The following is a 123,067-nucleotide window of genomic DNA, read 5'->3' on the forward strand; positions in this document are numbered from 1 at the left end:
GCTTTTATTTCATTGTTAAAATGCGTTTAAAGGATACCTTTGTTTGGGGGTAAATGCAGTGTAAACTCCAGAGTATATTTGTACAGTACTGTGTTTTCTCTGTGTAAATACATACATACATTCCTTATTTTCTCTTTATAAAGCCTTCATCATGTCATCTCTGCATAAAAAGAGATCAAAATCCAGAAAAAAGAACAAAGAAAACTTAGATTTTTTGATCTTTTTTACAAAAAAAATATATCCAATATAACACACAAACCAACAAAAAACTGTTTTAAAAAGAAAATATGACGACGCAAAGATAAAAAGACAAACCCTACGAACGTGTCGAAAACCCCTTGACTTTCCATTTTGGGTATTGATCTGTGTATTGTTTCAATGTAGGCGGTTTATTGTAGTCTGTGGCGTATTTGCTAAGAAACAACAACTTTTTAAAAAAAACTTCCTTTTTTCCCAGAAAAATATATCATTCTTTATTTCCCATTGACATATCCTTCTTTTCCCTGACTCTTTTATTCCCCTCTGCTTTATTTATTTGGTGTTAAAAAATAAAAATAAAAACCACCAACCAACAAAAGAGGGGGACAAACTCTCGGCATACCTTCTCCCCCCCCCCATTTCACCAATCAACTCATTTTACAAACAGAAAAAAATAAGAGAGAGAAAAGAAAACTATTTCCCTCTTTGCCCCATAAAAACCATGCTGTTACTGAGGATCCTTTTACGGGACGAATGTTTCGTCATCTCTCTTTCCTGTTCCTTGTTTCTTTGTTTTTCATTTGGTTTTGGATCGAGGGAGTTCATCTGATTGGCGGTCAGCGTATAGTCCTCTCAGAGATCCTTGTATGCTCTGGTGCAGGATGAATCTCTTCCTTACATGGGGCTCCCTGTTCGTTGCAGCGCAGGAGCCCTCTTCCACGTTTACAAAGGAATATATGTGCAGAGAGCACTCGCAAAAGCTCCTTACCCGAGCCGGAGTTTCCACATCTGGAGAACTGAAATATTAAAAGGAGATTGTCACGCCCCCACCCTGCCACTTCTAGATGACAGGCCTAGCGGGATCTGTTAACCTTGGGCCTTTTTTATTATTCCTTATTCATTTATTGCGTTTCTATCCCACCTTTTTTCTGCAAGGAGCTCGAGCTGCCGTTCACGGTTCTCCCTCTCCTCATTGAATCCCCACAACAACCCTGTGAGGTAGGCCAGGCTGAGAGGCAGCAACTAGCCCAAGGTCTTTGTGACTTTGATAATGCGGTCCAGGCTCCACGCTTCCCCGTGGCAGCCGGACGGTTTGACACCAGAGTCCTCGCCCCGCAGATAAACCTCTCCAAATAGACCACATGAGGTATCTTTCAAGAGGAACGAACAATATTGGGGCCTTAGAATCATAGAATTGTGGAGATGGAAGGAACACCAGGGGTCAATCTAGTCCAGCCTCCGGCGATGCAGGAATCACAGCTAATCCCCGACAGATGGGCCATCCAAATTCAGTTTAAAAACCTCCGGTGAAGGAGAGTCTAGCACCCTCTGAGATTTCCTTATGAAAACATCACCAGCCTAAAAGCTAGACGTTCGTTTTTTGAAGATAAGCCTGCATTTTGTCAACAAACGAGCTTATTTGTCTTTTCCCTTTGCAATGAGTTCTCCGACATCCTTGTATGTAAATCTTCCTATTTCCAAAACATAGCAAACCCCACATATCTAGTGACTTTAGGCTTATTCACATGTCAATACAATACTGAATTATGCAGGTAGAGGCAACCGAGGACTAGAAGTTTGCCAACCCAAAGATCATCATTCCAAGTCGAGGACTGTCTCCAAATACCATAGAAATACATATATTCCAGCAGGCTTTTGATTCGGGGAGCGAGGGGCTGGGAAGCAACTTGCTGGTGGTTTGTTCAAAGGAATCTAATCCCCAGCTGGAAACTCGTCAGATTTGTTGGCGCTTTTGCTGGCGAGTAAGAAAATATCCATTCCTGCTTCCTTTACGATGTATATCCTGTTGGAAGAGCTCCCTCGGTCCAAAAGAAAAGGGGGGAATATTTATTTATTTTTCTACAAAAGAAATATATATATAAATATATAATCTCCATCTTCCTATTTAAAATATATTTTCCCCCTCCTCCTCCCCCCGGCCGCCTCCTCCTCTCACGTGGTGCTTTCAAGGAGTCAGAAGGGCTCGCCAGCCCCTGGTCACCCAAAGATTTACACAGTTGCTTAACTTGAAGTGGGAAACCCAGCTCCGTCAGCCTTCGGGGCCCTTTGCAAAAGCCCTCAGCAAGACTCGGCCCTGTTTAAGAACAAGTGTTTGAGGGTGCCGTCCCCTGGGAGGTTGTCACGGTCGTGCCCCACCGAAGGGAGCGAAGGTTGCGCAAGGCGATGCGCTCTCGCGAAGCCCCCGTTCATTTCGGCAGGACACACGTCAGGCAGCCTCGCAGCGGCTTGCACCCCAATCTCATCCCCCCCCCCCAGTCATCATGAACCACAGATTCCGTCGCTCCCTATGGAGCATTTTCCTGGTGAAAACGGAAGGAGACCTTGATGCAAATTGGGATGTTTCCTTTTCGTCCTATGCAGGGGGAAGAGCCACCTCCCTTCCCCGCTTCCGCGTGACTTTATAAGAGGCAATGACAACGATGTGAAAATGTCATCTTAGAATTATTGGCCTATAGACCCAATTCCCTCCTAGTCCTGTGGTTAGCTGACTGTCTCCTCTTAATTCAACCAGTCTGCTGGGGACGCAGTTAGGCTATCCGATTTATCTGGATTTTTAGCTTGCCCTGTCTTTAAGCGTGCAAGATTTTTCTCATCTTTTGCTTTAGACGCTTCTGTGCCACGACCTTAAGCTGGTTTCAAACCAGTCTAACCGCCATGCCTTCCATGCAAAGCACAGAACTGTAGCTTGGGGAATTCTAGTTTGATGGTGGTGGTGCTGAACTGCAACTCCCATCGGCTACAGCAGGCATGGCCGGGGCATCGTTTGAAGTTGTACATCAGCAACATGCAGAGGATGCCTGCCTTAGTATGCCTAAGATTCCTTAGTAGTCAATGGCATGGCGGTTAAGCTAGCTTGAAACTCGCGGTTGATACCTTCCCCTTGAACAGTCTTCGCTAACCTGGTGCCTTCCATATGTTTTGGACTACAGCACACATGATGAAAATACTGGCTGGTCCAAGCCATTTAGAGGTCACTGCGTTGCCGAAAGCAGCCTTAAGATGCACATCTGAGAGTGACCAGCAGAATTCACCCATCTTCATTTTTTTTTTTTAAAAAAATGACATTATTTCATTTTGTTTTGCAATTGCTGGCCAATAAAAACAAAGGTGAGAATGCTTTCAAGCAGGGTTGAAAGGAAGCATTTCTCCTCCTCCTCCCCCCCCCTCAATGGGGGAATGACACATGTGCCCACTGCTAAAATAAAATAAAATTGAGAGGTGAAAAAATCCTGGGGGTTTTAGAGGTGGGAGTCACTGACTCCAGGCAACGTGCATGGCTCCATGTCTGTCTCAGGGCTCTGCACCCACAGCAAGCCATAGCATGCTGTGGAATGAGAGATCAACAGGGGAAGAAACCAAGGTTAGGTTGCCGTGTGAATCTTGGCTAGATTCAGGGCCCAAATTTGTTAAAAGGACTCATCTCCCCATCTCACCTCCTAGCTTCCTCCTCCTCCTCTTTTTCAAGAATATTTTTTCTCCACTCTATAGTTCCTTCCCCGCCTCCGTGTGTAAATACCAGCTGCTGTGCGTGACGGGTGCCCTTCCCTTCCTCCTCCTCTCTCTCTCTCTCCCCCACCCCCCGTTTTTTCGTGGAAAAAAGTTGCGTTTGTTTTGTTCTGAATGCGCTTTAACTGGCTGACTTCGGAGGGTTTGAGTGTTTTTTTCTGGGGAAGTTTCTTTCCAGATTTCTTTCCGAACTTGTTCGTGTGGCTCTATTACTACTTCGTCCTTTTTTCTTTTCCAAAAAACGACAACAACAAACAGTCCTTTTCATTTTAAAGAAGAGATAATGATTTGATTTCGTCCTTTTTTGTTTTGTTTTGTTTTGGTTTTTTTTTTCAATGTCTGTCCGAATGTGCTTAGTTAAAGCCAGTGACTAAATGCTAAACCTTTCCAAATGCTCGACGGCTTTGCACGCTCTCGCCAACGGAAGTTGGTCTAATAAAAAGGTATCACCTTTTGCCTGCCTTGTGTGTCTTAAACAGTCCACCTCTCTCTCCCTCTCTTTCTCCTTGTTCCAAGGATTTAATTCTGTGCAGATCTGACTTGGGTTTTGCCAGGAGAGCTTATCAGGAGAGCTGATGGCCACTGAAGTCAGAAGTCACGCAACTTTCAAGGGAAGTTGAGCACGTCTCTCAAAACATAACATGCGACAGGCAAAACTAAAGCCCTCGTAGTGAATCCAGTTCAATACACGGCATATCAATGAGGAGTTTTGGCTACTGCTTCATGGTTAAGGGTTTTTTTTTGCCCATCTAGCCCCCGTGTCATTGACCCTGACCCACAGCAAATTTTTTGTGGGACTTGGGCGGGGAATGGTCTTTCTAGCACTTCTCCACGACGGCCAGAAAAAAACACTTTTGGGGGGAACGGTCCCCCCAAAATATGTATTTTGGCATGCTGTGCAACATTGTAGACTTGGAAAAACACTTTGGGGGACAGGTGTGTTGAGATCTTGACCCGAAATTGCAGGAGAGCAAGGTGCCAAAATTGTAGGGGGAAACGGGGTGTCCTAGTTTTTCCAGGGCAGTTGATGGGTATACAAGAATAGGCTGGGTCCTGAAAACATACATTCCAGGCGTTCAAAGGCCAGTAAAGTCAAGAAGTCACACATGCCTCTGCAGGGAAGGGAAGTCCACAACTTAGGGCAGGCATAGGCAACCTTGGCTCTCCAGACGTTTTGGAACTACAACTCCCATGATCCCTGACCACTGGCCCTGTTAGCTAGGGATCATGGGAGTTGTAGTTCCAAAACATCCGGAGAGCCAAGGTTGCCCATGCCTGACTTAGGGGCTGCCACAAATATGCTCTCTTCAGAGACATCCTCCCCCCCCCTTGCACTTCTGGAGGAGGCGAAACTACCAAGAAGCCCCCCCCCCTGTCATTTTTAACACCTGGAAGGGACTAGTAGGGAAGAAGGGAGGCAGCCTTTCTGATATTCAGGGGGGGTGGAGGGGGTCCAAGTCATTGAGGACTTGAAACACAGAGAAGAGGCCAGGGAAGAACCGAGCCTTCAAAGTGCAAGACATGGCCTCTCCCGCTGAGCTGCAATTTACATGCAAGAGCTCCTCGCCAGACAGGCCTGTCATAAGACAGCAGGCCCTGGAAGCAGTGGACCGGGGTGTCACAATGTAAGGGGTGCCGAACTGCTCTGGTAGCCTTGAAAGGTGCAAGCGCAATGGACACAGGCCATTTTCTCAGTCGCAGCCCCTTGCTCCGCGGAGGAGGGGGAATGAGGCTGCAAGGAGGAGACACAATTCTCCTCCTCCATTCACAAATAAATCTTCGTGGTGGTAGCAAAGTCCGTTTTCACCTGGTGCTGTGATATAGCAAGAGCTGCTTCTCGTGCCAAATAGTATCATTGAAGGATTTAAAAAACTCCAAAACTGCACTAATTTGTATATTTTGAAATTCAGGTCATTCTCCACACGCCGCTGTTCCTGGCTCAGATTCTGCTGATGCCTTTCTCCCCAAGCCTGGCTGAAAGCAATGCAAATTGGGCAGGCCCTCGCCTCTTCAAAAGAAGCTCCTTTCTAGCAGAAAGGGGGTTTGACAGCTGCCACCAGCCTCCTTCATGACACTGTCACCTAGGCAGCAGCAGCCTGTTCCCCAAACAAAACTCAAACTCAGACAAATCCCCACCCCCCACCCCCGCCCAATCTTGCTGTCCTCCAAAGAGCCCAGGAAAGCATGTGTCTTTCCCGTGTTTTTTATCCCCACACAATCCTGCGAGGGAACTTAGGCAGAGAAATCGTGAGCTGGCCTACAGGGCTATAATGCAGGTCCTCCCTGATTCTTCACCAGCACTCTAACTGCAAAAGAGGGCCATGGGATGAAGCGCCTTGCTGAATTGGGTCGAGATGGGCCGTCTCTCAGCACTTCTCCACGAAAGCCAGACTATGCTTGGAGAAGCGTCCTGCCAGCTGGAGTGAACTGGAGGGGAAGAAAGAATGAGAACCAGGAAGGGGAAATGGAGGGCAAAAGTTTGGGAGTCCTACTTGCGGCCAACTCTGAACAATGGGGCAGATGCACGGTCTTGGTTTTCCGATGCAGTGGAGGGAGTTATAATTCAAAGAGGTATCTGGCTCCGCTGTTGACCTTGGCTGGAAAGGAATGGCTGGATCCATTCTACTTTTGCATGGGTGCCTAAGAAGATCTGCTTTTGGCAAGTATCTCACCTTCATGTGCTCAAAAACGGGAGGGTGACACTTGCTTGAAATCTCAGAAGCCAGACAATTGGTCGGAGGGCTCAAGAAGCAGTTCCCCCAGTGGGTTGCTGCTGTGCCTTGAATACTTCCTTCCTGCTCCCATGATGGCCACAAGTATAATCCATGTTATGCAAGAGAGTGGAAAGGGCAGGATGAATTTATTCAGAAATCAAAGCAATTATGCAGATAGGCGTCAGAAGCCAGGCTTGGACACTTCTGCATACTCGGATATCAATGATCCTGATAGGGAGGGGGGAAGCAGCCGTCAAATTGAAGGAGATGAAGCACGTCTACCCTCAGGATTTTCTGGGCCTGGTATATTGTGGTTGGGCCTCCTGCCCCTTGCCCTAGTCGGACAGAAGCCTGCATAAGATTTGCATGGATGTGTTATCTGCATTTGCAATGCAATTTGTTTAATGCTTCCATAGTCAGAAAACAGCTTCAAAATGCCTCAGGGAGTCCTTCTCCATTGTGTGAATCCAGAGGAAAAAACCTAGAGTCATGCACGCATCAAGGAAGACCCCAAAACGGCTTAAGAATTCACCAGAAAATTCATTCTCCAATGCCTGCGAGTTCTGGGGCCATTTTAGAGTTTTCTGTTGGGCTCTACATTGTTCTCTAGGACTCATCAATCACAGCCCTGATTCCTCTCATTGACTAAAAGCACTGAAAGGCGGAAGCAGGCTCATCTCTCGCAAACCAATAGCCATTATGGTGACTGCAATTTCTGCTTCATAACTTTTGTTCTGTGAGGACTAGAGACTTGCTTCCTTTTCTTGCCTGGGACAGGAGTACCCTCTGCATCCCACCTCTCCACTCAGCAACCCTGGGAGGGAAATCTGCAGAAAGACAGATTTTCCGCTACTCCGAAAAATATTTCCTCGCCATCATTCTCAGATCCCAACAGCCACAGCTGTGCTATTTGGCTGAGGACTGGCTAGTTTCAGTGACCCAACAGATACCCAGCCACTTGCCTGCCTGCCTGCCCGCACCCCTCCTTCCAGCCTTTTCCTTTTTAATATCTTCCTCAGCCTTGTTCCCTTTCAACTCACCAGACTGAAAACAAATGGCCAGCTTTTCAATAACTGCACCGAGTCGCAAAGCTGTAGTGGCAGGAATATCATTCAATTATTAAAAGCCTCTTCCGTTCCTCATAAGTCTCCCTGCTTCAAAACCTCTCGGATTTTATTACTCTGATGTCTTCAATAGTTTTTATCACCTTCATTTCTTGATATATATTTTTAACAGTTTCTGTTCATGTGCAGTTCTTTAAAAGATACAATAAAAACCAAGAACCCTAGCATACACACACACACACACACACACACACCTCCCCAAAGGAGACTTTTCCGTGCCCACGTCACTTTTCTTTCCTCTAACAACCCACTTCCTCGCTTTTGACACAGAGCCTCTCATCGTCTCTGACCATTGGCCGTATTTGCTGTGACTGATGGGCGGTGGAGTCCAATGACGACTGGAGAGAGCCACAGGTTCCTCAATGCCGTCTTAAGGGAAATTTGTAATATTTTCCCCGTCTAGGTAAGGCCTCTGAGTGCAATCTCAGAGGAGGCAGAGTGCTGGGGAATTGCTTAGGCCTGCCCAGCTGTTATCGCACAGCGGGCTTACCGAGCATTTGAAATGGGATTGTTCTAACGAGATTTCCCTTTAACGATCCAGGATTATCCACCCTACCCGATTAGCACGCAATCCGATTAGATAATGGCATTTCTGCTCGCTGGTTTGCCAAGCCACTCAGCGCTTGCCAAGAGACTGGGGTGCTCCTCTTCTGAACCTCAGCCTTCTGTTCTCTGGAGCACAGCAGCCCCCTAACATCTCCATTGGCTTTCAAACCAAGAAGTGTTTGCAATGTAGACGCTCCCCTTGTGAGGGCCACAGGTTCCCCCTTGTCTGCTTCACAAAGCCAGGGATGAACGTTTCCATTTTCTGCCTTTTAGGCCTTGAGCCTTCCTGCAACAAATAGCCATTTAGGGTGTAGCCGTGCTTTCCCCCAGCAGTTTGAAGGGCTTCACCTGTTGGTTGTCTGCCTGCCACACATAAGATTATAAAGGCACAGAGATCCTCCGGGTTCGAGGAAAGGAGACATAAATTTGTACAACCAAGCTAGGAGCGCACTGACGAATGAGATTATAGTGGCAAAACGAACCTATGATCTGGACTCAATTCTCAAACATGTCTCGGCTACTCTTTGGAAGAATTTACAGAACATTTCTGAATATAAGAGAACGTCTTCTTTTACTGAATCTAAGAGAACATATTCTTCTGCTCCGGAGTCAAAAATTGGCAAACGACCTGAATCAGTTTTATAGCAAAGTCAAGCATTATCAACTAGAGCAATTCACTCGGCGCCAGAGGCACCAACAACCACCTCAACCTGTTCTGAAGTCACTACAGGGACAGAAGGCAAAAGCTCCAGGCGGAGTCGGAGTGGCTTCTCTTTGCTTGAAATAGTGTTCTGCACACTCCGATCCTCACACAGATATTTAACAGATATTTTGTATAAAGTACGTTTACATTGTAAAGTTAGCCAAAGCAAATTCCAAGTACCTATGTAAGTACTTGGCGAATAAATTACTATTCTATTCTATTCTATTCTATTCTATTCTATTCTTCCCATGACCCAACGCCTACAGCACAGCGCAATACCCCAACCCCAGGACCTAAGCACGGGTCCTGCAGGGTAAAGCAATGTGCTTCTCACTGTTGGAGAGAAGAGGAATTCAGGGTCCTCAAAGAACAGAAGAAAACAAACCCTTGTTAAAAGAAAGCAAATGGGGAGGGGGAAAGGTCAGTCAAGCACTCTTCTGAACGGCTGCTGCGTTTCAGTAGATTATGGCTGCTTTCCTTCCCGCATCTTAAACCCCCAAGATGCAAACAAACGCAAATAATAATAATAAAAAGAGAGAGAGGCAGGTGCAGCAGCTGGCAGGCAAATGCTCCCTCCCTGGCCAGCGCTCCAGACAGTTATACAAGCTCTCAAACGGTGAGCCCGGCCCCCAACATCCTGAGCCGCCGACTCTCATTCTGACCGCTGCTTCCTTACACGATATCACATGCACGCAGCGCTCTGTCTGTTCCCATCTATCCTGACCTACTGCCCTCTGGCTTTAATAAATGTACTTTAAAAATATTCTCTCACTTCTTCTCCCCCCTCCTCCCCTCCCTCCTTGCTGTCTTGATTTTATTTTTAGGCTGCCTGGGAGCATAGTTTCTTAATGTAGTGGTTTTTGCAGTAAATAATGTCCTGCTGCCCTCTGGCGGCCGGCAGTGAATTAGAGCTGAAAATCAAAACACAAACAGCAGAAGAAGAAAGGGGGGGAACCCTCAAACTGTTTTTCTGGCTTGATCCAAGTTCTGTGGTACACATACAAGCACACACACACCGCCCTCTGGGGGCATGAGGAGCTGTTGTGGTTGCCTTCTTCATAACAGAGATTTTATTTAAACTTCCTGTTAGCGCTTTAACTTGGGAAAGGCTGAATTATATAGGAGCCGCTTTAAATATAGCAACCTTCCAGTAATAGGCAGCAGGAAAGGGTTGCCAACTTTGAAATCGGCTCCCGTTGCTGTGTCTGGCATAGCATGGTTCTCTTCCCCAGCTCACATGTGCAGCCATAAGCAGGGACTCATGTTAACTGCCATGTTTTTGTTTTTGTTTTGTGGGCAAGGTTACTGCTTTTAGACATAACACCAAGGCGGGGCTTTATTTTCTGGGCAGTTTGACAACCCTAGTGTAAAGGAGATGAGGTGAGCACAGAGATAATGCAGGGTGATAAGGTTTTTGAAAAACTGGTACAAGATGGGATGGAGACTGAATCCAAAATCTTGGCACCTCATGAGTAAACAGGTTGCTTCGGTGAGAAACAGTAAAGCATGGATCAGACCAGTTTTCCATTTGCCCCACTGCTTTACCTAGGAAAACCTGCTCTTTACTGCTGAATCAGAGCAAACATCAATCTCCGGAAAACCCGATTGATGTTTGCTCCGATTCACCAGTAAAGAGCGAGTTTTCCCTGGGGAAAGTGGCAGGACTTTCCAGAAAGCATCAATGTAGAATCACAGAATTGGAAGGGACCCTGAGGATCAACATGCAGCTGTCCCATACGGGAATCGAACCTGCAACCTTGGCGTTATCAGCACCATGCCCTAACCAACTGAGCTATCCAGTGTCAGTAACAACACGGGGCTGGTTTCCAAATTCAGGGCTGCAGGGCCCCCACTGCTGAGTCCTGGAGCCTCCTCTCAGCCCTGATTCCCAACCTCCCAAGCATGGAATCAGCAGACAGTCATGTCAAGATAGACCAGCCTGCCTTGCACTCCAAAGAAAGAGGGCAAGTTTTGCCAGTGTTCTGAGAGTGCCAAGAGTCTTACTGAGAGCATCCTGCTTTAATAGCCCCCCACCCATTCACCCCAATAAAACCGGGAGCCTGTGCTACCCACAGCAACCTCCTTCAGGGATGGAGCGGTCCATACATGGTTTCCAAATCCGCCCCAAGCCTCGACTTTTCAGCCAGCCCCATAGCTCTCCCCTTAACAGCAACACGATCTGCAGCTGTGCCCAGATGCGAGCCATTGTCTCCGTGTCATCATGACCAGCTTCACCTGCTGATTTTGGGAGGTTAGAAAACGGTCAGGAGCAAACCAGGGCAGTTGTTTTTTGTTTGTTTGTTTCCTGGCAAGCAGGCAACCTTAGTTAACCTCTCTTCTTAGACACAAAACTAGGGAGCGCAAGGCAATCTGTTCTCTCTCCTCCGCAGGGAACAGAAGGAGCCTGGGTGGGGCTGTGTCATCTCTTTGCTGCAGGGGGAGGGGGCTAGATGAGCAATAGGCCTCCCAGTGCAGATTTGAGCTCCCGAGCAAAGCCACACCTACCCCCTTCCCTTTGGGGGGGGATGAGGCAGAGGCACAAGGGAGGATTCGAACACGATTCCTCTCGTCAACACTGACTGCATGTTTCCTTCCTCCGGGCAGCTGGGCTATGTTACACCCTAGAGGCGACCTCCCGTTCGAAATCATCTTGCCAATGGTTTTCTGTTGGATTGTTGCTACACACTACCAAATATTTATCGCCTAATATTTTCTTCTTCTTTTTTCACATTAAGAAACAAGAATGATCAGCCTCAGCCCTCCATAATGGAAAACAGGAAGGATAAACAAGGATGGAGTTTTGTAAAGAGCTTATAAGGCACATGAATGGTGTCTTCCCCAGTGCATGATCCTGTACCCTGAGAAACATTTCTCTATTCCTCGCTTTGCAACATTGTTGAAGAATTGGGGGTGGGTGGGGTTCAAGTATAGCCCAGGATCCCAGCAGTGGAAGGATGGTTACGTATGCCCCCTCTTAAATCTTTATATGGAGTTAGGAAAATAAAATAAACATGAAATCCCATCAGCTTCTATTGCCGGTATGGGGAACCTTTGACCCTCCAGGTGTTGATGGACTACAGTTCCCATCATCTCTGGCCATTGGTCCAACCTTGGTGGGGGGGGGGGCTGATGGGAATTGTAGTCCACCAACACCTGCAGGGCCAAAGGTTCCCCAAATCTGTTACACTGGATGTGGGGAATGGAAATGTTTCCTTTGGGATGTTTCCTTCCCTTCCTTGCCAGCTGGGCCTGCTCTAGGGCACATTAATTGTGGTCTGGATTAGGGCCACAGTGGGCCTGACTCAGCCCACATTTTCTAAGAAGGAAGTTTCAACAGGCACCCAATTCCAAGTATTCAGCTGCAGGGTGATCACATTTCGCCCCTAGTCACTTTTATTTTGGGGGTGGGGGTGGAAGCAACTACAGTAAATAATAATCCGTTGAAGGCTGGAGGCTACGTGAGGAGAGGCAAATAACTCAAGGGGCAAGCCCTCCTCCATAGGGTGGGTTTTTATTGCAAACTCAGCATCCTTGCTCATGAGGACTAGAAACTGGATTTGTTTGAAGGTAATTAATATAAACCAAGATTTCCAGGAATCCATGTTCTTTCAGGCTACATTCCACAAAAATAGTGTGGCTATCCACCCAATATGTCCTCCTAGCTAAGTATTCCAAATGTCAGGAGTCCTGCAGTTTCCTGTGTGGGTGGGGGAGATGCTAAAAGACAGATGGCACCCCCACCCTATAACATTTGGCAGCGCGCAGATTACTTGATGTCCAGCCAGAGTTGACCTAGCATTTGTCTCTGACTACGCCTTATTGACAGCCTTTGAGCCATTTCCCCTTTCGCCTCCCCTCCCAAAACCAACGCAGGGCTTCCAGGACCAGCTGCGCTTCTCCTCTGTCCTCGGAGAACGGACAAGAAATGCAAACTCTTCTCCTGGGAGCGATGAGAGAACGATGCTGCCCCTGGAAGCAGCCAGACACTGGCCAAACCATGCCACTAAGGGGCAGCATTCGGCCGTGCCAAAACACTGGAGCTGTTTGAGACCTGGCACTCTCTGTGTGTGTCCCTGCTCTGGGGAACCCTCGGGAAGAACCCCGAATAACAAGATCAGAAGGCGAGGCCCTGAAAGAGAACTTGCTCACCACAACTGCCCAACGGACCCTCTGGAGCCACAAGAGAGAACGTTTGGGGTGCACCTTCTCAGTCCCTCTTCCCAGGGGATTCTGGGAATTGTAGCACGGTAAGAGAAATAGGGGACGCGGGTGGGGCTGTGGTCTAAACCACAGAGCCTAGGGCTTGCCGATCGGAAGGTTGGCAGTTCGAATCCCCACGACGGTTGAGCTCCTCTTGCTCGGTCCCAGCTCCTGCCAACCTAGCAGTTTGAAAGCACTAAGTGCAGGTAGATAAATAGGTACCGCTCCAGCGGGAAGGTAAACAGCATTTCTGTGCACTGCTCTGGTTCGCCAGAAGCGGCTTAGTCATGCTGGCCACATGACCTGGAAGCTGTACGCCAGCTCCCTTGGCCAGTAAAGCAAGATGAGTGCTGCAACCCCAGAGTCGTCAGCGACTGGACCTAACGGCCAGGGGTCCCTTTACCTTTAAGAGAAATAGGAAGCTTCCTAACAACTTTCAGCACCCTGAACAATCAACAGCTCCCAGGATTATCTGAGGGAAGCCATGACCGTTTAAAGTGGGGCAACAAAAAGATGGAAATTCCCGTGTGTCAAAAAAGGTTGTTCAGGTCTGCCACTACTGCAGCCCCCGTTTCGTTAGCCCCAAAATGGAAAACGAGTGAGGTCCCAACTAAAGAAGAACGGCAATTTAAGCTGATGGAATGTGTGCAGCTTGCAGACTTAACATATAAAATAAGAGAAGAAGAAGAACATACGTTCTGGAAAATGTTTATTGAATATATATGGGGGAAATGTGTACTATACACTTGAAAACGTTGGCAGCATTAAGATAAATCCAACAGTGTAAATACATTTTGATGGATGTAATAATGGAATACTGAATGGTTTAGTTTTTTGGTAAAATGTGCAGGGATTTATGATATGCAAAACGCACCATGGAAAGAGAAGTCATTGATGTTTTAACGATGTATAAATGAGTATTCTAAATTGTAAAACAGAAAATTTAATAAAAATTATATATAGATATATATATAGTGGGGCAACAATGCAGCTTCACAGGGTACGCATTCCAGGACCCCCTCCTGGTGGCCTTGCAATGCGCAGGGCTTGCTGATTTCCTCCACAGATGGGTCTATGTGGCGCCCCTTGCAGACATCCATCTCTTGGCTCTTTGGGTGGAACTAGTCCTGTCTTGGAGGAAGAAGAAGAGCATTCTCTGGGGTGCTCTCCTCCCACTGTCTCACGCCAATAGTATCGTTTTTAGTGTCCTTGGAGCTACATGGCAGATGGAATGACAGCAGGCCTCTTCGCCACGCCGCCCCTTTGTCAGCTGTTGCTGCAATGGGCAAGTTCTGCTTCGTTTGCAATTTCGGTTTCCAAACGCTCCATTCCATCTTCCTCTTGGGGCGAAGGAGGGAGGCGGAGGTCAGCCCACACACCCCACCTCCCGGTCACTGGGCTCCAAGACTGTTGACAAAGGTTTGCTTGTTCGTTGAGCAGTTGGTGACTGACTGGAGCAGCTAACCTGTGTGTGACAGAGATGCACCCCACTTCGATAGCCCCCCCCCAATTCACATGCATCTCTGAGAGGGGGAAAGGGGGCGGGGCAGATGCTAAGAAATCCCAGCTACCAGCAAACGCCTCAGAAATGTGCACATCCAGTCCCACTCATTTAAAAGAAAGTGAACATGCATCAGATCAGGATGAGCGCCTTATCTTGAAAACTCTCAGATGATTTGTTTTCAAGGCTCTAGGCCAGGCATGTCAAACATGCGGCCCTCCAGATGTTTTGGCCTACAACTCCCATGATCCCTAGCTAGCAGGACTAGTGGTTGGGGAAGATGGGAATTGTAGTCCAAAACATCTGGAGGGCCGCATGCTTGACATGCCTGCTCTAGGCCTTTTTATTCTGGTGTTAAGTCAGTAATGTCTGTAGGGATCAGTAGTCCTATAAGGCGGCTCCGGCAGTCAGGCATTGGGGGTTGGAGGGGGCATGTATCAGGTACCAAAAAAAAAAAATCCTGGTTGCTGGATCCCTTGTGCTATGTCTCCATGACAATGAGAGCTATAGCCCTTTTCAAGTTCTTCTATGTCAGATTCCATATAATGGTTCCTAGGCACACCACAAACTACCAGCCATGGCAACACCTGAACCCGCATGACTTCAGATGACTCCCCCCCCCCCCATTTACGGCCTTAACAGCCAATGGCAGCAAATGGTCCTGCTCTACTTGTCTCCCTACAAATGTCCCCCAGTTTGCATCAATAAGGTATCACTCTAGACCAGGCACCCCCAAACTGCGGCCCTCCAGATGTTTTGGCCTACAACTCCCATGATCCCTAGCTAACAGGACCAGTGGCAGGGCCGTCTTAAGCATGTCGGGCGCCCTGGCGCCGTGGTGCGGAGATCGCTCCAGCGCCCCCGCCCCCCGCCCCGTTTCTTGCCAGGGCTGGTGGGCGGGCACAGCACAGCTGCCGCATGGCTCCGCTGTGTGGCGCCCCCCTAGCGGCACGGCGCCCTGGCGCGCCGCACCACCAGCCTTCCCCTAGAGCCAGCCCTGACCAGTGATCAGGGATTATGGGAATTGTAGTCCAAAACATCTGGAGGGCCAAAGTTTGGGGATGCCTGCTCTAGACCAGTGTTTCCCAACCTTGTGCCTCCAGCTGTTTTGGACTACAACTCCCATCATCCCTAGCTAGCAAGACCAGTGGTCAGGAATGATGGGAATTGTAGTCCGAAAACAGCTGGAGGCACAAGGTTGGGAAACACTGCTCTAGACACTAGGGCCTATGGACAAAGCTAATGTGTGTAAGGTCACTGCCCCATAGCCAATAACCTGGGAGCAAGTACCACTGGACAAAAAAAAGGGCCTTACTGATTCTTTTTCTAGTGAAACAGGGCTGTGGGTTCTCTTCATGAAAGGTCACATCAGGGTCAAATAGCACAGCCAATTTTGCAAGCCGCATAAATCGTACTTGTGCTCTCTTATTTTGCAATATTTTCTCTCTCTTTCCCCATCAATGAGCTACTCAGGGCTCTGGAGCCCTTTTCCCAGCCGCTGGAAGCCTTATTCAGCCACCTCTAGCACCCAAGAATTTACAGCTATCATCCACACAATTTCAAGCAGTTTTTGCAATCGGTGAGGGACAGAAACATGCTTTTTTTTAAAAAAACACAGATTCCCAGGAAGCTAGCTTTGCCTGTTCTTTCACTTTTCTCTGCTCTCGGGGAATTGCAGAATACACAAAGCCCAGGGCTTGAATTTTAACATGTAATAGACTAGTATAGGAATTATTATTTTAAATAAATGCCCACCCTCCATTAGCTCTCAGCTTGCCTGTAGGACTGTGTCTATGGGTGCTTGCCATTAGAGATGGAGAATTCTGAACAAAACAGAAACAGGAGCAGAAGTTTCTGATGCGCACCTATTCGGTCCCATGTCCAAAATGCAAATCAATCCAGCAGAGATGATCAGTATTTGTCTGCGTCGCTGCTTCCACTCCGCAAACGATTATGTACCCAATTCCTTCTCCACCCCTGGTTTGCAGTGTTTTTTCCTTCCGATTGAAATGAACAGGGCGGAATACCGCTAAAGACAACGTAGCTTGCTTAATTATATAAATCACATGCTACGGAAATGTCTGTGGTAAGAGACATACCGATGGCTGGCTATTCATCAGACATTAACCCCCCCAAAGGTAGCTGCATAAGCTAGGCAGATCCCATCTCTGACGGCATCATTTTCACCAGCACTATCGACATTCCCTTCAGACTCTCTTAGCTAACTTTATCCTCTGGGAGACCAGGGTTGAACGCAAAAGGCATTCACATGTATTCCTCGTTTGGACAAGTACCAGCTTTTGATGCACACCTGTATTTTCCCTTGACACCTCTCCCTTCGCAGAACTAGGGAGGGGTCAAAACACACCAAGAAGCTTCTCGCATCCGAGACTCCGCCCACTGCTGGAGGGAATGGCGGACAATTCCATCTTCTCCGCTCCAACGGTGATTTTTTATGGCGGCTGCTTCAGGAGTATGCAGCCTCCCTTACCCCTCCCGGGATGCCCGCAGATGCCCCTTAACCCGCCCGGACCCCTGCAAGGGGGGGCCTGGGCTGTGCACCCATTGGAGTCGGCACTCCTGGAAGCCACCCACCAGGAAGATGGGTCCCATTACTTGGAATTTTAATGAGAGGAAAGTTTGGGGCATGTCTCAGATGAGTGAAAATTTATTGCTTATGGACACAGCCCTGAATAGCAGAGAGAATGATTTGAATTACGGCCACTGAGAGATAAGAGGGAACATCGCAGGAGTGAAGAGCGAGCATCTAGAGAATCCGAGACGCCTTACAGGGAAGTGCAACTTTTTTCTTTGTTCTTTGCCTATAATTTATTAAATACCTTTCCTGGACGGAACATCGGACTTGATCTAGAGCAGCAGGATAATGGAGAGTACAAACTGGTGGACATGGAGTTTTAAATAAATCTGACATTGGGGTTATTATATACAATTTGACATTTTTGCAAAAATCTCCCTTAAAATCCTGGACCCGGCTGAGAGGCTGAAGATTTGTGACTGTAAGGAGGATCTAAGATTTGTGTCGCAGTTCGTAAATCAAACAAGATGGTGCTGGAATGGAACGCAGTCAGAGGTAGAGAAGTAGCCATTCGGTTTTGAGAAGAGAAGAGACGTCTGGCTTTTCCTCTACTGGAAAGACTGTGATTCTATTTTCAGAGGAGCCATGGAGGAGAATTTGGATATAATTTATGACTTAATTGGTATCAAGGGCCAGAGATCGGAGGCAGGTTACAGATATAGTCTACACAGAGACAGAAAGTATTTGGAAACATCCGGCGGGCAACGTAAACTCTGAGGCCGAGAAAGGACAGTAATAGACTTGAAAATATGTGATATTCATATCAGAGGCTGTTAAATGAGGGATAAATTCAAAAGGAAGCAAAGGATATTGGTGATTAACAGGGTGCTCTGGGGATCGGAGGCATGGGAGTTCGAAAAATTAAGTATAATTGGCTATAATTGGAATGTTTTCTCTAATTGGAATTGTATGATTAATTTGGATTTGTAAAAATGTAATTGGGAATAATTTCAATGTGATTTGATGTGTTTTAATTGGAAAATTTAATAAAAAGTATTAATTAAAAAAAGAAGCTTCTCGCATCCACCCAAGGTATTCGCAAACACAGGGAGTGGTGCAATCCGTTTATACCAGGGATGGCCAACATGAACCTCAATTCCCATCATGCCTGGCCACTGGCCATGCTGGCTGGGGCTGCTGGGAGTTGGAGTTTAGACTCTGCAGACACGGCTTGTTTGTTTTTAAAGGCATATAAGCCATATCCAGTGGATTTTCTAACCTTGATATTACCGGTATTCACCTCTATTCACAAGCAGTGAGTCTTATCTGCCAGGCGATCTGAAAACTTCCACGTGCCTACAATTTCCACCTTGTTCATAAACATGCCATTTATAGCACTGTTAAGAGGAAGAGAAGAGATTTTAGGGAGGGAGCTCTCCTACAGACTTCAGAATTCTCATTCTTCTACCATTCCTACGACCAATCTCTGCATGGCCCTGCCAAGGCTCCCCACCGACACAACAGGAGGGAAAACAGGAGCCAAACTTGTTGTCAGAATTCAACGTATTTATTTATAATAGTTAAGACTTTGATCAAAGAATACGTTCTACATTATTATTTGGTTTCACCAGCGGGAGCAGCAGGCTGGCATCCTCACCGCGCTCAGGTTAAGCACCAACAATGCTCTTTCGGGGTGAAGGCAGCTGGTCGTACTAACGGATACGACAAAAAGGTCCGTTCAGCCCAGAAAAAGATTCCTCTGAGGAGCCCATGAGCAGGGCATCAAGGCAGGAACAATCTCTGCCAGCCAGGGACATTCCACTTCCAACCCCTGTGACCAGCGGCCTGATCTGCCATCTTTTTGCCTTGTTCCCTCTAAAAAGCCAGCTTAAGCCAGTGATTTAAACAGACTTACTTGTTTACCCGAGCATTTGATGGCTGAACGATAACCCCTGAGATAACTGGCTGAGGGAATGTGCTTCTTTTTAGCTGGTTTTAGAAAGTTTTCAATTATATTTTTATTGATGCATTTGGCGCCCTGAACTCTCTCGGGAGGAAGGGTGGGATATAAACTGAGTAGGCGTCACATTTACTGACAGCGCAATGAACTCCGTCAATTAATTAAGTCACTGTGTGGTAAACAACTTCCTCTTCCATCTCCAGCCAATTTTTGTACTGTGAAAGAGGGAGAAACGCCTATTTCAATCGGGTTCCTGCATGTCACAAATCATTTTATCTGCCTCTATCAGCCCTAGGGATGGCTGGCTCCATCAATCTCAGTTTCTCTTTTTTAAAACCTTCAGGATGCCCCATTCTAAATCCATTTGGGGGGGGGGCCCTACTAATACATGCCTTTCTGAAAGCAATTTCCCTCACCGCAACGTTTTGTGCCTCATCTACACGAAATATTCATTTTTGTGCACACTATGAGAACTGCATCGCAAAATTCAGAAACATGCAAATTTTAAAGGAAAGTTGTGTTTCGGTTTGCATCATGGTTCAGAAACGAGAAATTAAGCTCTGCGTGGAAATGCAAACTTAACACTCACCCTGCTCCTCACGAATTCCTAATCACCCCAACCTTCAAATCATCTAAACTTAAACATGTCCAAAACACTTTCGCCTTCCCCATTAAGGATTTTGTCAGTGGGCTTTCCTGCATCTTGTCCAGCCCAGCAACAGTGTGTTGTGTGCCTTTGTCACTTTTCTTCAATACTGTCAATCCTTAGATCCTGCGAGGTTGCCAAGTTCCTACATTTGACAGGACGTTTCAGAAAAATGAGCCTCTTTTACTGGGTCAAATCTCAAAGGGGAGGAGTAAAACCACATGGCAAAGAGTCAGAATCAGGGAGGCTGTTAGCTGTCCCTTATTAATCAGACTGTTGGCAGGGATATCTGGGCTCCACCCACCTATTGTAGTGGTGTGTGTTTTTTAAAGAAAAATCCGCCATGATTCTCCAGTCATATTCATAGTGCACAAGCCCCGCAAAAAGTGGCAGGAAAAATAAATCATGGCATCCTATGTCACGCTAAGTGAAGTCCTACACTGAGAGGAGAGGCTGGATGAAAATCAAAACATGGTGGATCCGGATCCCGATTGCACTGGAACCGGCGGTGTAGTGGCGATTGAGGTAGGAAGAAAAAAACTGGAATGGGATCGCGGCGATGTAGAATGGATCAAGGATCCTTCAGAGAGATTCACATTGCTACAGGAAAGGAATGATGGCAGCATGAAATTGCACACACACACACACACACACACACTGGACCCACTGTGCCATTCATTTGTAGCACACTGAAAATAAAGACTGCCATGGGAATGGAATAAGAACGAAGGAAAGTGGCTCTGGAAGAGGAGGACTCCCATCAGAGAGGGAGTCTGGAATGTGCAACGCAGCCCAAGCAAGATCCGGATCGTAGAAGTCATACTAAGACTGAGATTGGAGGTTCTGATGAAAGAGCACGCCAGGGGAGGCAGGTTCATTAGGGCAAAAGGGAAGCAAGGGAAGCCCTGGCCCACCAATTTGCCTTCTTTTAACCAGCCCAGAAGGTGGCACTGAGCTGGCAGTGTCCTCTTTCTCCTTAGTCTCAGGGCTGCCCTTGTAAAATTCACCAGGTAGGAGGATAAGGACCAATCTAGCATTCCTTAGCTCTGCCTGCCATTGCCTCTGGCGCTCCCTAATGTTAGCCTCCTGCTTAACACCCTACCGGCCTTGACAGATGACAGCCACCAGTGGAGCACACAGCTCTTCTTACTGAAGTAAAACTATATGCTTAACCAACATTCAAAACAGATTTCGGCAGAACTGGCACACTCTCATTGAAAGTGGTTGCTGCCAAATCCTGGAGCAGGTTCCCCGCAGATCAGTTCCTCTTTCCACCCTCTCCCGGTCATCCTTTTAAGGGCTTTGCGAGTGATGAATAAATAATAGTAATTACAAGGATTAAACCAATAGTGTAATCCAGAGTCTACCAAGATGAAATTACTCTTGACGGCACTAGGTTATAATAAAAACAGCTTCTGCAAGAGTGTGGGGAAATGTACTCGGATGCTCCAGCGGAAGCAAAACCCAGGGCTAGGCTGCTTTGGGGGAGCAAGGGGGGAAGTCCCTCTCTCTCCTGGCTTCCCTGTCCCTCTCCCCCGCACACACGGCCCGTGTCTCATTTCCCAGCATCCCTCTGGGCATCGATCTCCTGGAGCCATTTCACAGTGCGGGCCCGGCTCTCCTCCCAGCTGTAGAGGGGCTTGTAGCCAAAGTGCTCCTTGGCCTTGCTGGTCTGCACTGTGAAGGTGGTGCTTGCCACAGCCAGAGTGTAGGGGTTGAGGATGGGCGCATAGTTGCACAGGGGCTTCAGCAGCCACTGCAGGAAGGCATTGAACAGCGCAATGAACCGCAGGAGCCAGGGAGGCAGCAGCGGCTGGGAGCCCAGCAGGTGGAAGCCGCAGGAGCCCAGAAACTCCATGTTGAAGTCCTCGTAGCTCTTGTAAGGCGAGTCGTCGTAGCAGAAATAAACCTGGCCTGAAACAGTCAAGGGAGACTCCTGGATCTTCCGGGCCACCAGCAAGTGCATCCAAGACACGTTGCCTGCAAAAGGGTTGGCAGGGGGAGGAAAAGAGGAGAAACACTTGGGAATGAGAAACAGGATCGCTTAAAGCAGCCTACGCAACGGGAGAGAGAGAGAGAGAGAGAGAGAGAGAGAGAGAGAGAGAGAGAGAGAGAGAGAGAGAGAGAGAGATCCTACAGATAGGAATATAAACAATAAGAGAGGTGAGTGCCATCAGGTCATTGACTCAGAGCGCTTTGGGCCGACTGAGCATCTGTATCTGCAGCCAGTCCGTAAGCACACAAGTCTTTGCTTGTGTATTTGCCAAGGGCTTAGCTCAGCCTTCCTTGTATGGAGGAAATAAAAATAAATTCGTAATTTAAGTTACAGGAGATCAAAGGGATCTTCTTTCAAGAAAACCGCTTTTTAAAACACATTGTGAGCCAATCGCCCTCTAGCAGAGGTTAGCAAACTAATAAAAAGCAGGCCCAGGAGTGGCCGCGTTCCCCTCCAAACCCTTACACAAATTCATTTACAAATCCCCATTGTGGTTTATCTTTTCCTCTTGGGAAAAGAATTCTAGAGGTCCGACTGCTAAATGTTAATACACAGGCTCTGGTGTTCTTGCTTTGCTTTTGTCATGGGCAAAGCAGCAAAGCATTCCAGGAGGGAAAGGTTGTTTGTTTTGATAAAAAAGCAGCAACGCCATCTTGCTTCTCTGGGACTCTGGCTATAAAGGACCAGAGGGAGGGCGCGCAAAGGCACCTGAAGTTCGTGGTGACATCGCAGTTCAAGAATGGCACACAGCGTGCATGCGAGACTTACCGACATAGACCCTGCCGTGCTCGGTGGAGGGTGGGGTGGCTCGCATCAGACACCTTTTGGTGATCAGCCCTTTCTCGTAAAACTGCTTCATCAGTGGGTGGTGCTCCCCATAGATGCCAGTCGGCCGGAGAGCACAAGTGACCAGCTGCTTCCCTCCTTCCACCTGGCGGCACAGAAGAGGAGGTGGAGAAAACCTGTTAGCTCCCCCTGCCACCAAGGACCTGGTTCCCTTCCCACCTCCCCACTGTGACACATGTGGGGGTAGAGGAGCCTCTGGGTGGTCAAGCATTTTGCTGGAGGGATTCAAGTTGAGGTATGCGGATCAAAGGGCTCTGTCTCCCCCAGTTGCAACAAACCCACTTTGGAAAAAAGAAGCTTGACTTTTTAAGCAGTTTGGAAGGTGCAGAGTGAGCGAATGACTAACAAGAAGATGAGTAAACACCCTGCAAGTGAACCAGGGTGAATGCAGCAGGAATGGTCACTGTCGTATACAAATCAAAACGAGAATGAGTAAACAACCCTACCACACAGGGTTATCAGAACGATAAGGAAATGCTACGTGCACTCAAGCTCATTAGAGGGAGGAGAGAAAGGGTGGGTTTTAAGAGTGTCGTAAATACATCGCAGAGGGGACATCTTGCTGCACTCGTACGGGGCCACAAGACTCTTGTAAGAGACTAATCGAGTTACTGGGGCACATAAACATCCACTGACAGCAGCCTGCATCATTAGATGTATAAATTGTTCTTAGTTGGCTGACAGAGGTGAAGGGTTCGTGCCATGCATCTGAGGAAGTGGGTTTTGGCTCTTGAACATTTATGTCCTAATAAGTCTGTTAGTCCTTTTAAGGTTCTTTGTTACATTCCAAACCTGGGCTGAAGCGGAGCCTGACTCACCGCTCGTCCATTGGCTTCGATAACCAAGTGCTCAGCCTTGGCTTTGCTAACCGGGTAAGGCTCGGTGTGAATAACCTCATATTTGGTGTCTTCGTTTCCCCTGCAAAGAAGAGGAACATGCCACAGGGAATCAGAACCCAATACTTCAATGTAGAGAAAGAGAGCCCAGAAGCCCCACCTGCCAGACCCATCCTTTTCCGTCTCTGCTACAAAATAATGTACCTTAATATACTTCCGTTTTGTTCAATTAACTCCAATGCACTGTGTTATAATGGTACAGGGGCTGCTGTCAAGTGCAGGGCAAGGTGCCTGCATCTTAAAAGAGATGGGTAGAAGGAAGAGCTTGCTTGGTTGGGTATTGTTTCTCCCAGCATTGCAAAAGCACGGTGGGAAACGCTGCAACTGTAATGTGCATTGATTTATACCTTTTAATAAATGTGCATTAAAGCTGCAGCATTTCCCAGTACCTATTGCAAGCTGAAACTTATAACTTGATTAGTCCCTCACTTCCTCAACAACAACAACAAAATCCCACCCCCTACAAAGACCACCCACCCCACAATTCCATCATATCATTCCAGAGAGGCATCTTTATTGCAGCGCATGGACATAAGCTTCCTTTTGATTGGTAGGGGTGGGAGAATCCAAGGGAGGTGCGACAGTATTGTGTAACCTGGGGGGTCCCCCAAATTCGTGCCCTCTGCTCTGCAGAGGATTGGACTAGATGACCCTTTAGGTCCCTTCCAACTCTACAATTCTGTGATTCCTCCCTAGTTAATGTTGTTTTTTTAAATGAATTCGGCTTTTAGGAATTGCTCAGTTGCAGGTGTTCCCTGCTTTTCTGTCTGCGTGTGTGGTTGTCTGGGTGGGTGGGTGTGTTTTATCTGTTTGTTTTGTAGTGCTAGGGGGAGTTTCAGGCATTGCCAGTTTTTCTTCTGTAAAGCCAGCATTCTCTGGTGCCTATGATACATTTTAAGATTTGCAAATGGGCCTCAAAAGGTTGGGAGCTTGCATGTTTTCAGCACTCTTCGAGAAAGATGGATTATGGGTGCTTAATGTCCCATTCCTTGCACACACACACACACACACACACACACACACACACACACACCAGACAGCTGTCTGAGTTTCTCCATTTTCTTTCCTTGCCCCAGGCCAAAATATTCAGCACCGAGACGTTTTTGTGTTTGCAGACAAGGGAGGCGATTAAAGTGTTTGCAGACAAGAAACTACCAATCTCTTGCTTTAGTGGAAGTGGCAATTTAGGCTGCATCCACACACCATACATTTAAAGCACATTCAAGGAACTGTGCAAGGCTTAAGAATGGAAGGACAGCCCTGCTGGGTCACTCCGGCCTCCTATTCCCACAATGGCCAGCCTATGGGAAGCCCGAAAAGCAACGCCCAAGCACAACACCGCTCTCCCCTCTTGCGATTCCCAGAAAACTACCGTAGCATTCTGAGGCAAACGTCCTCCAGCAGTGGAGGCAGGACATAGCCATTGAGAGCCACTGTGTCTGATCCTCTCTTAAAGCTCCTTTCAAAGAATCCTGGGATCCCCTGCACCATTAACAGACTACAGTTCCCAGGATCCTTCGGCAGGGGGGAGGGTTGCTTTAAATGCATGGTGCATGCACAGTATTAGAAACAGGAACAAAATATTGCCATGTAGGGAGCGCTGTTATATATAATATATCTCCATTGCCCATCTCCAGGGTTACCGTCGCTGTGTACATGTGTTGTTTGGATGTTGCCAGGGAGGACACAGGGGAAGCCCTTCTACAGGACCAAAGCCAGAGCCTGGACCAAAGCCAGAGGGAACTCCCTGCTGTGGATATCAGGGCTCTGTGTATGTGTGTGAGAGAGAACACAAGCGCTTTAGGCACATCACTTTATCAAAAGTGCCTTCCAATGATAGGATGGCTGCATGTCTCACTGGCTCAGCCTAGCCTACCTCACAGGGGTGTTGCATAGCTTTGAAAGGTGGGTGGGCTTTCTAAAGGCAAAAGGAAGTTAGAGGAAGAACTCGCCTGCCTTTAATGGACATTCTCATAACTCAGCCTGAAAAGCCCCTGCGGGATGCAGCACAGACTGAGAAGGAGATACGTCTGTGCTGTGGAAGAGGAAGGGAGCCCAGCATACACACTGGAGCACATGCAACTGGGGCAGAGATGCCGCAAGCCCCAGGTGAGGCACGTACCTGAAGAAGGGGTCACCCCTCGCATTGGGCCCCACCACTTCCATGCTGCTGGTGTAAATCAGGTACTGGGTTCCTTGTGTCACACATGCTTCGATGATGTTCTGAGTTCCTGTGCCGAAATGATGGAAAACAGAAGATGAGAAAGGAGAGAAAAAGAGAAAGAGAGAGAGGGAGAGGGAAAGGGAGAGGGAGAGGGGGAGATGAGACACATAAAACACACCTCTTGGCCAGCCCAGGGGCAGAGAACATGGTCCCTTCCAGTTCCCATCATCCCTGACCACTAGAACCACTAGAACATGGGTAGGCAAACTAAGGCCCAAGGGCTGGATCCAGCCCAATCGCCTTCTACCGTATTTCTCCAAAAATAAAGACACCATCTTATATTTATTTTTCCTTTAAAAAACACCCCACTATGGCTTATTTTCAGGGGAGGTCTTATTTTTTCCCCTCCTCCTGCCGCGGCCGGCATTGCTGCTGCGCCTATCTCTATGTCTTATTTTCGGTGTATGGCTTATATTCCTTGAATGCTTAAAAATCCTGCTATGGCTTATTTTATGACTACGTCTTAAAATAGGGGAAACAGGGTAAATCCAGCCCACAGATGGTCCGAGAATCGGCGTGTTTTTACATGAGTAGAATGTGTCCCTTTATTTAAAATGCATCTCTGGGTTATTTGTGGGGCATAGGAATTCGTTCATTTTTTTCCCTTCAAAATATAGTCCGGCCCCCCCCACAAGGTCTGAGGGATGGTGGACAGGCCCCCTGCTGAAAATGTTTGCTGACCCCTGCACTAGACCATGCTGCCTGGGGTTGATGGGAACCCAAGAACACCCGGAAGGACACCCATACTGGCTATTCAGGGCACCACCTCTTGTTCCTTCCAGGAAGGTAAGTGTGCGCAGGCAAAGGCTGTCTCTGCAGGAGCCGGCCCTGCTGGTGACTTTGGACGAGGGGGAACAGCCTTTCCTGCAAATCTAGCCACTCCCCTCCTGCGGAGCTCTGCCTACACTGGGCACCTTTCTTTCCCCTGTTTCAGCCAACTCAGAGAGGAGGAGAAGGCTTGCAAAGTACTGAGCCCCCCGCCCCCATAACACCCCCTCCTGCCCTGACAGCTAGAAACCCTGACAACCCCCTACTGCTGCTACCTTCTGCTACTTCCAGCTGGAGTTGCTGAAACAACAAGCACTAGTAACTTGTTCTAAAAAATAAAAAAGCAAGCTAAGGTTTTCAACATTTCTCGATTCCATGTTTGTACAATGTCAACTACAGAGGTACAGAGCGGGTTTATCAGTGGCAGCAGTATAGTTCTCAGTACAAAATGCTGGGGGTGGGGGGGATTCCTGGAAGCATCTGACTGGCCGCTGTGGGAAATGGTACTCTGCAGCTCTTGAGAGGGATCCAGAAGGGCTCTTCCAGTGTCCTAACTATGGGATGGAACACTGGGGCAGACAAGTCACAACAGTTCCTAGAGTGTCCACTAAGAGGGACTCACCTGGGGGAACACCTGACTCAGTTCCTGTTCCTCCAGATATGCAGATGAGATGGATTAGCTGGCAGACAAAAGCCCCTAGCCAGCAGCCATTCTCTCTCTTAGCCTTTTCTCCTTCAACGGGAACACATCTCCAGAGAATCTCCAGTTAGGATGGTTCTCCCTCTTGGCCTGCTGCCAAGAGAGAGACCAGATGGAGCCTCACTTTACTAAGTAGACTCCAGATGTATATATTTGTAACTTTTCTACGTAAGCCCGCCTTTCGGGGATTATGCTGTTAACTCAGGATGTCATGTGAGTAAACTCTATCTTATTTTAATACTATTGTGTCGTGTATTTCTTTTAACAGGGACAAAGGGGATTTGCCAGGAAGTATAATATTGAAGTATAATATTGTTGCAGAGGTTCTAACGAACCTAACGCTCACGCTTTGCTGCGCACAAAAGGGGAATGTCACTCTGCTGATATTGGAAGCTTGCTAACACAAGCTTGGATAGGATCTATCTAATAATATATCCTAATCCACATCCCTAACATTTCCACACTAACTGCATCCCCCTAGACAGCGACTGGGTCGCCCCTGCTGGGAGGGGTGGAAATATCAGAGGGCTTTTGCAACCAGGATTCAGTGGCTTGGGGCAGGTTGGGAGATGGGTTTCCCGGGGGAGGAGAGAGACACAATGGAGTGTCCCAGGTCCCTATAACTCAACCACTGTCCTAGGAATCAGACAATTGGTCCATCTAGTTCAGGACTGCCCGCAATGACTGGCAGTGGCTTCCCAGGGTTTTCAGAGGCCTGCCACCACCACAGAACTTCTCAGTGAGGTCCCTTGAGAGCTGGTGTTGGGAGGGGAAGGGATGCTGGGATGTGGAACTCTGGGCCCTCTTCTGTTAAGAGCCAACATGGCATCACGGTGAGAAGGTCAGGCTAGAACAACATCAGGCTAGAACAACACCCAGTCGTGAAACCCCATTAGCCGGCCTCAAGCCAGTCAGTGAGTTAGTAAACCAAGAGCAAACTGTGGTGACAAGCTTGTGGTTTAATGGTAGGGAGACAAACCACAACCCTGTGTTTCCACAGAACGTGGTGCCAAACCACGGCTCGGCTCCAGGTAGCACACAGGGCGCAGAACCAGGGGAGGATCAAAACAGCTGTGGTTTTCTTCCCAGGTACAGTGCTACCTCGGTTGATGAACTTAATCCATTCCTGAAGTCCATTCTTAAATCAAATCCATTCGTAAACCGAGGCGCAATTTCCCTAGTGAGGCCTCCCGCCGCCGATGCCCTTCCACCGTTCGGCTTCCGTTCATAGACTGAGGTAAAGTTCGCAAACCGGGACACTACCTCCGGTTTTGTGGAGTTTGTAAACTGAATAGTTCGTAAACAGGACTGTTCGAAAACCGAGGTACCACTATACCTGAACACTAGCTCATTCTCGCTAAGCCACAGTTTGGCTTGGCCTTATGTGTGGAATGAAGCTAGCCTGCCTCAGTCCAAACTACCTCAGAGGGTTGCTGTGCAGGTAAAAGGCAGTGGCGGGGGAGAGAAATAAAACAAATGATCTGCAAAACAAGACCAACCCAGCCCCAACCCTGGTTCTCAACCCATCCTCTTCCAGAATACCTGACAGTTGTGTAAGGGGATCAACCCACTTTCTGTTGTGCAATAACAAGCACCTGTTTTGGCCTGTGAGAGAAAATGTTGAAATATATAGAAACCTGGGCCTTTGCATCTCATGTAGCGGCAGGAATTTCATCCCAGACTTCACAGGCCCTCCCTGCCGGCCTCATTACTCCCTGGCAAATGTGGAGGACGTTCATAAATTAAAAGGAATGCCCACACATGGATGCTATTATCCTTGTTCCTGACTCATCTCTGCCTTGATCGGTTTTACATCAGTAACCGACAGAGGGTTTCCCCCAAAAACCCTCAATGCCCTTTCCCAAACAAACAAACAAACAAACACTGCACCCCAAATGGAGCCACTTTGGGGCCATGGAGTCAGAACCAGCTATTAAAGTTTGGTGGAGGAATAGGAAGGTCTGACAGGACAGGACAGAGCTTTTCCTCTTAGGCTGCCAGAAGGAAAAGATGAGTGATGGTGCTTTAAAAACGTGGCAATCCCGTTCCTGTTGTTTCCTCTCCACACGCCCTCAGCCAGGAGCATCTGATGTAAAGCCAAAGGGGGGGGGGAATGGAAGGAGCATCTCAGCTCAATTGCCGCAGATCCCATCAAAGCAGAGATGAGAGGGAAGGACCTTGGATTCTGCCTTATATCAAGTCAGACCAAGTTGGGGGTGGGGGTGGAGGGGAACCTTGGTTTTAGCAGGGATTTCCATGTGAACCCCTTCCTCCATCCAGGATTGAACGCTTGCTGAGCAGCTGATGGGTGAGGATTAAATCTTGCTCCCAGAAGGATTTAAACCCCCCCCCCCGCGCTTGTCAGCTGACAAGGAGGGAGTATAATCCTGCTGCGTTGGCTACCTGCCCATGTTCCCTGTTGGGAATGGGTGTGCATAGCCAACACAGGATTTAACCCCTCCCTCCATGACCTCATGAGTGAGGGAAATGGGCTGGAAGTTCCCCACTCCTACACAGGCTGGCAGTGGCTCTCCAATGTTTCAGGTAAAAGTCTCTCCCAGCACCTCCTAGAGGTGCTGTGAATCAGACTGAGACCTCCCGCATGCGACCTGTGTAGTCTACACCACTGAGCTGTGGCCTCACAGGCTGTGCTTCCCAGCTAGGCTTGATCCCCTTGCCTGTGACGCCAGGGCTCAGTCTCTGAAAAAAAGATGAAGCTACAATAATGGTAAGAGGGTCTCTGCGCATACACAGAGGGAAACTGGCTCTCCCCTTAAGGAACCAAAGTCTGTTCTTCAGCCTCCGGGATGTGGGGCAGGAGACCCACATGAGATAGTGGCTTCCTGAACCTGGAAACGCTCTTCCTTGAACACCGATCCTGCTAGCTAGGGATGATGGGAGTTGTAGTCCAAAGACAGCTGGAGACCCACGTTTGGGAAACCCTGCTTTAGGGCAAGGCTGAGGAACCTGCAAGCCTGGCATGTGTTGCTGGACTACAACTACCAGCATCCCTGTCCATTGGCCAGGCTAGCTGAGGCTGATGGGAGTTGGAGTCCAGCAACTGCTGGAGAGCCCCAGGATCCCCCAAGCCTACTTTAGAGGAATTAGCCAGCTAGTTCTTGGAAAGGCTTAGCAGCACTGTTTCAGAGAAATCTCTCTGTTTTCCTCCTTTATACAAGCAATGCTAATTTCCCAGTTGTAATATTTTCCTTTCCATTGCAATTTTATTTAGCAATTCTTATTACGTTTTTCACAGAACAGTCTTCAACCACCCCCGCCAGCCTCCTGAAAAACAGATTTATTAACTTGGCAAAAGCAGGCGTTGCTCCCTTCAAAATATTTGACTTTTATCTTCTAGAAAGACAGGCTGAAATATTAGCACTTCCCATCAAGCGATTCTTAAAAATCCAGACCTTTTCTTGGTAACATAAGAGGGCAAGAAGAGCCCTGCTGTGTCAGGTCACGGCTGGATGACAATGCTTGGCCTTCCTCTGGAACGTAGCCTGGTTCACTGGCTTGAGCAACCTGGTAACATTTGCTCCCCAGCCACCTTTCTGACATCTTGGTTGCCTCATAACACTAAACCATGTTTTATGAGACTCTGTTTAATAATAATTTTGTTGTTTAGTCGTTTAGTCGTGTCCGACTCTTCATGACCCCAAGGACCATAGCACGCCAGGCACTCCTGTCTTGCACTGCCTCCCACAGTTTGGTCAAACTCATGTTCGTAGCTTCGAGAACACTGTCCAACCATCTCGTCCTCTGCCGTCCCCTTCTCCTTGTGCCCTCAATCTTTCCCAACATCAGGGTCTTTTCCAGGGAGTCTTCTCTTCTCATGAGGTGGCCAAAGTATTGGAGCCTCGGCTTCATGATCTGTCCTTCCAGTGAGCTTAATAATAATAAGCATGGCTTATTATTATCTGCAAACCCTGCCAGAAGCTCATCTATGGCTTGTTTTGCTAAAACTACAGCCTGATGGTTATATGGAAACCCAGCACCATTCCATTAGCCATGGTTTGTTGAAGTCACCCTAGACACTCACAAAACTCCACAACCACAAGACAAGAACAAAACAAATGTTGGAGAAACAAGCCATGTTTGTTTGACAAACTTGCGGTTAACTCATGGTTTGTGAAACAAACCATGGCTTAGCGTTATGTGTGAATCAGGCTGCTGTTGTGCTCTCCGTGGTCCTGTAATGGGCAGGGTGACTTCCTCTGGACCATGGGGGAAAGAGGCCTGACTGGGTAGTCTTTCAATTCCTACCTTGAACGTTGACCGCAGTGATCTTCTCAGGTGAGACTCTGCCCCAAACATCCACCAGGCTGGCAGTGTGGATGACCAGGTGGGCTCCTTTCATGGCTGCCTTCACATCCTCCAGGTTGCTGATGTCGCCCTGGATCAGAGTCACTATGTTTTTGAGAACAAGGAGAGAGAGAGAGAGACAGCGATGAGTTGGGACTTTCAGTTGCTACCTGGGTCAGAGAGAAAAGGCGGTAGCACGGAACTGGGGACAAATCCATCAACCAAAAAAACCCATGTAATCAAGTCTACCTTGGTTTCTTAATTAGGAAAGAACATACTAAACACAAACTGGTCCACGTCTCTCCCCTTCTCACCATCCTCCCTGCCCCCAACAGAGGGAGGAGAAGCAAAGTGGCATCAGGGACTCTGCAGGACTTTGTGCTCCTAGCCCTGCCCATACGAACGATTGGAAAATCATTGAGAGCCACAGCTGTCCTTATGCACACCCCAGATAGAAACATCAGGAGCTGCCTGGAGGCTACAGGGACCGAACCTGGATCTTCTAAACACGCAAAGCATATCATTGGATGCAAAACCGGAGCATGGAAACAGCAATGTGTTTCAGCAATTTGCCTTTGTGCAAATTTCTATTTTGATTTGCATCACTGAATTCAGGAGGGGATTCAGCTGTGTGCTGAAGGCAAACCTTCCCACTTCTGCCCTGTGGCAATACCGAGGCATTCCTGCATACTGAATGAGTCGAGCCAGCTTAGGGGAATCCTCCTTATGAGTGAGAAGCACCACACACTTCTACGGCAGGCTGTCGAGAAAGAACAAAGCCAAATACCTGGTTATATAATTAAATGCCTCCTCCCAGAAAGAGGGTTGGGTGGATGTGTCAAGTTCTCTTTCTCATTTTCCACATATTGGTGCTTAGCTCTCCACATTCCCACATTGGTTTGTGAACATATTTATTGTTGAAGTCCTCATGAAAACTAAACAGTGTTTTTTTATTGCTATCTTCTCAGCCCCCAAGACACATTCCTCCGTTGTCTCCCGAGACAGACAGACGCCAACTAAAGCCTCCTAATATACCCCTTTAGTATGGAATAATATAAACATCTTTGTAAAGCAACTTCCCCTAACATAATGCATTTTGCATGTCATTCTGATTAATATATGTGTACCTTAACATCTACATATTTGTACACATTACTTGGCTGGAGAACTGGAGTGCAAAATTCGGAGATGTGTGAATTTCAAGCGGTGGCTGTGCTTCGGTTTGCACATTGTTTTAGAAAGCGTAAATTAAGTAGTTTTGCCTTTAAATGCAAGCTGAATCTAATTTCTCCCCACCCCTTCCTAGAAATAGCACTGTCTTTTGTTCCAGGCAAAGCTGGGGGGGGGGTTAGAAACCACACCATCACCACTGTCACCCCTTGGCACCATTCTCTGCTGCCCCACATTTCCTACAGAGAACACGGAGAAGAGAAAATGCAAGAAATTGCACACCCACTCTCAGCTCAAAAGGTCTCCTCTGCATTTGGACACCCAGAAGGGTAAACTTTCTAGAAACAACACCCCCCACAAGGCCCATATTTAGCTGCCCCATAACATGGGACATACTCCACTTCTTTACTTACTGTTTTACTTACTATTGAGTGAAGAACATATTCAACATTTCAACAGGAAGTCAAAGTTAGGCATGGCATAAGATCGACTTCTTGCTGGCTTTACAATTTGCATCAAAGTCATGCCTTCTTATGGAGCCAAAGGTTAAGTTAGCCACCAAACTACCTTCCTTGCACACCTCAGGCATTCTTTATTTTTGTTTTCACACATAAAAAGTATTGCATAATATGTGCACCCTATCCTGGCTTATACATTTAAAATAAAAAGAAGGGAGGTTTGAAAAATATATATACCGGTAGGTGGGGAGGTGTTCTTGATGTCACAGGTATTAGCCAATTGGCCCCACAATTGGCTTAGCACTAAGATAATAAGGTATTGCTTGAAACACTTCTGCCTCTCACTTTGTTTCAGCACAGCAAGGCAATCATATAAGCAAGCATGACAAGAGATTACAAAAACATCCTGGGCTTAATGTTGTTTCATCAAGTTTTCCTTGGAACGAGAGACTGTGTTGTTTGAGCCATCGGCCCCTCTCACAACCGCTTTTGTTTTGTCTAGTTTTAGGAGCAGTTTTTTAAAAATGCCACAAGGACAGCCTTGGTCGCACTGAAGGGACATGTGGACGGGGCTTGTCACAGAAAGCTTAGAGGACATACCAGACAAGAATTATATTTGGAAAATTGACAGACCACCAAACATTAGCAAATATCCGAGCACTGTAGAACAATTAAAAAAATAAATGAATACAATAAGACAGACGAAAACAGTTTCTCAAAGAAATCTGATGCTGCACATGAGCCAACTCACCCTTCTGGAAAAACCAATTCCAGTTAGAGGGCAGCTACCGTTCTCTCACGAGAAAAAAAAAGGGATGTCCTGGTTTTGCCAAGACACTTGCGGTATATGCCATGTCCGGTGCCATTACATCTTAAATGCAACAGCTTTTATGGGTATTATCACCTTCAAGACCCACTTGCTTCTCAGGCTAACCACCACTGGAAAGGTGAAGGATGGAAAGTGAACTTTGGTGTTCTTTCCTGGGCAGCTGGTTTTATCCATGATAATTTTTGAAACCTCACAACAGGTTAGAGAGACGTGGCAGGCGGGGAGAACAGGAAGGAACGGGATCTAGTGGGTTACACCAAGTTCACCAAGTGCCTCCTTCTCTTCCTCTCCTGTATTTCGCAGGCAGGAAACCCCCTCAGGAAATCCTGCCATGATGGCATCTGCTACGAAACACCTGCCAGGAATGAACGGCCAGGGCACCCGTCGCCCTTCCTGTCCCCATCAACCTGCTTGCCCACTCACCCAGGGACCGTGGGGGCTTGCGGCTCACTCCTATCTGCCTCCCTTTACGTCACACCAGGCCTTGACAGGAGGCAGTGTCCTTCTTCTCTGCTTTTTCCTGCCCAGATGATTTCTGGCCGCCTGTCACTTAGCTGGCTGTCAAAACCATTTCCCCTTCTAAATGTGGTGCTGGAAACTCAATTCTCTGGAACTTGAAAGAGCCATTACCAATGAAAGGTCACCAGGAGGCATCCGGGAAGGGACTAGAGTCATATTCCCACCCTTCCCAGTTACTTATTTATACCCAATTTTTTTATTCTTATTTTATTTTTATTTTTGGGGGGAGAAGGCGCTCCGAGTGGCTCCAGCAGAGCTCCGAAGCTGTCGCCCATCCTGGCAACTACCAGGCCGAAGCCTGCTTTGCATTAGCAGCATCAAAGCCACTTCTCGGGGTATTCCCTGGCCCCCAGGATTGTGGGTACTGGCTCCTGATGTGATGAAACGTCTCTTATAAACCAAGACAATTCCACACGTGGTGAAGGGTTTGTTTCATTACACAAACAAATATCCATGTTCCACACTGGCTTCCTGAGCAAAGCAAAAGTTGTGGCACTGGTTCACTCCCTCCTCACTCAGTCCTGGTCGCAAAGGCTGGAGCAAGGAGTACGTGGCAATGGGAAATGCCTCAGCCCCTATTACTTAAAGTAGCTGCTTGCAAATTAATATTCTTGCAAGGTACCACTTCCTTTCTAGCCCTTTCCCCTCTAAATTGGCAGAAGGCCAGATTTGGCCCAAGGATTCCCAGTTGCTAATCCACAGCATATATCAGATACACCCTAGCTTTTTTTCTTTCCCGGTAAAGAGGAAAATGTGGCACATGAAGCATCTCTTAGGCCCCAGCTGCACTACACATTCAAGGCAGCATCATGACACTTCAAACAGTCATGGCTTCCCAACAAAGAACCCTGGGAACTGTAGTGCTGAGAGTTGTAGTTTGTTAAGGGTGCCGAAGAGAGTGACAATTCCCCGAGCGGTTTAACAATTAACCCCTCTTGTCAAGGAATCCAAAAGAATTGTAACTCTGTGAGCCTCCAAACAACTATCAGCACCCTTAACAAACTACAGTTCCCAAGATAGTTTGGGGGAAGCCACAACTGTTTAAAGTGGGATGACACTGCTTTGAAATGAATAGTGCAGATGGGGCCTTAGTGGGAAAGGAAAATAAACTCTTGCACATGCACAAGTGTCCTCTTTATTCCTAACACTTTCACGTACCATAAACCAGTGTTTCCCAACCAGTGTGTCTCCAGATGTTTTGGGACTACAACTCCCATCATCCCTAGCTAGCAAGACCAGTGGTCAGGAATGATGGGAGTTGTAGTCCCAAAACATCTGGAGGCACACTGGTTGGGAAACACTGCCATAAACGACCCATAGCTTTGTTGATATCCAAGGAAACTCGCATTTTTCTCCCTACAGAGGCCTTGCAAATGGCCTTAGCCGATTCCCCCCCCCCTCCATCCCCTTCACATTAGCAAGCCCACTTTTGACAGGTATAATAAGCAGCAACCTGCTTGGAAGAAGGCAGATGGGGCTGACAGGGAGGTGTTGGGACTTCCTGACACAATGAGCCTGCCAAAGCAGAGAAGCAAGGCCATGCAACTTCACCAACTTTCGGTATATTGACTCCCACTGCCCACACCTCACCAGGAGGGACATTTTGCTTGCATTAACTATTGACTCTGCCGCTAGCCTCTTTTTTCTCCCCCCAAAACACCTCCTTCCCTTGGTCAAACTGCATCCTTGCCACTAGAAACCGGTGAAACTTCATTGTCTCATTGCTTCCTCAAATCAAATCAGATGTGCTTTCGAGGGCAGGCATTGTTTACCCTGGACTGAAACCAACACAGAAGAGACCTTGGACGCAGAAGGATATGAGGTCGCTACTGGGCTTCTCTCGGGGAGAAATCCCCAGGCAGGCCCTTCGTTCCCTGAACCCCACCCCACCCCCTCTCCTGGTTCTCAATTCTTGTTTCTCACATTCCTGTTTTTTGCCCTGCTGCTTGCTACTGAGTGCTATTTGCACTCGGCCAAGGCGAAGAGATTTTGGCAGCGCACGCGAGCTCAGCCAAAGGACATGGGCCAGGCACGAGGCAAAGAGAGCAAATCGCAACCAGCTGCAGTGGACAGCATTTGGAACATCGGCTTCTCCACAGCCAAGGCTGGCTGTGTACCGACTGGGAGCACGCTCTCACACGGAGGTCCATGCTCCGACAAAACACTTCCATGTGTGGGTGTGGTCTTTTTGCACCCTGCCAGCAAAACCCCTCATTTTTGGGGTGGGGTGGGGGCTTTCCTGGGAATAAACCATCACCACCACACCCTCTGCATCTTGCAGGGAACAGTTTTGAAGGTCAACAGCGAGCTGCACACCGCACATGGGGAAAATGCGCCTGTACCAGATGAATCAATGCGAGGGAACAGAGTGTTATGTTGGCCCTATCCTGCCCTCCAAAGCTTCCTCCCCGAGAACCGCACAGGCACATTTTCTTGCCACATGTTGGCTGGCTTCCTGGCCGGTTGTTTCAGGGACAGAACTACTCATGGGCTGGATGATGCTGCCCGCAAGTTGTAGTATCTCAGAGCATTGCCTCCATTTTGCTGTCAGGAACTTTCCCTTCCTTACGTGACAATTGCTCGCACCCACAAAAAGATTTCCAGAGGGGGTACAAAAGATGCAACTTCCAGTCTCAGGAGCTTTCTTTGCTTCCAAACTGGTTGCTTTAATTTATTATAACAGGGAGAAGTTATCCCTCTTTGTGTTGTTGGGGACTCCCAAGTCCCAGCAGGCTGGGGAAGATGGGAGAAGAAGAAGAAGAAGAAGAAGAAGAAGAAGAAGAAGAAGAAGAAGAAGAAGAAGAAGAAGAAGAAGAAGAAGAAGAAGAAGAAGAAGAAGAAGAAGAAGAGTAGTTTGGATTTAATATCCCGCTTTATCACTACCCGAAGGAATCTCAAAGCGGCTAACAATCTCCTTTCCCCTCCTCCCCCACAACAAACACCCTGTGAGGTGAGTGGGGCTGAGAGACTTCAGAGAAGCGTGACTAGCCCAAAGTCAGCCAGCAGCTGCATGTGGAGGAGCGGAGACGCAAACCCGGTTCCCCAGATTACGAGTCTACCGCTCTTAACCACTACACCACACTGCAGTCCAGCAACATGAGGAGAGTCAAGGGTTCCCTATTATAGGGAGCGATACACCAACTCTTTAAAAGGGTGGAATTTATACTTTTTAGCTGGTTTCCGTCATAATATTTCACTTTCCTGATGCTTAGAGGATATTTTGTTAAGTCATCCTGCTACATTTGCAACAAATTTTCTTTGTGTTTTCGCATATAATGTTTGATACTAAAAAAAAAAGATGCTCTGTTTAGTTGTCAATTTTATGGAATGTATAAATTTCTGGCACTTTATCTAATTGCATTTAACCTAAGTTGTAAAGGGCTTTGTTTTAAAGTTGTAAAGAGTTTTTGTTTTGAATTTGAGCTGTGTATACAAATTGTCATCAATCAATCAATACCTTCATTCAAATTCCCATGATAGTTTAAATTAAGGCTGCTTTATGTTTAGCTCTATCTTACCAAGGCTATTTATTTTTAACCAAAGTTTCGTCTTTTCTTTTCTTTTCTGTAAGCTAACTTTTTAATTTGAAAGGCGGGACATAATTTTTTAAAATCGAGTAAAGATGAGCAATTCTTCCCACCCCACCCCCACTCTGCCCATCTTTATTTGTGTTCTGCACCCTCCCAAACTCAGCTGCAGTTAACCCAGTAACACCAAGGTGTAAAACAGGCATCCCCAAACTTTGGCCCTCCAGATGTTTTGGACTACAATTCCCATCATCCCTGACCAGTGGTCCTGTTAGCTAGGGATCGTGGGAGTTGTAGGCCAAAACATCTGGAGGGCCACAGTTTGGGGGTGCCTGGTGTAAAAACATTCACAGATGGAGCTGCAATCATTAAAAACACACTTGCTTGGGTAGAGAGATGCAAAAGCAGACCTTTAACAGCTGTGTAAAACAACAACAACAATTAAAGGTGCATTAGTTCCATGTTTCACCAAGCCATCCTTACTCATGAGTAAGCCTCATTGAACACTGTAGGATTTGACTGCCAAGCAAGCAAATGTAAGAGTGCTCTGCAACAAGTGAATTAGATGCCAAGGACTGGGGGGAAAAGAGACAGACTTATTGTGCTATTGGCTGCCATCCACATTCCTAGGGTTTCTAGCAACATTCTTGTGGAGACTACTCATTTTTCACTTGGAGGGGAAAATGTGTTTTTAAAGGTCACACACCTTCAGACCTTGAAACATATGAGTCCTTTTAGACGGGGTGGTGGTGGGGTTAGCGCCCAAGAAAAATGAATAAAACTTAGCATTACGTGGGCTCATTTCTGTGAAACTCTCTCGCGTGGACACAGGTTGCCAAGATGGAAAATATTTTAGCCTCCTGTTTATATAACCAGGGAAATAAATGTTAAGCTGGGGCTCAACTGGGAAACCTGCCTTAGAAGCCAAGGACTTTCAAAGAAGATAACAGGGGCCAGTTTCGAAACTCCACCGATTTTCAGGAACACAGTTGGGCTTTTTAGAAAGTTAGCCTCCCCGCCATGCTCCAGCAGATGTGCTTTGGTGCTCCTGATGTTGATAAACTACAAATCCCATCAACCCCAGCAAGCACGGCAGGGGCAGGGGATGGTGAAAGTTACAGTTCAGCAAAGGCTCCCCACACCAGCTCTAACACGTTGTGGGTCCCTTTCATACCTGACCTTTAGGCCACCTTCAGAGGACTTTATTCCAGCATTCACCTTTATTTAATTGCACAGAGCTTATACCTGTACAGCAGGTGCTGTCATTGTTGCTAACCCACCTTCACCATAATGTACCAGGGCAAGTTACAGCAATTTTAAAATTCAACATTGAAAACAAGTTGGAGCCACAGGTATAATAATTATTATTATTTATACCCCACCCATCTGGCTGGGTTTCCCCAGCCACTCTGGGTGGCTTCCAACAGAAGTTTTAAAATACAATAATTTATTAAACATTAAAAGCTTCCCTAAACAGGGCAGCCTTCAGATGTCCTCTAAAAGTCTGGTAGTTGCTTTTCCTCTTTGACATCTGGTGGGAGGGCATTCCACAGGGCGGGTGCCACCACTGAGAAGGCCCTCTGCCTGGTTCCCTGTAACTTGGCTTCTCGCAGCGAGGGAACTGCCAGAAGGCCCTCGGCACTGGACCTCAGTGTCCAGGCAGAACGATGGAGGTGGAGATGCTCCTTCAGATATACTGGACCAAGGCCGTTTAGGCCTTTAAAGATCAGCACCAACACTTTGAATTGTGCTCGGAAACGTACTGGGAGCCAATGTAGGTCTTTCAAGACCGGTGTTATGTGGTCTCGGTGGCTACTCCCAGTCACCAGTCTAGCTGCCGCATTCTGGATTAATTGTAATTTCCGGGTCACCGTCAAAGGTAGCCCCACATAGAGCACATTGCAGTAGTCCAAGCAAGAGATAACTAGAGCATGAACCACTCTGGTGAGACAGTTCGCGGGCAGGTAGAGTCTCAGCCTGCGTACCAGATGGAGCTGATAAACAGCTGCCCTGGATACAGAATTGACCTGTGCCTCCATGGACAGCTGTGAGTCCAAAATGACTCCCAGGCTGTGCACCTGGTCCTTCAGGGGCACAGTTACCCCATTCAGGACCAGGGAGTCCTCCACACCTGCCCGCCTCCTGTCCCCCACAAACAGTACTTCTGTCTTGTCAGGATTCAACCTCAATCTGTTATCCGCCATCCAACCTCCAACCACCTCCAGACACTCACGGGACTATATATATTGCCAAGATATGGATGACCACACTGGCAGACCCTCCAAGCGTCCCTATTTTCCAGGGACAGTCCTGGATTGACTGAACCCATCCCGGTTTCTGATTTGATCCCGTTTTTCCTTAGGACGTCCCTATTTTCATCAGAGAAATGTTGGAAGGTGTGGCGCTAGGCGACCCTCCCCCCCCCAAGCCAAGGAGATAAGTAACTATACAACCTTTATAAGATCTGAAGGCAGCCCTGCATAGAGAAGTTTTTTAATGTTTTTATATAATTTGGAAGCCACCCAGAGTAACTGGGGCAACCCAATCAGATGGGCATGGTATAAATAACGTTGTTGTTGTTGTTGTTGTTTTGTTGTTGTTATGGAATATGTAAAGTGACCCCTGACATTTAAGTCCAGTTGTGAATGACTCTGGGGTTGCGGCGCTCATCTCGCTTTACAGGCCGAGGGAGCCAGCGCTTGTCCGCTTCCACAGTTTTTCCGGGTCATGTGGCCAGCATGACTAAGCCAGAGCAGCACACCATAGCTGCCAAATCTCCCATTTTTCACGGGAAACCCCCGGCTTTTAATCCGTTTCCCGCTGTTATCCCAAATAGAAAAAAATCCCGGAAATTCCTCGGATTTCCTACCTGCCAAGGAGGCTCCATTTCGGATGCCGCTTTGCCCATGTCTGGGCACCGAAAATCGGGCAGCGCCAGCACCGGAAGTTGCTTCTACGCATGTCTAGACATGCTTAGAAGCGACTTCCAGTGCCGCACCGCTGCTGATCCCGCCTTTTTCAGCGGGAGACTTGGCAGCTATGCAGCACACAGAAATGCCGTTCACCTTCCCATCGGAGCGGTACCAATTTATCTACTGGCACTATGTGCTTTTGAACTGCTAGGTTGGCAGGAGCTAGGACCAAGCAATGGGAGCTCACCCTGTCATGGGGATTCGAACCGCCGACCTTCTGATCGGCAAGCCCAAGGGGCTCAGTGGTTTAGACCAGGCATCCCCAAACTTCGGCTCTCCAGATGTTTTGGACTACAATTCCCATCTTCCCTGACCACTGGTCCTCTTAGCTAGGGATCATGGGAGTTGTAGGCCAAAACATCTGGAGGGCCGCAGTTTGGAGATGCCTGGTTTAGACCATAGCACCACCCGTGTCCCTTTCTGTTATGGAATAGGACGCCCCTATTTTCATTGGGGAAATGTTGGGGGGTATGCCCCGACATCCTCCCCTATGGCCTTTAACGCGGCCAGTCGTGGAGGCAGATCGGCATTTCTCTGGAGAGATTTTTGGAGACTCTCTCAAAATGTATTTGCCCATTCTGTGCAAGACCCTCAGGAAAGTGGAATCCACGCCCAGCAAAGCAGAAAGACAAGCTCTACAGGAACAGGGAAGAGTGACCCAGGGGATTGGGCACCTTACCTCTATCCAGGTGCCGCATGCTTTCATCGAGGTGCAAGTCAAAGACACGCACTTCTGCAAGGCCAGGCTCCTCCTTCAGAAGCATCTGGACCAGATTTTTCCCCAGAAAACCGCAGCCGCCTGTCACAAGGTAGATCTGGTTTTTGCATGATGACCCCATTTGCCCTGCGAATGGGGAGAAAAAGATAAAATGTGCTTTCAGTCTGGAGAAACAAAAGAACTGTAGAGATCTGGAAGGGGTGAGCAACAGAAGCTGGCAGCTAAGCTAAGCAGTGGTTCAGACAGTACTATTTCTAGAATGCTTAATAGGACTAGTCGAAACAAAATAAAAAAATTCCTTCCAGCAGCACCTTAGAGACCAACTAAGTTTGTCATTGGTATGAGCTTTCGTGTGCATGCACACTTCTTCAGATACACTGAAACAGAAGTCACCGGACGCTTATATATACGTATATCTGAAGTGTATCTGAAGAAGTGTGCATGCACACAAAAGCTCATACCAATGACAAACTTACCGTTGGTCTCTAAGGTGCCGCTGGAAGGAATTTTTTAAATTTTGTTTCGACTACGTCAGACCAACACGTCTACCTACCTGTAATAGGACTAGGTACTTCACATAGGGAAGTCAAAGAATTTCATCACAAATGGAAATGGAAGAAGAAATCGCTGCTGCCCACATTTTCGTCCCAGGTCTGGAGCGGAAATCAATCCGACTGACACAATCAGTATTTGCTCACGTTGGTTTTTTAAAGCCCGCAGCCAATATGCAATTAAATACTTTTTTTGGGGGGGGAACAAATATCGTTTTGACATTTCGTTTACACTGAAATGAACGGCATGGAAATAACTGCACCATTAATTGCTTCTGATTCGTAACTCACGTAATTTACCTAAGTTACATTAAACAGAGAGGCAGCGAGATGAAGGATGCCGGATTTGCCAGAAACCAAACTCTGGCAGGATGGGAAAAGTGGGGTTGTGACAAAGAGAGGTTGGGATGGAAGCCGCTGCCTTCTGACATCCCTAGCTTCACACAGAAAGCAAAAAGAAAAAGAAACAGGCCCCACTGCCCTCAGGCTTACGGCCGGTCAAGTGAGGCTTACATGCAGGAGAGAAGGAAAGAGACAGCACACAAAGATAAAAGTGATAGAGGAGACATTGGAAGGCACAGGGTCCTTAGGAGGAGGAAAGGTGTTTGCAGAGCAGTTTGGGGGGGGCTGCCTCCAAGTGGCTAAACAGAAGAGAGACACCTTTGCAAATGCACTGAGGCACCTGCAGGAGACTGAAGAACAGAGGGGCACGAGACCACCGGCCACAGCTGCACACACACAAAACTGTTCAGAGGCCTCAAGACAGGGTGGAGAACATCAATGCGGCCCTCAGCACCTCACTATCTGGCCCTCAGGACTCTCCAGAGGCCGCACCCCTCCCTGGCCTGCTTTGCAACATCCTTGAGGGTTTTCGCCTGGCTGGCATGCATCCCTGAACTCTGACAATGACTCTTGCTTCTCTTGATGGAGGATGAAAGGGGGGCAGGGACGAGTGGGGGCAGAAATTAGGTAAAAAGGTAAAATTTCCTTTCATTGCTCTGCCTGTTTTTGCCTCTGGCCCTGCCGGCCACTAGATGTGGCCCTTAGAAGGGAGAATGCGGCCCTCGGTCAGAAAAAAAAGATTCCCCGTCCCTAATCCAGGGTGTTTACAGCTGCACCCCCACTTCTCGCCGACCTGTCACCTTTATCTGCTTTAGCGCGTCTCAACTTCAGCTTTAACTGTGAAGCAGGCCAGTTTTTCCCCTATGCTGCAAGATGCACAATTATCGGTCGGGAAAATGGTTGCCCCAGTGATCTATCACAGGTAAGCAAGAGAAGGATTCTGCAAAACGCCAAAGGGAAGCAGTTTAAGGAATCTCTCACACGAGGAATGCTGGAGGGGAAGGGAAGAAATAACCACAAGCTCTCTCCATTTTGAGAGGGGGGGTCTTCCTCCTCCTCCTCCTCCTCCTCCTCCTCCTCTGTATGACAGTGATCAGCTGCAGCGCTTCTGGAGTTTCGTGCAGGTGTCCCCTATTAATCTCAGCACCTGTCAAATGGACCATTTGGAAAGGTGTCCTGTTTCTGTATCGACATGCTTGAGAGACTCACGAAGCAGCCAGTCACACCTGGTTTGATGCCTTCTAAATGGAGTTTCTCAGAGCGCTTTAACAAGCAATCCCCCCCCCCCCGGGGAACTCTGGAATTTAGCTGTGTGAGGGGAATAGCGATCTGCCAACTAGCCACTCTCAGCTCCCTTAACAAACTCCAGCTCCCATAACTCTTTGGGGAAGCCACAGCTGTTTAAAGTAGCATGATACGGCTTTAAATGTACAGTGCGCGTGTGATCTAACATTCCAATATTAAATTCCCAGTACATTTTAAACCTTCTTATAACACTTTAATGGCCACGGCTTCCCCCCGAAAGAATCTTGGGAACTGAAGTTTGTTAAGGGTGCTGGGAATTGTAGCTCGGGGGGGGGGAGGGGAATTAAGTTCCCGGGATTCTTGGGGAGGAGGGAGCAAAGACTGCCATACGTGTGCTTTAAAAGTACTGTGTGGATGGGGCCTCAGTTAATAGCTGCATAAAGACCAAAAAACAAAACAAAACCAATAAAATAAAATGCAATCATGATTTTTTTGTAGGTGGGGCAGACAGAACCTGGCATTCAGCATTCCTGGGTCCAAGTCACGTCCTCAATGAGTGGTGATAAGAGCAGACAATGTCAGAAGTGAGACAGAACTTGTTTTGGCTGTGGGAGGTGCAAGATAGAGAGAGATCAGCCCAAAGCAGTCACGTTTGCATAGCCAGATTAAGCTTCTCACAACAACCCCAAATCGCAAGTTACTGGGAAATCTGTGATAAGGTGACATTGGTTAGCCTCCTTTCCAAGCCTGTTTTAACAGATAAGTGAATGCTTGTTTTAGAATAAAACGTGCTTGTCGGCTTCTAACCACTCTCTCACTTTGAAAAGAGAAAGATCAGTTGGGCCAAGTCCAGAGTCCCCCCCGGGGGGACGTAACGCCCTGTTCCCTCTTCTCCCCCTGCCCCGCCACCCCACACTTCCCCACAATCTGCTCCAGGGGGTCCCTCAACCTTCCAGAGGAGATTTTGGGGGTGCACTGGGGGAGAAGGGAAGAAGTCCCATTTGCACAAGCAAAAGTCTGTTTTATGTGTGGGATGCAGCAACTATAATACAGCCCGTCAAGGGAAACGGGCCTAAAACAAAAGCCAATACCTTACACACACACACCAATGGAAAATGTAGCAATTCCCCATTTGCAACGTATTCCATATTTTAATGTGTGCCTGGGGTGGGGGGGGGGGCAGCGAGAGGAAAGGGGTGTGCAGCATGGGAGGAGAATCACAAGGTTTAGGAGGCTGTACTTGGATACTTTTACAATGGCACTGCCTTTAAAAGCAGCATATTTTAAAAGCCTATCAATTTGCTGCCTTATATGCTCAGACTTTATACAGAAACACTGCCAGACAAGTCAAAGAGTCACTCTCCTTTTTTAAGCACTGGGGCACAGGCCTTTGGTCTGCATGCCAAGGCACAAGCCCCTTGTAATTGTGTAAAACCGTCTCTTGCTGTCATACATACCAGTGAATATAGGAACGTGCATGAGTCACATTCTTACATGCAGGTTGGGGGAGAGCCTAGACACACCCGCTGCCCCTCTCCAAAAGGCATCCCTCAAAATAAACAAGAGGCTTGGTCAGTCCGACAAGCCAAAGATGCAGAAATCAAGACTGCTGCAAGTTTCCCCCTAGGAAACAAGGCCAAATTCATTCAGAAAAGCGACACAAAAGCAGAGCATTGTTGCAGGTTTGTTGTCCAAGAACCAGCTGTATCACACAGTGGCTTTCCTTTAAAAAGAGAAGGCAGATCAAAGTCTGAGATCTCACAAAAGAACATTGATAGGGTGGGTTGGTTGTTTTTTTAATGGCCCAGGATGACCATTCACTGCCTCTTTGTTGAGGCCAATTATGGGAAGGCTAGTTTCGATTCACAGATTTCTCAGAAATGTTGGCGTAGGAAAGGTGAAGCATCCCACTTTCCTCCAGTAAAAGGAGTGGGGGGGGGGCGTTTGGCAGGCTTGGAAAAGAAGCATTTTCCTCCTTGAGGATCTAATGTGGGGTAGTGGATCTGCTCCCTAGTAGGAGTGTCTCTTGCTTGTCTCTGCTAATGGGTCATTTGTGTACATGCATACACAAAACACAAACATACACACACGTATACAGATACATCTATGCAGTGGTACCTTGGAAGTCGAACGGAATCCGTTCCGGAAGTCCATTCAACTTCCAAAACGTTCGGAAACCAAGGAGCGGCTTCCGATTGGCTGCAGGAAGCTTTTGCAGCCAATCGGAAGCCGTGTTGGACGTTCGGGTTCCAAAGAACGTCCGCAAACTGGAACACTCACTTTCAGGTTAGCGGCATTAGGGAGCCAAAACATTTGACTTGCAAGGCGTTTGTGAACCAAGATATGACTGTACCGAGTATTGCAAGATGGCATAAAGTCTTCATTGATTTTTTTTCTTACAAAGAAACACAAAACCCAAGTAGCTCGTTCCTTACAAATTACCGCTGCTTGGGGAGTTGGGGTGGGTGTACAATCCATTCTGCACAGCTCAACTGAAATACGTTAAAATGTGCCAATTTCAATAGCAAGGAGTGCAAGGGTTTCAAGACTGCTTCGATATCACACCCATCACTAAAGGCAGGTCCAAGAGTTTTTGCTGCCTGAGGCATATTCAAAATTCACTCCAGACAACTTATTTGTTCAGCATCATCCAAAGAATTCTGGGAATTGCAGTTTGTTAAGGGTGCTGGGAACTGTAGCTCTTATAACTCTCCACACCCTTAAAAACTACAGCTCCCAGGAACCTTTGAAGGAAGCGACAACTGCTAGAAGTGGTATATGCTTTGATGGCTAGATTGTACCCAATCTTTATTAAGCATTCGCTGCAGTCTCTTTGCAGGAAAATTGCACAAAGGGCATTCATCCTGATTTGCCTACAGGATGTTTAATACGTCTTTCCGTCATTTATTCGCTCTACACTTTTCAATGAATTTCCCTGACACTTTCCTAACTGATAAAAGTCTGTTTCCTTTTAAAAATGCGTATTTTTGCTGTCCTTGGACGACACAGTGCTTCAATCCACTTTTATTGCTAACCCTAAACCTCCAGGAATGCACTTTAATCCCTCTCGCAAAACAAAAACAAAAAACCACACCGACAGTCTACAGGCACCCTAGATGGCAAACAAATAGCAATGGCCATTCTCAGAATACTGAAAGACCAGGGAATTTTAGAACTCATTCCCAACGTACTGTTACAAAAGCCCAGCACCTGCCCCTCTCTCTGCCAAGCCGTGGCAAGAGCGTATGGGATCTCAGGTGCCAACACAGGATCCGTGTCCCTTTTGAGAATAGAAGACACGGTGGAGACTGTTGTGCTTTAAGAAATAGGGTTTATTCACCTATTTACACCCTCGGTCTACTTGGAGGGGGTCCAGATCTTACAGCATGGACCAGAGCATGGCAGGCAGTCCTTCTTTCACCTTCCCCAAGATGGATCTCTCCCTTTCTTCTTCCCAGAAGCCCCTTGCCCTCCCCCAGATCAGTTACCCTGGCAACCTCCCAAATCTCCAGTCTCTGGTCATACCTGGGACAATGAATTGTTGGCTACCCTCAATGTCTCTCTATTGTAATGCTTGCTCTTCCCTCAAGCCAGCAAGACTGGTTTGCATAAAGCAGCCCAGGAACCCCCTCTTGCAGCATATATCCCCCCTGCATATCACAAAGATCCCAAAATCCTAGCATTTATTATGGTAATTTCTAGGGTTTAGTCCAAAATCTCTAACAGTACTTTGCGTTGTCCTCATCAGGGGAATCTACAGAACATGCCAACACCAATTCTTAGCTATTTATTTTAAAAACTGTAAAGCTATTTGTGCTCATACATGACTGATATTATGTGCTCCTACTGCAAACGTATTTAGAAAAGATTAATCAAGAGTCAATGAAGCCCGTATTCCCTAACTAAATTTAAAACAATTAGCCGAAAGAGTTAAGGAACTGGCCAATACAAATGCATTTCTAGAGCAATAAATTATCACAAAAAACCTGCACGACGTAATTAAAATCCGTTAAAAAAATAAATACTTCTGCGGTTTGCAGAACGCTTTGAAGGCAATTATTAGTGTGAGCATCAAACCTGTTGAAAGACCGTACCTGGGCGAAATCAAAAGACGCAAATACCGGGAGGAAACCCTTTGTAGCAAAATCAAACGAAAGAAGACAGTCGCTCACTTATTCATTCAGCAGTTAGCATGCTGCAAACTTGAATCCCCTTCTCATCTACCATATGTAGAAGAGCAATTATCCTCAGATTTGACGTGTGATGGTAAACACTAACCGAGTCCCCTATAAATGGCAGCCAAAAGGAAATGAGAAAGAGAGGAAACAAATGTCATGTTGCCATCAAGAAAAATACCACTCATTTCCTGCACTGTCAGGGTTTTCATGACATGACAGAATAGGCTTGGAAGCAGATGGTCAGCATGCAGCCGTCAGAGGGGCAGGTGCAGGGAACACAGCCCTGCCCCCCCACACACATCCAGCCAGTCTACAATTCCAAATATGTATAAAGAGCCAGATCAAGGAAAGCTAAAGGGCTCTCACTCCAGATGTGGTTAGACTACTAGCTCCAGCCAGTGTGGCCTATGGTCAAGGAATGATGGGTGTTGTACTCCAAAAAACATCTGGAAGATGCTAAGTTGGCTATCCCTGAGCTGGTGAGGTAGCCATTGAGCAAGAGGGAAGCAGTTAACTAGAGAAGCAGCAGGGAATCTCAGGTTGTTTGGTTGTTGGTGCTGGCAAAGCAAACTCCCTTTTGGCCCTGCATCCAACATCATATATTTAACAAAACTTATATAGCGCTGGATTGTAGTAAAAAAAAAAAAAAACCCTCTTACATGGTTTACGAGAAATATATGAAAATTATCACTAAATAACAGTTGAAAACATTTAAAAATAAATGAAAGCATGTTTGTACATATGTTTATTAGTGGTACCTCTACTTACAAATTTAATGCGTTCCGAACACACATTCGTAAGTCGGAAAAAATTGTAAGTCGAATCCCATAGGAATGCATTGGGAGAAAAAATTTCGTAAGTCGAAGCAACCCTATCTAAAAATTCGTAAGTAGAAAAAATCCTATCTATCTAAACCACATCCAAGATGGCGGACGGAGCTCCATTCATAAGTAGAAACATTCGTAAGTAGAGTTATTCGTAAGTAGAGGTACCACTGTGTGTGTGTGTGTGTGTGTGTGTATACATACATACACACTAGCTGTTCCCGGCCACGCGTTGCTGTGGCTCAGAGTCCCCTCACCCTCAGAGTCCCCCTTCATTTTGCAGACAATCAATCCCCCCACCCCACCCCGACCCATTCATCCACGGCCCTCCTCCACATAGCGCCCCCGTTCCTCACCCCAGTCACGACACCCCTCTCTCTGGTCCCCCCACTGCGTGACATCATCTTCCTCCCGTGTGATGGCACCCCTCTATCTCACCCCCTTGCATACGCCTGCGGCCTGGCCGTTTCCCCCGGCTGGGCAACCGTGTATCCTCAAGTCGCTCTGCTGCTTTCTTGGCCCGTGTTTGAGCCTTTCTTTGTCTGTTTTGTTCTTTTGCTGATGCCCGTTCTTGCTCAGTTTGCTTTGCAATTACTTGTCGCACAGCTTCCGCTCCGCAAGTATGACGACCTAAGTTTGATCTTCGGCGAGGCATTAGTTTGATGAACTATAGCAGATCGACTACACAGAAAGTAAGTTTCATTAATTGGTATGTTCTGATGGGAAAGTGTAAAAGGTCCACATTTATATTCATTAGGTTGCCATGTTCGTTTGTGATGTCACAGATTGTCTTCAGCCAATGGCAGCAGCTTAGGCCTGAGATTATGATGCAGCATCCTCAGCTGTGTTGCTTTGACATCTAGCAGATGGAAATCCTGGGGTGGGCCTGCTGGGGTGGGCCTGATCCCCTGGCTGGGCTATGCTGGGCAATGTTATTGTGATGTCACAGACAGTCTGCAGCCAATGGCAGCAGCCGAGGCATCCTCAGCTGTGCTGCTTTGACATCCAGCAGATGTTATCCAGGCAATGTTTTTCTAAAAAATCATGTTCTAACTTGTCACAGGTGTGACCTATATAATCTAGGTATATAAAAACACTCGTGTAAGGTGTGTAAGTAACAGTAGAAGAGATCAAAACACAACAGCACTGTCAGGGCGTGTTGTGGTTGCTCACGAGTAACGACTCCGGACTCCGACCTGTCTATTTACAGGTTTATTGTGCAATTCGGTTTACAAACAGAATTGGTTCTGGAAGTCTGTACTTAACCTCAAGCGTACTTAACCTGAAGTGAACTTTCCCATTGAAAGTAATGGAAAGGGGATTAATCCGTTCCAGACAGGTCCGCGGAGTACTTAAACTGAAAATACTCAAACCGAGGCGTACTTAAACAGAGGTATGACTGTACTATATACAGTGCACAGCTACAAAGTTCACATCCATCACAGTCACTCGCAGAATCCAGGAATGGCCCCTTTTTCCACCCCAGCATAAGAACTTTGGCACCACCAGTCTCCTCCGCCCCTCTTTGCGCTTTAGGCCTCTGCGCAACGGGGGCGACGGAAGAAACGTCTCCCTTTCTGAGCCCTGTTGGCTGAGGTGGTGGAGTCCTCTCTCCGTGGTACTGACCACCTCCCTCTCCTGCCCACTGGAGGAGGGGCTGCTTTCCCTGCCTGACGAGGTGCTGCCGGAGAGAAGGGGCCGCGGCGCTCTGTAAACCGATCTTCGATCCACCTCCTCCCGCGGACACCCCTTGACCAGCACCTACGCGTTTGAATAGGCTGGCTTAAACAGAAATGCTGTAAGCAGGCATCCAAGAGAGTGTACAGTTAAGATGCCTGCCTGACATCAAGAGGCAGGGAGTTCCTAGGCTCAGCTGCTGCCTGTGATAGACAGGGCAACAGATAAAGGGCAAGTGAGCGTGGCTTAGACTACATGGCCTTCCGGGACACATGGGGAGGAGGTCTGGCACGGATAAACAGGGGAGCAATATATCAGCCTTCCCTAGCCTGGTGCCCCTGCCCCAATGGTTTCAACCACAATTCCCATCATCCCCGACCCATTGGCTCTGCTGGTGCACACCTCCAGCACAAAGGAAGCTGTCTTACACTGAGATAGACCATCTACTGACAAAAAGTGGCTCTACAGCATTTCAGCCAGGAAATGTCTCCCAGTCCTATGTGGGGATGCCGGGAATTGAACCTGAGACCTTCTGGGCACAAAAGAGGATGCTCAACCACTGAGCTACAGCCCTTCCCCCAGGTGGGGAGAAGCTGCAAGATGTGGTCCTTTCAGTTGTATTTCTACAGTGATATGACGAGAGCTTTTGCACCTTGTGGCGTGTCATGTTTTAAATTTCGGATTTTGCAATTTGTGTTTTTTAATGCACAATTTGTGTTTTTGAAAGCACGGTTCTCAATTGAGCTTGCTGGAGAGCAGCCTAGAAGCCTTCTGAATAAAATTAACTGGAGACCAATGAAGTTGGGAACAATATTGGAGCGAGTTCTTCTTTCCTCTCAGCGAGCCACACTTATGAGGCCAAGAGCTGCATTTCAAAACACCTGAAAATTTCCAAACACTCTTGGAAAGGCAGGCCCACATAGAGTGTGCTGCAGCCATCCATTTAATTTCTGGCAGGGATGAAGCATATATCATTTGATTAGAGCGGCCTGTGGTGAAATTCATATTGGCTACGGTCCACAGGATTTGCAAATACCTTTTAGTTAAACCTTCAGTCTCCACTTAGGCAGCTCTTGCAATGATTTTTACCAAGGCCTTTCTATGTAGCAACTAAACTTTTACATTTTTAATTCTAGTGAAAAGCAACCACAGGCCTGATATCACACACTGATGTATTGTCTAATAGATGCCTAGTCCTTAAACAAGGCCCCCTTTCAGAAGCCAATATTGATACAATGGTCGTAATCCAGACAGTCCTCTTGTTCTTGGGTTGGTTTTTATTCCTGAAGAGACAGTTGCATCTTTATTTTGCTAATTTGGAAAGGTTTATACAGTACACTGCTTAGTCACAATGCTCTCTAGGCCAATGGCCTATCTTGACCAGCATCCTGTTCTCTCAGTGATCAGCCAAATGCCTGTGGGAAATAATCAAGCAGGACATGAACCAAGGGACACTTTCCTCTCCTGTGGTTTCCAGAAACTGACATTCAGGAGCATTACTCAGAGCTCTGTAGAGTTGTCTCTCTATAATCAATCCAAATAGACAATATAATCTCTCCTCCTCACACCCAGGTGGAAAACAAATCACCCATGCATCACCACTATTTAATAATAGATTTTCAGCAGAAAGCGTATGTTCCCTTACGCACATGTTGCGCCTTGCTGTGAACTGCAGAACAATGGGGCATTTCTGTCAACAAGCAATTCACGGGAACACTATTTGTTTCGTTTCTGTTAAGTCGGCCGTTACATCATTTTGCTCCACCTTAGTCATTAGTACGCAAGCCCACCCCCTGTACCCATGGGCAATGCCCCCAATGGTTTATTTCTCTTCTCTTCCCTCCCCCTAAACACACATTAAAGGAGGGGAAAGTAGATCAATTCAACCTGTATCTATCCAACTATCTGCCACCTCTAGATTTTTGGTGACTCCCTAGATTGCCGCTATAGCTGGGGCCCAGCCACATTTTTGTGTGTGCTCTAAACATCTTCTGCCCCCGAGCCAAATCTGTGGGATGGCAGCAGTTGATTTATTTGGGATATGCCGCTCTTTATCAAAAGGCCACAGGGCAGTTTACAACATAGTTAATGCAGCAAACGAGAGATTAATAAACTGCATCTGCCTACTCATGTTCCAAGAACGGGAGCGGCTGACTTCAGTCGCAGGAGCCCACGTAAACTGGTAACCCTTCGAGCAAACACGTTCTGCCCTTGTTCTAGCTCTACAGGTTTGGCCTCGGATCCCTCTGGAGACTGTGAATTGCTCTTTGGATATTTAACTGCCCATGTTTTGAGTTAACCATTGGACATGGGGGGGGGGGTCGGCGAGTGCAGAACAGGACAGAAGTCAACAGCGCTTCAGGGCCTGTAGGCACACCTGCAACCTGGAGAAAACGCCCTGGGCGCCAAAGAAGCACAGCAATGTAAGAAGAGCCTGCTGGATCAGGCCAAAGGTCCAGCCTGAAATATTTCAGCACCTGAGGCAAACTGCAAAATGGCTCTTGGTCCTCCCCAGGCCAAGAGGAAAGGCGGCAGTGAAGATCTACATCACAAACAATGAAACAATGACGATCTACATCGGGAACTTTCATAGAATCATAGAGTTGGAAGAAACCACAAGGGCCATCCAGTCCAACCCCCTGCCAAGCAGGAAACACCATCAAAGCATTCTTGACAGATGACTGTCAAGCCTCTGCTTAAAGACCTCCAAAGAAGGAGACTCCACCACACTCCTTGGCAGCAAATTCCACTGCCAAACAGCTCTTACTGTCAGGAAGTTCTTCCTAATGTTTAGGTGGAATCTTCTTTCTTGTAGTTTGAATCCATTGCTCCATGTCCGCTTCTCTGGAGCAGCAGAAAACAACCTTTCTCCCTCCTCTATATGACATCCTTTAATATATTTGAACATGGCTATCATATCACCCCTTAACCGTCTCTTCTCCAGGCTTTACCCGAAGGTTCACGTAGGAATCAAAGACCATTGTGGAGGAAGGAATAGGGCCTGCTCTGAATTATGCCAGGCAGGTGCAGAGCCCAGGGGACCCCAGAGGGCAGCCCCTATTCACCAAGCAGCTGCAGCAGAGGTGGCACTGGGATGGAGGCTGGATCTGCTGCCCCTGTGGATCTTGCCACCTGAGGCAGCCGCTTCACCTTGCCTCATGGGTGGGCCGGCCCTGCCTAGTGCAGCATCCTGTTCTCGCCCAGGCCAGCCTGATGCCTGTGGGAGGCTTGGCAAGGGGGACCCAAGAGCAACAGCCCCCTCTCCTCACTTGCGATTCCCAGCAGCTGGCACCCAGAGAGGCATCCTGCCACCCGCCAAGGAGGTCGCATGCCAATGCCTGCCTCTTTCCTGATGCCACCCCCTGCTTGGTCAAACATTCTCAGCGCCTCAGCGGGAGAGCCAGAGTTACCAATTAACAGAAAGACAATGGGTATTTGGGCACCTCGAAAAGGCCAGCCACGTTGCCATAGAGCTTTGAGGCCTTGTCTGTACATTTAGCAGAATGGACTGTGCCACTTCCGAACTCAGGTGGAGATGCCACTAAAAAAAAAATGCGGGGAGAGGGTGGGGAATCGTAAAAGAAAAACTAGCAAATATAAGGAATGGTGCCGGAATCCCTCTCAGGAGCTTATAATTACTTTCTTTTATTTTTCCCACTAGCAGGGAGACTTTCAAAAGCAAATCCACCACCTGTAGCCTGAATGTTTGCCGCCCTTTCTGCCACCTCAGAAATTGTGACGTCTCTGGTTCCTCAGTCTTGGAAGCATTTTGGATGTGTCCCTTTGCCAGCCTTTGTCACCCTGTTATGCCTCCACTATAAGAGATCACTGCATGGAATATTACATCTTTCTGAAGTTTTTAAAAATCATATTTATATAGGGTAACGGATGACTCTATTTCCTTAAACATAGAATCATAAAATTGTAGGGCTGGGTGAAATTTAAGTACAGTATTGATATTTCAAAAGATACTGATGTTCTGGTGAAGTTGTCCACTTCAGTAATGTATAAACGGAATCCTTTCTCACTATCACTCCCAAAATTCCTTAGAAGCCCCCCCTCCCCGTGGCCCCACCTTCCAGAACATGCATAAATTGCACCATATGCACTACTGTATAGGATCCCGGAATCTTTTCAGCTACCCTTCTATTTACTAGAATCCTCTAGTAAGTTTCTCAGTTCTTGCCATGACAAATTGACAACAGCTTAGTGACACTTATTTGGCCCAGGTCTCAAATTATAAACTCTATGTACACCAACACATTGCACATCAGCCACCAAATAATGATAAATGAAGAAAACAGCGGAATGAAGGATGCATCTGAACAAACAGATTATCTCACACCAGTTGCGTGCAACTTTGGATCAGAAACTAGGGGCGTTCACACCACTTAGGTCTGCAAACAAGGAAGGGTGGAGACCCCAGGGGTCACCAGCTGTGGCTTCCAGCCTGACCCCCTCCCTCCCTTTTTAGCTTTAAATTTTGGCAATAATTATAAAATTTGAGCACTCCACCCATCATATTCATTTTTATAAAATGCCACTATGTTTAATTTGTGTTAGAGCGGCATTGTATATTTTAAGAAGGATAAACTACAGTAATGTATTATGTCTATTCCATTTCTTTTTTAAAATATATATATATAAACAGTATACTATCCTCCAATCCCACCCCACCCCTAATGGCTATAAACCACGCCAAACATACCAGAAAAAGACTCCTTTGCAGAACACCTGGATTCCCGCCCCCCCAACCTCTCTCTGTTCCTTTAAATCATGCTCAAAACAAGGGAGACATGGCCCTCAAACACCAAACCCTCACTTTCCCTGTTAACACACCTCTTCTTCAGTTAAGGCACATTGCAAAAGGAACAAGGCTAGCAGTCCGAGACTAAAATAAAAAAAATCCTTCAGTAGCATCTTAAAGACCAACTAAGTTTTTATTTTGGTATGAGCTTTCGTGTGCATGCACACTTCTTCAGATACACTTGAAACAGAAGTCAGTCTCTTATGTATATACAGAGGGTGGGGGTGGGGGGGGAATGGGTGATGGGCTGATGGGAGTGGTAAACCTGTAGATGGCTGTTAACGACTGCTGATGACTGCAATTGGTCCTGCGGGGGGAAAGCAAGGGCTGAGGCGCTAAAGAAAGCTTGATCGTGCATATTGAGATAAGAATCTAATGTCTTTGTTCATCCCAGGGGGCTCCATGGTTTTAAGCTTGGTAATGAGTTCCAATTCAGCAACTTCTCTTTCCAGTCTGTTCCTGAAATTTTTCTGTAATAAAAACAGATTCTTCTGAAGACGTGTGCATGCACATGAAAGCTCATACCAAAATTAAAACATAGTTGGTCTTTAAGGTGCTACTGAAGGAATTTTTTTTATTTTGCTTCGACTCAGACCAACACGGCTACCTACCTGTAACTAGTCCGAGACTAGTAAGGCAAAGGAGATCAGGAATTTGCCAACATCACAGCTGTACAACTCTGTGCACATTTCAGGAAGAAGCAGTGCGCCCACTATAGCCACCCAAAAAGGAGAAGAGGAAACGCATAGCAAAGACTAAAGGAGAAAGATATTTGCAACATTTCCTATGCTCATTTGTGTGCACAGGTGCAGATTACGATTTTTTAAATTGCTGGGGGAAGTAACCCCGCTTCTACCTGTCATAACCGAAGGTGTTGGCCTAGCGGCCTTTGTGTTTATCCATGATGCTTTGCCCATCTCTGTGCTGGTTCTTTGCAGTCAGCAAAACAAAACAAAAAAATACTCCTGTGAGACTCCAGCAGTTGCATTAATGCTTAATATACCTGTGCTCTGTCCCCGCCAGGATACATTCATTAGTCCAGCAGTATGTGATTGCCAGAGTCAGGGCCGGATTTAGGTTTGATGAGGCCCTAAACTACTGAAGGTAATGGGGCTCTTTATATGTCCAGCTGTCCTTTGTCAACAACAAATTGCCGCTGTTGTTTTTTGTTTAATATATGCTAAATGGTAATTTATGGACCTAATAGGTATATAAAGCCATTTGCACATGTTGCCATTCTCTGCATCAGCCTCCTCACTTTCAACTCTCATCCCCTGCTCGAGTAATGCAATGCTGTGTGCCGGGGTCAGCAAACTTTTTCAGCAGGGGACCGGTCCACTGTCCCGCAGACCTTGTGGGTGGCCGGACTATATTTGGGGGTGGGGGGGGAGTGAACGAATTCCTATGCCCCACAAATAACCCAGAGATGCATTTTAAATAAAAGCACACATTCTACTCATGTAAAAACACGCTGATTCCCGGCCTGTCCGCGGGCCGGATTTAGAAGGCGATTGGGCCAGATCCGGCCCCCAGGCCTTAGTTTGCCTACCCATGCTGTGTACACTGACTCTGGGAGTAGATCCCATTGAACAGAGATTCCTGTTTCCATGTAAATACACACAGGATTGCAGGTTCACATATAAATACTTAAGAGGATTTCCTCCCCTACTTTGCTTGATTATCTTTAAACCTCTTATCTCTTTCTCCAATCCACACTCTGCATCTTCCACATTTGCTCCAGGGCAGACACCTGTCTTCTTGGCTTTCTGCTATCTCTATAAAGCACCGAACAAAGCTGTCACTGAGTACAGAAATAAAAATGACAGATAACCCTTCTCTATAGGAAAAAAACACAACACAAAACCATGACGAATCCTCATCTGCTGCTCAAATAGATTCCCTTTTCTTCTCCTTCCAACCTTCCACATGCCCAACATATTTAGAAGTCTATACAGTACTGGAAACGGGAAAAAGAAAACAGGGAACTGTTTCTTCCTCTAAAAGTTACAGCATTTTCTGAAGGAGCTCAGAAAGGCCCAGAAAGCAAAGAAGTTGGTGATGGACATGGATTCTTGAGGCATTTATTATTATTAATTATTATTATTATTAAATATTATTATTATTATTAGTTCCCTGTCCAGCTGACGGAGTTGCCCCAGCCACTCTGGTTGGCTTCCAACAGATATAAAAACATAATAAAACATCAAACATTAAAAACTATGCAGCACTCAAGTTATTCCTGCTAATTCTCAGCAGGGTGGATTTGATTTAAATCGATTTAAATCTCTAGTCAGTAAGACTTGATTTAAATCTCTTTTTTCCTTTTCTTTTTTACAGAAAGACTCATTCTTGCTGGTATAATCTTAATATTTACAACCAGGTGAAGGTTTCGTTTTTGGAATATAAAATTTTCAGGGTAGTTTTACTACTGAATTCCAACAGATGCAGAACGAGTATTATGTAGCATCGGTTGCAACACTGCCAGTTCTGCAAAGGGAAAAGGTCAAATGGACACCTTATGGGGTAAGGCAGGCCTGGAGGCAAACTGGTCTCAAGGTAAAATAAAAAAATTCCTTCAGTAGCACCTTAAAGACCAACTAAGTTTTTATTTTGGTATGAGCTTTCGTGTGCATGCACACTTCTTCAGATACACTGAAATAGGAGTCCCCAGGCGCTTATGTAGAGAAGGGGTGGGGAGGGGGTGGGGAGGGGAGGGGGTATCACTCAGAAGGGTGGTGGAAGTGGGTGATTGACTGACTGATAGCTTTTGATGACCGGAAACGACTGCAAATGGTTTTGCATGAAAAAGCACGGGTTGAGACAATGAGATGGCTGAAGATCGCTTTATCATGTATAATGAGATAAGAATCCAGTGTCTCTGTTCAAACCAGGTCCCTCCATGGTTTTGAGCTTGGTGATAATTCAGCAACTTCTCTTTCCAGTCTATTTCTGAAATTCTTTTGTAGTAAGACAGCTACTTTGAGATCTTGTATAGAATGTCCTGGGAGATTGAAGTGTTCTCCTACTGGTTTTTCTGTCTTCTGGTTCCTGATGTCAGATTTATGTCCATTTATCCTTTGGCGTAGGGTTTGGCCTGTTTGTCCAATATAGAGAGCTGAAGGGCACTGTTGGCATTTGATGGCATACACAATGTTAGAAGATGAGCAATTAAATAGTCCTGAGATGGTATGTTGGATGTTGTTGGGGCCAGTAATGGTGTTGTCCGGGTGTATGTGGCAGCAAAGTTGGCATCTGGGTTTATTGCAGGCTCTGGTACCAGTGTCCATGTTAAGTCTGGTGGTTGTATTATTGTGGGTGAGGAGTTGTTTAAGATTGGGTGGCTGTCTGTAGGCAATGAAAGGTCTTCCTCCCAGAGCTTGAGAAAGGGAGCTGTCATTGTCCAGGAGAGGCTGTAAATCTCTGATGATGCGTTGTACTGTTTTAACTTGGGAGCTGTATGTGATGACTAGTGGTGTTCTGTTATTTTCTTTTTTGGGTCTGTCTTGCAGCAGGTTCTCTCTAGGTATCAGTCTGGCTCTGTTGATCTACCTACCTGGTCTCAAGGTGTAAAGGCAGTTGTTTTCAACCTGTGTGCCGTGGCACCCTGGGATGCCTTGAATGATGGTCAGCGGTGCCGCAGGCAACCCCTTGCCAGCAAGCCTCTCAACAAAGGGTGAGAGGCTTGCTGTCAAGGGGTAAACGGTAAAGGGAAAAGACCCCTGGATGGTCAAAAGTCCAGTCAAAGGCAACTATGGGGTGTGGCGCTCATCTCACTTTCAAGCCGAAGGAGCCGGCGTTTGTCCACAGACAGCTTTCCGGGTCATGCGGCCAGCACGGCTAAACCGCTTCTGGCACCACGGAACACCATGACGGAATCCAGAGCACATGTAAACACCATTTACCTTCCTACTGCAGCAGTACCTATTTATCTACTTGCACTGCTGTGCTTTCGAACTGCTAGGTTGGCAGGAGCTGGGACAGAGCAACGGGAGCTCACTCCGTCGCAGGGATTCGAACCGCCGACCATCCGACTGGCAAGTCCAAGAGGCTCGGTGGTTTAGACCACATAACCAACATAACTGGGCTCCTAAGCCCCACAGGGGTGCCGCAAAAAGAATGTAGTTGGTCAAGGGAGCCAAACCATGGACTCAAAAAGGTTGGAAACCTCTGTGTTAAGGGCATTATAAACTAATGACTCCTTGAGCTTCGCCCATTAGCAACTAGTGTCGATTTTTACACAAAGGAGTCAAACAGCTGACAGAGTCCCACTCTTGCCAGTGATTGTGTGTGTCTCTCTCAGCATTCTTCCATAACTGCAGCTTCCTTATCAAGCGCAAGGGTAGCTGCACATAGAGTGCATTGCGGTAACCCAATCCTGGAGTCACCGCCAAGGCCAGAACTTCTGCAGTCCAGTTCCATTAACCGATTAAGAGCCCTGAAAGAGCAGGCAACCTGCGCAGAACAGACTATAACCTCCTTTCCTTTGGCGTTCCCACACAGCTGTTCATTCATAAGTGCACCCTCCTCTTCATAGAATCATAGAGTTGGAAGAGACCACAAGGGCCATCCAGTCCAACCCCCTGCCAAGCAGGAAACACCATCAAACTGCAAACTGCAAAATGGCTCTCGGTCCTCCCCAGGCCAAGAGGAAAGGCAGCAGTGAAGATCTACATCAGGAACAAGGAAACAATGACGATCTACATCGGGAACTTTCATAGAATCATAGAGTTGGAAGAGACCACAAGGGCCATCCAGTCCAACCCCCTGCCAAGCAGGAAACACCATCAAAGCATTCTTGACATATGGTTGTCAAGCCTCCGCTTAAAGACCTCCAAAGAAGGAGACTCCACCACACTCCTTAGCAGCAAATTCCACTGTCAAACAGCTCTTACTGTCAGGAAGTTCTTCCTAATGTTTAGGTGGAATCTTCTTTCTTGTAGTTTGAATCCATTGCTCCGTGTCCGCTTCTCTGGAGCAGCAGAAAACAACCTTTCTCCCTCCTCTATATGACATCCTTTTATATATTTGAACATGGCTATCATTTCACCCCTTAACCTTCTCTTCTCCAGGCTAAACATGCCGTTCCTCATAAGGCATCGTTTCCAGGCCTTTGGCCATTTTGGTTGCCCTCCTCTGGACGCATTCCAGCTTGTCAGCATCCCTCCCGAACTGTGGACACAGTACTCCAGGTGAGGTCTTACAAGAGTACAGTGGTACTATTACTTCCCTTGATCTAGATCCTATACTCCTATTGATGCAGCCCATAATTGCATTGGCTTTTTTAGCTGCTGCATCACACTGTTGACTCATGTCAAGATTGTGGTCTACCAAGACTCCTAGATCCTTTTCACATGTACTGCTTTCAAGCCACGTGTCACCCATCCTTTTTTTTTTGCCCAAGTGTAGTACTTTACATTTCTCCCTGGTAAAATTCATCTTGTTTGCTTTGGCCCAGTTGTCTAATCTGTTAAGGTCATTTTGAAGTGTGATCCTGTCCTCCCCTCCCAATTTGGTGTCATCTGCAAACTTGCTCAGGATGCCCTCAAGCCCTCCATCCAAGTCATGTTGAATAAGACTGGGTCCAAGACAGAACCTGGTAGCACCCCACTAGTCACTTCTCTCCAGGGTGAGGAGGAGCCATTGATGAGCACCCTTTGGGTTCGGTCAGCCAGCCAGTTACAAATCCACTGAATGGTTTCATTGTCTAGCCCGCATTTTACCAGCTTCTTTACAAGAATATCATGGGGCACCTTATCAAAGGCCTTGCTGAAATCAAGATAAGCTATATCCACAGCATTCCCTTCATCTACCAGGCTTGGAATTCTGTCAAAAAATGAGATCAGATTAGTCTGACATGACCTATTTTTCAGAAACCCATGCTGAATTTTAGTGAACACAGCGTTCCTTTCTAGGAAAGGAATACCTGCAGCAAGCTCATTGGAGGCCAGAACTGCCACCTCTTTGGTATCCCGCCTCCCATGCCACCCTTTACAGAGGCCTCTTGGTGAATAGAAGGTACTGCTCGTCTCCTCCCACCCTTGTTCCTGATGCAGATCTTTAGTCCCCCATTGTAGATCTTCGCTCACCCCTTCTTCTGTGACCAACGGCATTTTGCAGTTCGCCTCAGGTGCCAGAATGTCTTGTGCCGGCCCTGGTCTGAGGGCAGTGTCCCCCGAAGTAGTTCTGTTTTTGCACAATGACTTTTGGCTGTGCAACAGAACTTTACCTTTCTTCTCCCCCTGCGCCACCTAAATCTGTTCTGGGTCTTCCCCCGAGCCTCCAGAGCAGATTTGGAGGCTGCATGAAGAGAGATAGGGGAAGTTCTGCTGTGAAGTTCTGTTGCACAAATGGAAATCCGTGAACTAGCAGAACTGTTTCACTGTACCTCCACTACTCTTTCTGCCCTTGTGATTCCCAACAGCTGGTTTTCAGAGGAATACTGCCTCAAGAGGCCGGAGGATCAACCTAGCCATCTTTGCTAGAACCCATCCATAGCCTCAGCCTCCATGAATCTGTCCATTAAAAAAAAGTTTTAATTAAAGGATGTTCATAGTTAAGGGTACATAAAACACCTCTGTTTTCAATTCATAGAGTCCTTTCTACAGGTGTGAAACACTGAGACATTGTGAGGTTGGGGGGGGAGAATCAGGGGGATATTCTATTCTTTTGCTTAGTATATGACAGGGGTGGCCAACTCCCAAGAGACTGCGATCTACTCGCAGAGTTAAAAACTGGCAGTAATCTACCTCCTTTTTGGGGGTTCGGGTCAAATTTGTTTAGTTTTTTTCAGGGAGGAAGTAAAATGTTGAGCTTTTTTAAGGGGAGCCACACTTGTTCAGCTTCTTTGGGGGGAGCCAATGATCTACTGCAGACGTCCAGTGATCTATCAGCAGATCACGATCTACCTGTTGGACATGCCTGGTATATGAGCAGAGTTTTTATGTCAGCATTGTTTTTTCTTTGTTTTGTTGTAAAATTGTTGTTGTTGTTGTTGTTACCCGCCCATCTGGCTGGGTTTCCCCAGCCACTCTGGGCGGCTCCCAACAGAATATTAAAAACACAATAAAACATCAAACGCTAAAAACTTCCCAAACAAGGCTGCCTTCAGATGCCTTCTAAAAGTCAATATAGATGTTTATTTCCTTGACATCTGATGGGAGGGCGTTCCACAGAGAAGGCCCTCTGCCTGGTTCCCTGTAGCCTCACTTCTTGCAGTGAGGGAACCGCCAGGAAGCCCTCAGCGCTGGACCTCAGTGTCTGGGCTGAGCGATGGGGGTGGAGAGGCTCCTTCAGGTATTCTGGGCCGAGGCCGTTTAGGGCTTTAAAGGTCAGCACCAATGCTTTGAATTGTGTAAACCCCTCAACTGCATACAAATTAATATTGCTAGTCCGATCCTCTTTTGAAGCCATCCAATTTGGAGGCCACTACACTACTTCCGCCAGGAGTAGCTCTTCCACAGCTGGGCTCTTTGGGCTCGCAGGACCCTTTAATTAGTCACAAAAGTCAACTTACTTTGGCTGCAGTACACAGAGCCGTTCAAAGGCAGCAGAAGACTGGAGGCAAAACAATGCAAGGCAGAAAATAGACTTCTCAAAAAAATACATCACACACACCGGGTGATTCATGGCCTATAATTAGACTGAGGCTTCCAAGAGTTTCAGCAAGGCTATTTGTGTTGTGGGCAAACACACCAGCGACACAAGTTTGGAAACGTAACCCCATCAAATCTTGCCTCCGCTTGCTCAAGTCAGGTGTACAAAGTGTGGCTGTGAAAAGGCGTCGCCATTATTTACGCATTCAGCAGACTAAAAATACGCAAGCGTTGATTCAGCTCCATTTTCTGCACCAGACAGCAGGAACCCAAGTGTTTCGGCAACTGGAGACCCAGACCCCCAGTTCCTATAAGCTCTGGATGGGAATCGAGACCAAAGATTCCTAGGAGGAGATCAGCTTTTGCAGTTTAAAGGAGAGTAAGGAGAAGATTCAGGGTTGTCTGAGCTTGCTTAGAGAGAGGAAGGGTCTGCCTGTTTTTCTGTGGTTTACTCCTAGGTCTGAGCTCTGGAGCATTTTTAAAAATAATAATAATGCTGTGTTCCAGGAGGAGGCAGAGAATGACTTTCAGCATCCTGCTGAATTTCCAACTGACACAGGGCTTAGTGGGAGAGAGAACTGCAAAAAGAAAGAACAAGATTCTGAACCCAATTCAAAAATGCTGCCTGTGCAAAGGGCTCAGCCAGCGGCAAGGGTGCCAAGGGTCAAAAGCCCTTCCTAGTAAATAAACAAACGACTTTGCAGGTCACCAATAAAGCAGTCAGCAGAAGAGGAGGAGGACGTTGCCCTGCCGTGGCTTTTGCTCCAGGTAAAAAGATCAAGGCTGCTAGTTGCTTTATCGCTTTGTTCTGCCTTGAACTGGTGCCACCTCAGCAGGAGGGCGTTCAGGGTTGCAAGAGCTTGGGGAGAGTGATCAGCATGTTCTGCACAAGGGCAGAGGAGGAGGGCAAGCGGAGGAGGAGGAGGCACAGAAGTGACTGCAGAATCCCAGCAGGTTAGATAAAAGGGACAATTCCCAGGCAGATGCTGTTCCTGCCACAGTGCTGCAGAAGTGAGAAAAGCAGGAGGTGCCTCAATCCTCATTTCAGCAAAGCTGTTAGAAGTTACAGGAAGAAACCACAGTGCTCTGTTCTACCTTCTTACTATTTTTGAGCTGTAGACGCAACCCTTTTGCTGCACGGGGATGTTTCCCACCCTTGCGGGACATCTTTGATACGGTAGCCTAATCTTCTAAGGAGCAAACCCTCCACAAATCCAGAGTGCTGTCCCTCAGACAGTTGGATGTCAGCCTTCCCTTCATAGATGTCAGCCTTCCCTTTTTTTGCTGGAAATTCCCTTATTCCAGCGCCGTTTCCCGCTGCTATCCTGGATTGTTAGATATACCGTAGACAGTCCCCGGGACAGGTGAGGCTGCTGCTGATCCCTTATTTTCAAATCCGAAAGTTGACAGCTATGTACGTCTCCCTTCTGGCAACTGCTGCAGCCATGCTGAAGCCAGACTTACTGCTCTGCTTTCCTTTGGACCACATCAACAAGGCCGAGAACGGGTTTTTTGTTACCTGAGGCAGACCTTGGGCAGCCCAGGTCCCCCATGCACACTGCCCAGGCCTGTGCCCTGGGGAGGTCACTTCAGTGCTCCTACCCTGTTTCCCCTATTTTAAGACGTAGCCATAAAATAAGCCATAGCGGGGATTTTTAAGCATTCAAGGAATATAAGCCATACCCCGAAAATAAGACATAGCGATAGGCGCAGCAGCAATGCCAGCCGTGGCAGGAGGAGGAGAGGAGGGGGAAAATAAGACATCCCCTGAAAATAAGCCATCGTGGGGTTTTTTGAGGAAAAATAAATATAAGACGGTGTCTTATTTTCAGAGAAACAGGGTAATGCAGGAGTTTGACTTCACCCCCAGAGGTGCACCCCATTGTCTCTCGAGATAGACGGATGTCAACAACAGGCGGGCAGACTTTATTCTAACTGTCTGGTGGTAGACAGAGCTAGAGTCAAAAGTGGGTGGAACAAAAAAGATGGATTTTACCTTTGCATGGCTGTGGCCTGGAAGTGAGCAGTGTTTCTACAGAGGGGGTGGGGCCTGGAGAGCCACCCCCCCCCCAGACCAGATACAGAAGCCTGGAGGTCCACTCTAGGCCCCCACAGGCCTCAGGCTCCTCCACCTCTGCTTTACTGCACCGATATGGAAGGAGGGGAAAGCAAAACCCTTCAGTTCCTCAGCCGCCCTAGTTTTTTGGTGTTTTTTTAAAGGAATTTGGGCAACCCCAGCAGACAGCGCTGAGCCAAGGGGGGGTTCATTGCCTGATTCCACATCAAGGCGTCTTCAAAATGCTTTATGCCACATTTTAAGTGATGCAGAGCCCTTTTTCGGATGCAGATGTTCAAAGCGTCAACAAACGAGAGAGAGAGAGAAGTGTCACGCCCCCCCCCCCAAGCCAACGTTAATCCAGGAAGGCTGCACACTTCCTAGAAACAAAAAGGGGTGGGAGGCTGGTTTAAAAACAGAAGCTACATTAGCCGAATTACATCCTTCATGGACTTATCCATGCCGCAGGAAGGATAAACCAGCCATACAAGCCGTGAGAAAGAAAGCACAAATTGGGGCGGGGGGGCGGGGGACAGCTGTTTATTGTGGGATCAGCATGGCCTCACATGTGCAGCTTTCCTGTGGCATCCGCACAAAGTCATCGGCGTCCCATATTTTGAGTTGCCAGCCCATCTTTTCGCCTCATCAAATGCCAGCCCATCTTTGTCCCCCATTAAATCCAGATTTACCTCCTTGCTTTGCATGACAGTAAATCATGTATCTTGGATGCTAGGCCAGGTCAGCACATCCTTGCGGAGATGATAAGTGGCTTCCTTCCTGTTATGCAAAAGAGGAGGAACTAGCCCCTAAGAGACCAACCTGCTTCAGTTACTACCAGTAGATACTTTTGGGGAAGGGAGTGGCTGGCAATGAGGTGGCAAAAGAGGCCCTTGCCATCCCCAGGGGGCTCGCAGCAATTTCTGTGACCCTAGAAATATCACACACTTTCCTAGCTGGCCTGGCCCCACCTCCCATAAGGAGCAGGTTGAGTATAGAGTCCCTCCCTGTGTGTTAACTATGTGAGCCACCCTAGGTTCCTTGGAGAAAAAAGTGGGATATAAACACAATGAATGAATGAATGAATGAATGAATGAATGAATGAATGAATGAATGTTGTGTACGTAGCCTATGGACAAGCAACATGGCACTCTCTGTGTGATGTGGGACTACAAATCCCATCAACCCTGACCATTGGTCATGCTGGCTGACGCAGATGGGAGTTGTAGTCCAATAATATCCGGGGGGGGCACCAGCATTGGCTACCCCAGTCAAGACTAATACGGCTAGTTTACTGAGTGTAGTTTAAAGAGATAAACATCAACACAGCTGGTATCGTCTTCTCCACAGACAAGAGATGAAGGAATAGGAGAAAGAAAGGAAGACAAGGATCAGCTCTCTCTCTGTGCTACTAGGCTAGGCATCTAGCTGACCGGCTGAGAATTGTGATAAGAACGGAAAAGGAAGCGGAAATTGCTGCAGTCTGTATGTTCGTCTGTGGTCAGGAATGGAAATCAGTCAAGTGGATGCCATTGTTTTTAAGTCTATAAACTGCATGTAAGTAATGACTTTTAATAAAACATTGTTTTTGGCATTTCCTTCACCTGGAAATGAACTTTAAGCTACGTAAGTCACATAAATATTTACATAAGTGGTGATAAATAAGAGACTGTGAGGCAAACTTGTTTTTATCAGATTTCTGCAGTAATCTAAATCTGTACTAATGCATATAACAATTTAATTAAAAATATTAAAAACAAGAAAAACCAGTTTATACGACTATAGAAACAAGTAAAACAAATGCACCAGCATTAAGGACAGGGTGTGAGGAACTATGTTATTTCTGACTCGAACCCTACCAGAAATTCTTGATGATCCAATTAAAAAAAAAAAAACCACCCAAAGATTTACGAGTAGATCCCGATGTACCTTCTGGCCACTCCTCCATTGGGCTGCATATGCACTATGAATTTAAAGCACCTTTTGGGCCTCCAATGCATCCTGGGAACTTTACTTTCCCCTTCCCAGAGCTATAATTCCCAGCAGATTTAAAGCACATTCCCTCCCTTTAAAAAAATCATGTGAACTGATGTTTACCTCTCAGAAAACTACAGTTCCCAGGAGTCATGGTGGGGACATGCTTTCCGTGTATGGTTTGCATGCAACTTGAGACACATTCAGAATCTGTGGCAGCACTAAGCACCAGCTGAAGCTCTCTTAACTCCACAATTCCCACCCTGGGGCCTTGGCAGGAAGGAAATCCACACACACAAAGCCCTTGAACCGCACCAGGCGATAGGAAGAACAGCTGGCTGCGAAAGCCTCTTCAGATCAAAGAACAGCTCCTTTCCTGAAGAAAGAAAAGCAGAGCCCTAAAGGGTTATTGCTGCATTTGCTTAGACTTTAACCCAAGGAATCAGCAGAAAACGGGGCCAATCTGTGCAAGTTGGTTACAAGGGGGGAAAACCGTTTGCACGGAACAACTGCTAGGGATGTGGAAGAAATTAGATCCAGTTCACATTTAAACTCACACTTTCCGAAACAATATGCCAACCAAAACACACGCAGCCTTCAAAATTCGCCCTTTGCAATGAGGTTCTCCAGCTGAGTAATGTGCACAAAAGGCAGATATTAAATGTTTTTTTTTATTTAAAAAAATGCATATTTCAGTGAAAACAGCACACACAAATGCACGACATTAGGGGAAACGTGCTTTGGAAAAATGTTTCTCTTTGGGAGTGATTCAATGTGTATATTATTAGGAGGAATTCAAACCAAAGCGCTGATCAACTTTCATGAGGGACCTGTTTCTTCATGAGCTAGAGAGCTGAATGTAAGATTGGGAAAGTGAGACACAGCGAGAGAAACCAAAACTGACACAATTGCCCGGCCCTAATAACCACATTTGACCACAGGTGCTGGCTGGGAAGCCAGTAACACACATGGGGAAAAGGCGGCTATTTAGCCCTGGGCCCTAGTTTCAACATCACACGGAGTTCCCATGAAGGAAGTAGATACCCTTCAGATATAGATAAGATCATCACATACCTACCCTCGCAAGAACAGCCAAACAGGTTGAGCAGTGGGCAAGACAACTCATCCTTGCAGGGACAACATTCCTTACAAAGTAAAGTGCATGTGTGTGTTAAGTTTATCTTTGAGCAAGAACTGAATCTGATTTCTCCCCACTTCATTAAGTTCAAATTATTGGCAAAATATTCTCTCACATTAGAAAGGAGTTGAGTTGGAGGAGGCCATGGGGAGGGGGCCATCCAATCCAACCTGCCAGGCAGGAAACACCATCAGAGTATTCCTGACGTGGCTATCAAGCCTCTGCATGGAAACCTCTAGGGAAGGAGAGTCCACCACATTATCTGCAGGCAAATTCCACTGCTGAACAGCTCTCGCTGCCGGGAGGTTCTTCCTGATGTATGGGTAGAATACTCTTGTAGTTTGAATCCATGGTTTGTGTCTACTTTTCTGGGGTAGCAGAAAGCAACCCCTCACCCCCTCAACCTTCTCTTCTCCAGGCTAAACATACCCAGCCCCCTAAGCTGTTCCTCAAAAAGGCACTCCTTAAAGATAGGAAAGGAATGCTAGTCAGGCTACATCTCTGGGGGCCCCAAGCCATGACTCTCCTATGGACAATATATGAGCTTGTAAAATAATATAATAAGGAAATACTTTGCCCCATCATCTTGCTTAATGGGAATTTACAAGACCCCCGCTGTGGGGGGCCTCCGGCTTGCCCAACGCAAGGCTGGAATGTACCAACGCAGCCAAGGCTGGAATGTATCAACGTGGCACTCCAGAACGGAGGGGTAGGACTGCCCCACCCCACAGGAACAAGGGTATATAATGTAGCTACAAACACAACACAGTGTGTTTGTGTGAATTTAACACGCATCACCTTTCTGCCCTGCTTGCATGGCGGAAATAAAAAGCTCTTTTCTCTAAAGCACCCGGTGTCGTTTGACTCCTTTCTTCCTCCACGGTGGCCATGTTGGACTAGGCTTTGGCTGGCAGCCTACACCCACACACCTGGTTGTATGCCAGATATTCATATTTGTTTTGCATTTGTGGGGCCCAGGCATGAAATTTAAAGCGTGAGAGGCTGTAGTCCACAAGGTTCAGATTTAGGACAGAGTCAGTAGGCCGAATGCAGTGTCACAGCTGTCCCCCGCAGGAAGAGTGCCTCTGAGCACACGCAGAGTCTGCTTTTCCCTTCCAAGGGCATCTTTTTCCAGGCAGCTCACAGCTCCAGCAGGGATTCCTGGATCTTTTAACAGTTAAGCGGCAGGGGAAAGATTTTTTTTTTTTAAAGGCCTAGTTCTCCTCCGAAGGGGAAAACCTTCATCTCTGCTGCTCCAGTTCAAACTGCAGGTGCTGAATGTGTGTGTTAAGGCCGGGAGGGTGATGGTGGTGCTGAGATTTAGAGCCGTCAAGTTGGAAGGGACCACGAGGGTCATCTAGTCCAACCCCCTGCAACGCAGCACTCTTTTGCCCAAAGTGGGGCTCAAACCCACCACCCTGAGATCAAAAGTCTAACCCCCTAATGATTGAGCCAAATCGGCAATAGCCCAGTGCTCCTCTACACACCATTCCCTGCACCCAGAAATTTCGTATGTCAGTGAAAACGAGGTGTGAGTACAACTCAGCAATTGCTAGAGGGAGTCCGCACACCACCAGCTCTGCATCAGACCAAGAGGTAAGTGGGACAGGCTCCTCCAACAACTTCATTTGAGCCAGGATTTGCGGTAGTCCCAGAACCTGTTTTCAGGGCCACCTGACAATCTCTGAATATGTGAAGCAACAAGTACCGGTAGCTGTCTTCCAAACAGTCCTCCTCTCACTTACCACAAGTTGCTCCATCACTATCAACATCATCAACATCATATACTGCCCTATGCCCACAGGTTCACAGGATAAAATCAAAATCTAAAACCACAAAAGACATCATCAAATAAAAGCAACACCCAATAGCGCCTCCCCAACACATTTAAAAAGGGCTTAGGATGTAAATCAGATAACCAAAGGCCTGGTTAAAATGGAATGTTTTTGCCTAAAGGTGTGTTATGAAGGCGCCAGGTGAACCTCCCAGGGGAGCACGTTCCACAGACGGGGAGCCAGTGCAGAGAAGGCCCCGTTCTTGTGTCGCCACCCTCCGGACCTCTCAAAGAGGAGGCACACAAAGAAGGGCCTCAGAAGATGATCTCAGGGTCCAGGTAGGTTCATATGGAAAGCGGCGGTCCTTGAGGTATTGCGGTCATGAGCCGTTTAAGGCTTTATAGGTCAAAACCAGCACTTTGAATTGGGCTCGGAAACTAATTGGTAGCCAGTGCAGTCGGACCAAGATCGGTGTAATAAGCTCAAATCGTCTTGCTCCGGTGAGAAACCTGGCCACTGACTTCTGTACTTGCTGAAGTTTCCTAACCGTCTTCAGAAGCAGCCCTATGTATAACGCATTGCAGTAATCTTTTAGGATGTGTAAAGTTACCATCTTTTCTCTCATGATAAAATTCCTGTGCTTTTTTTAAAAAAACACTTTAAAAACCTGCAAAACAGGCAGAAACCCAACAGGTACAGTCTTCCCTCTCACTGCAGCTGGGCCACTGTGAAAAAAGAAACCCCGCTTCTCCTGGATTCATCCCATTGCTCCAAAGCAGGCAACTGTTCACAGAACAGAGCGGCTCCAGCAAGACGAGGCATTTTACTCCAGACTTCATAATATCATCCCACAGTTCTTTCTCTGGCTTACTGGTTCCAACGCAGCAACCAATAAAAGTGCCGGCCTGAAATTCAAGGAGTGCCTCTCATTCCCTCCAAGGGAATCCTCCCCAAACTAGGAATGGCATTTCCCTCGTCCTGCACTGCCAACCATTCCACACACAGAAAATCACACAACTGGAAGGGAGTTGCCATCCCCGAAACATATTTTCCACTTTACGAACTCAGTAAAATAATAATAATAATAATTCTACTATGAAACCAACCTGAATGTTTGGGAGCAATGCCTGCAACCTAATGGTGCTCTGATTGGGGTGGGGGTTAGAGACAGCAACCACAGAGAACCCAGGCGTCCTGGCTGTTCATTCCTTCTGCCCTTGACAGGAGAACACAGAATTATCTGTCTGCCGTTGCTGCTGTTGAACCAGCTCCAGCTTCAAAGGGCTCAGAGCGCAGAACATGTGAAGAGATGGAACTGATTCGAGCATTTTTTCTAGAGCGATTCACGTCAAGCCAAGTAGTCATAAAGTTTTCTGGGGCTCACGTGGAAGGCAGCCCACAATACTTAAGTGACCACAATACTTAACGCCTATTACCGTACCATCCTAAGCAGCTCCAAACACACCTGAGAGGGAGGCACCCGTTTCCAGCAAGCTCCGCTTTGCAAAGGGACCCCTTCTTCCAGGTGTCCTTTATATCACGCATTCACGATGATTTGGGTTCAGGATGCTGCCTGGGCAGTCATATGCAATGCCACTTTCAGTGTTTGGAGGGAGTCCTGTTGCTTCGCTACCAAGCAGTCCATATTTTGCAACATCCTGAAGACACCCCATAGCTTTTCGTACCACAAACACCCAGCTATATACCGTATTTCCCATTGTTGCACTGTATGCCCTGCGGGCAGTGGCAAAACAACTAATTGCAGAACAACTAACAAAGCAAAACAAACCACCAACGCGATTCACATCAAGCCGGCAATGAAACTCGGGTCACTCACTGCCTCTCAGCCTAGCCTACCTCACAGGGTTGTTGTGGAATTTTTTAATTATTATTATTATTATTATTATTATTATTGAGTCATGCATTCGACCTAGAGCTCCTGGGAGGTGGGATATAAAGGCACGAGGGAGGGAGCAAAGCCACACCTTTTGAGCTTCTGCCTGCCGGGTTTGTCACAGAGTCACAGAGTGCAGGGTGCCAACTCTGTAGAAAGTTCCCGACAACGTAAGCCTGGTTTGCAGCAGCGAGCACGAAGCGCACATGCCCTCCGCAGAGTTATGCCGAGCTGGCGGAATAACAACCGGCTGACTTGGCACCTTCCGGGTGATGCGGCTATCTATGTGCCAGGGGAGCAGTAACGTGTGAATGAGATACGAAGGGAGGCTGCGCTGCAGGACCCGGACTAGGGATGAAGGGACCAACACCACCCCGGCCCAAAATCCTCTCTTTCAAGACTCCCCGAGAAAAAGAGATAGAGAGAGAAAAAGACTCCAGTTCGGAAGGAGCAGCTCGTAAAAAAAGAAAGCCCCGCTCCCACCCACTAGCTATGGCCGCTGAAGAGCGACGGCAAATGCACTCTGCATGTGCTCAGGGGCATCCTCGTCTCCTTTTTTCCACCTGCACCGTCCCGAACTTAGTTCCAACCGGCTCCTTCCTCTCTCTCCTGCCCTTTGCAAGTTGCGCACAAAGCCTGGGCAGCGGTGGGGCGTGGGTGGGGGGTGTTGGAGAAGGCGCCCCCCACCACGCTTCTCCTCGGGGGGTCCTCACCTGGTGCTAGAGACTCCCCCGCAGCCGGTTCCCGGTCCCTTTCTCTGCCTTCGGAGCCCCATCGCGGCCGCTGCCTTTGTAGCTGCTGCGCCTCGCGGCTCCCCGCCCCCGGGAAGGCGGCTCCCCGCAGGTCCTAGCAGGGGTTGGATCCTGTCGGCGCCTGCCTGTGGCAGTCCAGAGACCCGGGGCTCACTCAGGTTCATTCATTTCCACGGGTCTCCTCGGAGTAGAGTTTAGTTGGCACTGCGCTTTAAAAGCGAACGATAAAGAGCGCTCCTAACGACGTTCAGCGGCGTGTGACTACTTGGCAAAGCTCCCCCCCCCCCCCACAAATATATACGTATTTATATAAGTAGTTGGGATGTATCGGTTTCTAGAGCCAACTCCCTTCGTCCTCCCCCATAGGTGCCAACTCCCTGGCAAAATTCCCCAGGAAGGGGCCGGGCACCCACAAATTTCAGTGCCAGGACCACGCACGCTGCATGGCACCCACAACCCCGGGCTAGCACTCCTGCACACACACCCCATAAAATATCTGAAGGGGGCACTCCCCCAGGTTGATAAGCATTGCCATTCAAATGGGGTTTGTGTGCATTGTCTTGCGATCAATTACGCAGGGTGGGGCTTACCTGCCCCCCCTTCTCTAGATTAATTTGGCTTATTTTCGGGGGGTGTCTTATGGCGATTCCCGCCTAAAATAAGCAGAGCAAAAAACGCCTGACCACGCACTACGATGTACTCTTCTAATCCAACTCCCTGCAGTGCAGAAATGTCCCATACAGGGATTTGACCTGCAACCGTGGCGTTATCAACAACTAACCAACTGAGCTATCCAGGCATCCAAGTTCATTTGCAGATCTTAAAGTGACCACCCTAAAAGCAGATTTCAAATACGTACAGGACAAATCAGGAAACCGCAGAGATATCACCATAAGGTATCACACAAACACCCCCTAGGTTTGGCTAAGAGTTTCCCCTGCCCTCTTGGGAAAATTGGAAAATCTACACCCAGTCTGCTTCTACCTCCACATCATCAAAGGTGTTCTTAAAGGTGCAGAAGCCAACAAAAGGGTTGGCTATCCTAAATTGGGAAAGGAGTACATAAGGCTGTATATTGTCTCCCTGCTTATTTAACTTATATGCAGAATTCATCATGCGAAAGGCTGGACTGGATGAATCCCAAACCAGAATTAAGATTGCCGGAAGAAATATCAACAACCTCAGATATGCTGATGACACAACCTTGATGGCAGAAAGTGAGGAGGGATTAAAGAACTTTTTAATGAGGGTGAAAGAGGAGAGCGCAAAATATGGTCTGAAGCTCAACATCAAAAAAACTAAGATCATGGCCACTGGTCCCATCACCTCCTGGCAAATAGAAGGGGAAGAAATGGAGGCAGTGAGAGATTTTACTTTCTTGGGTTCCATGATCACTGCAGACGGTGACAGCAGTCACGAAATTAAAAGATGCCTGCTTCTTCGGAGAAAAGCAATGACAAACCTAGATAGCATCTTAAAAAGCAGAGACATCACCTTGCCGACAAAGGTCCGTATAGTTAAAGCTATGGTTTTCCCAGTAGTGATGTATGGAAGTGAGAGCTGGACGCCGAAGAATTGAGGCTTTTGAATTATGGTGCTGGAGGAGACTCTTGAGCAGGCATCCCCAAACTGTGGCCCTCCAGATGTTTTGGCCTACAACTCCCATGATCCCTAGCTAACAGGACCAGTGGTCGGGGAAGATGGGAATTTTAGTCCAAAACATCTGGAGGGCCAAAGTTTGTGGATGCCTGCTCTTGAGAGTCCCATGGACTGCAAGAAGATAAAAACCTATCCATTCTGAAGGAAATCAGCCCTGAGTGCTCACTGGAAGGACATATCGTGAAGCTGAGGCTCCAATACTTTGGCCACCTCATGAGAAGAGAAGACTCCCTGGAGAAGACCCTGATGTTGGGAAATATGGAGGGCACAAGGAGAAGGGGACGACAGAGGATGAGATGGTTGGACAGTGTTCTCGAAGCTACGAACATGAGTTTGACCAAACTGCGGGAGGCAGTGGAAGACAGGAGTGCCTGGTGTGCTCCGGTCCATGGGGTCACGAAGAGTCGGACACGACTAAACGACTAAACAACAACAATCCTAAGCCAAGGGCATGATTGAAATAAAAATTAAAGAGGCATTTTGCTGAGTGTACACACACAGAGAGAGATGCAAGAGCAAAGGTGCAAAGTACAAAACACAGCAGCCTTCTCCTTTGTCTCTTTATCCTAGCAACGCTGAAGGACGTGCTTAGAGACACTTTCTCTTCTCTTTCTAGGAATAGAGGCGAGCATGATCAGGCAACTTGCATGACAACTTGGCCACAATCCGTCTCTCTCTGGTAGGGTCAGATTCCACAACACAGACCCCACTTCCCTATTCCCAGCAGGAGGCGGGGCTGCTTATTTCCCCTAGATAGTAAATGTGACAACAGCAGCTAAGAGGTTAGACCTCACCTGTCATCCACAAACTAGCCAGCTGGACTTGCGCAAGACACAATTCTCTAAGGCTCTGGAAACATTGCAAGCTGATAACGCAGAACTGTTTTCCTCAATTGGGATCAAACCTGGGGTTTTTTTTTGGGGGGGGGATGCATAAAAATGCAGTATTTTGTAAGGACATAGTTGCCCAGTCCTGCTGCAAAGGCTACTTGCAAAGGCTATTTGCAATCTGCCATCCGTGATATGGAATAGGACCTTAAGCATTTGGTCCCGGATTGTAGCTAGTGAAAATTTAGCTTCTCCTCAAATAATTCATGCTCCCCACTTTCCCTGCCCAAATAGTCAGAAAAGGATGCATCATCATTGCCGCACCTCTTTTGATCCTGCTGAAGTTAAAGTTAATGCAGTGCGCATCCTAGTGGCCAGCGAACATCATTACTTCCCCAAAGCCTTCATACTTCAACCATTTCCCCCTCCCTTCTTTGTGCTAAATTAGACTTAATATACAGTACAACAATAATATACAATTGGAACCTGGGAATCTTGCACCTTGCCCCAAATATCTAAGAGTCAGAGTCCCAGCCTTCGTCTCCTCCCAACATCCCCCAAAGCACTCTCAATTCCACTGTCTGCCCAGAACCAAGTTTGCCCTTACCATCTTCCAGAGTTACATGCACAGGCTACATTCCTACACTCATAATGTTCTAACTAAAGTCTGTGGAAACTGAATTCCTCTCCTCAAACCAGAAAACAGAATTCCATATTTCTGCATTCCCTGTCCTTAGGAAGGAAGAGATTCCTGCCAAAGTCTTGGAGCATAGCTAGTAAGAACTTGTCCCTAAAACACTGAGGATGTAAACTGGATAGAGATATAATTTCAGGAGGGGTGTGGGTATGGGTGTGAGAGAGGCAGGCAGGCAAATTGCCATGCACCCGGAGGGGGGGGGCACAGTGTCGCTACATAATGACGCATGCGTGCTACGTAGAGGGGGGTCACGCCCCCCGCTACTTTTAAACGGAGCCTAAACAGAGCGCCCAGGCTCCAGGTAGATAGCCCACTGGCGCAGTGTGCCGTGCCGTGCCGAGTGGGCTTTTTACCGGGAGGCTGGAGGGCTCACCTTGGGAGTCGCTGGGTGGGGCACCGACTGTCACTCCCCCCATAGTGGAACCCGAGGCGGCCTGCCCCCTATGTCCCCCCCGAGCTCCACCCCTGCAGGCAGGCGGGCAGGCAGGCAGGCAGACAGAATTCTGTATCTAATCATCCCTTAGGAATACCTAGATTCCAGGCCACTGCCTGGTTCAAGTGAGTCATTAATGCTTTTTAATGCTTTAATTAAATAGGCCTGTGGAATTGGGATGCCTCCAGGCTGTCTGTATTTTGGAGGAAGCATTTAAGCTCACACCAGAAATTTAGGATTTGCATAATTAAACTGGATTAAAGTGCTCCAATACCTCTCTTTGGGGCAAGCGGAGGGCAGCTCAGAGACCGGTGGCGGCTGCGGCTGCCCAGAAGACACCCAAAGAGAGGGGAGAGGAGGCTAAGGGAACACTCCACAAGAGAGGGTGTTTGAAAAAGGGTGAGAGGCTGCCAGCTCTGCAGGCAAGGGGTGACACAACTGGGCTCCTGAGCCCCACAAGGGGTGCCGCAGAAAGAATGCAGGGGGTCAAGGGAGCTGTAGAGCCCAGAAGGTTGAAAACCTCTGCTCTGAACACACACACACAAAAACCCCAAGGAAGTCACACACTGAACCTGGGAATAGTGCTGTACAATTGTTTGACCTGCGTTCCTGACAGCATTGTAGGTGCGGCAGCGCAACCAATACCGTAGTCTCCGCATACTTTGCTCTTCCACCGTTTGGCCTTTCTTCAACGTTTCTCAGAGCGTGACTTTGAACCTTACCACAGATCTTGCTCCTACCTTGGCTGTTCAGGCACTGCGTCAACCTGGGTTTGAATTTCAAGTGAGGCTCCAGCCACACGAATCAGACAGGCTTCTCAGGGACACACTGAATTTCCATAGATCAACTTTGTCCATAGCCCCGCCCACCCACACGACTTTGAGATGATTAACTTGTGAATCAACAGCAACCCAGTTCTCGGGCTTTGAGAAATACCTCTTTTACCTGAGCGCTATAGGCTTGTTTGCTAATTCCCACAAAACATTATGTTACATAAGACTCAGCTGGCCTTGGCCTTCCTCATTCTTATGAGTCACCTACGAAAAGAATCCCCTTCTTGCCTCTGATGGAGCTGGTGCAGATGAAAGTGAAATCCATTTTCTCCCTATAACTCCCATAATCTTACCCTTTTTTAAGCTCAGGGATAGCTACAGATATCAGTTCATACAAACACCTTCTCTGGGTGTCATAACTGGTCACCAGTTCCTTTTATCACCCTGTCTGATCACCACTGCTTTGACCGCAGCTGTGCCCAGTGATCAGGTTAAGGGCAAGATGGTCACTCCAATGGCGAGACCAAAGGTCATCCTGGCCACACACAGTGGTTAGAGCACCCCTTCAGCTGGATTTCCCAGAGAGCTGAAGGTGCTTTCGGAAGAGGGCTTGCCATTTCTGGCGCAAATGTGCCTCCAGCCCACTTCCTCTTTGCGCCAACAGGGCTTGGTATTCTTTCCAAACCAGTCCATTTACAGGCAAGAGCGGAACAAATTTCTATATGTGATGGGAAGTGAAATGACTCAGAAACGATTGTGATACGGTACACTTCACAGCTGGGCCTAAGCTTTCAGATGCAGCAGGAAGTTAATAATAATAATAATAATAATTTATTATTTATACCCCGCCCATCTGGCCGGGTTCCCCCAGCCACTCTGGGCGGCTTCCAAAAAAAACAGAAATTCTAAAATACAGAAATCCATCAAACATTAAAAGCTTCCCTAAACAGGGCTGCCTTGAGATGCCTTCTAAAGGTCTGGTAATTGTTCTCTTTGACCTCTAGTGGGAGGGCATTCCACAGGGTTATTCATAAACCTGTTATTCACAAGTTATTCATAAAAGGCATTAGGGTCCAACCAGACATATTCCACATCAGGATTCTACCGTACCGATGCATGTTGGAGACAAGATAGTTCAGTTTTATAAAGGGAAGGGTGGTTATTGTTATTATTATTATTATTATTATTAGTAGTAGTAGTAGTAGTAGTAGTATTACCCTGCCCATCTGGCTGGGTTTCCCCAGCCACTCTGGGCAGCTTCCAGCAAAATATTAAAATACAATAATTCATCAAATATTAAAAGCTTCCCTAAACTGCCTTAAGATGTCTTCTAAAAGTCAGTCAGTTGTTTATTTCTTTGACATCTGGTGGTAGGGCGTTCCACAGAGTGGGCGCCACAACCGAGAAGGTCCTCTGCCTGGTTCCCTGTAACTTCAGTGTCCGGCCAGAACGATGGGGGTGGTAAGTGGGGAAATGTATTAATCTAGATCTAAGAATCTAGAAATGGTCGATTGCCGAAATGGTCTTTCAAAGTACGGTGGTACCTCAGTTTAAGTATACAATTGGTTCCAGAAGTCTGTACTTAACCTGAAGCGTACTTAACCTGAAGTGAACTTTCCCATTGAAAGTAATAGAAAGTGGATTAATCTGTTCCAGGCAGGTCCGCGGAGTACTTAAACTGAAAGTACAGTACTCAAACCGAAGTGTACAGTACTTAAACCGAGGTATGACTGTATTGATAATTATGATAATTTCCTGGTATTTGGAGCATTAAGAATGCCTGAGCAGAGCAGTGGTGGTTTCTAAAGAAGGCAGGTGAAAGGTAAATGGGAAGATAAAACCTATGTACTGACATATCCGGATATCTGTTAGCCCAGGTTGCCAAGGAAGTAAACCATAACTTTACTGCTACAGTCAATGACCAACACTGATATTTGCAGTACAGTACAAAGGATTTATGTGGCTCAAATGGCATTTATGTTTCCTTCTCTTTCTCTCTTCACTGTCTTCTCCGATTCTTCTTTCAAGGATTTTGTGCTTCTTTGACTATCAGTTTGTGTTGTCGATGGAGAGCTCTGTTTCAGAAATCTGATTTCTATTTATTTAAAAGCATTTACAAACCACTGAACGTTTTAAAAAGTATGTCAGCTGTGTAGAGTAAAAAAACAAAAACAGCAACCAACACAGTACCAACTGAAGTCATTAAAACAAAGGAAAAAAACCACAACCTATAGCCAATAAAACAGCAGTACATACCCAACATAAAAACATTTGAAGGTGACTAGATCAAAAGCAAACATATAAAACGGCATCCAGTCTTAGGGGTCATGGGGAGCCTGGGCAAAAGAATAAAAAATAAAGTCTTTGCAAGACTAACTGATGGGCGCTGCTTCTCCATATGGCAGAAGGAAGGGCAATTCATGGAACAGGAGTAGCAGCAGAAAATGCCCATTTTCAGATCACCAGTCTAAGCCATTCCATAGGCTGCAGTGCTACAAATAGAATCCCCCCAGGTGATCTAAATCAGGCACCCCCAAACTTCGGCCCTCCAGATGTTTTGGACTACAATTCCCAACTTCCCCGACCACTGGTCCTGTTAGCTAGGGATCATGGGAGTTGTAGGCCAAAACATCTGGAGGGCCGCAGTTTGGGGGTGCCTGATCTAAATAATCTGACATGTCTACACAGGGGGAGGCAGCCTTTCAAATAACCTGGTTGTTTAGGGATTACAATGGTACCTTGGTTCTCAAACTTAATCTGTTCCAGAAGTCCGTTCCAAAACCAAAGATTTCCAAAACCAAGGCGCACTCTCCCATAGAAAGTAATGCAAAATGGATTAATCCATTCCTGACTTTTAAAAACAACCCTTAAAACAGCAATTTAACATGAATTTTACTATCTAACAAGACCATTGATCCAATAAAATCAATAATCAATGTTCTGTACTATAAAATAAAGAAGACAATATTGTAGATGATAAAAAAATTTAAAAAATTTTCCCTTACCTGCACTGATGACAGTCATTGTTTGGCATGGGGGGCTTTTATCCATTTCCACAGTCAATCAATCAATCAATCAATCAATCAGTAGCTGAACTGGGTTCCACACAGTCACAAAAACGAATTAACCAAAAAAGCCTCAAAAACAAAAATGCAAAATAAATAGCAAAAACAAAAGCGCCGAACTTAATCTGTCCCAGAAGTCCTTTTGACTTCCGAAATGCTGGAAAACCAAGGTGCAGCTTCTGATTGTTGCAGGTGCCCCAGAAACAATAGCCAAGAGCCGCATTGAAGGGAAGGGCTTTGAGATACGAGGTGACACTGCGGTGAGAAGGTGCAATTGGCAACACTGGGGAAAACTAGTTCTGCTTTCCAAAGCCATGAGAGATTCTGCCAAGGGAAATCTGACAGGGAGGCAAAGGAACGTCACTAACTGTACTTTGAAGTGGGGCCAATTTTTTGGGTGCAATAGATGCCTGTGTCCCCGTCTGGTGTCCTCATTATCCTCATTTCGTCGATGGGATGGGAGAGAACATGCCTTGCCCACGGCCACCTACCAAATTCATGACAGCAAGTTTGGTACCAGGGAGGCTCAGTCTCTTAGCTGCCACATGATACCAACAGTCTCTGGGCAGTTGGGCAAAATTTATGGAAGCAGAGAAGAAACTTGGGGAATTCCCACCCTCCCACTCCCAGGGTAGCCGTTCATTCCACCAACTGCCGCCACAGGAGTGTCTGAAGGACCACTTTGCCCTGAGGGGCACAGAGAAGAAGCAGTAACATCTCTGCCTAAGAGAACCTTTCCATTTTAATATGTAAACCGCTTTGTGAGGTCCAGCTGAAAGGCGGTATATAAATACTGCAAATACATTTAAAGCACAATCAGACAGGGGCAGAAAGGGGTGGGGAGGCAGGATGGAGAGTGGTCCAAGGTGCCTTGATGGTTGCCAAATCTCTGGCTCCCAATGAAGTAGGTGCTGGTCAGCCAGAGGAACTCCCAGCTTAAATCTACGTGCCCTCCTGGCTTCCAATTACATCACAACACGGCACCGTGTTGGCACCAATGTAGTCATTTGAAATGGCTGTTATCGAAACTGCCTGAAATGTCCTTAGGGTTGGAAATCTTTAGTCATACTCTCAGGTGACACATTGAAGTATATCCTTAGTTCTATTAATTTCATCGTGTCTATTCTCAGAACTTACTTGGCTATCACCTTTACTTTTACACTCATTTCTGACGATCTTCTTTTTGGCCAAAATGATCCGATTCCGTTAAATTAGAATTGTGCCCCGTTAAGCGGGGATTCGAACTGCCAACCTTCTGATCGGCAAGCCCTAGGCTCTGTGGTTTAGATCACAGCACCACCCGTGTCTCCTTTAAGCAAATATGTGCATATCAAACCATTCTATTCATGAAACGTGTAAGGTACCGGTAATTGGTTATGGATGGATAACTTGCCCAAAACTGCATACAAACAAAATAAATTCCTTCCAGCAGCACCTTAGAGACCAACTAAGTTTGTCATTGGTATGAGCTTTCGTGTGCATGCACACTTCTTCAGATACTATCTAAGGTGCTGCTGGAAGGAATTTTTTTATTTTGTTTCGACTACGTCAGACCAACACAGCTACCTACCTGCATGCAAACAAGTTTTAGTTTTTCAAATGTCAGTGGTCTTAATTGTGAAGGAATAGGATAACTGGTGTTCAAGTGGAATTGATATTTATTTTAGAAATGAACTATGGATACAGACTCATGGCCTCTGATGGATGAGAGCAGGGCAGACTTACAAATAACGAAGCACGAGTTAGTTATTCACAATATTTTCACTAGGTCCTGGGTGTGCAGAAACTGATGGTGGCAAAGAAGAAGCTTCCTAGCTTAACGCTTCCTAGCTTAACTGCATGGAGGCAATTTGGGTTTGATGCAAGCAGAAATATAACAGTTCACAAACCTGGCATGTGAGTTTGCCACCCCACCCCCCAAAAAACCAGTTTCAATTTGAAAAGCCCTGAATTATCTTATGGCATTCCTATCTCAGTCTTTCTCCAAGGACCTCAGAAATGCACCTATCAGGTGGGCCGGCGAGTCTGTCTTGAAATTAGCCTAAATAGATGTTTCATGGCTGAGTGGGAACCTGAACCCCAACCTCCTTCCTTGCCCACAGCCCAGCACTTTAGCCCACGTTTTGCCAACCTGGTGCCCTCCAAGCGTCTTGGATGACAACTTCTGTTCGTCCCAGCCAGCGCATCTCGGTTGGCAGGGGCTGCACTGACCCCTACAATGACCTTGCATGCATGACTTAAGGGCAGGCAGGCAAGGTTTGCGTGGCGTAAGAACTCAGACTTGTTTTGGTGTGGTGCGTGATCAGCCCCGAGCCTAGAAATGAGAACAAGAACCGTGCTCCGAGGTTTTGTTTTGTTTTTGTACAATAAAAGTTTAATGACTTTTATAAAAATGTGCTATCTGGCACCAAGTAATGAATCCACAAATTATTAACATATTTACAAGTAGGAAGCCAATAAGATCAAATGAAAATATATTTATATATATATATATCTATATATATAATATTTATATAGACAGACAGAGGAGTGGGGATGTACGTTTAAAGAGACCCATCCACTGGGCAGCCAGGGAAGGGAGAGGGAGAGGGAGGGAGAGAGAGAAAGAGAAAGAGAAAGGGAAAGAGAAAGGGAAAGTGAATGAATGAATGGGACCCATCCATCAATCCATCTGTGCACATGCCCACCCTCTGCATTACACACAAAACTCCCAGCAAGCTGCCACTGCTGCTAGAGAAGGTTTAAAAAAGCTTAACCTTCCCTGGTAAAGATATATATCTTTTTGGATATCTATTATATATATATATATATATTTTACATATATGTACACAGGGGGGGGGGGAATGCACATAATAGAAAGAGGCGGGTGGGTGGCTATGTAATTCCAGAACCATTCAGCTTGAAGAAGCTGGAAAATTAAGAGTCAGCTCTGAAAGATGAAAGAACCTTGTGGTATTCATTAAAGCATCTGGAACAATTTGCACAGGTTTGGTTCGGGGGAATTATTATTATTATTTTTAAAAAGAATCTTATCTGTTCTGTCTGACAAGTTACATAAACAACGTTAGAAACAGGATAAAAGTTCCAGAAATCATTGTGCAGAAAATTTAGGTTTCCCCTTCTTTATAGCCTTGGGAAGGGGGGGGGGGAGGAACCACTGCGGAACAACCAAGACTTCTGGATTTCAAGATGAAGAAGGAAGCAATAAATCCCACCCACCACCCACTGCAAACAATTTTTAAAGCATATTTAAGACCTGGGGAGAGGAGAACTCATGCCAAAACTAAAGGGTTTGAACCAACTGCAGGCAATGAGCAAATAACGGATTTCTATCCACAGCTTGGAAAAGGCACACTGGTGTATGCAAATAAATAGCAGGGGTTTCATAAGACCAGAAACCATTCCTGCATAAAATATATGGCAAAATCTAATAAATGGAACTTTTCTAAAGGAGGTGAAATGTTGGTAGGAAGCCTACCAAACCCTAATCCAGGGTATTCTCCCTTCCATTTGAGCCAAATGAAAGCTCTAATCCTCTGCTTGTGTATCTCAGTGGTAGTGAATCTAAAACAAGGAGAGTCACACTCCCCAAACCAGCCAAAACCTCCCTCTGAAATATTTGGGAACTGAGATGATGCAGCGCCTCTAAACACAGCGTTTGTGACTTGACTTCAGCAGAAAAGATTTACACCCAGTAAAAACAGAAGCTTGATTTGTCATGCCAACCTGCTGAAATACAGCCAGCTTTTCAAAAATCTGCCACCAAACATAATTCAGAGACATTATGTGCTTTAAACTTCACCTCCCCTCTTCCCCAGCAATGTATTGGCTCAAAGGCACTTTTTTTAAAAAAATTAATATCGCAACTGTGAATAGAAGCAAGCTTGTTCTTACAAGAATTTCCAGTTGAAATCAAAATCTGTCAATACACTGAAAAGCATGGATAGCTAGGATGAAAAAGTTTGGCCAGTAGTTTATTACAGTTAAGAGGCGGCTGCTGGTTTAAACTTGTCAAGGAGACTTGGAAGGATCTAGTTTCTGAACCTTTAAGATGAGATGGATTTTAAGGGGCTGGAGCTGCTGAAACAGCAGCCTGGAGAGAGAGGGCCTTTAAAAAGCTCCAATCCAACAGGCTGCTTGTTGTTTTGTTTTAAATGGAAATGCAGACAAGACGCATAGTAAGACTTCGGTCATATCCTTCTGACTGACTGGGGGTGGGTGAGAGCGAAGCTTACAAACAGACAAACAAACACTGCAGCAACGAATAATTTCAAAAAAGCCAAGAAGATGTAGGGTTTGGGAGAGAGTTATTTCAAAATTTTAAATACAGCAGAGATTCGAGTTGGGAGAGTCCACCAAAGACAGGTCGATATTTTATCGGGCTTAGACGGGGACTTGAGAGATGTAGAAGGGAGGGAATAAAAGGGTCCGTTTATTACTGCAGCTGTTTTCACTATTTAATTGCCTAAAATCCACCTGTCTTCCGTGCAGGTGAAGATCCACCTGAGGTTTTTAGGCAGAAGGGAATGAGAGAATGACCGGAGGTGTGGGTGGTTGGCCCCGTTTCTCACTGAATATGCCTGAAACAAATTCCTTCCTCCCCACCCCACCCCCTCAATAAAATCTGTAAGTAGTAAATGTGTGTAGAGTTTATTTAGAAAGTCAGTGGAATTATGGATGTTCGAGACTGAGATCACCTGGGGGTGGGGAGGGAGATCCAGGCAGTGAGAAACAAAACAGGCAGCTACTTGAGATGATTCAGCCCCCTTTCACTTCAAAACAATGGTTGCTAACATGGGGTTTCCACAACTTCCTGTCTCTTTGGTTTCAAAACACTATAGTAGTAAGAGGGGGAAAATAATTTAAGCTTCTGACAAGAATTGTGTAAGATGCGCGACAAAATTATATAATTCAGCAAACCTGCTGCAAGTATTCTGCTCCTTGTCCCACAAACGAACAAAACACCCAACTTATATTGGGCAAGTCTTAATGGAGCCTTTTACAGCAGGAGAGGAAGTCATCTGCCATTTCTTTAGATATGGAAGCATACCTTAAAACTGGCCAGGGCTTTTAGGGGAGGTGCCATGATTGCACCATAGTGAAAAAAAGAAAAGGAGCAGAAAGCAGTAGCAATTTTAATCCTGCCCCCAAGAGGATACACAAAGGAGGCCCAGAGTGGGAGAGGTTTTACTAAATGTAGAGCAAAGTGAGAAAGGTGCATGTTACTTGAACTTAATTACCCTTCAAAATACTGGAAGAAATGGGGTGGAACTACAGACTACATCAGCCAACGAGGGTTCAGTTCCAAAGTGTGTTTGCTAAACAATAATAATAAAAATTTATGGAAGGGGCCTTTTCACAGGAGACGTGGTGGGTGGAAGGTTCATAAGCCTTCCCTGCTTCTCTCTACACTCCTACCTCTCTTTCCACTCTTGGACCCACAGATGGGGTACAAGATGGGGATTGGGGGCAAAACAGCTGGAGGGAAGGATTGGGGGGGGGGGGAGAAGCAGTAGTGAAACATTAAGCAGGCCCTCCATGCCCCCACTTCCAACATTAACTATATTCAGCAAGGATGGACTGGCAAACCAGGCTAACATAATATGCAGTTCTTCGGCCCTATGAAACACCACATCGAGATGGGCATGTCTAAAACTCACCCCAAGCATTTACAGGCTTGTGAGATCAATAAGAGACATCTCAGAAGGGCTGCATTTTATTCTGTTGGACTAGTTCAACCATTTATCCCACACCATATATGCCAATTGGGTGGAAACTGAGAAGTAAATGGATTCGCTCAATAGCTGTCTTGGGATGGGGAAGATTTGGGACACAGCAGAGGGCAGCAGAAAGAAGAGAGTTACCAGCCTGCATGCTGATCCTCCTTTGAAAGCAACCCCCTTGCCCCTCTCTACTATTAAAATACAGATGGAAACGTTTTCAGGTGTCACCTGTGGTTTCCCCTAGAACGTAAAGGGCATTCTGGATGCGGGGAACTGAAAGCAGCTAATTCCTCATAGCTCTGGACAGTCCACTGCAGGAAACACATGCTAGCCAGGGAGATGATATGTTCCCAAACACCTAGCTCAACACTATTCAAAATTCAAACACTGGGACAAGCAGAATGAAGACAGAACTTTAAAATGAAAAAAACAAACAAACCTGCTAAAATATTTCCATATGCCTACTTTAAAAATCTTTCACTTTCAAAACTGACTCCCATTTAAAAGAAATAAAGAAATACACTCTTTGACCCCCTGCCAGAAAGTTATATGCTCCCTTCCCTCCCCAAAAAAACCCTAGAGGGAAAAGGGGGGGAGAGAGAAATCCTACTTGGCATCAAAGGAAAAGGGTGGCACAGGGCAAGCAAGGATAAAAAAACAGGAGAAGGAAATACATTGCAACATTATTTACAGTTTTCGTTTTAGTATGAAGAGGAAAACAAAATAAAATATTTACATACTAATAAACGCATGTGTTTCTACAAGAAACAGCCAATCCATCTGGAATAGATATATACACAACTTTCTTCTCCTAAAGAAAAATTATTAGGGGTGGCTGGGATGTAGGAAAGTCTTAGCTTACGCTGTAAGTCAGCATCATTTGAAGCCATAACTGTAACAAGGAAAGAAACTCAACTCCCCTTCATTATTACGGCTAGTCCCTGTCCCCCCGTTTTACTACACGTTACAGAATTTTAAAAAAGAGTCAGAAAAGGGAGATTGCAAAATGAATGACACAATCTTAATTGGTTTTCAGGACCTCTATTTCTCTAGCCTCAAGTGCTTGGAAGGAGAAAGAATCAACAGGATGATAATTCTATGAGGAGATAGACACTGAAGCAGGAAGGTTCAAGTTTTTGCCCATGGTGACAAATCTAGCCGAATGATGCGTCTGGACAATGACATGCTCCGCCCCCCGCCCCGCCCCCAGTGCACCCTGGCCATAAGCAGAAAGATTTCGGGAGCAACCTTTAACCCCAGAACAAAGTCCCTGGGGCAGGGGTTGTTCCAGGCCTCTCTGTCAAAAAAACAGGGAAACCCCCCCCCCCCAACCCTTTGGAAATGTGAGGACAAATGCTCCACAATCTTAAATTTCAAGGGCCTGGGCAGCTCTTAGCTCCAACAGATGTGCCCTTAGGGGTATCAAGCACTGCACTGCCTCAAAAGGTTTCGCAGGAGGCACTGATCCCAACCTGCCATTCTCAAAGTCAACAGCTAATTGACAGCTGTGCGCTGGAGACCCATAACCTGAAATAGTTGATACCGAGAAGGGAAATTCCACCACACAGCCACCCTGCTGATTTCCTCAACATATTAAGCCATACTCTGAGTTTAGCAACAGAGCTGGTGGGTCTTACAGAATTAACCACACTAATATCCAGGCCTTCTTAAGCTGGAAAGGGAAGGACATTTGACTTCTGCAAAGAGTCAGAATCTACAGGAGTTTTGTTAATTGGTGTTGGAGGCTAGAACAAAAATGACAGCAACACCTGAAAAGAAACTATCACCAGCCTGGCTGGTGGAAGAAAAAGGAACTTCTTGTTGATTCGAACCTGAGGCGAGGGAAGTGCTTTCTCATTGGCTGGGAACATGGATGGGTCTTAAGGCGTCTGAGAGTTTCCCCACAACTCTGCGGGAAAAGAGCTGAGCTACGGGTGAGAGGCGAGATTAGGGCTGGGGAAACAAAATAAATACAAACGCCAGGGTTATGTCTCAGTTCAGGGTGCCCCGGCAATTCTCTGTGCCACACAGGCAAGGAATCTTGTTCTCCTCAATCGGGAACTTGTAGTCATAAGTGATCTCCTCGTTGATGCTGATGGGCTGCTTGGAATAGATAACAATCTTCTTCTGGGATTCTATGGTGATGACTTTGGCATAGCAGTTGGGCTAAGAGAGGGAAAGATGGACAAAAGTGAACCGGACAGGACGTTAATACATCAGCTCCATGCCAATGGCAGCAGCACCACCTCACTAGTTCACTACGTTACTCATTTGTAAGCCAGGAGCAACCTCCCCCCCCCCAAAGGTTCCATTTGTGATTCCCAAGGTGTGTGGAAGCGCTGCATGTGAAGCTAAAGAAGTGCCAGTAACAAGGGTGAACCATGTGAGGCCCAGGAAGCCTCTTCCCCACTCTCTGAACCAGCAGCCTGGGGCTTCTTTCTAGAATTCAGTTGCTACCGGTGCCCCAGTCAGGATTTATTGACCTTTTTCATGGAAGCAGGCACATTAGGGGCAGCTTAAGTAAAGGGACACCTGACCATTAGGTCCAGTCGTGACCTACTCTGGGGTTGCGGCGCTCATCTCGTGTTATTGGCCGAGGGAGCTGACGTACAGCTTCCAGGTCATGTGGCCAGCATGACAAAGCCGCTTCTGGCGAACCAGAGCAGCACATTTGCCTTCCCGCTGTTTGTCTACTTGCACTTTGATGTGCTTTCAAACTGCTAGGTTGGCAGGAGCTGGGACCGAGCAATGGGAGCTCACCCCATTGCGGGGATTCGAACCGCCGACCTTCTGATCAGCAAGCCCTAGGCTGTGTGGTTTAACCCACAGCACCACCAGTGTCTGTCAAGGGCAGCTTAGTCTACTTCGAAATGAGAACAATGCACATAAATTAAACTGGAGTTTTTCCCTGCTCATGTAACTCTGTAAAGTGGTAGGTTCATTAAAAACATTGCATGAATAAATGCATTTAATGACAGGTAGGTAGCCGTGTTGGTCTGACATAGTCTAAACAAAATAAAAAAATTTCTTCCAGCAGCACCTTAGAGACCAACTAAGTTTGTCATTGGTATGAGCTTTCGTGTGCATGCACACGAAAGCTCATACCAATGACAAACTTAGTTGGTCTCTAAGGTGCTGCTGGAAGAAATTTTTTATTTATTTTGCATTTAATGAGAACTTCCTTTACAATGTCCGCATAGCTTACCGTGCAGCAGTGGTTGATGAAGCGAGCTAGGTTGCCACATTTGGTGGCGTCGATTATTGTGTCGTGGTCCACGCGGAAAAGGTAGCTGCTCCCGATGCCCTCCTGCGCATACCGCTTCTCGCGCATGTCAGCCACCACCTGAGAAGGAGAAGGAGTGAGTCAGGACACTCAAGAACGGACCATGTAACAAAAAGCAAGGCTGCTCTGTCAATGGAAGGGATGGGATTGCCCATCAAGGACAAGGGTGGGGAATCCCTGGCCCTTGGGGTAGATTTGTCCTGTGATGTTTGGTTTTCCCCAAACCATGGCCACCTGCCCCATACCTGACATCACATGTGACAACATCTGATGGGAACTTAAATCACGCAGCTGATCTCTGCAGAAAGGAGAGCTGAAGCGTTGAGGCTCCTAAGCACCCAATAAGCAGATGGCTGGTGGGTACTGGGGAAATGCTGTGCAAGGCAGGTCTGTCAATCACCTGCCATCATGATAGCAGGCGATGGCGGGTTGTCCTGCCTGCCTGTCAAAGTTGGCCCATAGAGAGAGATGACCAAGCTCGCCTGCTGGGCCAAAAAAGTTCCCCCACCTCTGATCTAGGAGGTGGAATGTGCCAGCATTTGGTGCTGGGTAACAGAGAAAGAACTGCAGAGTCTTGAGGCACCTTAAACTAAGCTTAATAAAAAATGGTGTAATGCACTTTTGCGGGCAAGTGCCCACTTCATCAGGTGCATGAGCTGAGCTCTTGTCCACAAAAGCTTGTGCCATAATAAAGTTAGTCTTAATGGTGTCATCAAGACTCCTTTTTGCTGCAGCCCTCTGAAAACAGTTAAGGAACTTTCCCAGTGCCAAACTGCAAATTGACAGTTGTTGGTGCAGTGCTTCTCAGAAGCATGCCTATCATTTGGGAAGGAAATTCCTTGGGTGTCGCTGCAAAAAAGGTTGGAGCAATCTGAACTGTCACTCAGGAAACAAACAGGTCCTCCCAAGGCAGCAATGAAAAGGCAGCCCTGCTCTGTGCAGTCTCCAGAGCACCCTCTGGTGTCAATTGCTTGCATATTCATGCATATATTTCATCACCTCCAATGAGGAAATGCAGTTCAGTAAGGAACCTCACAGAGCCCAAGCTTATTTCTTTTGGTACTTTTCCCCACTACTTCCCCATTGCACTAGCCCACTGGTCACAGTCACCTTCCCACAAGCCTTTGTTGTTGTTGTTGTTTTTTTTTTTGTTGTTTTTTTAAACCAAGATAATACAAGGAACTACGGGGACAAGATCAGGCTTAGGGAAGGGGTCATCTTTCAAAAACCAAAGTAGTGGTGAAATCCTGGACAAAGCTCTCCTAATGCAACACAATCAGAGGCACAAAAAACATGTAGAGAGATATCTGCAGCCACCCTGTTAACTATTGGCACCATCACCTTTAAATACCAGCCATACAAAGCCAGAATGCTTCTGTGAGGGATGGGAGCGATCCAGCCACATTATGAAGTTAGGCTTTCCAAAACGATTGTTTTAAACACAAGATAAAATGATATGACCAAGGCTGTGCACCAACACTGGTGCTCTCATGTTATAAAGACAGGCTCATACAAGACATCAAGGCAGCAGAAACAAGAATTCCTCCCTAGACCTTGTCTCCTCCACTCACTGCTCACCTGCCGGATATTTTGACCCACGTACTCAATGACCATCTCATCAGCAGCGATGGGCTCCATGGCAAAGAGGCCCCATTCATGAATTCGACTCCGACCAAAGCGTAGCTTCTTCTTGCGGAACTACAGGGAAGAGGAGGACGGTGAGGAGAGGAATGATGGGTATGGGAGAAGCAGTGAGATACTTATGTGCTATCTGGGACAGGTGGGAGCCTGGGGCTAGGCTGAGTGTGCATGTTTGTGCAAAACTCACAGCATACCATCTGGATTCCAGACGTTTGTTTAAAAAAACCCTCTGAGATTATTTAGTCCTCAGGTTTCTAGAAAAGCATTGCCTGATGATTTCTGCTCAATGCACACATGCTTCACCAATGACAAAGAGTCATCTAAAACCACACTATAAGTGGATAGGTTGTCATGGCTCAATATATATGGTTTCTATGCTCCCATTAACCCCAGTCATTTTCCCTCACACTCCTAACACACTCACAGCCCCCACAATGCTATTTCCAATAGTGGAGAGCCAAATTCTGCATAGGCTCAGCTACAGCAGTTAGATCTTGTGCCAACTGCATTATCTGGAGTCCCTCAAACAAGTAAATCTGAGCTTACAGACACCTTTCAAGCAAAAACAATTGCTTTTGGTGAACTGCAGACAAAATCTTTGTCCAAAAGCTTCCTTGCTATCTATATAGTGCAACTTGCTTTAAAGCATCACGGGGATCAAGATTGGCTCTGTGAGGAAAGCCACCCCCTACTGAGAAGCCCTCCATGCCCAATTCTGGGAAGCCTCAGCATTTGAAATGCATGCCAGGCCAAGTACATTGCCCCCCTGCCTTCCAAGGATATACTAGGATCACACTCTTAATCTCCCCAGCCAAGGGCGCATCTCCTGCTTGCTCCACTCTTTCAACTTGCTTAACAAGACAAATTGGGTACCTTCAGCTGGTTGAGTTTCAGAAGGTCGCTATCCAAGATGGCGGAGGAGCCAATGGCACTGAGCAGACGCCTTTGCTCAGATCGCCGTTCGGACAGGATGCGGTTGGTGCCCTGAAGGAGGAGGGAAGAAGTGGTTGAAAATGAATGAAAACAAAATCCTTCCGCTCACAGCGGGAGGGGAACACACCACCGAGAACTGTTGCAGAGTCACACATTTGGAAAGGGACACCCTTTAAAAGTGGCTCACTATCCCAGCTGCACATTTACCCAGCTTCAGAGAGGGTGGTCAGCAGGCTTAGGAAGCAGTAAGAACGGTACTGTAACTTCCCACAACTATCAAACAATGTACTTTCAAAATGAGAAGACTCCCCTGCCTTTTTGCATTTTATGTTGTCAGTATTCAAAAGTGCTCACAGGAGCTAGCTAGATAGATCAATGGTCTGACTCAATAGAAAGCAACAGCCTGTGTTCTTATACATGCACAAGCACCTCCTTTAGATTCTTAGTCAGCCCCTGCTTCCCCCGATAACTGTGCGACCCTTCAAACTGAACTGGCAACAAATATGTTTCTTTTCCCCTCCCAGTTTTCTTAGACCCAGTGAGAGAAGAGGGCCGTCGCACACCCAGGGTGTGGGGTGTGCTTAGGCTGACCTGCCTGCAAACCTTTTGTTGCTCCCAAGTCAGTTTGGACCTGCACACAGAACTCCCAATATATAAGGCACATGCTTACTACGGACTGATGCCACAATCAAAAGCCTCTTGAAGTACTGCACAAAATTTGGCGTGAAGATGAGAGCATCATCAGTGTTATTTACAGGGTATGTGTGTATGCCCTGCAATTCTGCAGAAGTGTGGTGTTTTGTGTCGTTTTTCTGCTTCCTGAAAATCATTTGATTGTTTTAGCCCTTACAGCTAAAAATATATGCTTAAATAACTTGCAGGTAACATGGGTGTCGTTTACAAAGCTAGAGGAGGTGCTCAAGAACAACTGCAGGGAGATGGTGCTTTGGGGTCTTGTTCCAGATCTTTGCCCAACACTACAATAAGAAACATTGTGCCAAGGTGGTAGAAATGACTAAATAACTCATTAGGAAGAAGCATGGGGGGGAAATGCTTAACCTGCATAGCACGTACAGATGACAGAATTTGGCTCCTCTCACCTCAAGGTGATTAGGGTCACCTTGCTGTAGAGCAGGTGTGGGAAACCTTTGGCTGTCCAGGTGTTGCTGAACTTCAACTCACATGGGCCTCAGCAAGCATGGCCAATGGTGATGGGCGTTGAGGTTGAAGCAATATATGGAGGACCAAAGGCCCCCAAACCTCTGGTAGTGTTGGATTTCTTCTTGATATGGAGTAAGCCCAGTCCCCCACTTTCTAAAATGTATGTCTGCACACATTCGTCCCCCCTGCCCTCATTCAACAACAGCCCTTACTAGTCACTCTAGGCTCACCCCAAAACCACACAGGGAGCATAAAGAGGGGTCTAACCTGTACGTCAGCAGCATCAAGCTGCTGCACGGTAGCCGGGCAGACGTCGAGGTACTTGTCCTTCTCTTTCTTGCTGATATGGTAATAGCCCTCGCTGCGGGCACAGCCTGTCTGGTGCTCCCGCAGGTCTGACGACTTCCGCTTCCGCTTGGGGTTCGCAATGTTTGTGAGTGGAGGCGGGGAGAGTTAAGGAGAAAAAGAAAAGCATGGAGCAAGGAAATGGGACACAAGACTCTTTCTGCCTCTTGTGTTTGGGCCAAGCAAGCAAATTTCCCTCTTCAGAAGCCTTGCCCTTGGTGAAAAGGTTGCCATACATGCATCTCTTCCATTAACAAAATTAAACCTCATGCCTCCTGGAAGAAATGACGGGTGGGGCGAGGAAGAGGCATGGAGTTGAATTCAGGAAATTACTGGGTGAGTGTAATGACTTCCATTCATGCAATGGACCTTCCCTTCTCTCCCGCTCCATCTGCTCCTGAGGGTAAAGGGAACCCCTCCAGAGCATATTTGGGGGATGGAAGGGGAGGAGAGGGAGGGGAAATTACAATGACTTCTTTGGATGCAACCAACTAAAGCTTCCCAATTTCTTATCTTGTTATAACAACAACTGCCCCCAAACCCACAAAAGTAACCATAGTGTAAAACAGACTCTCATGCTGTTCCCTCTTTTGTGGCTTTGCATTTCTAAAGATTACAGGTTTTGCTTTTTTAATAAAACAAAACCCAAAAGACTGACCTTCACTTTCACCACTCACCTTTCTGAATCTTTAGCATGGAACACAATAATGGTGATGATGGCACAACCTGCCAACTACTGCAGAACTGGGAAGTGTTCATAAGACAACTGCTAAATGCTAAATGCTAGGAATTTCAGCAGCTGCAACCTAACCCTGCTGCCCCCAGTGTCTCTGCTGGCCTTGTTAGACAAGGGGCACCTGTACTTGGCAGAATACCGATTCATTTGTACAATGTTAAGTCCAATAATGGGGACAATTGTTCACACACACAAGTCTGGCTTTCACCATTGCTGGATCTGGATATTTTTTTAAAAAACCCAACAACTGCAAAGCTAACAAAGCCTATCAACATGCTATTCTTAATATTTTATGAACTCTTCGTATTCTACAAACAAAAAACCCAACAGTGACGATGGAAAGCCCCAAGGTATACTCAACACTATAAACTGGTTGAGCAGTCATTTCCTCTTTCCACGGAATTTTAGCACTATAGGGGAGGGCAGCTACAGATCTTAAAACAGAATTCTCAGTAGCAGCAAACTACAATACCCAGATACCAGTGGAGGAAGCCCTGCTAGTCAAAATGGTACAACCCCAAGATGCATTCGCAGCAAAGATACCCAGCCCCCAACCCTCCAGAATCGCCTGCCATTTGCTCCAGGAAGGATATTGGTGTGGTGGACCCAGTGGGTATCGTTCAGCCAGTCCGTGCTGTTGTCCTCGTGCAGCAGGCGCTCGTACGTCAGCCGCAGGTACTTCATGTCCTCCAGGTCTAGCCCTGAGTTCCAGATGTCATACAAGATTGTCATCTGCTCAAACTCACTGCGCGTCTCAAAGGCCAGGGGCAGCGGAGGTGGCTGAGCAGGGGCATGCTTGTGCGAGTGGGAGCGGAGGGAGCGCCTGCGAATCTCCCCTTCGTCGCTGCTGTCAGCACTCTCCTCCTCCTCTTCCTCCTCCTCCTCACTCTCTGAAGGGAACAGGTCCTCAGGTCCAAAGTGCAAGGTCCCCAGGTCCTTTAGGGCCTCTTCCTTGAGCCACTGGGGCTGCTTCTTGGCCTGGGGTGGTTGTTGTTGTTGTTGTTGCTGCTGCTGCTGCTGTGGGACAGCTGCCTTGGGCTTCTCAGGTAGTGGAGGCGGGGGCAGCGAAACCAGGTCACCCACGTCAGGCTCAGCTTTGACCTCACTGGCATCAGCCACAACCTCCTCAGGCGCCTCCAGGACCTCGCCAATGTGCTCGCTGTACAAATCCACACGCGGCAGGTCGGCGGCGCCAGACAACACCACCTCGTCGGCTTTGCGGGAGGCAGGTGCTGCGCGGACAGCCATGGCGTAGTTATGCTCCATCAGAATGCTGCTGACTTCCGGGGGCAGCGTGGGGACTGGTGGCATGGCCTTGGGCTCCTCGGCCTCGTCGGAGGTCTCTGTCTCCTCAGAGTCTTCACTGCCTGCGCCAGGCATCTTCAGCGCCACGTCCGCCAGCACAGCCAGGTTGGGTTGATTCGCCAGCTCCAGTAGTGAGGAAGCGCCCATCCGCTCGCGCAGGTGTAGCCTGTCCTCTCCAGGGGGCTGGGGTGCCCGTGGGGCCTCTGAGCTCCGGGAGCGAGAGCGGCTCCGGGACCGGCCGGCTGGAAGCAGCTCGTCCGTCCAACACTTCACCAGGGAAGCGTGGTCAGCCGGCAGGTTGCTGATTGTTCTTTGGTTGGCTTTGGGGGTCTCCCTCTTGCGGCTGGCAGGGGCCACTGCCTTGGCAGGGGGCGCTGCAGGACGCAGGGGAGAGGCAGCTGGAGCTGGGGGTTCCGAGGTTAAGGGCACTTGGGATGGTAACATGGGTTCTACAGGCACTAAGGGGGCCTGTGCTACCTCTGTGGGGACAGGCGGTGGAGGTGGTGGTGGAAGAGGAGGTGGCGGAGGCAAAAGCGTTGAAGGAGCTGGTTCCAGTGGCTTCTCAAATGCCGCCTTGATCTCGTCATCCTCACCAGGAGCTGAGAAGGAGACTGTTTTCCGGCGCTTCTTGGGTGGTGGCAGTAGTGGGATAGGTGAGGAAGGTCGCTCTTCCGGCCTGGGTCGTTCTTCTGGCGCCGTCCCAACAACCTTCTCTTCTAGATGCAGGGCCAGGATGCCATCCTTTAGAGGAACAGGCTTTCCTTCTGCTGCATGAGGGAGATAAATTGTGCACTGGTGAGTGTTGGGTCACCAATTTTTTTAAGGTGAGAACAAGGAGACTGAGCAGGAAACAAAGCCAACAAGCAAGCAGTGGTATAATTTAAATAGTGTGGAAGCAGTGGGAGAGGTGAATAATATTGGCAATAATGTTGGCAAGTGAGATAGATGCGAGAAAACCACAGTGAGTTGATGGAAAACCAGAGAGAAAAATTGCAGCAGTCATGTTGTGAAATAAGCAGGAGGTGGACTAGAGTTTTGGCTGAGGAGAGAGAGGAAGGGCAAAATTTCCATAATATTGTAAAGGGGAAAGTGACATGATTTGGCAATTGATTGAATAAGGAGGACCAAAGGGAAAACCAAGGCTTGCTTCTGATCAAGTGGATTGTGACATTGTCAATAGATAATGAGAGAAGGGATTTGGGGAAATACGAGGTGAGGCAGTCTTTGACATACCGAGCTTGAAACAATAATGAAACATCCAAGCAGACATCTCCCACAGGAGATGCAGGACTGGACGGAGGCAGAAGTTCTGGGGTAGAGCAGTAAAGCTGGGTGGCGTCAAGATACAGGGGGAACTGAAAGCCATGGAACTGGGAAAACGTTGGGACAATGTATATGTGGCTCACCAGCCCTTTGGTAAGACAATGAGTGCAAACATGGCCATCCACACCTTGGCCTCCCAACGCTCTGCAATTTGTCCAGCTGCTCTCAACACTTTCCCCATCTCCCAGGCAGAGCTGGTAGACTGGAAGACTCAGGGTAGAGCATCTCACCTTGGAGCAGGCCTGCTTCTGTTTTCTTCTTATCAAGCTCAGCGCCTGTGGTTTGACGCATTCTCTCTTCCAGGTCTCTCAGTGGCTCGGTGGGGCAGCTGTCCATGGTAGATTCGTCCATTTCCTCCATGCTCTCAGCTTCCTCCTCATCAGATGAAGAGGAGGACAAGGAAGAAGAAGACGAAGAGCTGCTCTCTGAATCAGAAGTGCTGTCACTGTCCTCATCGGACTCGCCATAGAGAGAATACTTGGAGGAGCCGTCGCTCTCACCTTCATCTGCACAAGGGATAAAAGGGGACAGGTAAGACCAGCAGCATGGCTGTGAGCATGTCACACTCCCATGCATAGCACAGGTAGAGAGCAGAATGTGGTCTTGGTCCAAAGTACAGTTTCTGAAAATATTTCTGCTTCCACTTGTTTCTGAAAATATTTCTGCTTCCAATTTCTAGTCCTCATAGGTGGTCCCTTTGAAGTTAATAGATATGAACAATAGATATGAAGTTAATAGATATGAACAATAGGTCCATTTAGTTCAACGGGTGTACTCTGATTAGGACTCAGTTTAATACCACCCCATGGCTGCAAAGATACACTTGAAAGCACGTGGCCATGGTGGATGCCTACTGAAATGTCAAAGGCTGGAGAGACAGTTGAACAACATTTCTTGCAGAGGGTTGGGTTTTCAATGATCCACAAAATTCCTTGCCCCTCTCTATGAATAGCAAAAGCAGAATTATGTAAAACATTTTTTAATTCAATGGTGCAAATAAAAATATGCCCAAATTTGCATATTTTCCACAGGTTGTAGCATTTAGCTTTGTAGAAGGAGGAATGTAATTACTGAGTATATAAAACCCAGTAGTTCTGCCAAGTGCTGATGACCAGCTGGCTTTTCGGCAGAGAAGTGTCCTGAGTGCTACAAGAACAGAGTAAAGGGAGATGCCACTTGCATTGATAGGGAAACTACACGCAGAAGGGACATGATTCATACCAAAAGAAGCACATGGATTAGAGAAGACCCTACTATTTTTCATCTCCACCTAAGTCAATAGTCTGATATTAAGGACAATGTTAGTGATGGAAATTCATCATTTCTGGTGACTGGCAACTGTCAATACCTTCAGATTCCTCCTTCTTCGTGCCGCGCTCCCTAGAACCTTCACCTTCCTCCCTCCGCTCCTCCTCCTCCTCCTGTGAAGACAGCAGCATAAAATGTTTCTCAGGGGACGAAATCTTTTAACAAGCCCATTAGCAGCAGGAAAGGGTACGCATGGCAAAATGTCAGCTTGAACTCCTGAGTCAGAGTGGCTTGAAGAGGGCATGAGTTCAAAAAGGAACTCAAGTCCTGCAGAATGACTTGAGGCTAAAAGTGCAACTGGAAAGTGATTTCGCTTTCAGGGCTGCCTCAGCTGTTTGAAGAAAAGGGAGCAGAGGTCAGATGGGGAGAAGACGCAGAAGAAAAGGGAGGGCCTGGAAACCCAGCAGCAAAGGGCAGTCAAGCTGTCCAACCATGCCAAGGACATAACAGCATAGCTAAGTGAGTAGTAAAATGCTCATCAGGCTCTGCGCTCATTGAAAGCCACGGAGGAGAGATGGCATGCTGAAGGGCTTCGCAGGGGATGGTCATTTAAAACTGTAGGAAAGGAGGAGTGCAGTCCTGGTCCGGGTCCAACAAGGCACCTGGTCAGGCACAGTGAGGGAAAGGGGAGCTCTAGGATCCAAGCTATTTAAGAATTCTACCGCAAAGACCTATTCAACTGCTTTATGCTGCGTCCTGGCTGAGATTGCTGGGGGGAACTGAAACTGGCTAGAGCAGCCTTTGTCAACCTTGGGTCCCCAGACATTGCTGGACTACAACTCCCATCATCCCTAGCTAGCAGGATCATTGGCCAGGGATGGTGGGAGTTACAGTATGACAACACCTGGAGACCCATGGTTGAGAAGCCTGAACTAGAGGTTTCTCATAGTGGTAGGAACAGCCCAAATGCAAACTGCTTTGAGGTTTCAATTACAATCAAGCAGTGTCTAAACCAAAACCTAAACAAATAAATAAGGGGTGCTTTCTTTTCACCTTCTCAGAGGATGAATCCTCAGATGCTTCCTCTCCCTCACTATCCAAGCAGAAAAGTTTCCGCCTTTTCCCTGGCCCTTTGATCCGTTCATCATCCCTCTTGGAGCTTTTGGGTACCTGTGAGGAATCCTTATCTGCAAGGTGGAACAGGGGAGAGGGAGGGTAAGATGGAGTTAATTTAAGAATAGAAAACACTCCCTTAATTATGAAAAAAAAGTTCAACCATCACCCATAACTATCCAGGGCTGAAGGGACTGACCTTCCTCATCCTCTTCAGCAAGAGTAGATGGGTGTGGCTGCTTCACTTCACTGTCCTCCGAGATTTCAGATGGCTCTTTCCTTTTCACCTGGAACAAGAGGATGCCTGAGATGAGAAGGGCTTAGAGAGCCATCACTCAAGCAAGTGCTCAAACCAGATTTTGTCTCTTATGACCCCCATCCACTTGCAGCCTCCTGACCAAAACAAGGTTTTCAGATCCTGAAGCTGGCCCTCACCTTGAAGGATGGGAGTCCCAGAACTCCTCGAAAGCCAGTCCCAAAGCCAAACCCTTCCACGCCGCCAGTGCCGCCACTCTTGGCCCAGTCAACCAGAGACAGCAGGGCAGGGTCTTTCAGCTTTGTCTTGTCTTTCTCCTCTTCCTTGACTGGCTGCTTGACAGTACTCTGGAAAGGCTGCAGATAATGAGAGCTGGGCATTAGCAGCAGTGATGAGAGGCTGAGGAAGAGGGTTCAGGATCTGGGATGAGGAGCAGGCAGAGCAGCAAACCCTTGGTAATCGCATGCTCAAAAAGAGCAGAACACAGAGACTTTTGACAGAAATTATTTTAGCAGCTTCTGTCAAAGTTGATTAAACAGCACCCTTTCTATCCATGTATGCAGACAGATTCATTTCCTAAATGCAGATATCTCATTAGGTTTATCTGCTCCACATTCCCTGTGTCTCTTCATACCCATTTGTCCTGTTCCTACATCATCCAAACCCCTTTACTAACCCACCCTGCTGCCTTCAACACACTTCACACCTCTGCTAAGCTTCTACTTCCCCACATGCCATCCTGCAAGCATCGCTGCCATCCTGAGGTTGCAGAAGCGAGGCTTGTAGTGGCTTTTGGGTGGCGGGTTTGCAGCCCACATTTTGGGGGACTTTGCACTTTCACTGTATCGGTAAGAAAAATAAAACCTTAAGCCTTTCATACCCCTCGCTGCAAAGCAGGCCCCACAGCTCTCCCAAATCCCCACAACCCCCTCAACACCCCATTCCTAAGAGTTAGGAATTGTCTCAAACATTCACCCCTTCCAAGACTGAGGCTCTTGGCAGCCTTCCCCACCCCCCGCACAATCACCTTGGCCTTCTCCTCCTTGCGCTCCCACCACTTGTCAAAGGTGTTGAAAGCCACGTTCTCCACCATCTTGCGGTTGAGGTCACGCTGCATGATGCTCTTCATCTCCTGCATGAGTGTCTCAAGGACGCTGTCCACTACAGAGGCATGGGGGTCCTTTGGAAGAGGTGGGGGGGGAGCCACTTCCTCCTGGTATCCCCATGAGGCGGCCCGGAAATCAAGGAGGCGCTGTGGGGGTGGCAGAGGGGGCTGCTCCGAGGAATGCTGCTGCTGCTGCTGCTGCTCTGAGGCCCCCACTGCTGATGGCTGCTGCATGAACAGCTGGTCTCTCTGGAAGTGGCGGTTAGCCTGGTCCAGTAGGTAGCCGTGCCCGTAGAGGGGGCGGCCGCAGAAGGAAGCCGCGTCCCGGTGGTAGGGGAAAGGGTCCTCAAACTGGCCTTTGCTCTGACGCAGCTGCTGCAGGCGGCTCAGCATCTGCGTCTGCATCTGGAAGGACATGGGCATCCCGCCCCACTGGTTGCCCAGCCGGTTCATCAGCTCCATGGAGTTGACAAAGTCGTAGATGTGGGGGGCACCCCGGCCTCCGCCCACCACCCCCGCACGCCCTCTGAAGTCCGAGAGGCGGTGAGCATGCCGTGGGCCAACCTGGCCGTAGTTGGAGAGCGAGTGGGTCTTGCCCGCCAGGTGCGGGAGGGAGACAGACATGAGAGGCTGTATCGGGTAGGTGGGGGGAGGCTCTGGTCGGTGGTGGGGGGTAAAGGAGGACACGCCCAGTTGCATGTGGCCCAGGGCTGACGGCATCACAGAAAAATGGGGTTCAGACACCCCTGCCACAGGGGTTGGGGGCTCGACCTCTGCTTCATCCTCAGAGATTTCCATGTCTTCACCTGAAGATTGTTGAGATGCCTTATTTGGGAGGAGAAGGGGAGGGAGGGAGATAGCACAGTGAGCCAATTGTCTGGCTTCTGCAGCATGCATCGCCCATTTCCCTGAAAGCAATTCCTGCAAACCACCTCCCAAAACACTATTCCCCATTTCTGCCGGCCTGTCTTTTCATCTGTCTAACCCCAACAATATCATTAAATTATTCACACTACACAATAATAATCTTGAAACTAATTCAAATTTCATGCCAGCAAAGTCAAACATAAAACCCCTAGCCTCAAGTTATCTCTCATTCTCCCAATTCTTAAGACACCAAAGATACCTAGGTAAGTTCCAACCCTCGTGACTGTGCATAAAATCTTAGAAAGCTGGATGCAGCATCTGTTAAGGCGGCTGATATTCAGATGAGATGAGATGATACCTGCAAGGATTTCTGCAATCAGCACCTCCCTACAGTTCACCATCATCAATGCCCTGTTAACTGTCCCAACAAACATTTCTAATGGTTCAAAACCCAAGATCTGCAAGTGCAGGAAACAGGACTGCTGAATTTATGGGACACACATCCAAACACGTGGAGTGCCGTGTAGAGACACTGCTCTACAACTACAACAAGAAGAGACAGTTCAACAAATAGCCTGCCACCTATACCTTCTTTCAGAATGTTCCACTGCATCCCACCCCTCTCAAATCACTCAGTATTCTATGGCCAATGAGCTGGCTCGGTTCTTCACTGAGCCCCCCCCCCCCAAAGCTGCCATATTCAACCACATTCAAAACCCTCAGAACTTACTCTATCTTGTCCATTGGCTTTCGGAGATTCTGCTCCTGATCCCATGTCCAGCGCGGGCACCACATCTTCAAAACTGACAGGAAGGGGAGGCGGTGGAGTGCAGGGTCCGTGTGGCTCCACTCCTTTGGGCCCTCCCTTCTCCTCGTCTTCCTCTTCCGTGTCCAAAATGAGGAAAGAGAACTTGGACCTTTGCTCTTTGAGCAGCATCTCGATGCGGGAGTCCAAGCTGCTGTGCTGAGTGAAAGGGACGCTCTCGTTGGTAGTTTCAGGCGCAGGGGAGCCAGACCGGGCTGGCGAGGTCTGCACAGCAGGGGAATGGGACCGGTCATCGGCCACTGCAACAGTTGCCACTACTGGGCTGGTGTTCTCTTTAGTTTCCTGAGCAAGAAATTCGGTGGGAGGCAAGGAGTTGGCAGCAAAAGTCTCGGCTGTGGGGAGCAGCCGGTAGTCCTGGTCCACGGCAAGGGGTTCCACGGGAAGGGAGAAAGGTTCCGGAGTGGCTGTGTACGGTGGGTAGAGAATGCTGGGTGCTGGAAAGGGCTCTGCACTCTGCTGAGGGAAGCCGTGGCTGTTCTGGAATTGAGCACTATCTGGGGCTGTGGTGGCCACAGACGACGAAGAAGAGGAGGAGGGGGTGGTGACCGTGGGGGTGCTGACTGTGGAGGAAGGAGTCGCCTCATCCCTCTGGGAGCGCTCCCTGTGCCGGGAATGGAAGCCAGGGTCCTCTCTTTGGTGGGAGCGATGAGAGGAGGAGGAGGAGGGGGTGGAAGAAGACGGGCGCCCTTCTGAGGTGGATGAGAGGCGTTGGTACCGGCTGCTGCTGCTGATTGTGGCAGCACTGCTGCCGCCACTGCCACCATCAAACTGCTGATTATAGGGAGGGTAGTGGTGGTCATTGCTACGGAAGTGGGAGGAGGAAGAGGAAGAAGACGAGGAGGAGGAGGAAGAGGACGAAGAAGAATAATGCCGACGCGAGTACGAGTCTGGAAAGCTGTTCTCATGTCGGCGGGATTTGTACGATGTTGGCTCTGGCTGGTAGCTAGAGTAGCCTGGCGTCCCTTGCCTTGAGGAGGAAAATTAAGAAGAGACAGTACCATGAGAGACTTCTCTTTGCTCTCTTCCACTTAGCCAGCCCTCACAGGCTGGCTCAAGGATGCAATGCCACTGACATCACTCCCCCAGGGCTTAGGGCAGATATACATATAAATCACCCACCTGCTGGAGTAAGCAGAATCTTGAGAATATGGCGTCCCTCCCCGGGGAGTGTACGGAGTCCCCTGGGAAGACTGTGGCGTGTACTGGCCATACGAAGAAGGCGTATCCTGCCTACCACTGGAATATGGAGTGTCCTGAGAGGAAGGTGTGCCATTGCCAGGCGTTGAAGGCATTGTGTTACTAGCGTAGGAGGAGTCTGTTGAGTGGCGCCTTCGGGACTCTGACTGCAAAAGGGAAGAATTGAGAGCAGATTATTCACCATGCAGTCCCACCTAGACTGAAAAATGGGGACCAGTCATGTAGTTAATTCCAAGCTGACTTGGATGCAGCCCCCTCCGAGAGAAAATACCAATCATTTAGCAAAGGAGCAGGACTTGAGCAGTTTTCCTATGGGTATTGGCAACCAGCAGGTGGCAGAAGCCTTGTGGACAGGCAATGCAGAGAGGGAAGACAGAAGAGTAGTGGGGGGGGGGAGAGAGAGTCAAAGGGTGGCTATTTTTTTAAAATCAGGAGTGAGGATCATATCCTGGATACAGAAGAAAATCCTTCGGTGAGGCTTCCTGTGGAAAAGTAGCCCTAAACCTGGACAATTCAAATGTGAGACTTTAGCAGACTCACCGAGTCTGCTGGGAACTTCTCATTGAGTGTTTTGCCTCCAGTGGGGACAGTCTGGGGTGTATAGGAGCCATTCACAATCAGTTCATAATACTTCATTCGTTGCTGACCTATGGAGAGAAAAGCCGTTTATTGGAAAGGGGAACTACTCTGAACTACTCTGAGGTGGCAAGACGGAACTGAGAGTACGGCCAGAGGAGGACAAGCACCTTTGATGTCGAGCTGAGCATGAATGATGTTGCCCATGACCGAAGTGTTGTGCAGGTTCTTGACAGTTTCCTTGGCTCCCCTTGTGCTGGTGAAGAGCACCTTGGCGAGGCCCAGGTGCTTGCGGTTCTTCGGATTGTAGAGGATCTCAATCTCCTCAATGTCTCCATACTTTTTGCACATGTCCGCCAGGAAGGGCTCCTTGATGTTGTCATTGAGCCGGGCAAAGGTCACCTCCTTCAGAGGGATCTGACCCACATAGAACTCATCCAGCTGCAGAAGAAACAAAAGGGGAGATGGGGCGAGGGGGCTAAATCAATTGCCAAAGAGCAAAGACCCCCACCCCAATAATTAAGAAAAATCATCCAATGCCCTGGATAGTCAGCAAAAGCTTTAAAATGGCCTACCAATAGAGGTTCAGAGATTGCAGAACTGCTGGGTGGACCCTTCATCAGTGCATTCAAGATTCCTGACCCTCCTATATGATGCTTGTCAAACTCCACCCGAGACAAGATAACCTCAAACACACCACATTTCCCTGCCCCCCACTACCACCCTAGCAATTTCCCAAGATAAAATCGCCATATCTGCATGAATCCAGACCATTTGTTAGAGTCAATGAACTTTAGATATTCTTAATCTGTCCAGTTTATTACGAAGGCAAATTCTGGAGCTTTTTCCCCTTTGAAGAATTTTCAACTGTTTTTTGAACCCAGCTTTCCCCTGTGGAGGTACACATTCATCATCCACTGACATTTCACAACAAGATATTCAAAGAACTCAGCAATGAGTACAAGAATGAAAAGACATGCAGTTTTCTTTGCCATTCCTCTTTTCCTGCACTCCCAAATCTCCCTTCCACCACATTTCTCCTCTTAAGAGTGAATTCAGTCAATTAATTTACAGCCTGGCATAAAGCTATACACTTGGTCACTCCTGGACATTTACCAGGCTTCCAGGTAAGGAAGATGGGGCAGCAACGCTGTGCTGAGGATTTGGAAGACTTGGAGAAGGATACATGATCAGGTGGGCTGTAGCTTACCTTAAACTTTGGGACAGGGAGGGAAATGTCTCTGTTCTTGGACCACATCCTGCGTCTGGGATCCCGCACATCACCCACAGGAGCAAGGCCCGAATCCTTGAGAAGAGATTTTTTTGTTAGGCATTAACAATGCAGAAAGCCTTTACAGGAAACAGAACTCCTTGAAATAAAGTGCTTCTTGGTTCTGCCCAGTGTTAGAAACTGAGATATGAAAGCTAGGAGCTAAATGGCACCTTAAACCTAGGTTATGGGCACAACAACAGAATGTCTAGGCACACTTTTTTATAACAAGAATACAAAGCTGAAAATGAATGAACTGCAGCTAAAATCTTATTTTCAATTTTCACATGCCCACCCCTTAATACTATTAAGAGGGTCTCTTCTCCAGTCTTTAGAGAGTAGCTAGAAGTGCGGAGGCAGAAAAAGGTCCTCCTTTCCTTCCACTCTGCAGTTTTAATCTGAAATATTAGGCACAGTACTAAGCTCAGAAACTGCTCGTGCTAATGAAATTCCCTGTCACAAAATGCACCTAGAACAATGGGAGTTTCAAACACTGGTTCTGTCCCAATACTTGACAAAACACAACTGGAGACTAGGATGAGGGATGGGGAACTTGTGGCCCTTCAGGTGCTGTTGGAATGGAACTCCACCCAGGGTCACTGACTATGCTGGCTCAGGTGGTCAGCAGCTGGTGTTTGACAACATCTGGAGGGTCACATGTTCTCCAGCCTTGGCCTGTGTTGCAGGTTTCTGGGTTCTCAGGGGAAAGGCAGCAGGACAACTGGGACAGGATGCAGATCACACACTATGATTCTCTGCAGCACTGCTTGAACACCGGAGAACCATACCCCAGTAAAATTCTCCAAGCATTCAAGCAGCAATTAATGTGGATTAATCAGAAAAAAAGTAAGAGCCCCAGATATGAAAAGAAGAGGAATACTTTAGCTGTAATATTCATTAAAAGGCAGAATGCAGGTGAAAAGAAGGCATTAACACAAAACAAGCAAAGCATGGGAAGATTTAGGAAAAAGTATTTTAAAAGGCAACAATGTACATTAGGACTGTGCATGTTTCCAGTTATCAAGGACTGCTCCATAGCATTTCATGGTGATTTGCCATTTGTAATGAAAAAAAAAGTTTATAATTCTTCTCAGTTAAGGATCTACATGTGGACTTGTGGCTCTGATGTGAGCAGTCCAATTTCCTTCTAAGCTGTTCTCAGAATATAAGCAATAAACATGTCTATATCTGGGCTCAAGTGAGTGAGATACACTAGTGGCTGCTCTTGAGGAATGCTATAAAACTGTGTAGAGCAGATTTAGAATTTTTGGGTGAACTGAAGTCCCACCTCTGTATGGATTCATTTTATAGACTTGAACAAGTTCCTCTCATCTATCAGTGAGAATAGTGATCTTCCCTCACTCCTCCTGATAAAGACATACACAGGGGGGGGGGGAGAGACTTCTGCAAAGTAACAGTACTGTATGAACTATTAATAGTAGAAATAGAGGTAAGCCCAGGTATGAATATAGACCTTCAGATTATGGCCATCATACTCAGTTTCATTTCCACCCCAACCCAAAGTGACTTATTTGGAAGTAAATTTCACCAAGTTACATTAAGCATATTTCCAATAAACCTTATTAGAGCAGAAGGGAGAGGGGATTCTGGGCAATTACAGGTTTGAGTGTTACAAACTGTTATTCTTTTATGGAATTTTAAGGCTGACTCCCCCAGTCATTGATGCTTGTTTGAACAAACATGACCCAAATCATAAATTCATCATAGTTTCAAACACAGCACCTTTTCTTTTTCCTGTCCACCTCCCCCCAGGCTCTCTATAGCTTTGAAACTGTCTTTTGTCACTGCTGCTGCTTCTGTTGCTTAGGGGAATTTTCAAACAAAGCAACAGCTACAAGGGAAGCAGACTCTCAGGCTAGAAGAAAAGTGAAACTAAGCACATCAGATGTTGCCATGCTATGCAGGAAGAAAAGGGACTGCAAACACAGGAAGACACAGCTCCTCTTTGGGCTGCAATCATCAGAATATTTCAAGAAGGAGCTACGCTAATTCTTTGGCAACCCTCTCAGTGTGTATAATCTTTTGGATTTTGTGCTCATTACATTGGTGAGACACGATGCCAGAGCTGTGACTGACATCAGGAGCCTAAGAAAGGTTAAAGAGGAGAGGGGGCTGCATGAATCAGGCGTCTGTGTTTTCACATTTGTCTCCTATATTAACAGAAGAACTAGCATAACAATATTTTATTAGAGCTTGAGGTACTGTTCATGTAAGCAACAATAGGCACACATCCTACAGCCCAGTTGTCAAAGCTTGAGTTCCACAGAGCTAGATGGGGAATCAATGCAAGTGTATTTATGACCGCAGGTACTATTTTAGCACCAAACATTTAAAGCTGGAAGCCTCATGCCAGGTGTTGCTTGGGAATTTAATGAAATTAAAAAAATCAGTGCAGTTGTGAAATCAGTGGCAAAAGTTACAGAAACATAGAGTTGAAAGGGTACCAAGGGTCATCTAGTCCAACCCCTGCAATGCAGGAATATTTTAACTACAGTAGATCAGACATGATAGATGACCATCCAACCTCTGCAGAGGGCAACATCTGCTTAAAAACCTCCAAGGAAGGAGGTCATTCACCACCTCTTGTAGGAGTCTGTTCCACTGTTGAACAGCTCTTACTGTTAGAAAGTTCCTGCTGATGTTTATTCGGAATCTGCTGTCTTGAATCCATTGGATCAAGTCCTAGCCTCTGGAGTAGGAGAAAACAAGCTTGCTCCATCCTCCATGTGACAGCCTTTTAAACCAGAGCTGTCCCAACTTTTCACGTTGGTGACACACCTTTTAGACATGCATCATTTTGCGACACTGTAATTCAGTTTACTAGCAAACCAGAGGTTAAACTAACCCCTTTCCAGTCCCGGCAGGAGCGCAGGGAGCATTTGCATGACACACTAACACACAGTTTGGAAAGCTCTGCTTTAGATATTTTAAGATGGCTATCATATCCCCTCTCAGTCTCTTTTCCAGGCTAAACATTCCCCACTCCCTTAACTGTTCCTCCAGACCATTAGTTATCTTGGTTGCCCTCTCCTGCACATGTTCCAGTTTGCCCAAATCCTTCTTAAATTGTGGTGCCCAGAACTGGACCCAGGACTCCAGGTATGGTCTGATCAAGGCAGAATATGGCAGCCCTGAAAGGTTCAGTCTGCCATCTTGATTCAAAATGGCATCCAATGGCATCCAAACAGATAAAAACCTATTCCTTGATGTCAGAAACCGCTGTGCAAAGTTTGGTTGCAATAGCTTAAGAGGCACCCCAATGCATAGCAAACAAACAGCTTTCTAAAACAGATAGCAAATTAGCAAAGGGGGATAAAAATAGATTTTAGTCCTTATATTCCAAATTCCAAGTACTATAGTATTTTTGGGAGGAAATCATATTTGAGACAGGTTCTTTTTCAGTCTCAATCTCTGTCTGTAAAGTGGGCATAACACACTACAGTCTACACAAGCTATGTGGGAATAAGTTCATTGATTCCAATGGAGCTTGCTTTTACAGTGCACAGGAAATGGAAGTTAAGCAGCAGAAATTATTCTATAACCAACAAGTAATGGACCAAACAACTAAAGGTAGCCTCAGAGGTGGGCTGACATTTAAGAAAGAATTTTTTCAAGTATGGCAGGCAACCCAAGAGATAAAGACTATGCTATTCAAACTGCTCCAATGCTACAAGGCCCATTCTCATTTCTAGAAGGGAATTAAAATGGAACCAAATGTTGTTGGAGAGTTTAATGGCAACTCTAAAATAAGAACTACAGTACTGGGGACTTTAGAAACCAATTTTAAAATGAAACATTTTATGAATATTAAAAATAGCAGAAGTCAAATCAAATGTTAGCCAACAGACATAAGCCCAATTGTGTATTGCTTGAACTGGGGCAGATGTCTGTTGTCTGAAATTCATAATTTGCAATAACACACTATAGGATACAAAGAATTTGACCTGGAGACCACCAAAAGCTTTCTCTTCTTTAACACCATGCCAGCACTGTCTGACTGAGATCTAAATCAAATGCCTTTTTCATTTTCTATTGCTTCTGCTAATAAGGAAACTCATTCATAAAATAGCCATAAACAAACATAAACATTTTTATTTGCACTGTTATAATCATTTTAAAGCCAGAGAATCTATAGGTGCAACCCAGGGAAAGTTAAGCCACTTAAGTTCCTATTTGTTTTAATGGGTCTTAATTGCTCAAGTCCCAATTATTCCCATGGCACTGAAAAAGTGGTGACTGACTTGCTGCGAGATGAAACAAGAGCCTAAGGAGTTCATAATACCTGGCCTCCTCTACAGCCAAAGCACCCCTCCTCAATCCCACCCTTTGGGGAGGCTGCTACACTGCAGAAATCCCTCAGTAGGTGCCCCAAGAGCCACAGGCATATTTGCTTTCCCTGTTCTCCTCTCACACCACTGTTCTCTCAGTAGCCATCTGCACACAAAACCCACCTGCCATGTTTCCTGACAGCACTCTGTATGTTCCATGTTAAAAAACAACAAATGCCAAAAATGGAAATGAACTTATTTAGAATTCCTATAAGGCAGCTTCAATTCTTCAGAAGCCAACATCAAAATTTTTGGCATCAGTCCTGCTCAGAGATCTGGAAAGCATTCAGATTGCTGCATTCAAATATCCAGTATCTAGAGCAGGCATCCCCAAACTTCGGCCCTCCAGATGTTTTGGACTACAATTCCCATCATCCCTGACCACTGGTCCTGTTAGCTAGGGATCATGGGTGTTGTAGGCCAAAACATCTGGAGGGCCGCAGATTGGGGATGCCTGATCTAGAGCCTCAATGCACAAGGACACAGAAATTTGTATGGAAGCTGGGGTTAGGGACCCTATGACAACCAGGAAGAGGAGGTGCACAAAACAGGTAATCTAGGGACTGTGTGGCACAGAACTGACCCATCACACAATCTGAGCAACAGTGCCTTGGATTCTGCTGTCCACCCAGAATCAGACAGAACACCAAAAAATTAATAATGCACCCACCCCTCACACAGTACACTGACAGAGCAGGAGAAGTAGAGAGTTTAAAAGCTGGAGAACACAAATGAAAAAAGTGGGTACTTGGATCGACCAATGGATATTACACAGCAAGAAAAGCAGAACCACCCTCACTTTCTCAGTACAGCTCAAACAAATCCTCCCCAACTCCATTCAAATAAGAATCCAGTTCTGTCCACTTACATTAGTGCTGAAATGTACTCCATCATAGCGGTAGACCTTGTGCGGGGCCCGCTTGAGCACTGGGTCAACGATGAGCTTGTAGTTTCTCCACTGGAAGTTAGGGGTTTTCTGGAAGTCACCCCCACCTTCCTGATCCATTCTGACTCATTTACCCTAGAGCAGTAGAAATGGAACCAGTGCATTAAATAATATAATTACTAATATGAGAAAGAGTTAACAATAACAAAAGAGCCCACTCTTGGCCATTTCTGAAGTACACTAGACACCTTTGTACCCAGAATAGTCACCACCACCAGATGCGCCTGTATATCCCAGAACTAGAAGAGGGTTTAATATTAAACTGCCTGAACAACCGTACCTCTTCTCCATAATCCATTTACTATCATCAGGGCTATTACTGTATTGCACAAGCTCAGTGGCTTGCACAAAGGTATTTGGCTGTCCATTGTGGTATTTATAACATTTTTATTAAATTGGCCACCTTTGAAGAGGGATGAATTACATACATACTCAGAATTGGGCTTCCTGGATTTGAGATTTGCGGAACTTTATTGCAGGGACTGTGAACCTGCTAAAGTTCTGCAAAATTGCATGGAACAAAAGATGTGGTATATAGTGCAGATTTTTTTTTAAAAAAAAGCAAGCTTCTGTTCCTTGTAATTATAAAGCATCCTTGTTGAGCTGTTTTAGATACCTGCTAAAATATTTGTGTTTCAGCAACTTTACTTGGACATGTTAACAAGTTACATATGCCTGCTTTTAAATTTGCTTTTAAATTTTGTTTTTAAATTTTATATTTTGTTTTTAAATTTTCAACTTGATACAGATAGCAGTTTTAAAGTATTTCATTACACTGCTTAGGGATTATTTGATTAAGTAGTTTATAAATTCTTCTAAAGCAATAGTAAAAATAAACAATTATGAAGAAATGCTTGATAGCATGCAGGCAGTCCCTGCTCCAATCTTAGTGAGTTGTCTGAATAAGATTTTGAATTACTAAAATGAGACATTTTTAGCCTTGCTCCTCCCATGCCTAAAATATGAATAGCAGAATAAATTGTGCAAAATAAGAGAAATTTTGTAAATTGTGCAACTGGAACAAATTTGTAGCGTGTAATGGCCATTGATTACAATAATCTGACAAATAATTTATAGAGGGACCAGAGTTTAGCTTTTCTTGGAACAGAATTTTTTTTAAAGCACAGAGCATACACAGCCCTAGTTTAGAGTTGCCACACTGGTGGCAAACAGCTTTGCTAAAATAGGAGCAAGGGGACAAAATTATAATAATTACCCTGTGCAACTTATTTTCACACATATGCCTCCTTTAATAATATACTCCTTGAATGCGCCATAACTGAAATAACTGAGGTTGATGCCTGAAAAACATCACCTTGATAAATCTCTGGGTCTGACCTCAAAGTTATTTCCCCCCTTTTAACATATTTGAAAAATGTTAATTTAATACAGTATCCTGCTCTTATTCATATTCAACCTCCTATCGAATATGAAGAATGTAATTACCAGAACCACATGCCTTCTCTAAGTAGCATGCAAATTTGAGAAGCCCATCAATTTTAACCTTGCAACGTACTCATTGCATAAGAACAGACATATAGATCTCCAAATAAGTGCAGCACAAAGGGAATGCATGAAAGAAAAAGGCAGGAATAAAATTGTACCTGTTGTGGATTAGCTCGTCTGTGGTCAAGCTATTACAGCTGTGCGTTTTTTCTTCCTTCACAATAAAACCTGGATGAAGTTGGTTCAGTCCATAATGTGAAACACAACACTTGGGAAACTAGGAAGAAAGTACAGAAAGTGAATGTCAAAAAACAAAAGCAAATGATGGATTTGAATTTGCATAATGAAACATTCTCAGGCAGTAGAATAAAAAGACTTCCTTGGAAGATGACAGATGGCATGTTAGAATAGTGAATGCTGGGAATCAGGACTCCCAATTCTATCCCCTGGTGACATGTATTCCTCCTTACTTAAGAGGAAAAGTTACTTATATTCACAAATTAAAAATTAACCAAAATTATGCAACAATGCTTTACCCTAAAAACTAAATTAAAGCAAGATGAAGCAATCTGCCTCCAGCTATAGGAAGACTGCATACTGTAAATTAAATTCTCAAAGTGGAATTACGAAATCCACAGCCCTCCTGTTCTGTTGGGATCTACCCTCAAAGTCCCCCCCCCAATCTTCAGCTTTATCATCATCTTCCTCCTCATATTCAGCTCCTCCCCATCAATGGATTTCGTGATAAAAAGGCTTGCCCTAAGAATTATTTTCCCAGTCTACGTTTTTGTCATTCTGAGATGTGCCTCAAAGTCTTCACCTCTAATTTCCTTTGCAGTTAAAACATTGCAAGGTTTATCTGTTGTCGTCCCCGTCCCCCGTCCCCCCCGTTCTGAGTAAGCACTCATTTCAATATTCCTAACTTTCGTATTCCTCCTCTATCCTCTAAAGGCCTTACCTCTAAGCTTTACAATTTATCACGACCTTTTTCAACCTCTCTCCAAGCCATCCTGAGTTAATTGTTCCCATTTGTCAATGGGAGCGCTCTCTCTCTCTACAGTCCCTAAATACATCCATCAGTTCTCCCATTCTCACTGCCCATCTTCATCTTTCACAGAGTCATGCAGATATGGAAAATCTATTCCTCACAGACATATCTGCAACATCGCCCATTTCTACCATCCAGCCAATTGGTGGAGATCTCCCTTCTCCCCCTTCCCCTCTTCAAACCCTGTCAGATCATCCTTCCCTTTCAACCTCACCCTCAATGGACCGTTTCACTCTGCCTTGCTGCTCACGGGACCCCTCAAAACAATTTGATTCTCCTTCATTCCCCCCCCCAAAAAAACATCCCTCGTCAAATGCTCTCTCCTGCCCCTCAAAATGCCCCTTTTCCTATAGGAATTTTTTATTCCTATTCTATTCCGTAGCATCCGATGCCACCCACCGGGCCCTTCTTTCCATACCACGCCTCCTCCCGTTGTTTTGGGGAGGCTCGTTTCGCTTCCTAAATGCATGCCTCCAGCGGAGGGGGTGGGGAGAAAACTTCAGCACCCTCAGTAAGACACCCCAACCCCCTGCCATCCCGCCAATGCCCCCTGGGCGCCCAGCCTGGTCAGCTGGAGGAGGAAGAGGAGGAGAGGCCTCCCTCCCAGGACCCCCTTCTCAAAAAGGCCTCTCCCACCTCCCCCCCCCCAAAAAAAACACCCATAGTGCCTCGTCCCTCCCCACACAGACTGCCCCCTCCCCAAATCCCTCTCTTCAGTTACAACCCCTCCCTTCCCCATCTGCCCTTTAGGGGGGTCCTCCCCTCCCTTCAGGTGCCCCGGCCCCGCCCACCCAATGCGCCCTCCTGCTCCCTCCCCCTCTCGCGCAAGGCCTTCTCTTCCCCGCCCCCCCCCCACAACGCACCCGTCACTCGCGCGCGCTCTCCTCCTCCCCTCCTCCCCCCGCCGCCCCTCACCAGCGAAGGGGCTCGCGCGCTCCCCTCTCCGCCTCCCGCTCGCTCGCGTCACCTGCTCCTACCCGCTCCTCCTCCTCCCTTCTCTCCGGGGGCGCACGCGCGGCGACGGCGGCCCCCCCTCCTCCCTTCGTCCGGCCTCTCGCGCTCGTTCGCGCGCTGCCTCCCTCTTCCCCCGCGCGAGCTCTCTCTCTCTTTTTCTCCCTCGCGCTCTCGGCGACTCGCGCTGCTCCGCCGCTATTCTCGCTTCGCGACCTGTGAAGGGAGGACAAGGGGGGGAAAGAAAAGAGGGAAGGGGAAAAGGGTGACAACCCTCTGCCGCTGCCGACAGGGACCAGGGGGCGTGGCCAGAGCGCTCGGGCGAGACTCTCGGGCGAGACTCTCGCGAGAATCGCTGCTCCTCTCCTCACCACCACCCCTCCCTCCTCTCTATGGAGACGGTTTTGCCGGCTCTCCGGCTTCGTCGTCGTTGTTTGTTTGTTTTCCTGATCTGCGCTTTCGACACCGGGCTGTAAGAGGGGGAGGGAAAGACAATCCACCGTTCACAGAGTCACGCATTTCACTTCGTTTTCCAGTGCTTCCGTGTTGCTCCGCAGAACATTAGGTTGGTTGTTTTTTTTAAAAAAAACCCTTCTCTGGGTTTTTGTGTGTGTGTGTGTGTGTTTTCTGCGAACGTAGGATGGTGGCGAATCGTTCAATTCGAAATGACAACTAGACTTAAAAGATGGGTAGGGCGAAGATCTAGCCCGCGATTCTTTCCTCGCACATTCGTTGCTGGACCAACCAAATAAAACGAATTACGGTTACTGCATATGGTGGGTGCTTCGTACAGGTTAGGTAGCGTGGGACAGAGAAGATTGTTCTGCTGCTGAGAGTTTTCAAGGCGCCCAGACGACCCAAAAAAGGTGGTACCGACGAATCTGCGGAAGCGAAATCTAAAGTCGTTGTAACGGAATGGCAAACTTAGAAATGCGCATGACGCTTTCGCGACAAACAGTGAAATCGCTGCTATTTAACCCATTTAACAATTGTAATGAAGGTAACGTGGGTTGGGCCAGAAATTCTGAGTCTGCTTTGTCATTCGGAAAAGGCCCATGTAAATAATTCGGCCCGAATCTACCGAATTGAAATCGCAGCTCCCCCAAAAGGTGGTACTGAGCTAACCAGAGTCGGCTTCTGTACTTTCGCCCGAAAACGAAACTGTACTAAAGCCTCTTAGCAGAGCACAGTCAGAAGAGCCAGTAAGAAAGATAACTATTCATCGGATTAATATTCGGCTATTTATTTATTTTTAAATACTGGTACGATAGTTCTGGTTACAGGTAGGTAGCCGTGTTGGTCTGGATCGAAGTAAAATAAAAAAATTCCTTCAGTAGCACCTTAAAGACCAACTAAGTTTTTATTTTGGTATGAGCTTTCGTGTGCATTTATGGTACGATAGTTGTTGAATATGCTCAGGCAAAGAAAAGAAACAGGTTTTGGTTTTTAAAAAAGCAGTGTTTTCAATTCAGGTAATTTTGACACTTTGCAAACTATTTGTTAGAATAGGTGGTAACCATTTTTATTTTTAAGTAGTTGCAAAGGACAGTCCTGTTGTATGTCAACGATCAAAGGTTCTCTCCTCCAAACCAAGAAATTATTCCTGAATTCAAAATATAAACAATGAATACAGTATATGATGACTTGATTATATATATGCATGCACATACAGAATTTTCATTTAGGCTCGCTACATAATGAAGAAACATACATTTTGATTATGTCCCTAAATATAAGTACAAGCCTCTCAGCAATACTTACCGGTAGCTCAGTTGTTTGCTCATGCCCTTCTACTCTGCTTTATAGAGTGGTGAAAGACTGGAGAGAGATGATTACTCCATTTTTTGATAGCTGAGCCCTTTCTTCCATTTTCATACTTTGCAATACAGTATTTGAAAATTTCCAGGTGTAAATGTTGGTGAAAATTGTCATTTAAACAAAAACCTGATATTCTAAAATTTGGGCTGGAAAATCCCAGATTATGCTGAGATCCACATGATTTGCCATAGTTGAAAGTCTGGTGATAATATGTTGATGACTGGCAATGTTCAGATATTTAGGTAACATCCCTTCCCCCCTGCCCCCACACAGTGGTTCAGCCTTACCCATTACTTCCTGTCAATGTATTTGAATTATTTATCTTCCCATTTTGTTTAAATGGTAAATAGAATTTGGGTTTATCATCACGTATGCAATGAGTCTGAATACCTTTGGGAAATGATGTGACATTTCTTGGCTGGGCCAACATCTGTCAAACCAGGGCCAAGCCAATGACACAGGATATTTTAATTTAATGATGTAAACGGAGTGTTTTGCTTCATAGTATTTCCTCCCATTCCCCCCCCCCCCCCGCAAAAAGTGTTGGTTTTTTAAGCCGGTAAGAACAGAGGATAGAAGCTGAAATAATAAAACAAATAAGAGTCATCAACTGATACAGCAGACTTAAATGTCTGCTTCAACCTCTTCTGTCTTAAAAAGCAAGGTACAAATGAACTTGACCATGCCAATTCAATTTCCAGATATGTTTGAAACTCCCAAACTGAGAAAGAATTGTGCATTCATTTGTTTTTGCTTTTTAAAAAAATGTTTCCAGGGTCTTAAAGCTAAAGGCAGACACCCTATTTCTGTCAAAGGATTCCTTTCCCCCTTTTGAAAGCAGTACTGTACACAGTATTGAGATGCGGGCAGGACAGAGTTAAAGGAGTAGAGTGTGCTACTCACTTTGTTTTCCACCAGAGGGCACCACACGTTCAGGTCTAAAAAATTAACCTCTGGCTGATCTCTACAAATACATAGGCAGGAACAGGAGGATTAGTGGCAGATTGGTTTTGACCCCTGTACCCTTCCACAAAGGTTGTGTGGCTATAACTCCATTGCAGAGCACATGGTTTGCATGCGTAAAGTCCCAGAATCTATCCCTGGCAACTCCCGATTCCTATGTGCCTCTCAGTGTGAACTAGATCAACTTGGTACGCTTCCAATGTTTTCACACTATTGGCCACAATGGCCAAGGCTGAGGAGAGTGATATACCCAAAGTATCTTGAGGGCCAGGAGTTCACCGCTCCCTGCTGATAGCTACTGCGCAATCTGCACGTGTCTAAAACCATTTTTCAATGGCAAGAGTTACTACCTAGCCAAAGGGGTAGCAAACATGGCACCAATCAGATGTAATTGGACTACGGGGGCCACGGATGCTGGGAATTGTAGTCCACATTGGAAGAGCGCCAGATCAGCTACACCCTTTCTGACACTTATTAGCCAGAACATTCGTTTGCCCACACCCAAAGGTTGCAACTGCAGCAAAGGAGCGTGTTTGCAGGCTTTGTTGAATGTCCTTTCCCACTCCCTAAGGCAATGTTTCCCAACCTTGTGCCTCCAGCTGTTTTTGGACTACAACTCCCATCATCCCTAGCTAGCAAGACCAGTGGTCAGGAATGATGGGAATTGTAGTCCGAAAACAGCTAGAGGCACAAGGTTGGGAAACACTGCCCTAAGGAGTAACCACAGCAAATTCTAATGCACCCAGAGTTAAGAAGGCTGTGGAGACTGTGCTCCCCCCCACCCAAGTTGTCAGTTGTTCCTGACCATTGTCAATGCTGTTTGGTGCTGATAAACAGCCTCGGCCCAGTATACCTGAAGGAGCATCTCCACCCCCATGGTTCAGCCCGGACACTGAGATCCAGCGCCGAGGGCCTTCTGGCAGTTCCCTCCCTGCGAGAAGTGAGGCTACAGGGAACTAGGCAGAGGGCCTTCTTGGTAGTGGCGCCCACCCTGTGGAACCACCTCCCTTCAGATGTCAAGGAGATAAAGAACTACATAACTTTTAGAAAACATCTGAAGGCAGCCCTGTATCGGGAAGTTTTTAATGTTTGGTGTTTTATTATGTTTCAATATATGCTGTAAGCTGACTAGAGTAGCTGGGGAAACCCAGCCAGATTGGGGGGGGGGGTTATCAGTAATAAATCATCATCACCATTATTATTGACGTTCCACATCTGGAGGGCAGCAGGTTCACTATCCCAGGATAACAGGGTGAAGATTCTGGGATGGGTGTTTACTTAGGCCTGATACCGCTCTGGCTACATCCACACACATGAAAAGTGTGTACTTTGGAACCTGCATGGAAGCCCGAAGCTTGCCTGTTTTTCTCTTCCAACCCTTGGAGGGTACATACAGTAAATACTGTTTTTGTGTTTGTGTGTGTGTGTGTGTGTCTCAATCCCAGCCATCCTGTGTTCTTGCTCCCATCCAGCCTGGAACATTAATGAGACACTGTCTCAGCCCACTGCTGCTTTTGACCTTCTCTCTCCGTTTCTCAGGCCTTCTTGGCTTTTCCCCAGCTGGGACCAGGAGTATTCCCAGACAGCGTAAACATTTCACCAACCAGGGAGCACAGCCAGCGTTCAAAAGGGATTATATATATAGTTCAGCTCTTGTCCAGAAGGGAGAGGACGCTTGCGAGATCAAGAGTTGTCAAAGCCCCCCCCCCCCAGAGAGAGAAGATGAGAGAAATGTTCCAAAACAAGGAACGGAATGAGGAGAGGCAAAAGAGAGCCAGCTGTGGAGGCATTTCTGCAGCTTGAAAGGGCACACCAGTCCCCAGAGTGGTTTAACAATCAAGCCTTCCTTCCCAAGGAATTCCTTCTGGGAATTCTAGTTCTGAGAAGGGAATGGGAGTCTCCTAGCAACTCTCCACAGCTGCAAACTACAGTTTCCATGATACAGTGGGTACCTCGGTTTATGAACTTAATCCGTTCCGGAAGTCCATTCTCAAACCAAAACTGTTCTTAAACCGAGGCTCACTTTCCCAAATGAGGCTTCCCATCGCCAGTGCCCTTCCACCATTCGGATTCCGTTCTTAGACCGAGGTCAAGTTCTCAAGCCAAGATACTATTTCCGGTTTTGCGGACTTTGTAAACCAAATGGTTCTTAAACCGGACTGTTCTTAAACCGAGGTACCACTGTACTTTGGGGGAAGCCATGCCTGTTAAAAGTGACCTAAAGGCGCTTGACATGTCTGGTGTGGATGTGTCCTCGGGGCAGGACTAGGGGTGCCCAGGTCCAAATCCCCTCTCCTTGAGTGATCTTGGGCCACTCATTCTCGGCCTAACCCACTTCGCAGGGTTGTTGTGAGGATAAAAGAACCATAGACACTGCCCTGAGTTAGCGCCTTGGAAGAAAGAGCAGAATATAAGTGCAATAATAAATGGTGCTGGAGGAGACTCTTGAGAGTCCCATGGACTGCAAGAAGATCAAACCTATCCATTCTTAAGGAAATCAGCCCTGAGTGCTCACCATAGCTGCCAAGTTCTCCCTTTTTTTAAGGGAAATTCCCTTATGCTGAATAGGCTTCCTCGTGAGAAAAGGGAAAACTTGGCAGCTATGGTGCTCACTGGAAGGACAGATCGTGAAGCTGAGGCTCTAATACTTTGGCCACCTCATGAGAAGAGAAGAATCCTTGGAAAAGACCCTGATGTTGTGAAAGATGGAGGGCACAAGGAGAAGGGGACGACAGAGGAAGAGATGGTTGGACAGTGTTCTTGAAGCTACGAACATGAGTTTGACCAAACTGCGGGAGGCAGTGGAAGACAGGAGTGCCTGGCGTGCTATGGTCCATGGGGTCACGAAGAGTCGGACACGACTAAACAACAACAACAATAAATGTATGCTCTTGCACCACTGCTTGCACTCATTTCAAGTACTGTAGGTCTTTGGGAACAGTACTTTCCAGTAGATGGGAAACCTAAGAGCAGTTCTGCTGGTTCAGGCCAGAGGCCCATCTCACTTGGCACCATCATCACATTGCCTATGGGAAGATTGCCAACAGAACCCGAGTTCAATAGCGACCTTCCCCATCTAGTTCAACCCCCTGCAAGAATCTCAACACAGTTGCCCATCCAATTTGAAACCATCCTGGCTCCAACAGCAAAGCCCATCATTCGACTGTGCAAAGTAATTCCTGTTGCCTTTGCTGAATCTCCACAAATATTCACCTTTGCTAGGTCGCCCCAGGTTCTCGGGACTCTTGAGAGAGAGGGAGAATATCTTTTCTCTATTCATGCAGCCGCTTCATCATCAAGATATGCAGAGGTCCTTAACTCAGTTCCGTACGTCCTGTGTTAGATCAGGTGACAAACCACCCGGTGCTCAGCTGGTGGGGAGGTGTTTGGATTGGCAGAATCTCTTGCAGAAGACACAAGGCTATATACACTCAAATGAGCCTCATGAGACCTGCAGGAAACTAGACCTGCAGGGTAAATGCCAATTCCACCCTTGCAGTCTGCAGCAGTGCAAGTCCATTCTGTCAGCTCCACATTCTGCCACCTAATTCTGCTGTTTTGTATAGATCCGGAGTGATTTCTTTAGAACAGAGTCAAAACGTTTAGAGAAAGGAGAAGTGGGCTGGAATGGCAATGGCAGGAAACGTGGGGCAAACATTAACAGATTGGGACATACTTTAAAAAAAAACAAAACCACACAGCATTACACAGCACTTTGAGCAAATAAAAGAAGAAGAGAGAACTTAGGTTCAAAAAAAGAAATGGAAAGTCAGGCAACCACTAACTTCAAGAAGGCAGCTGAAAGGAAACCATATAGTGGTATTTTTTTAAAAAAATTGTTGATCTCTTAAGAACAACAGGGGTTACACATATGCAGTAGGTAAATATTTGGATATGCAAGTATCTGAGTTGCACACAGCTCCTGATCAGATATGATTAGACCTGTTTTGAGCATAATGCTAGCATTCACTATGCTAAACAGAAAACTGGTCCAAAAACAATTTGAGCAAATACACAATTGGATAACAAACTCTAAAAACAGAGTCCAGAACCTGCTCCAAGCAAAACTCGGCAGGGAGCATTCCTACCACAGGTGTGCTTGCACCTACCTTAAGAACAACAGTCGTTCGCTGCAAGCAGCAATTTCACTACTACTCAACTTTGAGTAGCACCAACAGTGCTGAACAAGTACTTTATGCCTTCCAACTAGTGAGTAGAAGTGTCACTGAGGTTGGTATCTCGGCTCAACGGAGCCATTGGGCCGACTTGCCAGGCAAATGCTCCCACAGGTAACCAAAATCCCTGCATATAGAAAAGTAGCTGGCCAGGCTGAAGGCTAGGCTGGGAAATCCCTTTCTGTCCTAGCTTTCAACCTGCAGGGATATGTTTTTGTACATATGTTATTTCGTGGGAAAGAATATTTACACATTTCTGCCTTCTGAAATAGTACATATATGGTGCCGAAGCGCAGCTTGAAATAAATGTTGCTCACTTCCTTAGAAGAACAACACACACACACACAAATACAAACAAAGAAAACGAAAAATGGCCAATTGTGGCTCACAATCGATAGTTCCCATAAAGTTAACCTGGACAACTTTTGCTTTTTTTCTTTCCTTAAAAAAAAAGATTTATTTTTCATTTTAAAAATATACAGAATAAAAAGTGCCAGAAATTGGTCTCCCTTGCTCCACCAAGGGGAGAGTGGAACAGAAATACATGGTCAAGTGCATATTGAGACATACAGTGTGTTCTGTCCCCATGTGTGAAACACCCCCCCCCACCAGCCTCATGTGGCTAAATATGCTTAAAAGCCAAGGCAATGTCTGTCTTGAGGCATACAAGCTACTGAACTGGTGTGGCTAATAGTAAGCTTTTAACACCGACTCCATGGTTATTGGGACTCCAGTTCCCATCATTTCCTGACCATTAGGCATGTTGGCTGGGGCTGATGGGAGCCAGAGTCTAAGAAAGATGGTACCGCATTGGCTAGCCGGGATTTTTTTTTTTCAAATAGCCTATTATCAACGCTCGTTACTGTGCTGAATATTAGGCATTTCCGATTAGGCAAGTCTCTCCAGACACGTAGTAATACTGGCATGTGTTTTAATCTGGTTTTTAGCTTCCTGTTAATTGCTAATTGTTTGTTGAATGCTTTAATAGTCGTTTTTAACCGCTGTTTGCTAATAACGTTTTATTCTTTTTTGCAAACTGCTTTGAGGTTTTATTGCAGTCAAGCGGTGTATAAGCCTTGTAAAATAAATACATACATAAAATGAACATTGTGCGCCAGGAAATAATCAGCAATACCCTTGACTGCCATCAGTCCTTTTCTCCTCTGCTGAGCTAACTCATCTGCGACAACTTTAGCGGCTCACTAGAAATGTGAATCGGCTTTTAACTATGGGTGTGTGCCCCCCACCCTCGCATCCAAAAGGCGTATTATTAAATAAATAAAACATCTGCAACGGTAGAGAACATGGAGAGGAGGAAAAGGTGTTTTAAATAAAAAGTCCTCCTTTGCCCATTCAAAAACTCTTGACTCTTTCCCCCCCCCCACTCACAAAAGCTACTTTCCTGTAGGTCCCTATATCTCTTTTTAACTCATTGTGAGGGGAGGGGAGGGGAGCAGATGGCAGGAAGACTGATTTTGAGCAGGTGATCATCCGAGGAGGAAACAGCAGTTCCTTAGCTCAACCAGAAGCAACTTACAGCTGCTTTACTTCCTTGTTTGTTTTTAAGAATGCATATCAGGCAATGTCTCGCTTTAAATATCCCGCCTATAAAAAAACGAGTTGCGTCCTAACCTAGTGCAGGGTTATCAGACCTCATTGGGCCTGGGATTGTTAAGAAAATGTCATGGGTGCCAAATATATAAATACCCTTTCACAGATTAAAAAAACTGGTGATCAGAAATACACACACACACACACACACACACAGGCTAAACACTGACACAACAAATAAAACAGATTTTTTAAAAGGCATCCCCACAACCAAATAGCAACAAAAAAGGCCTCCGCTAAAACCCTCATTTTAAAACAGAGAAAGGCAGGCCTTGGCAAAGAGGGTATATGAGGGAGACCTAACCTCTAGCCTGATCCAGCAAAGAGAACTCAAAGGCACATGTAGACAGATGTGGGCCAACTCAGTGGCTTGCCACCACCTTTTTCAAAACTTGCTGGGAAAAGTTGCAAAGCTGGGCCAAATTTACCCCCTGCTCCTGACACTGGGGTCACCCCAAATTATAACAGCAGGCCTCTGAAGATCGCAGCCTAGGCTGGGTCAAGCAGGATGTCGGTGGGAACAGGAGATTGCTCAACGCCTTGGCCACAAGCTCCCATCACAAGGATTTAGATACCTTTGTGATTCGGGGCCACATAAATAATTTGCTGTGGGGGGGGGGGTCTCGTGATGAACAGTTCACACACAAAGCGCTGATCTGTCTGCTTGTACGCAAGGGGCGTTTTGTAGGAACACAATGGATAACACCCTCCTCCCCCCCCAAAAAAGAAGAAGCGGGGGAAAAGAACACCAGCAGCTGTGGGTGTTTCAGTTTCAGATATTCCTTCAAGTCGTCCGCTTCCTCCTCGTCCAACAAAAATATACCATTTCCCTTCAAGCCCAGCAGCAGAGGATAAACTGTCCTTCTATAGAGAAAAAGAACCGATCTTCAACACCACCCAAGGGAATGAGTCATTTTGAAAACATTCCCTTGCTCAATATCTGGAAAGCCAGGGTTTCTCTAGAAATTGCTGCCTGGGACCAGGGACAGTGTGTGCGTGTTTCTCTTTCATT

At 46.8% G+C, this 123,067-nt stretch overlaps 2 protein-coding genes and 1 pseudogene across 6 annotated transcripts; all 3 read right to left on the minus strand.

Moving 5' to 3' along the window:
- Positions 1-20,557: 20,557 nt before the first annotated feature.
- On the minus strand, positions 20,558-72,562 carry HSD3B7 (hydroxy-delta-5-steroid dehydrogenase, 3 beta- and steroid delta-isomerase 7). 3 transcript variants are annotated; one of them, XM_035134988.2, is made up of 7 exons: positions 72,348-72,562; positions 41,546-41,710; positions 31,353-31,496; positions 25,517-25,625; positions 23,317-23,416; positions 22,421-22,583; positions 20,558-21,636 (listed from the first exon to the last, which is right to left on the minus strand). In XM_035134988.2, exons 2-7 carry the CDS (start codon positions 41,703-41,705, stop codon positions 21,212-21,214), a joined length of 1,101 nt encoding a protein of 366 aa, XP_034990879.2. In that variant the 5' UTR covers positions 41,706-41,710; positions 72,348-72,562; the 3' UTR covers positions 20,558-21,211. The 3 variants fall into 3 exon arrangements, with proteins under 3 accessions (XP_034990879.2, XP_060137754.1, XP_060137753.1); XM_060281771.1 differs by lacking the exon at positions 72,348-72,562 and adding an exon at positions 71,726-71,731; XM_060281770.1 differs by lacking the exon at positions 72,348-72,562 and adding an exon at positions 47,817-48,524.
- LOC132593057 (uncharacterized) lies at positions 57,903-63,274 on the minus strand (annotated as a pseudogene).
- A 10,422-nt stretch (positions 72,563-82,984) lies between the features above and the next one.
- Positions 82,985-113,858, minus strand: SETD1A (SET domain containing 1A, histone lysine methyltransferase). Of its 3 annotated transcripts, none has more exons than XM_060281772.1 (20): positions 113,515-113,858; positions 111,648-111,766; positions 109,966-110,118; positions 104,689-104,784; positions 103,649-103,919; positions 103,443-103,549; positions 102,825-103,048; positions 101,610-102,672; positions 99,935-100,837; positions 99,087-99,263; positions 98,851-98,938; positions 98,592-98,725; positions 97,639-97,711; positions 96,521-96,796; positions 94,256-95,734; positions 92,849-93,018; positions 91,361-91,471; positions 90,425-90,544; positions 88,769-88,906; positions 82,985-87,729 (listed from the first exon to the last, which is right to left on the minus strand). In XM_060281772.1, the coding sequence occupies exons 3-20, from the start codon at positions 110,101-110,103 to the stop codon at positions 87,556-87,558; spliced, it is 5,742 nt and encodes a 1,913-aa protein (XP_060137755.1). In that variant the 5' UTR covers positions 110,104-110,118; positions 111,648-111,766; positions 113,515-113,858; the 3' UTR covers positions 82,985-87,555. The 3 variants fall into 3 exon arrangements, with proteins under 3 accessions (XP_060137755.1, XP_060137757.1, XP_060137756.1); XM_060281774.1 differs by having other exon boundaries at positions 113,505-113,858; XM_060281773.1 differs by having other exon boundaries at positions 113,453-113,515.
- Positions 113,859-123,067: the final 9,209 nt, after the last annotated feature.

The sequence above is a fragment of the Zootoca vivipara genome, chromosome 13 (genome assembly GCF_963506605.1).
Source record: "Zootoca vivipara chromosome 13, rZooViv1.1, whole genome shotgun sequence".
NCBI lineage: Eukaryota > Metazoa > Chordata > Lepidosauria > Squamata > Lacertidae > Zootoca > Zootoca vivipara.

Excerpts from the sequence above, each read along its gene's own strand:
- HSD3B7 (XM_035134988.2), bottom strand. The coding sequence starts at position 41,705 with ATGGGGTCATCATGCAAAAACCAGATCTACCTTGTGACAGGCGGCTGC. Across the intron at positions 25,626-31,352 it reads CACTGCGGTCAACGTTCAAG|GAACTCAGAACATCATCGAA; the intron begins GTAGGAATTGAA and ends ATTTCGGCACAG. Across the intron at positions 22,584-23,316 it reads TCGAAGCCAATGGACGAGCG|GTGGAAGGAGGGAAGCAGCT; the intron begins GTGAGTCAGGCT and ends CTGTGCCGCCAG.
- SETD1A (XM_060281772.1), bottom strand. The coding sequence starts at position 110,103 with ATGGATCAGGAAGGTGGGGGTGACTTCCAGAAAACCCCTAACTTCCAG. Across the intron at positions 102,673-102,824 it reads GATTCTGCTTACTCCAGCAG|GCAAGGGACGCCAGGCTACT; the intron begins GTGGGTGATTTA and ends TTCCTCCTCAAG. Across the intron at positions 99,264-99,934 it reads GCAAGGAGGAGAAGGCCAAG|CCTTTCCAGAGTACTGTCAA; the intron begins GTGATTGTGCGG and ends CATTATCTGCAG.